The 128,637-nt window shown below is 37.9% G+C and overlaps 2 protein-coding genes and 1 pseudogene across 3 annotated transcripts; 1 reads left to right on the top strand and 2 right to left on the bottom strand.

The window, feature by feature from the left end:
* Positions 1–8,415: 8,415 nt before the first annotated feature.
* Positions 8,416–21,928, bottom strand: EIF1AX (eukaryotic translation initiation factor 1A X-linked). The gene is made up of 7 exons (XM_026714317.2): positions 21,749–21,928; positions 18,411–18,494; positions 14,611–14,714; positions 12,516–12,566; positions 10,557–10,638; positions 10,348–10,439; positions 8,416–8,733 (listed from the first exon to the last, which is right to left on the bottom strand). Exons 1-7 carry the CDS (start codon positions 21,762–21,764, stop codon positions 8,728–8,730), a joined length of 435 nt encoding a protein of 144 aa, XP_026570102.1. The 5' UTR covers positions 21,765–21,928; the 3' UTR covers positions 8,416–8,727.
* A 9,258-nt stretch (positions 21,929–31,186) lies between these two features.
* Positions 31,187–104,742, bottom strand: RPS6KA3 (ribosomal protein S6 kinase A3). 2 transcript variants are annotated; one of them, XM_026714312.2, is made up of 22 exons: positions 104,358–104,742; positions 101,765–101,821; positions 86,365–86,481; positions 85,281–85,362; positions 84,074–84,154; positions 80,399–80,478; positions 79,534–79,640; positions 78,684–78,721; positions 78,372–78,514; positions 76,304–76,374; positions 73,642–73,730; positions 73,481–73,545; positions 72,922–73,024; positions 72,099–72,223; positions 71,154–71,276; positions 45,382–45,471; positions 44,033–44,191; positions 43,578–43,739; positions 37,677–37,753; positions 36,388–36,505; positions 35,453–35,593; positions 31,187–32,730 (listed from the first exon to the last, which is right to left on the bottom strand). In XM_026714312.2, exons 1-22 carry the CDS (start codon positions 104,433–104,435, stop codon positions 32,608–32,610), a joined length of 2,229 nt encoding a protein of 742 aa, XP_026570097.1. In that variant the 5' UTR covers positions 104,436–104,742; the 3' UTR covers positions 31,187–32,607. The 2 variants fall into 2 exon arrangements, with proteins under 2 accessions (XP_026570097.1, XP_026570096.1); XM_026714311.2 differs by having other exon boundaries at positions 71,154–71,279; positions 104,358–104,730.
* Positions 65,442–66,563, top strand: LOC148125102 (uncharacterized; annotated as a pseudogene).
* Positions 104,743–128,637: the final 23,895 nt, after the last annotated feature.

Below are 128,637 nucleotides of genomic sequence, written 5' to 3'. Positions count from 1 at the left end.
GAAGATGGCTCAGTTCCCAGTTTATGATGGAGCCCAGCCAAGGATCTAAATTCAACCTAGCTGCACTCTATACATGCTTTTAATTCATATTTTGATTAAAGTGGAGAATTGACACTAAAATTTGATGCCATCAGGAGGGTTTACAACAAGAATGTGAAGAATGCATAGCTATTATCAGCACAACAGGTAAAATCATGAAAGGTATACAATGGGCTTTGCAAATAACTTTTTCTTTGTAATTTTTGATAAAGTGCAATAAGGTGTAAATGGTGGAGTTGTGTAAATCTGATTTTCAATTTTATTTTCAGAATAACTTATCTCTTCAATGTGTTTTAACTGACTATGTACTATGTTAGCTGTATTGTTTGCCTAAAGATCCTTGGCTTGCTTGCTTAATGACTTCTTCCTTTCCTGTCCTTACAAGGATCCTCATGATGAAACCTGGAAAGTGCCCTGCTATTTTAATTTTCAAAACTTTTTCTCAATAGCTTTTAATTTAATATCTGACTCTCATTATGTGTGTTAACTTATTTTTAATCTTCCAGGTGCTTATATCACACCCAGTCACTCTCCCCTTCCTAGGCCTCTTTTCTGAAGGCAATAGTTATGTTGACCCTGCTGTTCATATTTTACCTGTTTTGTTTTCAAAAAATTTTTCCCAGCAAGCCCTCATCTTTGAAAACTAATAATGGGCTAGCCTATTCTTCATCGGCTTTTTTGCAATTTTGTACAACCTGGAATGTAGCCATAATGGAACATGCTCATTTGTCATTTAAGACCTGTCTCCACAAATAAATAAAAAAGGAGGGAAAGGGTCTCTAAAAAAGTTTAAAAAGTATTATTTTCCTTAAATCAACACCTTAAATCAACCCAGGTTAAAAAAGTATTATTTACCTTAACTCAATTGAATGCAATTTAATGTTTCCATTTTCCTTAAAAAGTTAACTATTGGGGGTGAGGGGGTGAGGCTGTGCTGCTGTGTTTGCTCCTACAGGACCTTTGTGATTTCCAGCTTGTTGTGTCCACCCAGCCAAGGATGTTGTGGCACCAGTCCCCGGAACCGGTCCCAGTCCCAGGAATTTGACTTTACAGATGGCACAGTGTCCAATCTGGACTCATTTGTTTATGCTTAATTGTTTACAGCTGCACACAGACTGATGTATTTTGCTTATTTGAAGCCTATGATATAGAAAATTTGCTTTCTACATGTTTAGTCTGCACTTCTGAAGTAATTCAAAACTTCAGGATTTGCTGCCTATGATACAATTGCCTTACACACCCCAATGGTAGCAGTCCCTGTAAATATAACTTGTGTAAAATTAGTTAATTGTACACCTCCAAGTAAAAAACCTCATTGTCATTATCTCACTACTTTGAACTGCACAGCTTTGGAAGAGACTTTCTTTAACTTTGCTCATGTTTGGCTACTGCAAGGATGGTTTTTTACGTGTTCAAGAAACTTAATTATATTCCTGCTAATCTAGTGAAGCACAATGCTGCCTCAGCTGGCTGATTCCTGTTTTACTTTCTAAATAACAAATTCATCACTTGCATTGTTCTCAACATGGGGTCACGCGAGATAGCACTTGTAACTCTGAAGCAACCTTAATAAAGCAGAATACGTAGTGCTAGCTTTGTCTATAGTGGGCATGCCAGCAATTGCTGCTCGCACTCACCTTAACATTAACTCTGTTGCATGTAATTTAGCAAAAATTAATGTTACTTCTTCAGCTATTTCAACAATCAACCACAAGATGCAAGTGTTGAGGAAGGCTATTCTACAAAATCTTGTTTTGTTTGATGGGTCTCGAACCATCCAGCACCAGCTTAATATTTTACACAATTGACCTCAGATTTGAAAATTGATAATTTAGGATCTTGGTGGGAAAGCTTTTGGGCTTGGTTGCCCACAGGCTTAAGGAAAATTCTATGCTACATCGTCATTATTTGTGCTTTAATTAGTGGGTGCTGCTTTGTTCAATGTCTCCCTTCTTTTTGCAACATATGTATCACACCTTTTACATCCCAAGCCCTCTCCTACATTGCCTCAAGGTCAAGTATATGCTCTGTATAAACAACTGCAAGTGTGCTCTTCTACTGATTAGTCCCTTACTAACTATGCCTTGTCTAAACAAAGTAAAAAAGAGTGAAATGTAGTAGCTATTGAGGTCCTGTAAATGGCACTAGCAGCAAACTGCAGTGTCTAATACAGGGGCCTCTTTTCATGATCTCTTTCTCTATCTTGGGTTGGAAAGTCCCAGACTTTCTGGACTTATAGGTGATCTCATTTTACTAACATCACCACTATTCTTAAGGATTGGTTGGGAGGTTTCATCCATGTGGTATGTATTCTCCAATCGAAATACTGTATCTATGCTACTCTTGCTTGCTTGTAAAAATGGTATAAAAGTAATAAACACCATGTATGTGGTCAGACATCTTGGCACCCTGCACAATGACTGGTCTTTGAAACCCATCAGACGATTACCTGTATTTTAATATCTTACTAGCTGGATTACTGAAATGCTTCATATCCAGGAATTCCCTTGTGGTCAGAAGCTTCAAATAATTGACATCAAAATATCAAAGCTATGCTCTTTCAGTTTCTCCTCCCTGCTAAAGGTAATTTTTTTTTTATTACAGCTCATTAGAAAGCGAGTCTGATTTTATCAAACCACTTTATTGGGGCAGAAATTAAGAGATGGAGACAATCTCAACAAGAATGACTATTATCTTCATATGTAGGTTTTAGTATAAAATATATAAATATCTCCAGGGATGGAATCCGACCAATATAACTACTGGTTCTGTTGCTCTGTGTCGCGTGCGTCACGCAAGTGCAATTTACAACCTGCTGAGCTGCCTGGAGAGCTGAGCAGCACTGTGTGCGGGTACGCAGCGGTTGGAAAAGCTATTTTTTCCTGCTTTTTCAACCGCAACTGTGCTGCGCAAAGCAGCTGCGGTTGAAAAAGCAGGAAATAAAGGACAGGTAAAAGCCCAGGTGGGCGGGTGGGCCAAAACAGCAGCAGACACAGAACCATTTCTGTGTCTGCTGCTCTTCAGAACTACCGGTTGTCTAGAGCTGGTAGAATCCCACCCTTGAATGTCATTTAAGCCGCACAGTTCAGTAATCCTGCTGAATCTGCAATCCCCTCCGTTTTCCTTGACTGACAAAGAGCAAAAGGCATTTCTTCGAAAAATCTAGTAGCTAACAATTGTCAAAAGGCAATTTTCTACACGAATATTAAAGCCTGTGACTTTATTGTCCAAGAATGACATGGGGGAAATCACATACATAAAGACATGTTCTCAGCATTATGCTAAGCATTTGTTCCTCACATCTGTATCAGAAGTCCCATAGTCCTTTAATTTTTGCAGGTCAAATATATTTAACATGTTGGCAGTAATTTTATGATAGCGATTAGGGCAAGTTCCCCAAATTTCTTTCTTCATTTTCCAAAACTGCTGATCCGAAAGTCCTTTTTATCCAATGCAAGTAAAAACTTTAAGTCAATGTAAATGTCCCTGTTGTGATTTGGTAACGCATTTGTGTATCCTTACTCAGAGAAAAACCACTTTTACCTAATTTTGGGTACCCAGGTTTTGGAACCACTCCCCTAGGGGTTTTTTAACATTTAACATGTGAGTAAAATAAACGTTTTGAAAATTGAAAGGGATTACAAAAAAACAAGAAGATTTGTTCAACGTTGGTAGCAAACTGAAGATTTTGTAGCTTTATAGTTACATAAATCTATTTAACTGACAAAGTCTTTGTAGATCACATATGCATTCCACTTATATACTGTCGTTTTTATAAGAAAGATAATCCTCATATTTACATGAAATAAAGTTTATTTCAATGGAATTTAATTCCAAGATTGTTTCATTTTCCAAACAGGAACATTCAGAGGCAAAAATGTAATAAATGGATGTGATAATTATATGGGAGTATCAACATCTACATTCTACAGCAATGCAAAAGCAGACCCATAAATGAGCTTTGCAAACCTGAAAACATACATACCATACCTTAAAGAAACAAAATTGGTTTGAAACAAAAATCAGATTTTCTAATTATTGAACTAGAACTAAAATTTTAATCAAGAAATGTAAATAATGCAAGCACTAAACAGAATCTTAGAATTTTGAATTCCTAACTTGAATTCATGTTCCATTTCAGCAATATGTACAGATTATTTCCTGTTTATGAAGAATGATTCATTTTAATCAAGATACTGGGAATATTGCTTGAAACATCCATTATCAGTTTGTCCAGTTGAAATATTACCATTGAATAGCATTTGTGTGCAACAGGTAGCATTCAACACGACAGTTCAATTTCACTTTAATCAGGAATATTTTTCTAATTAGATAGTGACCCTAACTAGAATTAAAGCTAAAGTATTAAGTTTGATAGAAAATAAGGAATACATTAGACTTTTATATAAGTATTGATTTAAATCAATTATCACCAAACTGTTATAATTGTACTTATTCTTATATATTGATTTACTTTCAATCAATGCAATTGAATGCAATTTATTATCTTAGTAGAATATATTCTAAGTCTACATAGTACAGTTTTTACAAGTGGGAATGTTGTTTCAGATTTAGTTTGGCAATCTATTCAAAAAGCAAAGCTTAACTAGTAGTAACCATGTGGGTAGTTTCAAAGAGGCTATTTTTGGCAACAATATAGGTGTTGCCTAAACCTATATTTTTTTGCCTATGTTGCCTTGCTATTGCCTTCATCCAAGATCCCATTTCCCTCTTCTAGCTTAGCCTGTAGCGCTGAGCTGAATTATTTATTCAATATTAGTATTGTCCAAGCACATTTTTGTTTGTGTTGGAGATCAGCTCTTTGATGCTACCTGTGGTGACAATTCACTCATAATTGTAAAAAGGCTGCATAAAATTCCACCTTAAACTGCCCTCATTGAATTTACAAGATGTGAAGAGGAGCAGAAACTAAGGTAGATGGGCATCTGAAAACATAAAAACTCTTTATTCTCTGAAAAAAACTAAGGCAACAAAAGTTTAAATTCCCAAGTGTACAAAAAAGTTCCTTACTATAAATACTATTGTTTGATCTTCTCATCCCCAAACAATTAGACTGAATACATTTATACCTACTACAATATACCAATTAAAATCTGGCCTGCTTTTCAATTATTTATATAATTAATTAACAAAAATCAGTTGTGTACTGATCTGGGATTAGAATTATAGATTGAAGTAGCTGGTGTATGAATCCTTACTTCATTGATTAGACCAATGAAAAAGATAAGCAAATATAATAGAAAACACTACTGTTAGGACTATTTTTCAATGGGATTAGGAACTGAAATGTCACAAAGAACAATATATACTAAATGTTACCTGGTTTCAGTCAATTCTGCTGAATGTAACCGAGTTACATGCCTGTTTAATTAAGCCATCATAAACAACCTTTTAAGAACATATTTTTCAAATACAATTGATCAGCACACTATATTATTACATGGTATCAGTTTTTAAGAAAAGAGTTCATATCAAAGGGCAAGAATACTATTAATACATGAACAAAATTTATATCTTAAATACTGAGAAAGTTTCATATTCATTCATCAGAGATTTAGCAGCATCAGCTTCAGAAAACCTTTTGATTAATGAACTTATTAACATTATGCAATTTATGTCTGAAAAATATATTCTAAGAAACACTGGTAACCTAATCAAAGTGGATTGCAGTTCACTGGGAGATCTTAACAAACCATATTCTCTCATGTATCACTCAAGTTGTTGTGAAAATAAAGTAAACATCCCACCTGACCCAAAGTCCTTAGAATAGTTGCATAAGCATGTCTTTAAGATACAAAACTGTAAAGTGTCTGCCTTTTTACTGCTATTCCAAAGTAAATTCCCATGTCTGAGTTTTTAAGTATTTAGACTTAGTCAGAGCAAACAGAATTGAACCACATATAAATGCTGTTAAAAATAAATTTATATATAAATCAAATCATTCGATGCAACTGTAAATTTGGCATTAATAAAAACATTACCAGTGGGTAAGACTTTAAGTATTTTCGTAACTACAACTTTCTTCCATTTAAGCATTTCTGGTTTTGTTTCTGAAGAGTGTATGTGTTTAGTCAAGAAAAAGTAAATATTTGTAATTTTATTGGTCATAAGTTCCAAATAGATTCTAATCCTAAACTCATATATATTATTTAAAGATCAAAAAGCTAATTGACATGATACATATACAGGGTTCAACAGAAAAGACTGGCTTTGTGGGTTTAAAAAAAACCCCTTTTCCTCCCACATTTGCAACATGATAAAATCCTTATCAACATGGAAGTATTGGTATCATGATAGCAAATTTGATGATTCAATAGCATATATGGCAAGCAGTGTAGGAACTTCAGTACTTGTCAAGAGCCCTCAACTTGAGAATTCAACGTTTCATGGCTAACTGAATAGTGATACAAGATTGTATTTGTCTAGCATACAAAGCCATTGCTTGTTGAACCATGATTATATTTCTCTGTGTTCATACAGCAAGATAAGCAATGTTAAATTGTACAGCTCAGCATGATTTGTGAACAATCTATAATGCAGTTGCAATCAAATGCAACAAAACGCATGTGATATTGAGAATTCAGATTTCTGAATAACTATAATATCTGTTAAAAAAACACTAAGTTTCTGAACATCTTTTTCATATGTAAACTGTTATAGTCAATATATTAGTCAGAAAATACAGAATACAATAGTAAGGACAATCAATTCAGAATGTATGACTATTAATCTTTGCTGAAAGTTTTTACTTCTACTCAAATGTGAAACAATTCACTTTTTTATCGTATTCAGTTTAAATTTTTCAGAATGTCATATTTACATATTCTGATAAGGAGCATGCAAAATTGTTTATCAAATTGTACCTCATAATAGGCTCAATCTAAAATTAAAATGAAATCTTTCTAAAGAATTTTATTGTGATGCAAAAATATTTAACTGAATTGAATCTAAGCTTGACCTTCCACAAATAGCATCATTTTTTGTTATTATGGTAGATACAGGCTCCCTCCCCCACCACCTGAGCACATCACTCCCAAATCTCTACAGCAATTTTCAGGAAGGAAAGAGTGGATCTGCTAGGCCAAATTCTCCCTAATCTTTCCAGTTGAAGCTAGACACACACACACACACACAGAAATATTTAATTTTATAAGGGCAAAGTATTTTAATGGGTTATCTGACAAGTGTATGTCTGTTAATGAATGCCTTAAATTTGCCCCCCCCCCAAAAAAAAATTAATTTAAATACGATCACTACCAAATACAGAATAGCTGTTCAAACATACAGTAGTGGCCAAAATTGTGGAAACCTTTTGGGAAAAGTGAATTTTTATGCCATCACTATCAAACAGGGGGTTCTTGGTCTCATCACTCCAAATAACACTGTCCCATTGTTCCTTGTATACACCCAGATGATTTTCTTTTGTCACGTAGGCACAGTCTCTTAATTCTTCTATCATCACTTGCTGTTGTGCACCTTTTCCTGCATTTACCAGTGTGGTTTTGTAGTGATTGAGTCTCCTTATATATCTTCAAAAACGTAGAAATGCCACCTTTGGTTACGTTTCCACCAATTTTTCTTCTAATTTCTTTATAACTGTTCACTTAATATTATTATTTATATCACTTTCTGGGTGACCAGTCAACTCTTTGCACCATTATTTTAATTTTATTACATTTTACAAGCTCACGAAATGAAAGAACACAAAAAACCCCAACCAACTTGATAGCGATCACATAACACACTGACAAATGTCCTCCTCTCAGCTTCAATACATGACATCAATAACTGAATCCTACTGTGATCTGATTGGCTCATTGCCAAAACAAAATGTCATCTGATTGGCTCTCTAAAAACTCATTCTTATTGGCTACAATCAGATGAAGGAAAATTACCTGATATCAACCTAAGTCAGTTGTGCTTCCTTTTTTTGTTTATTTGGCTATAACTTTTCATAGAATACAGATAACTGAACAAACTTTGTTGCATTACATTCTTGATTAAATTATCTTTCCACTGATATATAATTTTATGATACCAGTCCAAAAAGGGTAGTGTTATTAGCCATCAAACCTCAAAAATACATTTTCCCAAAAGGTTTCCATAATTTTGGCCACTACTGTACACAATTTTTAGGAATTTATTTTTTCTCCATTCTGGAAATAATATCTGCAAAAAAGAAACAATGATTAAATCCTGTATAAAAATAACATGCAACTAAAGCTTATAAAGCAGATTCAGGTATTAATATTTGTTAATGAATTCTTCTTTGTTGTCAAGGGATACTAAGAAACTACAGTACACCTGCCAACTGAATACTAACCTGAATTAGCATTTAATCAAAATTCTTGATAATTATAGGGCGATATTTTTTATTTCAAAAATACATCAATGATATTTATTGATGAAAACAGATAAACCAATGTGAGAGTTTATAGTATATGTATTTACATACAGATGAGAGTCTATTGTAGAGAAAAAAATTGCCACATTATTTCATTTAAGTTTTGAGTCCAACTTCTGTTTTTAAAGAAATATAAATACTTAAACATTGGGTACATATTGGTGTACTGTAACTACAAATGTTGTGCAGTTTCAGTCTTCTTAGGCATAAGGATTTGAAAACAATTGAGGTGGAAAGTTGGGATGTATTCCTCTCAGTTCCATTTAGATCTGCAAATATGAAAAAAAAGTTAAAATACTGCAATTAAAGTACAATTGCTCAGATCAGAACAGATAGGCAGTACTATCTAGTAACAGCCACAATAAAATTAACCTGTTGTATTCAGAACTACTCTACTCAAATTGACATTACTCTCATTTATTATTTTATTTAGAAAATGTATATATGGTTGTCCATCTTATATGAACATTGAAATAACAATGTTATAACAATGAAATAAGCCTAACTCTAACCTCAACAAAAGACACCAAATGAAATAGTTATATCACTACTGAGGTAACTATGTAACTCAACTGCGTATAACAACATAATAATTTAATTATTTTTTATAATGTACATATATTAATTCTACCTCAATGTCTGACTAAAGCATTAACCTCTGTATAATTAGGACAGTTCAAGATTTATAAACAAAGTCTCAAGTTTTGTAGCACTGAAGTATAATAAACCATTATAGTACTTTCATGTAAGCAATTTTGCTCAGTCTTGCAGAAATCCATTTACATATTAGGAATAAAACTGCTTTTAATGCATTAAATGACTGGAACTAATCTCATCTCCTCACCATGGGAAGTGCTTAGAGGTGGTTTCTGGCAAGCCACATGAAATCAAATTAAACTTCCAAGGAAGAAAGATCAGCCTTAATTCTGAGCAGAAGTTACCACTGTCCGCCTTTCAGGTCTATTTCATATTAAGTAAATGAAAACAAATCCCAATCTGTTACTATCATAAGCAAGGATAACAGCTTATAGGTTTCATGTAATGCAAATTCTGATAGCAAAATGGCCAAATTTCAGTTGTGCAACTACAGAACCTTTGAGGGGAGTGTTATGGGTGGGATGAAGTGTTTCCAGAAGTCACCAACTCTAATCCCCTGCCAAACCTGAAGATACAGTGGACCCTCGTATCGCGACTGTAATCCATTTCTGGACTCCAGTCGCGACCTGATTTGGTTGTATCCGGAAGCACAACCAACTGTGCATGTGCGCAGTAAAAAAAAATGGCGCCAAAGGGCAACTCGGCATGGAAAGGGGATCTTTCCACACCGATTTTGTTCACCACCCAATTTTTGAATCGTGACCCAATTCAAAAATAGCGTGGATTTTTTGTTCGCCACCCAATTTGGTCACGAACAGGAGCGTTCACGACCCAAGGTTCCATTGTAGATTGAAAAAAATCTCAGCAACATTCCTTCTGGTGACATAATAACCTTCAACCTTCCATGGTCCTCTAGGAGGTAAAACTGAATCCCAATTTTTCAAACACTGTCACCCTACACTATAGGAACAAAAATTGTAGAATATTACTACAAACCTACAGAACTCAGTTTTTAAATTTAAGATGCATATGTAATTGGACTGTGAAGCAGGAATAGAATAGGTTCTTTAAGAACTTCTTAATTCTGTTAGCAGATTACATAGGGCAGAGACTTTTTTCAGTGGAAAGACTACCTTCTAAAGCTCAGAAATTTTCACTATATCCCTGTTAGATAATTCCTGTTCACCAAGGTAAGATATAACAAAGCTGAAGATGAAAATTATGAATTCACATTCTCTTTGAAACAGACATGTTAATTTTAAGATGAAACCTTTCTGATTACTTACATCATCAATATCTTCATCATCATCTCCAATATCATCAAATTGGATTTCATCATCATCACCAGGCCCAAATGTATCAGTTTCATTAATTTTGGCTATGTAAAAATAAAAACAAACCAGGAATATATCTTTGAAAATGCTTTTGAGTAAGAGGGTAAATGTATGTGTGTCCTTTATTCACAGTGACATGGGCAATGATGAGAATTTCTTACCGTGCTCTGGAAGTTCTCCATATGCCTTCAGGCTTCTGGCTTCATCTGCATTGTATTTTAGAATGACATCAGCCTTGTTATCCTAAATAATAATATTGTTGATAAAAATGATTTCTTCTGTGAAAACTTTATTAGGACATTTTAAACATCTTCTTTTACCAAGCTGTCTCTAATGAGAGACACAATCTCTGACACTTAAATATGAATTTAGTTTGATTTTCTCTGTACCATTTATTTATGAGAATAGAACATTATAGTAAATAGCTCACTAGATCACATATTCTTCAAACCTATATTATTAAAGCTATTACAGAGACACTGTACTAGTATGTACCAAGTTATACCTACATTATTAGGTAATGCAAAAATTAGTCACCCACTCAGCCTCCCATACTATTTGTACTGAGATTACAATACTATGCTAAGTAACTCCAGGTCTTACTACTAGTATAGTCTAGGTTAGAACTACATATTTACATACTTATGCTTAGTTTAAAGATGAATCAATCAAACATAGTTTGTAAATCCTACAGTTTGTCACTTGTGTTAGTGTCTCCTAATCATACCCTTATTCAACACTATCTATTTAGGACATGACTCAACCTCTCTGCAAAATTACCAATGGTGAAAGAAAGATATCTTCTTCCTATCTTGTAACCTGTATGTTGTCTATTTTGAGCAATTTAGGCTTAAATAAATTATGCTTAAACATAAATTTCATAAATGTTAATTCTTTTTTACCCTAAGGCACTGTTCAAGATTTATGATTAAAAAACATCCAAAGGAAGAAAAGTATCTTTACATTTTTTACATTCATACTGTTTCCTGGGGGAAAAAAAGTGACCTATCCCAAAAATAAGCCCTAGCCTGATTTTAAGAGTGGGCCTAATATAAGCCCTACCACAAAAAATAAGCCCTAGTGAAGGGGGTGGCCAGCACAGCATGTGGCCTCTGGCTGGCTGCTGGGCATGCTGCTGCTGGCCTCATGGGGGCTCTTCACCCTCCTGGCTGCACTCTTGGCCTCTCTGCGGCTTTGGCAGGCAGCAGCTGCATGGCAGGCCTGCAGCGGAACAGAGAGGAAGGGGGAGATTGCTCCTTCCTCTTTTGTACCCCCAAACCCTGTCTACCCTGGCCCTGACCTGCACCCCCAAACCCTTACCCTGGCCTCAGCCTGCACCCCGGCTCTGGAAAGGTGAGCAAGACATGCAACCCTATGCTACTGGTATGCCATACAATGGAAGCCATGCAAAGCAATGAGCCCTGACCCTCTTGGTTCCTGGGACGATCCTGGACTAGGGGTGTGCACGGGATTCCCAAGGCGGAGGCCTCATGGTGCAACACTTCCATACTCCAGAGCAAACCTCTGTCTTCCCTGCTCAGTATAGCAAGGCTGGAGGCCTCTGCAGCATCTGCCGACCAACTCTCTTCCTGTACCTGCTTTGCGCTGCTCTTGCTCCTAGGCCTTCATCTGTCCTGCTGAAGGGCTGGAATGGAGTTCCTGCCCATTGAAGTTGTGCAGGGAAGGGGAAGGGTGCAGCCTTAAGCTGAGGGTGGGCGACATGGCTGGCAAAGGGCCCCTAGCAGGGCCAGCAGGCAGGGCAGGTGGGGGCCGAGGCACATCTAGAATTTTGCCTGTTGCAGCTACAGGCAAGCAGATGGTGGGACGGAGAGGGTAGCGCCAGTGGTAACAGCACTCCCACTCCCATCAGCTCGTCGCCTCTTGTACATTAAAAAAAAAAAAAGGACATCCCCCCAAATAAGCCCAGGTGCTTATTTTCAAGCACAAAAGAAACTAAGACCAGGTCTTATTTGGGGGGGGAAACACAGTAGAAAATAAAGGTAAATGTGATTGACTAAATCATTGTTTATAAGTTCCATGCCTGTTTACAAAAATTAAACCAAACTGTCATCACATTGCATTATGTAATAAGAGTAACGACCAAATAGTAACTAACTTACCTGGTAGTCTCTTAAACCCACCAATATGATATCTGATGTATTTATCCAAACCTAAAAATCAAAAGAAAAAAGAAATTTTATTCTTTTTTTCCAGACTAACATTTAAAAAATTCTATGAGTTCTTTAAGTTTTGAAACACTTAATGAAATGTAATCTTTAAAAGACCTGCAATTGGCTGAGACAAGCAATAAATCTTGGTTAATGCTATATAATTCAAGTACTTGATCAGTTGCTGAATACAATACGATGTGTGCATAATATTGCACCCTACTGTAGAGGTTAAATCACAATACCTGCATGTTTTCACATTTAGTTATGCATTCTGGAGCAGAAACACCATATGGAAAAAAAGTAACAAGATGCCACTTTCAACTTTCAAAATTCTGACTGTAGAAATTTTTAAACTTTTAAAAGTTTGGATAATGTACAACAGCACCTATTCCATTAATCTTGTATTGTTGAGACTTTGAGTTATAAAGATATCTGCAATGCTAATACAGAATAGATCCTAAACACTGCATGCTTAGTTAGACGGGAGAATATCTGCAATGAGTCATTAGCAGTGGGATAAGTTAAGTAACAGAACAGTTCTTCATAGAGAAGAAAGACAGATTTCCAGGAACTGGAACAGCACTGGAGAAATTTTTTAGTCTTAAGAAGGTGTTTTCAGTGCTCAAAATGGTATGCAATATAAAAAAAACATTAAGGAACAAAATGTGTAAGGGAAATGAAATTCTTAAAATGTGAAGTATTTACCATCAGAACCACAATCAGCTGGAAATGCACATAAAAAGTAGCAAACAAAATATAGAGAACAGGTCTATGTGCAAAACAGGAAAACATTTTGTTTCAAATCTAAGAAAAATAATGGTTTCATGGGTTCTATCAAACCACTTAGAGTCATCTATGATTTGGCAGAACCAAAAGTGCTTTTATTTCAGGTTTTAGATAAAACAAATCCAAGCAGGCAGTTTAGGCAGGAATGATGCACATCATCTTTCTCTTTACCTCCCCTTTAGTTTCAAGTACAACACATCAACTGATCTGTTCAGGCTTTTTTCTTCAGCTGCAGATTCAGTTCCTTGGCTTTCTTCTACCTCCCACTTAATCACTTCCACCCACGAGTGGGATTCAAAAATTTTAACAACCAGTTCTGTGGGCGTGGCTAAGGTGGTAGGCGTTGCTTGGTGGTCATGTGACTAGATGGACATGGCTTGGTGATCATGTGACTGGCTGGGCGTGGCCAACTCAACTTCACTCACATCGAGACACGCATCTCTTCGCCTGGCCTCTCATAACTGTGGGGATTCTGCAACAGTTATAAGTGTGAAAAATGGTCATAAGTCACTTTTTTCAGTGCCATTGTAATTTTGAATGGTCACTCCACACAAGCAAAGTACCAGCAAAGAAGGGAAAAAAACCTCCAGAGAGGTTCGAGACAGGAAGTCTAGTCCTGCCAAGAATGTAATAAGGGTTAACAGAGAGGCAGTTTCTGTAAGCAACACTAGAATGTTTCCTTCCTGCCTTCCTTACAGGACTAGGCCAGTAATTTCTTTTAACAACCGGTTCCCCAAACTGCTTAGAATGTTAACAACCGGTTCTAGCGAATAGGTGCGAACTGGTAGAATCCCACCCCTGCTTCCACCCAAATGAAGACACCTCTATCTTGTTCTGTGCATGGATTTAAAAAAATTAAAATCTGAGAAAGACATTTTAGTTCAGGCATGGAAGATCCAAAATCAGGATTCCGTACACAGAACAATTACAAGACATATTACATGCTTGTAGTGTAGAACTTCCACAGGCACCAGAAATTGGAGCAAAAAAATAAAAAATACAGCAAGATTAAAAGATGTATTAAAAAGAAAATGAAAAATGTAATGAAAAAAATCAGCAAATGCAGCAGTCAACACAGAATAATATTTTTTTTGAGTCACTAGTGATATATGTAAAGGAAGTATTGTGCTATCACAGGTCACTCCACCAGATCAAGATCTTGGAACCAGTAGCAGGATACATACATAAGATACTGTAACATTAGTTTAATATACCAACATATTTGAGGTTGCCCATATATCAGAATGTGTTAACATACCTTTTTTCTTAACTTTCCTCTGATATGACACAGCCTTTTTACACCATCGAAACATAATGCCTCCAGTCTGCCATTTCCCAACATTTTGATAACTTGGGCATATTCTGGAACACATGATTTAGGAATGTTATAATTTTATAAAAGTGTAACACAATTCTAGCTATTATACCAGAGAGAAACAGACACAAGATTTTAATACATGACAGTTGATTTTTAAAATCTCATAATATAAAGTAGCTATAGTTATTTGAATTTCTTTATCCATCAACTGACTCAAGGTTCACACATTGAAAAAGCAAAGTTTGTATGTAGATATTTCAGATTTGGGGTATGAGGATCTTAAAACAAAATGCATCATAGGATGCAGGGCTGATTTCAACCAAGACAGATGCTGTTCAACTCATTATTTCCCTCCCAGATTTAAGAAAAGTAGTAAAATACTGAGCCATATTCTGCCAAATATGAGGATCCAGATGGGTAACAACAAATAAACTAAATCCAGATAAGGTAAACATGTTGTAGGCTTATATTACCTTTTAAATAAAAGTATAATTTAAAAAATCTGTAAACCTAAGCTGGTACAGCCAATTGTTGGTTATTCTTAAAACATATTGTTATATGAGTATTCTATTCCCACCTTCTTTCAATCTCAATTCAAGCTGTTGTATTTGACTTTTTAAATTGCTTGGGATAATGGTATATGAGTTTACCTATTTATGCAGTGATATTCATGGGGTACTAGTATGTCAAAAAAATCAAGATGGCAGACATGGTGTTGTGATGCAAGCCCTGCTTGGTGTATGCGCCAACACTACACATACATATAAAAGCACTTTGAAAAGTATCTGGAAGCTTCAACTGGTACAAATGCAGATGTATGGGCAATTTGGGACTCCTAAAGCTCCATTTTTGCTGGCAGAGGGCTGCAGGAGGCTCTCATGGCTGAAAATGGGCCGGGGGGGAGCTGTACACGGCCCCCTCAGTCTTCCTTTTCACTGGCAGAGGGCTAGCAAAACAAACTAAAAGCAAAATTAACAGAAGGAGAAATGTTTCCTCTTTTGCATTTGAGCATCCAAGAAGAGACAGGAAATGAGAAAGGGAAAGACAAAGAAAAAGAAGGAAAGATGGGAAGGAAGGAGAATGAAGAAGAAAGGGGAAAAAAGGAAGAGAGGAAGGAAGATTATAATGAGAAGGAGGGCGAGTCTGAGGGAGGTTCTGCCTTAGCACTTGGCCACCACAAGTGCCCCCGACATGAGTGACATTGAACTGGCCACGGTCCCCCTGGGCCTCCAGGGTTAAATACAAGTATGACACCCCTGATCTAAGCTGAATGCCTCAATAAATCCTGTTTAGTGGAGGTGACAAAGAAGACATTTTAATAAGTTGAAATAAATATGCTTTGTCATTTATTCTAAAGTATTAATCAGGTTGTCACTCTGTAATTATTATATAATATAATTTCCTAGACTTTTCTATTGATGTCACTGTCACTGGGAAGATAAAGTCTAAATATCTGCCTTCCTGCACCTAGGTTTCTTGTTCAAGTAGAGAGAGAATAAAAAAAAGTGTGAGAATATGACATGTTTATAACACAGTTGTATAGTCTATGGGAAGGTAATTAGCTTCCTTTCTACTGAGGATATGTCACAGTTCAGAATATTTGGAAAGTAGCTTACGATTCCTTCATACTTCACTGTAATATAGCTCACTGGCATTTGAAATTTCATATGATGAACATGGCATTCTGGGTAAGTGAAAGTAAACTCCAGGCTTGTGAAATTATTTGAATCCATCAAAACTGAAACAGTAATCATAAGGCAGACCTGACTACGGAGTCACTGGATGAAAAAATGGAAAGAAAAGTGTACTAAAAAACACTTGAAGAAGTTTTGGTTATTCCTCAGGTCAAATGCTCCGCTGGTGTGTGGCCTTCCATTTCCTCACTTGTCCGTTTTCTTGCTTCTAAATAGTGACATACAAACTATTCTGGGTGACCACAATAGACTTTCTCTTCTGTGTGGTGCCTTTTCTTCTTCTGTTAAAGACAATAATGCCCTGTTTAGCTCCCTCTCTTTCCTGCTAAAGATTTTGGCATTGCTCTATTTAGGAATTGATTGGGTACTCATTTGTCCTTCCCAAAAGAAATGTGAAAACTCCATCACTAAGCCCTGCATCAACATATTTTGCATGAGAGCTTGGGAAGTAATGTTTTTAATTTAAATCCTAACAGAGAATTAATTCTATAAAGATCAGATTAATTCTATAAAATCAGATTGAAGTATTGGAAGAATTAACTACTTATTTCTATAAAGAATTAATAGTTAATTCTTCCAATACCTCAATCTGATCTTATTTATGTCTCAACAGTTACATGTACAATCTAAAGATCAGGAATTCATGCGGTCCCTGTGACATACAACTTCAAGAAGGTTATCAGAGAAGTATTCCAACAGAAGATTAACACTCTGGGGATCCTTAATTTTCCAGTCCTGATTCACTAAAATCAATATTTTGTAAAGCTTCAGCTTCCATCATTTTCCTTCCCAAGCAAGCTGCCACTCTTTTGCCTTGTTATCATTTTGTCTTCATGTGGTCTTATTGTAATTCTAAATGCTGGGATTCTTATCTCCAATTCCAGGTGAGAATCTTCTGTAGTAGAGTCAGGAACAGGAGTACATAAAAAGAACAGCAAGGGCATATTCTTTCTGTCCTGAAACTGGGGAGCATTCCTTTTGGTTTTGTAATTGACAGGTTGCTCATCCCCACACTCCCTCGGAATGGCCAGATGAGCCCTGATGAGCCGGAATGCTTCAATGTATCAAAAGCCTTGGCAGCAGTTCAACAGCAAATATTGTAAAAGCGCTATTTGCTATTGCCATTGTAAAAACAAAAAACAAACCCTCTCCAATTCACATAGGTATTCATTCTCTCTCTCTCTCTCTCTCTCTCTCTCTCCCCCCGTCACACACATACACACAGAGGCACATCAGCCCAATGACAAGAAGACTGAAAATGCTCATCCTTTCAATTAAAAATAAAATTTATTATGCTAAACTAAGACATCTTATGCTAGGATTAAAATGTGTTCTACATTTTCTGTATCAATATGCTTTTTCGGAAAAAAAAACACGTTAATAGCCACATGACCTCTGTATCATGTGATATTATATTCATGTATTCATAGCTCTTGGTTTTGTTTTTTTTCATTCTGTGGCTTCCTGCAAGTCTAATACAAAATTTAAATTAATATTATGGCATCCAATGTAATACAGGAGTTGTATTAATTTTTTTATATGTAATGCTACTTAAAAAACAAAAATAAGATTTTAAGCTAAACTGAAATTTATCTTATTTCAGCTTAGGGTTTTAAAAGAATATGTCAACACCAAATAATAGAATACTTTATTAGAATAGAATACTTTATTGGCCAAATGTGATTGGACACACAAGGAATTTGTCTTGGTGTAAATACTTTCAGTATACATAACTGAATGACTGTGTACAAAGACACTAACTAGTTTTTTTAAAAAACTACAGACACTCAGATACGTACCAAATGCAGTATAGTACTTTCCTAAAAACGTTCTTTCTACTATATTTCTCAATTTATACACCGTAATCTACTCTCTGCAACTTTTACACATTTTTCAACAAAAGATGTTCTTTTTGTTAGAGTACATCACTTGGGGGAGGCCTAATTTTTCATCTATCAATACAATCTTCTGCAAGAACACCACAAATAAGTTTTCCTCCTACAGAACTGCTTAATGTTAGGAAATGAAAAAGCCAATACATCTTACCTTGTCCATCCTCTTTAAAAACCAATTCTCTTTTTTCAGATTCATTCTCATTCTTACCTCGTCTTCTGTTTTTACCTCCCTTTCCTAAATTGCAAAAAAATGAAAAAGTAATAATTTAATATAGGGTTCCCAACCCCCAGTCCATTGGGAACCGGGCTGTGCAAGTGGCAGGCGAGCGTGTGAAGCTCTATTTGCGCATGCCTGGGATTGCATACATGAAACCATACCCTCTTCCGCCCACCACCACTGATCCATGAGGCTGGAAAGGTTGAGGATTACTAGTTTAAGTATAATCTGAAACCTTCCAATAATACTATTGTTGATAAATCAGCGCTATGTTAGACCCTTTCCATAAAGTGTGAAATTATTATGATACATTAGATTCCCATACCAAATATAGTGGATATAGAAAGTCTACACACCCCTGCTAAAAGGTCAGGTTTTTGAGATGTAAAAAAAAAATCAGACTAAGATGAATAACTTCAGGACTCTTTCCACCTTTAGAACAACATGTAAGCTGTACAATTCAACTGAAAAACAATTTGTGGGGAAAAAATGAAAAACTAGAATAATGTGGCTACAGAACTGTTCACAGCCTCTTTTAAGAAGGAATGTGGCTGTGTTCAGAATCAACCAATCACATTCTAACTTACAGTAAACAATAGTCAGTACACACCTGCCCTCAAAGTGACTAATCACCACTCATATAAAGTTCAGCTGTGTGCTAAAAGGATTTTTCTGACATTTACTCAGTTGCCTCTTACAGCAAAAATCATGGTCTACAAAGCATCAAGACAATCGCATTGTCAGAATGTATCAGTCAGGAGAAAGGTACAAAAAATTCCCAAGGCATTGGACGTATCACGGGAACACATGAAAACCGTCATCAACAAATGGAGAAAATATGGAATAAGAGTGCCATTACGGAGAACTGGATGTTCCTCCAAAATTGATTAAAAAAAAAACAAGAAAACTGATCCAAGAGGCTGCTAAGAGACCTATAGCAACATTAAAGGAGCTGCAGGAATTTCTGACTGTATTTGCTGTGTACTACATGTGACTACAATCTCCTGTATTCTTCATATGTCTGGACTGTGGAGTAGGTTGGCAAGATGGAAGTCTTTTCTTACAAAGAAAACACCCACGTCTGGCTACATTTTGCAAAAACCTACATAAAGTGTGCCAAAAGCATGTGGGAAAATATATATGGTTTGATGAGACTAGGTTGAAATTTTTCACCATGATTCCAAAAAGTATGTTTGACACAAAAACAACACTGTGCACGTCATACCCAGAGTGAAGCATAGTTATGGTAGCATTATGCTTTGGAGTTGCTTTTCTTCAGCTGGAATTGGAGCTTTAATTAAGGTGGAAGGAATTATGAACAGTTCTAAATATCAGTCTATTTTGGCACAAAACCTTCTGCTAAAATGTTGAAGATGGAGAGAAATTTCACTTTTCAACACAATGACCCAAAGCTTGCTTCCAAATTAACAGAAGAATTGCTTCATTGCTTCACCAGAAGATAAAGTTTTGAAATAATCCAGCCAGAGCCCAGTCCTGAATCCAATTGAAAATCTGTGGGATGACCTGAAGAGGGCTGTTCACAGGATACCCTCAAAATCTCAGATTTGGAGCACTTTTGTAAGGAAAAGTGGACAAAGATTTCCAAAGAGGATGTGCCATGCTGATAAGACTTCTGCTGATAGACCCAGAAGTTTGTTGTCCTAAAACAGGGCTGTCAAAACTCCCACCCCTTGGGCTGGATGCGTCATGTATTGGCCTTGGCCATGCCCAGTTTAGTGAAGGGGAAAAAAGTCCCCATATGTTACATGATGCCGCCATCTTTATGCCACCATATCACTGTAAGTTATTTTCTTCCCCTAAAACATTTCTGCTTGTTTTTCAATTGAATTATACAGTATATTCTAAAGGTAGAAAGAATTCTGAAGTGATTACCCTGATCTGATTTTTTTTACATCTCAGGAACCTGGCATTTTAACAGGGGCATGTACTTTCTATATCCATCCTATATAACTGAATTAAGGTAATAGCAAAGAAAATACCAAAGATGCTTAAATTTGCAATTAATAGTAACTAGTACAGAAACAAAAGTTTAGATACTTACATGCAAATGTGGAATCACACTCTAAAATTAACCCAAGGTCAGATTTGCCTAGCCTAGTGTTACTGAAAACAGGAATACTTAGCCTATAGGATGAGAATATCTGGAGATTATGGAAGTACAACTTCTCAGACATTTTAGATCAGTAAAAAGTATCTTAATCAATTACTAGGCAAGCTGTATACAACCTAGAATTTATCTGGTCCTGCCTTAGTCATGAAGGCCAGCTGGGTGACCTTGGACCACTCAATCTCTTTCAGTCCAATTCTCCTCACATGGTTATTGGAGGGAAAATAGAAGGTGGATATGTTCTAAAAGCAGGATATAAATAATTTTTGGTTCACAAATATTTGTAAATCCTGGTATATTTTTCTACTTTGCTGTGGAAATGAAAAAAAGTAAACCAGGGTGCTTTCTAGATATTTTGTAGGTATGCTTGTGTTTGCACACACATGATATACAGGTGTACACATATGTAATTAAGAACAGCTTCAATTCTGAATGTGTTAAAAAATAAACCACACTTTAGTGTTCACAGTAAGGAAATGCCATTTTCAATATATTAAAATTATATAAGAAATCAGTTATTCAGTGTTTCATCAATGTGCGATGTTTTAAAATATCCCAAGGAAGTGTATCCTAATAATAAACAGTAGGAATATTCTCTAATTTAAGCAGTTCCGAAAGGTATTGACAAAAATGAGATACACAAGGCCAAAAAAGAAACCCAGTTATTGATTATCAAGCATGAAAACAAAACAAAAATAGTGTCTAAAAATCAAGGCCAACCTATGATTCATAAAATTAAACAGCCTCTTATTTGTGTTAAATGTGTCGTATCAAAACGAGAAAGAATCAGCCTGTAACAGTTAGCTTAGCAGTTAGCTCCACTTTATTAAACGGAGACCTTTGTCTGAGAATTATGTAGCAGCGCGTAACTGAAAGGAGGTCTATTAGTTGAAGCAGTTTTTATTAGTTTATCGGTCAACTATTTTAAGAAAAGGCTTCAGCCAGAAACAAGGGAGAAGGCGCGGGGCGAAACACGTGGAGAACCGAAGTCCTAGCACAAAAGCCTTTGGGTCCAAGAAAGCACCGAAACAGCTAGGTCGATGCGGCGACTGGTGCCTTCCCCTTCGGGCGGATTCATCTACAGAGAGAGAGAGAGAGAGGAGTCGCGTGGAAACCAAACGGGAGGGGAGTCAGAAGGCCTCACCTTTGTTTTTCGGCATGGTGGCAGCTACCAGTCAGCGGACACAACCTTGACAAGCCCGAACGAAAAGGTAGGAGCCCTTTTTTACACTGCTGGCTCAGAGCAAAAGGAGAAACTGACAGCGGGACGTCGCGCAACAGTAGAAAAAAGACGATGCGGCCTCCGGCAGAGCCCTCTGAAAGGAAAGGCGGAAGACAATCTCGGCCCCAGAATGCGCTTCGCGTTCCCTCGATTTCTTCCGGCAGCTCGCAGGCCTTTCTCGCGCCCTCTTCCGGTGGGAGGAATTACTGCTGAAGAAGGCGGACCTTATGAGCTGATAGATCGAGGTGTGGGGTGTGACGTTTTCACTAAAGTGGGGTGTCAAAGGGGCGTCTCGCGGGGCGGATACTTCACGGAAACACGATTTGGAAATTCATTCCACTTAATTCAATGGGGAAAGTATTACTGCCTATTTACTTGGTATCATAATAGCATCAGAAATAGCCGTGAGCCTTCTTCCAAACAGTGATGCCTGATTCATTACTGCAATTTTACTAACTCGTCCTTTTGCCATCAGCCCGTTCCTGGATTGCAAAAATTCAAACAAGTGTCGACTTTCTGTATCTCTTTACTATTGCTGCTTCGCAGCCTGGATTGTTAGCCTGATTAGCTCCCTCCCCGCTTTCTCTAAAAAAGTAAGATCTGTTCGAGAAATGCAGGACTTTGAAGATGTTTGTATTCCATAGTATATTGTAAGCTACCGAAATTAAGGCGACTTTGGGTAGGCTGGAATGAACTTGTATATAAAGTGGGTGTATATCCTTTCTCAAATTTCTAAATTGAATATATTTAATGCTCTCCGTGTTTAAAATTTTCCTCACAAAGATTTTAGGCATCAGGTTGTGTATATTCTATGTATATGAAGAGGTTATTTCCTTTCCGTTCTATCAGTAATTATAATTTCCTAGACCCAATTTGTTCCAAAAGATCATGTACCTGGTTGTTGTTTTTTAAATTCTGTGGTATGTTATCTGCACCTGTTGGGTGAAAGAGAACAAGGCTGACTTTTAAGTGCTGCAACTACAGAACAGTATAAACCAGATAATTAATCTAGACCAGGAACTAAAGGCTGTGCGAGTCTTCCCCCAATGTAGTAGATCTATGGATTGGGGACGACCTTGAGAGAGAAAGCATGAATGGCATAAGCAACTGAAGAGAAAGTGCATGCTTAAAATTGGCTGGTTCCAATCAGGTATTCATACATCAGATATGCAAACTTCCAAAATATTTCAACCCCTGGAGTTGAAATTTGTTCCTCAAACCTGCTTGAAATAAGAGTTTTATACTATGGCAACAGATATAACTGAATGGGAAGACCTATAGTTGTAGATAAGTATTATCATTGCCATTCTATAAGAAGAAAACATCCTAAAGTATGAGCTTAAGCTGAATGTTATGCTAACAGGATAGTTGTTCTAGCATTGGTAGTTATGAAAATCTTTGAAAGGCTAGTGTTGTCCCACCTGAAAACCATCATGGATCTGCTGTTAGATCCCATGCAGTTTGCATACCAAACAAATGGATCAACAGATGATGCTGTTAATATGGCTCTGCACTGCATCCTACAACACCTTGAATCTCCAAATACCTATGCAAGGGTTCTCTTTGTAGACTTCTGTTCAGTATTCAATACCATCATTCCAGACATCCTTCTAACTACATTAAACCAGCTAGTGGTACCTGAACACACTTGCAAGCTGATCATAAGCTTTCTAAAAGACAGGAAGCAGCAGGTGAAGCTAGGCAGAATCACATCTGATACCTGTACAATTAGCACAGGGCCCGCCCAAGGCTGTGTGCTTTCTCCACCTTTCTCTATATACCAATGACTTCATTTCAAACAATCCATCTGTTAAAATACAGACATTTGCAGATGACACAACAGTGATTGGTCTCATTCGAGATGACAAATCCGCATATAGACAGGAGGTTGTACAACTTGCCTCGTGGTGTAACCGGAACAATCTGGAACTGAACACACTCAAAACCTTAGAAATGGTGTGTCATGCACCTGGTGGAGACTGACTCTAAGGAAGAGGAACAGCCAACAGGGAGGGGAAGTGTGGCTCCAGAGGTGGTGGCGGAGGCTGGGGAAGGGCAGAGGCTGGCTGAGCAGTCAGAGGATGACCCAGGCCCATCCCCTATCCATCCTAGGGCACGCAGGGAGGAGAGGATCAGGGAAAAATGTGGTCTACTTGGGAAGAGAGGGCCATGATCCTCTTCATGGGTTGCAATTGTGAGATCTGCATAAAAGGTTGGACCTGCATGCTAACATGCTGGAGACAAATTAGTGTTTTATTCCTAAAGAAGGTTTATCTTGGTTGGTGTTCTTCCAACGGACTGTACCTGGTTATCTTCCTGAAGTTGGCAATTATCTATCCTGGTCTGTCGAACTTTATACACTGCTGTTTGTTTTTGGTTTTGCTTCGCTATCAGCTCTTTGAATTTGAACTGTGTTCTTTTCCTTTGAAATGTTATTTTGAAATACAGTAGTTTACTCCACTGTGAACAATTAAACAGTGAAGCCAAGTTGAAGGCATTAAAGGACTTTTAATTACGTTTTGGGTTTTGTTATATTTCTGATATACTCTAGGTCATCACAAGGTGGTAGACTTTAGAAGAAACCCTCCCATACTACCACCTCTTAAAATACTAGACAGCACAGTATCAACAGTAGAAATCTTCAAATTTCTAGGTTCTACTATATCACATGACCTAAAATGGACACCTAACATCAAAAACGTCATAAAAAAAGCACAACAAAGAATGTTCTTTCTGCGCCAACTCAGAAAGCTCAAACTGCCCAAGGAGCTGCTGATACATTTCTACAGAGGAATTACTGAGTCTATCATCTGCATCTCTATAACTATGTGGTTTGGTTCTGCAACCCAACAGGACAGACACAGACTTCAGAGGATAATTAGGACTGCAGAAATTTTTTTTTACTACCAACCTGCCTTCAGTCGAGGACCTGTATACTGAATGAGTCAAAAAGAGGGCTGTGAAAATATTTACAGACCCCTCACATCCTGGACATAAACTGTTTCAACTCCTTCCTTCAAAATGACGCTATAGAGCACTGCACACCAGAACTAGACACAAGGACAGTTTTTTGCCCAAATGCCATCACTCTGCTAAACAAATAATTCCCTCAACACTGTCCAACTATTTACAAAGTCTGCACTACTATTACTATTAATTTTCTCATCACTCCTTATCACCCATCCCCTCCCACTTGCAACTGTATGACTGTAACTTTTGTTGCTTGTATCCTTGACTCTTGAGGAATGTATCTTTTCTTTTATGTACACTGAGAGCATTTGCACCAAGACAAATTCCTTGTGTGTCCAATCACACTGGCCAATAAAAGAATTCTAATTCTAATATTTGTTTTCTAGAACTATTATTTGTAAAGTAAAAATTAAGTTGTGTAAATACAAAGCAATTCTAACAGCTGAATCCATGAAGCACATAGCAATATATCTATAGTGCTGTGTCTGTCTGAATAAAAACTAACTTTCCAAAATTTAGCCACATTTTTTGTTTTGTAAGAGGAGACACATTAACTGAGAAAATAGTATTCTATATGTAACTTTCTTTCCCTAATTCTGCTCACTAAAGACAGTTCTCCCTGGCTTTCTGCAAAGGACCTTCTTTTGACCTTTTCTCTTGTAACAAAGAGCACCATTGCTTTTACCTTTTGCAGATGTTAAAGAAACACCAGCCCAATTTTAGGCATGTCTTCTTAAGCATTCGATTTTTTTCTTCCTCTGCTTAACTTTCATGTATGTTTCATGACTTGTCATAGAAAGCCCTCAATATTGCTTGGTAACTACATAAAACTCAAATGTATAGATCCCTATAGTAACAAACATGTTTATTAAATTCTTGTAACTGTCTATACAACTGCTTTGCAAGGGACACCTAGAAGAAATAAAATGCTTCATAAATGCATTATTTTCAAAATTTATTTGCATTATCACTTGATTTTCTTTTGAAGACTACAAAACCTTTCTTGACAAGAATACAAGCAATAATATCCTTCCAGGCTCATACGTGGTATTGTTCGGAAATAGGATTACACATATATATTCTAAAAACACAGAGCTCTCCATAAAATAATCAAAAGTATCCCATACTTTTTGCCTAGTTACCAGCATTTTAGTTGCAATGCTAATGAAAGCATCTGATGCAACTTTAATGTTCTGTCTGAAAGATATAGTACAGTTAAATATGTTACTATATCTTATATTTGCATGCTATGCTTATGAAATCAATATAAAGAATTATTGTACAGAACCATATAAAAATATATATCTATATATTAAAATTTCTTAAATAGTTACCAGCCGCATTGTCATTAAAATGGTAAAATAACTATATCCCTTTAAAAGTGGACTTTACTTTTGTTTAGGTCAGAAGTATCAAGATACCTATACCTCAGCATCAAGATTAAAAGCTACTCATTACTAATCAATAATTTATATGCTGCAAAACTTATTATCATAAAAAGTGATTTAATTGATCTATATCTATATAAGGTACCTAAATAAAATGTATCAGCGTTTCTCTCTTTATGGCCTGCCCCTGCCCTTGTTTGGCTAAAAGTTCTCATTTTTAATTTATTAATTTAATTTTTTTTATTTGTCAATTGCTTACAAGATAATAGGTATAAGTAAAAACATAGTTATGAATACATGGATACATATAAGAAAAATTAAAAATATAAAAGAAACAATAGGACAAGGACGGTAGGCACATTGCGCTTATGCACACCCCCTACAGACCTCTTAGGAAAGGGGTGAGGTCAATAGTAGACCTCTTCTTTTCTTCTGCCTCCTGGAAATGATTACTTCAGTAACGTTTCAAACTGTGTGGCAGAAGAGGGTAGTAAACCACTATATTTTACCAAGAAAAACACCTGGATAAAGGGATTGTTGATATGCCAGATGATCCCATCAAGTTGGATGGCACACAACATGCTACTGAAGAAAAGCTGAAGACCTTTTGGAGTACCAAAGATATTTATGATGCAATTAGATTAAAGTTTTCTGAAAAATTAGTGCCGATATTGCCATGCAAGAAAAAAATTCAAAGTCTGTAAAGAAAAAATTAGGCAGCCAACGTGGAATTTAAAAACATGACTATGGGAAAGAATAAACTATGCATCAACATCTTCGGCATCAGGAAATTGAAATGGACATTGGGCACTTTCAGTAAGAAAATGTTTATTATTCTGGACATGAAATACTAAGTGGAAAGTGTTTGCTTTCATAGTCAGGAAAGATGTAACAAAGACAGTACTTGATGACTGAATATCAATTAGATTCTGCAGACAATATATAATGATTATTCAAGTTCCATTGATGCAGAAGAGGAAGCTGATGCATTCTATAGCCAAGTTCAATCAAAAATCGACATAATGTTCAAACAAGATGTGTTGTTTGTGGTTGCTGACTGGAATGCCAAAGTTGAAAACATCAAGGAAGAAAATGTAGTTGGACTACATGGCCTAGGGAACAGAAATGAAGCAGGCGACTTTCCCATGCCTGCCAACCCAATAATTTCTTCCTGCTGATACATTCTTCAAACACAATAAGGACTATATACACATATATGAGCACATCGAAAACAAATTGAGTATATTATTGGTATAAGGAAGAGATTGGTTATAGAATGCAAAAATGCGGCCAAGATCTGATTGTGGAACAGATCACAAACTGTATGTAAATTTCAAATCAAGCCAAAGTGAAAGAACAAAGTTAACCAGTTTCCCTGATATGATTTTGAGTATACACTCATTGTTTTCAAGGGGCAACATCAGGAATTGTTCTGAAGGCATGTACCTTAATAGAAAACCAGAGCAACTATGGAATGATGTAAAAGAAGCTGATGTTTGAAGGAATGTGGAAAGGGACTGTCAAAGACCTGCCCAGAAGAAATCAAATTGGAATGATGTCATTGCAGATGGTGGGTATTTCCAAGAAGAGAAGAGATAACAAAGCCAAGAAAGATAAATATCTGGGTGGAACATAACAAGAATTTCATAGAACTGTTAAAATAGAGGATCAGTATGTTGTAAGTCATACACAATGGAAACAGAAAATGAAGAACATTTTTCCAAAAAGATCTCCCATCTCCAATGTCAGGATATTGTATCCATTTCCTAAAGGAGTACCAATCGACAGACAGTAATTGATTAAATGTAGTTCACACAGAAGTGGAACCTGTATAAATAAGGGTTATCAACATCTAAAATATTTTAGAAGAGATACACTGTTTACAAGAACTTCCAGTTCTAGAAGATAGATCATTACCAAGTGGAAGGTCACAGGAATTGATGGAGTATCTAGAGAAATATGACAAACTGCAGAATACTTACCAATATTAAGGAGATTTAAAGTGTGCAAACTATTGCACAATATTCTTGATTTCACATGCTGGTAAAATAATGTTTAGAACAGGGGTATCAAATTGGTGGCCCACGGGCCGGATGCATCACATGCAGGCCAGGCCCACCCCAGCTCTGCGAAGGGGGGAAAACAGCATAAAACATCATGTGATGGCAACGTGACACTACAGGTTTGACACCTGTGGTTTAGAATCATACATTGATTAGACTTTTACATAGAAAAGGAAATGTTCAAGTTCATTTTTTAAAAGAGCAAGAACAAGAGACGTTGTATTTATATTGAATAATTTAGAAAGCCAAAAAGTCAATTTATGTCTCAGTGGTTAGGGAAAAGTCTTTGACAATGCTATCATGTCAAGCTATGAAATGTCCTTAGCTTTGACTATGAATAATAAATCAGCAGTTAAGAAATATAGTATAGCAATTCAAGTTTCTAATGAAATTCTCACTGCATATATATTAAATGGTTATTTAAGTTCTAAACCACATTTTTAGTGAGTGATGAGGTAATTTTAATGTTTTTATATGAAATCTCAAAAGAATCTAAAAATTAAAAATAACTATCAACGAATGTTGGGGTCTATAATCTTTCCCTCTTTTTTGTTATAAAAACACAGGGAGTATAGATTATCTAAAGGCAAGAATTAAAAAAAGAAACACTATTTTTCTATTCTGTTATTAAGTAATATTTTAGAAAACATGAATCTGGACAGGCTTAAACATTCAACATATTATTTAGGATTAACTAGTTAAAAATCACTTCCAATTTATAAATAAAATTTGGTTGATACTAATATTCCCAGCCAAGGAAGACAAAAGTCACAGAAGACATTGAAATAATAGTTTCCTTTTTAACTTCAAACTTATAAACTATATAATTTCTGATGAGTTATACTGATTTACAATTTATAGAAAGTCTTAAATTATTTCTGAGGAATAACGAGTAATGGAATAATTTACCAATTTTAAAATACTTTAAAAAGGAACAAAATACATTACCTATTTTTCTTAAGGAACTTGTAAAATACAACTGAGCTATTGTAAATATATCAATGTTTAAGTGAACTGTTCTTTTTCTTAAATATAATATGCATAAATGATTGCTTTATAAAGTAAAAGTGTTTGTTTCCTGTCTAGGAAAAGTAAATCATTTGTTTTAGGGGCAGATTAAATTTTATTGTTAAGATGACATCTAAAATTTCCAGTGCAATCCAGTTGGAAAAAAATCTGCTTAATTATTTATAGGTAAATTCCAATGTGCTCACCTTCACGTTCTCTAACTATTACATTTAAGATCATAAAATAACCTAGGACTATTAATGGATTACATATTGAATATAACTATATATGCTATTATTTTGTAGAGAAGATATATTTATAAATGTATATAGACATGTGTGTATGTGTATGTATATGTATTATACACACACACACACACACACACACAATTTCCTGCAGAATATTAAATAAGAATCTTCTAAGAAACATATTTTGTTAAATATAAATCTAACTGCATGAGTCCAATGTGAATAGCATCTTTAAAACATCTAATAAAATCCCTCCGTTTGGAAGATGGTTATTAAAAATATTGATGCACACAGAGATAGAACATTTTTCCTGCAATACAATAAAATATAGTAGCAAAGTGAACTAAAATAAGTGGAGCAGCAGACTAATACAAATAATGGATTCATTTTCTCAAGGTTTAAGATATAAAATTGCCTTATATGTCTGCTCTTTTGTTATTAAGAAAGAAGCAAAGATTTGTATCTTCTCCCAAAATGGAATGAGCAAGTTGTGAAATTTCTGGAGCTTCAGCAACAACATTGAGCATTTCAGCATCTTTTTTAGATTTAACCCATGTCCAAAAACAACTAGTGCAAATGTTTATATACATCAAAATAAGGCATCCATTTGAAAAAGCTCAACATTATATATTTTTTTACAATTCTAAAAGTACCTCATAACTTATTTTTATGTAGTTGTGAATTGCACCATAGATGCTTTAGGGAAATCATGGCAAAGTAAATGCAATAAACACATTAGGGTTGAAAACTATTGATGTTAAAAATGTTAAAAATAGACATATTAGAATATTTCAGCAGATAAAACCATATACAGGTAGTCTTTGACTTACAATTGTTAATTTAGTCACTGTTCAAAGTTACAATACTGAAAAAATGGACTTACAACTATTTTCTCATTTATGACTATTGCAGCATGGTCATGTGATCAAAATTCAGATGCTTGGCAACCAGCTCATACTTATGACCATTGCTGTGTCCTAAGGTCATGTAATCACTTTTTGCAAACTTTTGACAAGCAAAGTCAATGGCGAAGCCAGATTCACTTAACCAAGTTATTGACTTATCAACTGCAGTGATTCACTTAACAACTGTGGCAAGAAAGATTGTAAAATGAGGCAAAATTCACTTAACAAATGTTTCACTTAACAACAGAAATTTTGGGCTCAATTGTGGTCATAAGTCAGACTACCTGTATTTCCATCCATCCAAATCTAGGCAATAGCTCATGCCCATGTATTTCGTGTGGAAAATCCAAATCATATGAACAATCCCCATGTTACTAGACCCTGTCATGAAAAGCTGTCTTTAACTATAAAATATCACCTATTTAAGATCTGTCATTGCAATTAAATCTTGAGGCAACATTTATCAAAATTTAAAAATATTTTCAAGCATGACAGAAGAAAATAGCATTTTAAAACATCAATATTTAACCAACAGTAAGAAATAAAGGCCCCTTGGTGGCTAATTAGCAGCATCTATACAAGCAAAGACTCATTTAAGAACTAGTGTGTGAAAAGGATTTTAACTTACAGTACAAATAAAAGTGTGGTAACCTGAAACAGTTGCATGAGTCTGTAAGGCAGAAACATGAGATGAAACTCTGGAAAGTACTAAAATTAATATGAACTAAAAGGAAGACAAATAAACTATAGGACCCAGTGATTAAAGAGATCACGAACATTTGATAGAAAAAAGATATATTTCATTTCCTACTTTTATCTACCACATTGATCTGAGACTAACTTATTGGCAAAATGCAAGACAATAAAGAAATATTACTACTGTATAAAGAGTAATTTCTTTGGCAGAATTCTGATGATCCACCCAAAATTCTTCATTTCTTCAGAATATTATATTTTGCAATACATAAAAGTTCGATATCTCATATATCTGATCCCAAAACAATTTGAAGAGGTGAATTTTCCCCAGTTCCCATGAAAACAATAAAACAACATAAGTAGTGCCATTATGTTCAGTATGTGTGTTTAGAATTGCAATCTTAGCATCTGATTATACAGCATTCTTCAAGATTGTAATCTACGAACATGCCAAACTTTGAAGGCAGAGCCACTAAAAACAGTTGAAGACACTGGGACACATTTCATCCAATTTGTACTCAATGCTGCTTTTGTCTATAGTGGCCCAAGTATAACAGACCTGCTGTTAATTTTTAGCCATAAAAATGATCTAACATTATTATTGGAGAATGCACTACTTCAGTGCATACTACTTAAACATTACATTTCTGCCCTCTCCATTTTCTGATCAGCACTGTGCAATAAATACTATTGCTGCTTAAGTAACAAAGATAAACCACAATTAACATCAGTTGAACCAAAGTTGAACTATTTAGCCAGTTTCTGAGGTTCACAAAAAGACACTCATCATGACAATATGCAGACCCTTTTTGCTTCCATACATAGCAAACCACAAGTGATTAAAATATGCCATTTTACCATTAAATGCTTTAACAATTCCCAAGATTTCTAATAATTGTGTCCATGGGAAAATCCAAGCAAGGAAATACACATTCACAGAATTACATTCAATAGCTGTTTAACAGTCAAGCTGTTTTAGAGATGTCCAATCATACTGATTAATATTTTAATCAGATTTAATTGTCAAATCAATTAGTCTAAAGAGAAGGAAACAGTACATAAGTGTATTGTTAGGAAAAATATACAAAACATATAAAACACTGGATGGCACAAATTACACAGTGCTAATATAAACATATTTTAAGGTAAGTGCTTAACATAAACTGTCCATCCTTACATGTATCAAATAATTTTAAAGGGAAAAAAGCATTCCCTATAAAAATAATGCTATATGGTGCAGAGTGCTTTTTCAGTGTATCTATTGTAACAAGAGGTCTTCATAATTATTTCCATTAATAGTTTTTTTCCACTGATTCCACTTTTTTCTCCACTTGAAGGAAAATGTTTTGTCTTTAACAGTTTTCAAAAGATGAAAGCAGGAGCAGCAGCATAACAGTACCAGCTGGAAGAGTGTGCTTTCAGTTTATTGGGGTATGTGCTATCTGTTGCCATAATTTGTGCTATCAACTAATTGTGGTACCATTTTTTTTACATGAGGTCATTTCACAGAGCAGTTGAGGTAATTTTTTTTACTCCTCTTCTTTGAGCAAGTGTAGAGCGACCCACTGGCTCCAAAACTGGGGACTGATTGCGATTCAATGCTGAGTATGTAGCTGCCATGGCACCCTAGGAATAAATTTTTAAAAAAAATTGTGAATCCTAGGTTAAATGATCACATTACAGAGTTTAAACAAACAGTAGAATTTAATAATGTAGAGTTTTAATATTTAAAAGACACAAACATTATTTATCTTAATCTACAGTGCAATATGTCTCTGCCTTTATGTTTTGCGCCTCATATCCATGCAGGCAGGAACGTGTATTAATAACATTGCCCAATCATTTAAAACATTAGTTGACAGGGAATGTCCAACATTCTAGCAATGTATACTTCTCAACTCTCACAAATGTGATTTAGATTTGCTCTTAATAATGCTAACTGCAGTTCTCAAATAGGAAGAAATTGTGCAAATAACAAAATAACCATTATCTTGCAGAAGCTACGATTGGTTAGATCAGCAGTTGCCAACCGGTGGGCCGTGAGAAAATTTTGGTGGGCCACAGAGAAATCTCACCCCCACAGCACCCACACAAAGCAATTAATCCAGGCTGCACAGAAACATAAGGCTGTGCAGCCCACATGGCCCATGGAAACCCTCCCCGCCCACTCACTCTGGCAAACTTGCCTGCTAAATTGCTATTTTGACTTTTTCCAACCATCATCTGTTTTGCTGTGCCGGGAGATTTAAATTAGCTAGGAAGCAGGAAATGGTTGGATTTCTTGATTTCTGGCTAGTCTTTAGATCTTCGGCACTGCTTTTAAGCACCGCCGAACCTCCCTTAGGACCAAAGGTTCTGTTATTCAGAGCAGACTCACGGCAAGCAAATTTGAGAGACTGAGCTAGCCGATGGCAAATAGATCACTGAATGATTCTGTGAGCAACTCAATCTGCCTGCCTGCTTTGCCTGGTTTTGGGTAAAAGTTGCTCTTTTTTTATAAAATCAAAATTTACATACATGGTGTGTTGTGAGTTAATTTTATGAGTTTGCTTGCAAGCAAAGTTTATGTGACAGACTGAGCTAGCCGATGGGAGATAGATCGATCTCTGGATGAATCTGTGATTCTGTGAGCAACTCAATCTGCCTCCCTGCTTTGCCTGATTTTTAGGTAAAACTTGCTCTTTTTTAATAAAAAAAATCAATATTTATATAAATATTTATAATATTTACATACAAGCCATGCCCAGCCAGTCATATGACCATCAAGCTGCACCCACAAATTAGGCCACAAAACCAGTTAGTGGTCCCTGGGTTTTAAAATTAAGAGTTTGGTGGTCCCTGAGGTCCAAAAGGTTGGCAACCCCTGGGTTAGATGGTACTGCATGTGCCTTTAGTATCATTGGTTACTAAGTATTCTGATTTCTAATAGACATTTTACATTTTATCCTATCACATTAGATTTGGAAAAAAGAAAAGTATGAAGTATGTTAGACAAATTTTGTAGTTTTATTAAGCCTGTATGTAATAGCAATAAATTGCCTTTTGAAAAACACTGAAAGAACTTATTTATATGCTGTTCCTGTTGCTGACATCTCTGAATGGTATATCTATGTGACATTGGTAAATGTTAAAAATAAAAAAACTAATAAGATCAAATCAAAGTACATCTCTTTATATATAACAGTGGGAACTTCAATTATATTAGACAAATACTCTAAAGCCAAAATGAACTATATTAAAATGTCCCAACCTAGCAGGGCTTGCTGGTGTAGCCAAGTTTTAATAGCCTTCCTTTTAAGCCAATAGGGTAGGATCGACTTGCTTGACAGAAGCAAACTATTACTGATTTTGTTCCTTAATGATGAAATGTTTATTATAGGGAAAATGCCTTCAATGGATCATTGACTAAGAAAATCTTAAATGTACAAATTTCAAAGTATTGCTAGAAATGGAAATGGTAGAAATACAGGTAGTCCTTGTTTAACAATGGTAATTAGGACTGGAATATCAGTGGCTAAGCAATGCCATCATAAAGCATGATGTCACATGATTGTGCTGCTTACTGATGGCATTTCTAGCAATCTCTAGTTACTGTTAAGTGAGGGCAGTGCAGGTTTTCAGTGGGAACTTAATGTGATCATAACTTTCTGCTTCCCTATTAACTTTGCTTGTGGGAAACCAGCACTGCAGGTTACAAATTGCGATTAAGTTACCATGGGACACCATGATGTTCAGAGATACAGGCTGGTTGCTGAGTGCTCAGATCACAATCACATAGTCAAGGGATGCTGCAAAGGTCAGAATTTCAAGGACCGATTGTAAGTGCAACTCATGCAACATTGTTGCTAGTTCAAATAGTCATTGAACACATTTTTGTAAAATTAGGACCTCCTGTAATGGAAAAAAATAAAGGGGCAAACTGCAGATTAAAATATAGTAAACAGAATGTTTATTCATTTTAACTATTTTTATACCTCATTCCAATCTCAAAGGATTATACAAAAGAAATGTTTGCATATTGCAAATGAATTCCCTAATTGATGCTCCCATGTAGTCATTCACTGAGACCAAAAACATACTGAAATAAAACAGTTTTGTTTCTAGAAAAAACACAACAGGGTCTGTCTTCCTTTAAAGAAAAGTTCCACAAAATGGGAGTTACTGCAGAGAAGCCTGCCATCTTATCCACTTCCATGTACATTCTTAGCAGGCTTTCTCTATATGACCAGAAGAGATATCCATTCTGACAAAATGTTGTCCAATATATGCCATTCGAGTGCCATAAAGGCCTACTGTACTGGACACGCCTACTCTAAGGAATAATATGCATAGGGTTGTTGTTTTTTACCTTCACAAGATGTGGAGCATCTTGCCTGTTGAGTTGGTACTGAGGCAACTGATCACAGTGAACTATCCATGGGTGCCTTAGAACTTGAACAGCAGTCAGTCTCTGATGCGGGTCAACATGAAGCATTTGTGAAACTAAGTCCTGTAAACAATTAGTTAAATTGCACAAGTTTTATAAAATAATAAAATGATGGATTTGATTCAAATAAATTAAACAACATTTCAGATTAGAAAGGATTCCTCAATCCTTAGGTGGACATTTTGTAGTCAGGGTAAGATAAAATTTTATAATGTACTTATATTTGCTAAAAAAAACTTCTATTTTTTCCCTTTCCAATTATTTCTTTCTGTGCTTTTGTTTATTTATTTACAGCTTATGCTTTATTAGCTTGTATTTTTATGTAAAGCTTTAATAAAAATGTTTTTTTAAAAAATGCCCTGGTAAGGTATCAATACTTAATTGCATAAATGGAGATAAGGGATATAAAAAAGGAAACAGGAAATAAAAGAACCAAATACTGAGCATGGGAATTATGACCTATGACCTATCACTTGGTTGTCTGTATGTACACTGAGAACTTAAGACACTGGAGACAAATTCCTTGTGTGTCCAATCACACTTGGCCAATAAAAAAATTCTAAATAGAAACTGGGAGGCTATGAGTTCTAGTCCTGCCTTGCACAAAACCAGCAGCTCACCTTAGGGCAGTTACTCACTCTCAGCTCTAAGAAGGCAAACCAGTTCCAAAATTTTTGCCATGGACTAGTTGCCAGGCTAGTCTTGAAGGCACATGACTTGAAGACACAAAAAGCAAAACAACCTCCCCCCCAAAAAAAATACACTCATAAAACATCATGCAACTTGCTATTATTATTACTTATTGATTTTATATCCTGTCTTACCTAATGAGCTCTCAAGAACAATAATTTACATACCTTTGCTGTTTCTGAGACAGAGTTCCAGTATCCACCACTGAGAGAAAACTTCCCACTACCTATTCGTGCCAAAATTTCTTCTGGAGTATCATCAGGACCATTTGCAAAGGGAGTATACCTAAACAAAGACAATAGTTTTAACATATTTTTTTAAAAAAGCTCTGCTCAATTCCATTATTATCAGAATTGACGTTCTAAATTATTATAGGTAGCCTTGACTTACGACCATAATTGAGCCCAAAAATTCTGTTGCTGAGACATTTGTTGAGTGAGTTTTGCCCCATTTTATGATCTTTATTGCCACAGTTTTTAAGTGAATCACTGCCATTGTTAAGTTAATAGCACGGTTATTAAGTGAATCTGGTTTCCCCATTGACTTTTTCAGTCTCAGAAGGTGATCACATGGCTCTGGGACACTGCAACTGTCATAAATGTGAGTCAGTTGCCAAATGGCTGGATTTTCATCATGTGACTATGCTGCAATGGTTGCAAGTGTGAAAAACAGTCATAAGTCACTTTTTCAATGCTGTTGTAACTTTGAACAGTTACTAAATGAATTGTTGTAAATCAAGGACTCCCTGTATTTAATATAAATTGTAAAAATAATTATTAATGAGACTATGTAACTCAGGGCTGTCAAGCTCGATTTTAATGAGGGCTGCATCAGGGATGTGTTTGACCTCGGGGGCAGGGTGGGCATGGCCAGCTTGATGTCACTCATATTGGTGGCACCTGTGGTGGCTCAAGTGCTCTGCCAGAGAAAATGGGCTGCTGAACTCCGTTTTTGGCCCTGATACCTTCCTGCAGCCTTCTGCCAGCAAAAACAGAGCTTGGGTGGGCCTCACATGCCCCTCAGGCCCCGTTTTTGGCTGCAACAACCTCATGTAGCCCTTTGCCAGCGAAAACAGAGCTCCATTTTTGCTGGCAGTTGCGGCCAAAGACAGAGGCTGAGGGCCACATGCAGCCCTCCCGAGCTCCATTTTCACTGGCAGAGGCACTGTGGGTCAGTCCTTTGCTGTTTCCAGGGTGGCTCTGCGGGCCAGATCTAAGCACCGCACAGGCCATCTGGTCCCCAGGCCTTGAGTTTGATGTCTCTGATGTAAGTGCTAACCAATTACTAACATGAATAAAAAGCTTTCCAAAAAGAATTAGGAAACAAAAGTAATGTATTATATTTAGCAGTACTAAAACTGTACTTAAAATAAACAGTTTAGCCCAGTTAATGGTTGCAGACATGAAGATTTTAGCAATATATAGATAGAGGACAAAGTAAATTGATACAAACATACCCAGTCAACATTGTATATAGAAGGACACCAAGGCTCCATATGTCGCATGCTACATCATACCCTTGCCTTTTTAATACCTATGGAAATCATGTTATTAATTAAATCATAAAGAAAAATCAATTATCTTAATTGTAAATATTACTTTTGTAAAAGTTACTTTTCCTACTGAATCACTGAGAAACTGAAGTTGCTGTATCCATTATAAATTATCCAATACAAATTGGATAATTTAATTTAATATCTGAATATTTTAATAAACAATATTTGAATTATTAAATCAATTTAAACTTTGTCATTGCAGTAAAAAATGAGTTTAAAAAATCACTGTACTATAAAAGAAAGAAAACCAAAACTGAAATAAATTATTTACATAAATTATGGGTAATCAATATAGCACTATTAAAATAAAACAAAAAATAGTTTAGATAAATTCATTTCAGAGTTGTTTCTCCATCTCATAGAATCCATTTAGTTCAATAATTACATCTCATGTAATTCAAAAAGAAGTAGAAAGCCACATATCCAATTTCTTGGTTTCCTTTGTGTATGATCATCAGCCTCAAATTCTTTTAAAAATATAGAAAAGATAGGAATGTTCCATAAACCTTGAGACTTGGCCAATACATACATAGTCCCATATGTAGGATTAAGAACAATCAAAGTCAGTGAGGAAAGTTGAGATACCAAGTAACTTGCAGGTCAACAGGACGTTAAGTGGCTGTCAGATGAGGGAGGTTATGAAGGTGGCTGCTGTGGCATATGTTAACGATTTCAGGTTCAGAGGTGGCTGGGTGAGTGGGGGATATGCAGGTAGCTGCAGTGGTGCATAAGTTATTTCATGCCTAGGGAGCAGAGGTGGCCGATGGCAGATGGGGCATAGATGGCTGCAGCAGAATCTACAAGCAATTTTAAGCACAGGGGTGGCTGCTATCAGATGGTGGGGGGTAGCAGGTGGCTACAGTGGTATATATGAACAATTCCAGGCTCAGAGGTGGCTGCTCCTCGGAAAAGGAGATTTGACAGAGCAACTTGCAACTTTCCGGCTAACTTCTCCATTGATTTTGTTTATAGGAAGCTGTCAGTGAAGGCCGCAAATGGCAATCCTGTGATTGTGGACCACTGCAACCATCGTAAGTATAAGCCAGTTGCCAAGTTACCAGATCGACATCATGTTACCGCAGGGGTGGTGCGATGGCTGGAACTTTGAGGACTGGCCATAGGTATCAAAAGTTCTGCACCACCCAACTTTAAACAGTCACTGATTAAGTAATCACTAAGTGAGGACTACCTACAGTATATAACTTATGTTTTTATAAGGAAGTGAGAAAAAATGTTCTGCACAAACAGCTAGAAATTTTGGTTAAATAGATTGTAAGATTCTGAAATTGTCACTAAGAATGGCCAGATTGTCTTTTGCTTCTGAAGCTATTAATAATAATTTTTTCCTTTTTCTGTAAGCCAATATGTACTTTGGATAATAAGGGGGACCAATATGAAGCAATCAACTTGAGTGGTGGATATTCAATTTTTAATAATCGGATTTGTGGAAAGCTCTCCTGTTGCTTCAGGAACTAATGAATTCTAAACAGCTGTTGCAAAATATAATACTCCTGGCCTGGATGGCTTTTCAGGGGACTGGCCTGGATGGCTTTTCAAGGTTTCTGCTGAGTCATTCTAAATCTTTTGGATGTAAGTCAGGTGTCTGCAACCTTAAACACTCAAAGAGCCATTTGGACCTGTTTCCACAGAAAACACCAGGAGCCAATAATTTAAGAAACGGTGTGACTGGTTTTGGTTTTAGCTTTTGAGAAAGACAAATAAAGGAAAGTATCAGTATTTCTGTAAACAGAAAAAAACCAAAAACGGTGTGACTGGGAAGGCATGACCAACTTGATGTCACTCATACCCACCCAGACACATGACCCCCCCCTCCAGCCACGCCTACCCAGCTGGTCATTAGGGCAGAATTATTTGCCCAGCTGGCCCTGCCTCACCCCTTTCTTCCCAGCTACCTCTTGCCACACCCAGCCTCAGGTGTGTTGTTCAACTTTCTCTCTCTCTCCCCCCTCCCTCCCTGCCACTGTTGCCAGGGGGGAGTGGGGCAGGGTCGCATTGTGGCTCTGGATCATAATGGGCTCCAGGAGGAGGGGGGACTTTCTCCCCCATTGTGAAGCGCACTAAATTTCACTGTGTTGCACGAGGCGCTGCAAGAGGCCATGGAGGCGACAACAATTCCAAGCTCAAAGCGGCTTACAGCTCCAAGACCAAAGTGGCAGGAGGCGAAGGCTGCCTTGAGTGCAAATGGAAGGCAGATATTGTTGCTGTGCAAATGCAAGTACAGGGGTGCTTTGCTTCTGCTCTGGAATATGGAGCGAGTCTCCATCCCCTGCTGTCACCCTTACCTTCTCAGGCCAGACGAGGAGTGACTGGGGGGGGGAGGGGAGGGGCCAGCCAGTGATGAGATCAGCCGACAGGGAGCTGCAGCAGAGGGCTGAAAGAGCCACATGTGGCTCCAAAGCCGTGGGTTGCCAACCCTGATGTAAGTAATGAATCTTTTTTCAGGATGTTAAACTACCAGCATTGTTTTATACTAACAATTACACTAAGGTATTTATTATGCTGGTTACATATTACATAGCTGCAAAAACTTTTACCGCATATAATTTACTACCCCATCAAGAGTTTACAAAAAATCATCAAGCATCGGACAATATGTTTATTAGTTGATATACTGGATATAGTCAGGATGGAATCTACTAGTAGCTTTAGACCCAGAAAAAGCCTTTGCTAAGTTATCTACTTCCAAAAGCCATTCCTTTTTTTCTCTCCTTTAGCTATATAGGTTATAGCTAACATATGCTTTGGCTATGTCCCATATGTTCTGGAGTGAGGTACTGTATCTCCTCTTTTATATTTTTTAAAGAAAAAAAATCCATTTCCTTTGCTGCAGGTTCTGTGAACTCTTTTCTCTTAATAGGGCTTGGTTCAGCATCCACCTAAGATTCTTCTTTACACCTTTCCAAGTTAATTTTACTGGATTGTGCTCCACCCAAACACTAGGTTCTATTTTAACCTCAAGTATATCAGTTCTTAATGCCAGAAAAATCCATATCATATCAATTCTAGACCATGATTTGTGTCTTTTTCAAATTTATTTCTCTCCAGACATTTTGTATACAAATTTCTTCTATCATTTTAAAAAACATCCTAGGTAGTCTCTTTCTGCTCTCCTCTCACCCAATTTTAGTGCTTTTATAGTCTAGTGTTTCATCCACAATTGAATTAAAATATCCTAGAAGACAAATGTTTCTATATTCCATTTCCAATATTTTCTTATGTAATGCTTGGCAAAAAATTTCTTGCTTATTGTTTTGGTACATTTTGATTAGTTATTATTTCCACCATCAAAATTCTTCCTTCTTCATCTGAGTATATCTGTTTAGAATCCAATGATTCTTATATATATATAAAGCTACTCTTTTTTGCTGTGCTGATATATAGTTTCCCAATTTTGGGGCATTCTAAAAGTTTATAGTGTTGTTTCTTTATGTGTGTTTCTTGTAGACAGATTATTTCTGTGTCCAATTTTTGCAATTCTGTAAAAAGTTTTCTTTGTTCAGAAGGGGAAATTTAATCCATTTATATTTAACTTGCCTCGTGGTATAACCAGAACAATCTGGAACTGAACAAACTCAAAACCGCAGAAATGGTGGTAGACTTTAGAAGAAACCCTCCCATACTACCACCTCTTACAATACTAGACAACACAGTATCAACAATAGAAACCTTCAAATTCCTAGGTTCTATCATATAACAAGACCTAAAATGGATACCTGACATTAAAAACATCATAAAGCACAACAAAGAATGTTCTTTCTGCACCAACTCAGAAAGCTCAAAGTGCCCAAGGAGCTGCTGATACAGTTCTACAAAGGAATTATTGAGTCTGTCATCTGCAGCTCTATAACTGTCTGGTTTGGTTCTGCAACCCAACAGGACAGGCACAGACTTCAGAGGATAATCAGGACTGCAGAAATTTTTTTTACTACCAATCTGCCTTCAATCGAAGACCTGTATACTGCATGAGTCAAAAAGAGGGCTGTGAAAATATTTACAGAACCCTCACATCCCGGATATAAACTCTTTCAACTCCTACCCTCAAAATGACACTATAGAGTACTACACACCAGAACAACTAGACACAAGGATAGTTTTCCCCCGAATACCATCACTTTGTTAAACAAATAATTCCCTCAACACTGTCCAACTATTTACGTCTACACTACTATTACTATTAATTTTCTTATCATTCCTCATCACCCATCCCCTCCACTTGTGATTATATGACTGTAACTTTGTCGCTTGTATCCTTATGATTTATATTGACTGTTTCTTAGTATAATTTGATTGCTTATTGTACCTTATGACTACTATTAAGTGTTGTACCTTATGATTCTTGACTCTTGAGGAATGTATCTTTTCTTTTATGTACACTGAGAGCATTTTTCACCAAGACAAATTCCTTGTGTGTTCAATCACTCTTGGCCAATAAAGAATTCTATTCTATACATTGAAAGGATCCCTTTTTTTTTCTCCATCTTAATTATATTTGGAGTTTAGTTTCCTAGTGATTCTTCTGTCTTTGTTCTCTTATTAGTCCCTTTTCTTCTTGGTCAGTGTTTTCTTTCTCTTTGTCTTCTTCATTTTGTATCACTGTATTTTCTATTGGTTTTTTCTCCCTGTTTTCCTTATCTTTTTGTGTACCTTGTGGTTTCCCTTCAAAAATGCTTGCATGTCTCTCATAGAAATCTGCTGCCTTAAAGGTAGAGTCTGTATCTTCTAGAGTTCCAGTTAATTAGGATCCCCTCCAGAACCAGCCATCCAAAATTTACTCCTTTTTCATTCAGCTTTGTTGTCAAAAATTGATATTGTCTTCTTAGATCTCTTATCTTCCAGGGAATCTGTTTTAACACCATGATTTCCTTTTTTCTGCATTGTAGTGTTTTTCCCTCATTCTCTTCAATATTTCATCCCTTATTCTTCTTCTGACAACTCTAACATGGACCTTTCTGGGCACTTTGTGTCTTCTTGTGTAGCTTGAGTTTAGTCTGTACATTTGGTCAATCTCCTCTACTATTACAACTTTCTCAATTTGCAAAGCATCTGCCAGCAGGTTCATAATAAATTCCATTAAATCTTCCTCCTTATCTTCAGGTATATTCTGAAATCTTAATATGTAAGAAGCTTTCTCCATTTCAAATGTTGCTACTGCATTTTTGTTTGCCTGTGCCAATCACTGGTTTTCTTTTATTTCTTCCATCTTTTTTCCATTTCTTCTATTTTATCTTCCATTTTTTGAATTCTTTGTTCATTCTTTATAACCCTTTGTTGAAAATTTTCTAGCTGGCAACTTCCCTGGATCGAAGGAGCAAACCGTTGTCTGCTCATGTTCTATAGGATTCCCACCTCTATTGTCGCCTCTATGGGGCAACTTTCATTCCCTTGGGGGCCTCTGGCAGGATGAAATCAATCGCAGAAAGCCGAGCCCAGCTTTCCCTTGACTGTATCGCCATGACACCAAACCAGAAGTCATCCAAAAGCCATTCCTTAATGTCTAGAATATTTTTTTTTCCAAATTCACAGTATGACTCTTTTATCCCCTATTTATACTATAAATAGTCACATTTGAAACACCGATGTTCTTAGTTTGGCTTTCCTGCTTCTCTTTTCTTTTTCTGATTTCTATCTTTTTTAAGCTTTAGAGTTTTTTAAAAATATATTTGCCTATATTTAAATTTATATTTAACCATAAACTAATATATTTATTTAAAGAAAAATGGAAATTTCAGATTACATGTTTTTTCCTACACAGGAAATGCAGACAAATAACGAATAGTTTACCTCCGGAGCAACAAAATTTGCTGTGTAACAGGGTGTCATTAAGAGGCCATTTTCTGCTCTCAGCTGCTTTGCAAAGCCAAAATCACAAATTCGAATAGATTCTGGATTTCCTGATTCATCAACATATAAGATATTACTGGGCTTCAAATCTCTATGTACGACCTTAAGAAAAACAAAGAAAAAAATTTATGCAAAATCATCTGCAAGTTCCTTCATGACTGAAAAGACCTGACAGTTTTTCTGCAGCTTTGCAGAAAAGTATCCAGAAAAGTAAAGGCATCTCTGTTGTTCCTTGGAACTCAATGGTTTTAGATGGGAAACAGTTCAGTTGCAGGATTTCTTGTAAACATATCTCTTTATTCTCAATAAAACTTGTTAAAGAGACTGTGTGAGGTTTCTTTTCAGAAAAGCTGATAATGATTTTAAAAATAGATAGCTGACAAAAACAGACTTACCCCTTGTGCATGAAGATATTCAACAGTTTTTGTAATTGTCAATAATACAGCACTAGCTTCTCTTTCAGAAAAAAATTTTTGCCTAAGGATTTTGTCCAACAGTTCTCCACCTTTCATGAGTTCTGTTACCAGATATACATATTTTCCATCATCATATACCTGAAAATAACATTAAATATCCAATCATACCATGCACCTGAAAGTGACATACAAAATGATTCACAAAAGAAATGGATCTTCAAAATACTGGTTATCACCTCTTGAAATAGTGTGTGATATCTAAAGAATTCAGAAAATATCACAAGATAAAGGATTGCTCAGCTAAAAAATCACTGCAACTTAAGATAAAAAAATATCTAAAACTGCATGACAATCACAGAAAGGAAGAGAAAAATAAATTACAGAGTTTAATAGTTCAATTGGCAATGTGAAAAGTTATTTTAAATGATGTCTTCCAAAATTATAGCTGAGTGGAAAGAGAATCTCCCATCTAATGAATGAAAAACAAGAGTTTTGACATTCACATTTATGACAGTAATGCATGTTTATTCATTCATTCATTTTAAAATCATGTATTGTTTAATTTCTCAGGAATTAAAATTCAGTACCTTCAGTATCATTTCTGCCAAGAAAGGTTTACATCCATGTTTTAAAATGTACTGCCTCTTTGTATATAATGCAGCAAGGTAAATACAAACATTTAGTTTCTAAAGCACAAGGCCGCAAGTATTGAAAAATTGGTTGAAATATAAAAAAACAGGTCACTGAGAGTATTTACCTGTAATATTTTAGGGGTGTTTTTCTTTTGTTGTTGTTGCAGCTCCATAAACTTTTGTTTATGCTTTGTACAAGATTATACATCCTATTCCTGGGGAACTTTGGATAGCAGCACTTGTGTAAGAAGCAAGAATATGCTTGGCAAACCTGTGGTCTATTAATGTCACTACTCACTACCTCAGCTTAGAAAGCCATCCTCAATGACTTTATTATAAATCTATCAATATTCTAAGATCGTATTTCTACACTAAAGACTGTGAGCACATTTATTAAGGTCTATCAGAGGGTAAGGCCCAACAGAGGGTATAAAATTCAGGAACTCCCAACATCTTGGCCCTTTTCTTTCTTCACCTAACATCTTGAAGCATGTGATCACCCTTTTCACCCAGGATTCCAAGCCTTGTGGTCTTGTTCACCATTAAACCTTCTTTCCAAGCAACTTCCATGAATCCAGGTCTTTTTCCCAACTTGGAACTTATCCCACAAGGATAAGTTCAACAAGCTAATAGAAAGCAAATAACACATTGATATTAATGACAATTACCATGAAGATGCTTATATTATAAACTTACATCTTTCAGAGTAATAATATTTGGATGCTGTCCATATCGTAGCAATATTTCTATTTCCTCTGTAGGGTCTCTCTTACTCTTGTCTATAATCTAGAGGAGCAAATAAATATAAATCAATAATTTTACACAATACTAATAACTAATTAAATTATTTTTTATAACAGCAAACATCTGAAACAGTATTTTCACCTTGTTTAAAGAGAAAGTTAGGTTGCTGTACTAGTTAAGGCACTGAGCTAAAAATCAGGGGACTGCTATCAAACCTTACTCGACTCCATATTGTCTGTGCCTGCTTTCTTTCTCAGTTTTGCCAAAGAGTGTTGGGAAGGGGCAATGAATTCCTAAGGGTGAAGGGAGACTGTGGAATTCAAGTGAACCAAGGCCAAGTGATGAAGAATGTTTTGACTGAAGCAGACAGCTTTTCTCAAAGCAAAAGAACCGAATTCAATTGGTGAACTCTGAATTGTGGGTGGCCCAGAGGGGAAAAAGGGAGTTACTTATGTGGCTTTTTGTGGGAAAACCCTCAGAACTGACTTTGCTTCTGCCATGCCTAGATGGATTTTTCAATAAAGCTACATTCTTGGCTAATCTAAAGAGCTGGGAATTTCTTTTTTTGAATGTGACAAACGGGAGTCAGTTTTCACAGTAGTGCCTACCTCGATCCCACCATTAGGCCAAAGAGCCAAGATGTCGGCAACAGGCAAGGAATCAGAGGAGAGGAAGAAGCCGAAAAAGCCCTGGCTCAAGAAGCCCTGGCAGTATTGCAAAATGGAGTAGGGATGCAGCCATGTCCCAAACTCAGGGCTGAAAAGCCAGAGATGCACTTGGTGAACTTCAAAGAATGTCTGCGGGGTGCCCTGTACCAAAGACCGAGACTGGCTGGGCAGTGAACATGGGAAAGGCAGCAGAAGCCAAGACCCTCTCATCCCTGCAGGAGTTAATGTGACCCAAGAGAGCTAATGGAAGGCGAGGCAGCCAGCTGAGTCAATCGAGTGGAAGCTCCCTGCTATCACCCACAGTGCATCAATGGAGCATCTGGGAGAGATGTTTGGAGGCCTGGACGTCAAGTGAGCGGTGTCACCTAGAGCCAAGGCAGCTGTGGCCAAGGGAAGTGAAGATTCTAACTGCCCTGTCCCCTCTCCTCCCCTTCTGCAGCCGGTAGTATCAGTACTGCAGCCAGTAGTATCAGTACCTGCCAGGACGATTGGATCTTCCTTGGAATGATCAGCAGATTTCACCGTCCTTTCCCTGTGTGGCCCCGTCCTTTCCCAGTGAGTGGCCCCAGTGGCTGAAGCAGGGGTTGAGGCCCCTCCACCTCCCCTCATGGCAGCAGCAGTGTTCCTACCACCTGGGTCATCATGGTGAAAGATGAGTGACCACAGCCCCTCACTGTTCGATTCAATGGGGACTCAGGCAAACTGGCTCACTTCTTAGCCCAGACCTGGCACTACATGGAACACTATAAAGGAATGTCCCCAGATGATGATACCGGGTTCATCCAATGGCATCCAACCTGGAGGGTTGTGTGGCTAGATGGCTGGTGTCCATGCACAATACTGGGCCATAAGTGTTGGTGTCCTGGATGCATTCTTTTTTTGTCTCCCTCCCCCTCTTGATCTTTCCTCTGTAATTCCCTCTTCTGCTGTTTCCTTTTCCTTTGTTTAACTTTCCAAACAATTCCCCCTTTAATTATCACATCAAACCTCAAATTTTAGCTTTAATTCTTTCCCCCCCGTATTAATGTTTGTTGTTCCACTTGTTCTTTAAAGCTGGTTTCTTCCTTGCTTAACTCCTCCCCCTTCTGGTTCTCTTTGTTCTTCTTTAGTCTGTGTTGCCATTTCTAATTTTTGTAGTATAATACTGTACATTTCCAAGCTTTCTTTCATCATTTCCTTCATGTTTTGTAGCTCTAATCTTATTTCCACACATAATTCTCCCATTTGTACACTTTCCCCCCCTTTTTAAAATATTTATATCGAAGCCAATTATTCAGTAGTTTATTTCAACCAGCGTCTTTTATATTTAATTTCAACAGTCAGTGTCCATAAATCTTTGTTTCCAGGTTCCTTCTATTGATTTCTTTTCCAATTTTTTTTCCAAAGTCACTGAACAAACCCACGGCAATTTCTTCATGTATCTGTTTTTTCTTTGTAGTGATCTAGTTTTTCACTTTTCAGAGTTTTTATTTTATTATAATAGAATTCTTATTTCATTTCAAATTCCAATTTTAAAAAGACCAAGTACTTTTCAAAGAGTCACTGAAATTTTTCCTTTACCATTAGGTGGCACTCTCAGTTCTGTTTCCAGTTCCACCCTTTCTTTTCACTTTTTCCTTTTTTTAAAGCTTTTATTAATTTCACTAATTCCAATTATTAACTATTATTTCTTTTTAACACATTCAATTCCAACATTTAATTATGCCTATTTAGTGCCAAAATCCAGATAATTATCCAGGCTTTTATAATCAAATGTTTTCCTCTGAGTTTTCCACCTCCAAATTAATTCTTTTCAAAATCCAAAGCCAATTTCACAAGTTTCCAATTTTCTTCTCTGTCTCTGTTCACTGCTTCTACTTTCATAAAAAATTCTTTGTTTCTTAATTTCGAGGTATTTTTAATGTCCATGTATTTCGCTTGGTTCACACACCGCTCACAACTTCACTGCTCCAGCAGTCTTAGTTTCCTGGACTGCCTCCCGTCTTCATGGTGGCCATTTTAGACCACCACTGCAACTTGTCTTCAGAGGGGGTTTGCCTTGTCGGGAAGGGGAGATGCGGCTCCAGGCAGTCCCCCTTTCTTCACCACCCCTCCCGGGTGGTTCCGGTCCCGATCAGGACCCTCCAATGAGCGAGTGAAGAGCGAAACTGCGCATGATCATGGATTTCACTCCGACCTGACAGGAGCACAACCAGAAGTCCAGGTGTCGTGGATACATTCATGCATATCCTGCGAGGGCGATTTGAGGATTCCATAGCGATCTAGCACACTGAATCCCGCATTTGTACCCTTAAGCAGAGGAAGTGACCAGTGGCAGAGTACATCTTCCTGACTGGCCAGAATGCATGCTAGTCTCCTACATCTGAGGGGGGCTAGATTGATAATTATACTAGAACTACATCCCCGGAGGGGTGCCCTAGAACTTGCAAGTGTAGTTCCGAATAGCTGGCGAAGTGGAGATTGACCTGATGAATTTCCAAGAGCACACATGCAGAGAAGCTGGTTCTGCAGAGCACTCGAGAGTCACCCTGGTCCTGGGGGAAACGGGGCACCCCCTTAGCCGGAGGAGGCAAGCATTGCAAAGCCCCGGGGGAGGGTCATTGAATAGCTGAGTGCCTTGCACCATGACCAGCAACTGCTCCTCTGCCCACCAGCCAACCCAAGAAAGAGACACCCAGTTAACCTAGCAGGTAGTAAATGCCATCTATAAAATATTTTATATAAGTTTTCTTTATAAGAGGTTGCCATTGTTAATGTATAGTTCCTTTCCCATAAATTTAGCTAAAATGTTTTTAAAAATATCTAGTAAAGGTTGGAAATGTAACCAAAAAATAGGCACATTTTATCATATGTGGTGGACTTCGATCCATGCTCGCTGCTGGAGCTCCCTGAGCCGGCTGGTTTCAGGGCAAAACCACCCCATAGAGGTGGTGAAGAGGGGAGAGACTGACTGCAGGGTTGAGGAGAGCCGCATCTCTCCTCCTCAGCTGGCCATTACTCCCTTTCCCGAAGGTGGTTGCAGCAGTGGTCAGAAATGGCCACCACAAAGAACTCGACTAGAAAAGAAAGTGCAGGAGGAAGATAAGAAGAGAAAGTTTTAGTTGACCGGGTCAAACAGCAAAAGCAATAAATAAGGAACCCTGGAATTTAAACTATAAAAAAATAACACTGTTCCCAAAAAATTTTTTCAAACAGTGAAGGAGAGAGAAAAGGGAAAGGATGTGGTTTCTTTTCTCTCCTCTTCCTTTTCCTATACTGACAGCTAAGAGACTTAAGCAAGAAATTGAAAAAAAAATCCACTTTGACATCAATAGGCATTTAAGCTGAAAATAAAATGTGAAAGGGATAATAAAGATCTCTGGATATTTAAAAGCTTTTGAAAGCAGGAAAGGAGAGAAAAAGAATAAAAGGGCAGGATCTGGAAGGGAGGAGACTGCCTGGAATTAAAAAGAACTTACAGTAAAATCTTAACAAGACTTCTAAAAGATACATTTTAACTGAAACATGGCAACAAAATAGTAAAACCTCAGGAAGAGAAAGTGAAAAAAGAAGTAAGAAGAAACAGCTCGGGAGTATTTGGATTACTTGGTGACTTCTGGATTTTTGGTTACTGCATTTGAATGACTAAAATCAATCGGGTGGTTGTTTAAAAGTGTTTAAAATGGCACCACTTTTAGAAGAACTGAAAACAAAACTTAAAAAGTACAAAGAAGATGCACAAGAAGGGAGAGGTTCTTTTGGCTTCGTATTTCAATTCTTAGAAATGGAGATTCAACAAGAAACGCCTGCAGAACAAGAAGATTGCAACAAAGAAGAAGCCATCTTTAAGGAACAAGTAATTTTTTGTGGGGGGAAAAAGGGAAAGGGGAGAAAGAGAATGAAAAGTTTAAGATTTGGAAAAACAACCCAAAAAAAGAATAGCTTGAAAAATAAGTATAAAATTAGAAAGCAACAGAAGAGGGAAATGCAGAAGAGAGAATTAGAAGTAGAGAGACAAGGGGATAAAAAGGGGAGGGAGAAGAAGAGAGGGAAGAAAGAAAGGAAAAGAAGTTATAAAGGACAGAAACAAGATATAGAGAAACAGAGCCTATTTAGAGATAATGGGTGAAAATCTAATTGAAAAAGGGATTCTGCAAAGGTACATAAGATAGTATTGTTATATTAGAAATAGAAATAATTTCAGAAAATATGAAACAATGTATGATCAAAATGATGGATAAAATAGATCATAATTTAGTGGAATGTTTGTTAATAAATAAATGTAATAAAATGAATATTTAATGATTTATAAAACATAAGTAAAGAGAAATAGGGGAAAAATTAATTATGGAAAGATTACACGTTTCCCCAAGGAAGTATGATATTTAATTGAAAAGAAATGTTAAAGATGTTAAGACTTTAATGAATATTAATGATAGAACTGAATTGGAATGGAATGGGGGTTTTAATTACATATATTTATAATCCATTTTTTAAAGAATATAGTGTGTATTTTAATAATGTACCAAGCAGAATTCGATTGGAAGTTATGTATTATGTATTATATTGAATGTTATAACCTTAAGGTATACATTGAAGTTTAAATAAGAGTTGAATGGATAAAATTAAAAGATATAAAGGTGTCATACTCCAATTAGTAACTACAGGAGAAAATTTAATAAGAAAATATAATATGAAATTGAAACAGGACAGACAAAAGTATAAACATAATGATTTGAATTGAGATGAGATAATCAAAATAAAGTTGAGAAAATTGAAAGAGGGGAAAAACTTTATAGAAAATGCAAAATAGTAATAAGATATGGAATAGAACACAAAAATGAGCATGAAATTGAGTTTGTGTCTGTATAAAGAAATGTAACCCGGGACCATGCTATTTTCAAAAAAGGTGTTTTACTTGTATTTTGTGTGTGTGAAAACCCAAATAAAACTTTATTTAAAAAAAAAAAGAGAGAGAGAGAGAGAGACCTCTGGTGAAGTTGAAGACACTCATGGGCCAGCAAGTCATGGAGTCCTCTCCTCAGTCCACCGAGGGGGAGAGAACTCTGACAAACCCTAGAAAGGGTCCAATCTTCTATAAGAGTGACAGCAAGGGGTAAGTGGCACCATTAACCCCATGACAGCTTGGGTGGAGATTGTTGTATTCTCCTCAAGGGGAAGGTGGGGCCATCCCAGCATTATTGGACTCTGGTTGCACTGGGTGCATGGTGAGCACCCAGATGCTGAAGAGGCTGGGACTGAGGTGACCCATGGCTTTTTTCCAACTAGATGGGTCAATAACAAGGCGTGAGCCAGCCACCTGCCTAACCAAGCCAGTTCAGCTCAAAGCGGGGACTCAAGTAGAGATTGTTAGGTTTATTTTAGTTTTCAGGATGACTGAGCCCATGGTCCTAGGACTAACGTGATGGAAAAAGTGGAATCCCTCTGTGAGGTGGAATAGATAGATAGTGATGAGTGCATAGGAGAGCTGCTAATTAGCAAGAGCCAGGGAAAGTGTAAAGAATCACTCATGTGCAGCTACAAAAGTGAAAGCATAAACCTTGAATACATTGAGATGAGGTGGTGGGTTAGAGCCCCAATTCCAGGAGAGTATCACAATCTAGCTGAGTTTTTTTAGCAAATAGGAATCAGATGTGCTCCCACCTCATTGACCAATGGACTGTGCAATAGAGATCATGCCAGGGGCCAAACTGCTTAAGCCAAAAATGTACTCTATGACCCCCAGAGAGATGGGTGAGCTCCAAGAGTTTAGACAAGAACATAATGAGGTTCATCCAGCTAGCAAAATCGTGAATGGTGACTCCAGTGCTTTTCAAAGAAAAGGACAGGTCCCTCAGACTGTGCATTGACTATAGGAGGCTGATCTGCATATGCGTGGAGAAGATGTATCCTCTCTCCCTTATGAGGAACATGCTAGGCTATTTGGCAAAGGGAAAACTATTCACGAAGCTGGACTGAGTGAGGATTTAATGGAGGTGACGAGTGGAAAACAGCTTTTAATCGCTCCCTAGGCTGCGGTGGCATAGTGGTTCGAGTGCAGTACTGCAAGCTACTCCTGCTGATCACTGGCTGCTGGTAGTTTGGCAGTTCGGGTCTCACCAACTCAAGGTTGATTCAACCTTCCATTCTTCCAGAGGTTGGTAAAATGAGGACCCAGATTGTTGGGGGCAATATGCTGACTCTGTAAACTGCTTAGAGAGGGCTGTAAAGCATTGTGAAGCGGTATATAAGTCTAAGTACTATTGCTATCAGTTCCGAGTAATGCCATTCAGGCTGCAAATAGGGCTATCTGGGAGTATTTGTGCAACTGATAAATGAGGTCCTGCACAAGCACCTGTGCAAAGGACTCTTGGTGTACTTGAACGATATATTTATATACACCAAGATCCCTGAAAAACACATGAAACTAGTCAGAGCTGTACTCAGGAAACTGCAGGAAGCCCAACTCTATGCAAAGCTGTCTAAGTGCAAATTCCACAAGACTGCTTAGACTACCTGGGATACTGGATCCCCCATGAGGGAATGGAGATGGATCCCAGTATGATGAAGGCAATACTAGAGTGGGAACCCCCTTGGACAAGGAGGCAACTACAGAGTTTTCTGGGCTTTGTGAACTTTGCCCAGATAGCCCTACCAATCACAAATTTGCTAAAGACAGGGGGAGAGGTGAAACAAAAACCTACCAGTTCCTGGACTGCCAAGCTGCTTTTGAAAAGTTGAAGTACCTGTTTGTTTCAGAGCCTGTCCTGAAACACCCTGACCCAGAGGAGCCATTTGTAATACAGGTAGATACAGGCAATGTAGCAGTGGGGGCAGTCCTACTCCAAAGGAATGCCTAAGGGGAATTACAACTATGCACCTAAATGCCTCAGAGTTGTCCGACACTGAAAGTCACTGGGCTATCTGGGAAAAAGAGGCTTATGCAGTCCGATGGACTCTTCTGACATGGAGAAAGTTCCTGGATGGCAGCAAGATCCTCTTTGAGGGCTGGATGATCATAAAAACCTAGAAGTGGCTGAAGACCCACCATCTATCCCCTAAGCTATCCCCTAAGTAGGTCCAGTGGGCTCAATACTTTAACCAGTTCAATTTCACACTCCAATATCTGTCAGGGGGGGAAAACTTCCTTGCAGATGCCCTTTCCTGCAGGCCACAGTACAATAGCACCTGAGAGGCAGTGGTGACACCCATCATCCCACCCAAGCAGTATGCAGTACCCAGAAAGCAAAGCCCCAGCCAGAGCCAGCCCAAGACCCTTAAAAGATGCCCTAATAAGAGGTGAGTGGTTTCAGCAGCACAAAGACAACTTATCTGTGAAGGAGGGGCTGTTGTGGAAAGACGCCAAAACATATGTCCAAGCCAGCCAACTTAGGTATTAGAGAGGAGTTATGACACAAGGGCAACAGAACATTTTGGGTTCATGAAGACCCTGTATCTAGTGAAGAAACAACTCTGATGGCCTAAGGTGAGAAAGGAGATAGAAGCTTATGTGCACTTCAATGAAACAAATGCCCAGGAAGCCCCTCGTGCTATTGCAGCCTGTCAACGACCCAATGAACCCCTGGCAGGAAATCTCCATGGATTTTATTGTGAACTTGCCAGAGAGTGCGGGGAACACTGTAATTTGGACCATAAGGGACTTATTCTCCAAGCAGGTACATTTCATGCCATGCCCAAATATTCACTCTACTTGAAACCTGGCAAAGCTGTTCATACAACATATCTACCGTCTGCATGGAACCCCAAAACGCATCATCTCAGTCAGTGGGGTACAATTCACCTCAAAATTTTGGTGGGAATTCCTTGATTGGCTCCTCACAGGGCCTTAGCTCCACCTACCATCCTGTAGTATATAAGAAATTATAAGCTGGAATAGACATAAATAACAAGTCAGTCAATGGGAACTGTTTGGTGACTAAGAAACAGCACCTGTTGTGAGCCATGCTAGATTGCTCGGAGACTGGGTGTAGCTTAGGGTAACTGCTCTGTAACATATTGCTTCTGTGATCCTGATGGTTCTGCTTGCTTCTGCTTCTTGTTCTTGTATTTGCTACCACGTTGTAACAGCTGCATGAGTATTGTATACATGAATCATGTTTTATATTATTGTATATAAAAACCAGTGTCTTCTATAAATGAATCCTACTGAATTATTTACTTGTGGGCCCAGAGCACACCAAGGACACAGTAAGACTGAACTGTAATTAAGCTGAAGGACAGCCTGTTGTGTTAAAAGGAAAAGAGAACTGTTGGGTATATGAATACACCAACTGGTTTGGGTGAATGAATATATAAAACCTAGGTTTAAGTGTTTGCAGCTTTAAGCTCAAACATGCAATGTCATTGCATAATTATGGGTGAGGTTGCAGGCTGCAATATTAGGCAGTGAGAGAGACGTAACACTTCCTGGTTTCGAGTCCCTGGTCTGATTCCTGGTGGTTCCTGGTGTTACTGGTCTCTGGTCTGTCTGCTGTCTGTCTGCCTACTGTATGAGATGTCTACTGTGCAAGATACTTCTCTTTACTGAACACAAGGACTGTTTGCTTGGTGAGCTGTGGATTCAGCATTGTCTTTGAGAGAAAGGTATCAAAAGAAGAAGATTTACAAGCAGATAAAGACATTGTATTTACTGTTTAAAAGACTAGGTAACTGGATTGATAAACTGGATACTGACATATGGACTGAATGACTCTTCTTAATCTCTGTATGAATTAAATACCTATTTAAAACCACAAACAGTGTTTTTGTCTCAAGTGTGTGTATACTCTTGGGCCCAGCCTCTCTCTCATTTGGCTGCCTGGCTTGACTGCTGCTGTGCACTCTGCTCGGGGGTTTATCCCCAAACACTAACATTGGTTATGGGCCCAGCAGTGTGCACAGTCTAGCTAACCAGGATATACCAGTGAGAGTTTGGTCAAGAGTTACACATTGCTGTAAAGACAAACTGTTTGTTGAATAGTTATTTTTCTGCAGAGCAATGGCACAAGTAAATTTGCCAAGTCTGTCCATGATATCCAGGTTAGATGGAACAAACTATGTTTCATGGTCAATGAAGTGTAGTTTACTTCTACGAAGAGAAGGTTTGTGGGACATAGTAACAAACCCACCAGATGTATCCAACTTGGATCCTACTGTTGATGAGGATGCCAAAAAGATACAGGACTATAAGCAAAAGAATGAACAGGCTTTGTGCATCATAGGACTGACTCTCTCAGACCAGCAACTGATACATATTCGTGGAGAGGATAGTGCTGCCAACTGCTGGGAGAATCTCAAGAAGGTTTATGTTCGAGACAGTGTAGGAGCTCATATTAATCTTACACGGAAGCTGTTTAGAACACATCTTGAGAAAAATGGAGACATGTTAACTCATTTAAACTGTATGAAAAGCATTTTTCAAGAATTACAAGAAAAAGAGCTTACATTTAATGAGTTGCAACAAGTATACATTATACTGTCTTCTTTGGATCGAAGCTATGATGAGTTTGTGACTGCTTTAGAGGTATTGCCTAAAGACAGTTTATCAGTAACTGAGATAACCAGCAGGCTATTAGAGGAAGCCAGGAGAAGGAGTGAACGTGACCAGCTGAGAGCAGATAAGCCTAAAGAAGAGAAATTATCTTCAAAGCCTGAAAGAAACCAGCTATGTAAGCTGAAGCACCCGGAGGAAGAGAAGTTATCTTCAACGGCATACACAATTAAAAGGTGTTTTAATTGTGGAGGCAGAGGACATTTGGCAAGATTCTGCAGAAAAGGAAAACGCCAGAATGTAAAGAAGCCAAAGAAATCCTTTGAATTAGCCATGTACAGCAACTGCGAAGTGAAGAATGATATATGGGTGGTGGACAGTGGAGCATCCCACTGCATCACGAGAGATAAGACAAAGTTTATAAAAATGTCTACAAGCTCTCAGCATATATCACTCGCTAACGGTTGGCATCTCAAGGCCAAGGGTGAAGGTATTGCATATTGTCCATGTTTAAACCAGAATATAAACATGTTGTATGTACCACAGTTAAAGTTGAACTTACTTTCTGTAAGAGAATTAGATAAACTAGGATATGTGGTTACATTTAAGAATAATAAGTGCATACTGGAAAGAGATAACAAAAAGGTAACTGCAGCTTTAAATGGAACATTGTATGTCTTACATGATAGTAAGAAAGGGGAGGCACAAACTGTATTTAACAATACCAAGCCTCATGATGAATGTATCCATTTATTGCATAGGCGTTTGGGGCATGTAAATTTTAAAATGCTAAAACGTACAGTAGAGTTATCTGAAGGTATAAGGTTAAAACCCTGTGATAAGTATTTGCGTTGTAATGTCTGTTGTGAAGATAAGAGTAAAATATTGCCTGCAAATAGGCTAAATGGTTTTAAAACTAAAGAACCTTTAGAAGTTGTATTTGCAGACATTATAGGTCCAAAGAAACCCAGTATGGGGGGTGCTCGATATATACTGAGCATTATGGACCATTACTCTAGATATGGGTTTTGCTACCTAATGAAAAGCAAAACTGAAACATATCAACATTTCTTCAACTGTTTAAAGTTTGCAGAAAGAAAGGCTAAAAGGCAACTGATAACCTTGGTGACAGATAATGGCACGGAATTTGTTAACAGCAAATTCCAGAATAGATTAAAGGCAGCTGGTATAGAGCATAAAAAATCTGCACCATACAGACCACAACACAACGCATTTATAGAGAGAAGAGGCCAAACACTACAGGCAATGGTTAGAACAATGTTAACTGATTCTGGATTACCTGATTCTTTGTGGGGGGAGGCTGCAATGTGTGCTAATAATTTATTGAACAACGTGGTTAACTCAACTACTGGTGAAATACCATTCACCATGTGGCATGGCAGGAAGCCTGATCTGAGTTACCTGCACACATTTGGTGCACCAGCATGGGTGCATATCCCTACACAACTCAGGCGTAAAGGGCAACACAGAGCTAAACAATTTTTCTTTGTTGGTTACCAAGCTAACCATAGGGCATATAGATTTTGGGAGAAAGGCACATCTAGAGTGTTATGTAGTGCCAATGCCCAATTTCTAGAGCACGTAGGATGGGATAAGTTAGAGCAGGATAACAATAAAGAAGTGATTATTGAATCCTACAGAAATCCCATTAATTATCCCTGTAACTTTAAAAATAAAGTAAAGAGAGAAGTACAGGAAGAGATTGTGCCCATAGAAGAAGAAATAGAAGAAATAGCTCAGCAAGATGAGGAAAAGGACCAGGTAGTAACTCAAGAAAGTCCTCATACAAGCCCTGTAATACCCAGAAGGACTACACGTATATCTAGACCGCCTGATAGATACCAGGCTAACACAGTGTGCCAGGTAAATAGAATTCCATCTACTGTGGATGAGATAGAAAGGTATCCTTCTAAAGAGAAAGAAAATTGGTATGCAGCAATAAATAAGGAATTGAAATCCTTGAAGGATATGAAGGTGTATGAAAATGTGAGATTACCTGTTGGTGTAAAACCCATTGGCTGCAAATGGATTTTTAAGATAAAAACTGATAAGGATGGAAACACAATCCATAAGGCAAGGTTAGTAGCCCAAGGTTTTAGACAAAGTGCAAAAGACTATGATGAAGTATTTGCACCTAGTCTTAAAGCAGCTACATTAAGGGCAGCATTAGTGTGGGCAGCAAGCAAGATATAGTTAACCATTTAGATATAGAAACTGCTTACTTGCATGCTCCACTAAGACATACTGTATATATGAAAAAGTCTAGTGGATTGAAAGGTGATAATAATAATGAATTGTTGGTTGTTAAAGAAGAGCCTCTATGGTCTTAAACAATCGGGCTATGAATGGAACCAGTATATTGTAAAGGAACTGAACAATATAGGGTTTAAAGCTGGTTTAGCCGACCCATGTCTATTTAAGAGAGAAAAGAATGGGAAGATATCATTATTATTATTGTTTACTGATGATATTGCTCTGATAACTAAGACTAATGATGAAGCAAATGAAATAATTGCATCATTAGCCAAGAAAATAAAAATCAAGCAATTAGGTGAGATAAAGAGATATCTAGGTTTGAATATACTGAGAACACAGAAAGGGTTTAAGATATCTCAGGAAGATAAGATATCTAAATTGCTATTAGATTATAAAATGGAACTTTGTAACCCTGCAAAGACTCCAATGAGTCAGGATATTTGCAAAATGGATACACAAAGTCCCAAATGTGATAAGGAACTGTATCAATCTTTGATTGGTAGCTTATCATATATTAGCAATTGGTCAAGGCCAGATATTGCTTTTAGTATTAATCAGCTGGCACGGCACAATAATGACCCGCTTCAATGTCACTGGATAGCATTGAAGAGAATCTTAAGATATCTTAAAGGAACATTACACCATGCACTGTATTTAGAACCAGAAGGTGATCTCATATTGAGTGCTTATGCAGATGCTAGTTTTGCATCAGAAAGAGACACAAGAAAGTCGACTTCAGGAACAGCCATAATGCTGGGTAAGACATTAATTGGTTGGAAGTCAATAAGACAACAGCATATTAGTTTGTCTACTATGGAGGCAGAATTCTCCTGTTTATCACTATTATGTACTGAGTTGATTATGTACAAACAAATGCTGAAAGATATGGGTATAACTGTAAATTACCCTATAGTTGTACATGAAGATAATCAGGCAGCAATTCAAATGGCTACAAGTATTGCAGTAAAAACTAGGAGCAAGCATACAGATTTGAGATATCTGAATGTAAGACAATCTGTAAATAGTAAAATAATACAGCTAGAGTACTGTATGTCGGAGGACAATATAGCTGATAATTTTACTAAAGCCCAAGGTGCCATCAAGCACCTAGAGAGTTGTAAAAAATATGGGTTCAGATTGTAAAGGCATTATATATTCATGTCACCCAAAAGGGGAGTATGTTGGGTATATGAATACACCAACTGGTTTGGGTGAATGAATATATAAAACCTAGGTTTAAGTGTTTGCAGCTTTAAGCTCAAACATGCAATGTCATTGCATAATTATGGGTGAGGTTGCAGGCTGCAATATTAGGCAGTGAGAGAGACGTAACACTTCCTGGTTTCGAGTCCCTGGTCTGATTCCTGGTGGTTCCTGGTGTTACTGGTCTCTGGTCTGTCTGCTGTCTGTCTGCCTACTGTATGAGATGTCTACTGTGCAAGATACTTCTCTTTACTGAACACAAGGACTGTTTGCTTGGTGAGCTGTGGATTCAGCATTGTCTTTGAGAGAAAGGTATCAAAAGAAGAAGATTTACAAGCAGATAAAGACATTGTATTTACTGTTTAAAAGACTAGGTAACTGGATTGATAAACTGGATACTGACATATGGACTGAATGACTCTTCTTAATCTCTGTATGAATTAAATACCTATTTAAAACCACAAACAGTGTTTTTGTCTCAAGTGTGTGTATACTCTTGGGCCCAGCCTCTCTCTCATTTGGCTGCCTGGCTTGACTGCTGCTGTGCACTCTGCTCGGGGGTTTATCCCCAAACACTAACAAGAACAAAGCTGAGAAAGCTTGCAGGATGGCTGTTGAGTTCAAGGAGAGCTCTTTGCCTCAATTGGGACAGAAGAATTATATTGTTTGGGCTACAAAATTTGAATGCTTCCTGAAGGCTAAGGAGCTCTGGGATATTGTTATTAATCCACCCCAGGCACCATTAGCAGCAGCAGATCAAAGGCAGCATGATAAGGCACTAGCCTACATCATCTTAAGCTTAGAAGATGAACAATTCCTGAATGTAGCTGATTTAAAGACTGCAAATGAGGTTGGCTGAAATTGAGAAGTGTGCATGTAAGTGCGTCAGCGGGCAATATTGTGCAATTATTGAAACAATGCACAGAGCCAGGCTGCAGCCACAAGTGAATGTTGAGCAGCATTTGCTGCACATGCAGGCTTTATTTATTGAGTTGGAACAGCATGGAATGCAGATTCCTGAATCTCAGAAGGTGTTGTAGGGATTAAACAGTCTTAATGAAATGTGGGACATTGTCTCAGCTGTTTTTGAATACAAACCAGAACAGGACTTATGAATGGAAGCCCTTAAAGGCTGCTTGCTTTCTGAAGAAAACAAGCATGATTTTAGAAAAAGCCACAAGGAGAAATTCCTGAGGTGGGGGCCCAAGGAGCAGAGAGAAAAAAGCAACAGACAAGATGTCTGCAAAGACCAGAGAGCCCAGCAAAGATTTTCTGTAAAGAAAGAGAAAGAAAAAGAACAGTGGTGTTTCATCTGTGGTGATAAGAATCATTTGAAGAAAGATTGTTTGCAAGGAAGAAAAACAACTGATGGACAAGCTGCTGTTGCAACTTAGCTATTGTAATAGCAGAGACAAATGTTTAATAGACAATGGGGCTAGTCAAACAATTGTTAATAATTCAAAATTGTTTTTCAGAATAGATCCAGCTAGAGGAGATGCAGTAGCCTTAACAAATGGCCAGAAGGCTAAAGTCACAGCAAAGGACAGCGCACTGTTTCCATGTCTGGAGGAAAAGTTTAATAACATATTATGTGTGCCTGAAATGGAGCATAATTTACTTAGTGTCTCCAATCTAGACAAAGAGGGGTTCGAGACCACATTTGTAAATGGGAGATGTCTCATAAGAAGAAATGGGAGTGTATGTGCACAGGGCATAAAACAGGATAATCTTTATGTATTGCAGGGCTAAAAGTTTCAATGTGCCCAAACATTTGGAAATGCGGCACAACATGATTCATGCATTCATCTCTTGCACAGAAAGTTGTTCATGCCAGCTTCAGAGTTTTGCAAAAGATGCAGAAGTTTGGAGAACGATTAAACTTGAAAGGGTGTAAGGCAGTGGTCCCCAAAGTGGGCGGTACCACCCCCTGGGGGGCGGTGAAATACCTTAGGGGTGCAGTAAGAGACAAGGGGGCCGGCAGGGGCATGCTGAGGCATCAGGGGAGCGCTGGAGGTGGGCCCCTTGCAGGGCGCAATTCAGGGGTGGGATTCTACTGATTCATTACCGTTCCCGGTAGTTTGGAGAACCAGTAAAATGTCCTCTGGCTGGCCCTGCTCCTCTCCGCCCGCTCCACCATTCCCTGCCCAGTCAGTCCTTATTGCGCATGCGGGACATGGCATGCATGCGCAACAAGTGCTGATGGCCAAAGCGGTGTGTTGGAGAAGCGGAGCAAGCAAAGCAGGAGGTTGGTAATTTTCGCTCCAAAAAGCATCCAAATGCTGTGTGTTTTTTTTCGGTGTAGCTGGAGTCCAGCCGCACTAAAAAAAACAAGTGGCGTCTGGAGGTTTTTTACATCAAAAATTACCTACCTCTGTCTTTGCTCTGCTTCTCCAATGCGCCACCGCTGCCGTGTTCTAGGCACCAGCCATGCAGGCTCACCCCATTGACTGCTGCACCACTCCGCTCGGACTTGCTTGGTCAAGTCCCTCCAGTGCAGCGGGCTCAATGGGGTCTTCTTCTTTAGTTAGTTAGGTTACTTTATTGTCATTACACCTCGTACAATGAGATTAAATATCTTCTGAATGAAGACTCAGACTTGCAATGGATAAAAAAGCTAAAGACCAATATCCTTATTGAATGCAGATTATAAGATATTTGCTTCAATTGCAGAAAGACTAGAGATTTTTAAATCAATTCATACACTCAGATCAAAATGGGTTCTTACCTAAGAGACAAATTAAACATAACATGAGAATAATTTTGAATACGTTGGAATACTATGAAGCGCACCCAGAGAAGCAAATGCGATTGATCTTCCTTGATGTGCAGAAGGTGTTTGATAATGTGAACTGGCAATTTATGCTAGCACAACTAAAGATATGGACTCTAGAGAGTGATTTATTAAGATGATTAAAGCAATATATTATAAACAAACTGCAAAGGTGATGGTGAATGAGGATATGACTGAAAGGGTTAACATTAAGAAGGGTACAAGAGAGGGTTGCCCCTTGTCGCCGTTATTATTTGCATTGACACTGGAAGTATTAAACAGAAATGTTAGACAAGATAAGAAGATAAAAAGCATGGAAATAAAAAAGAATTATAAATTATAGGCATTTGCAGATGATTTAGTCTTCATTTTAGAAGAAGAAATTCACAAGAAACAGGGCCTAAGTTTTTTTAAAAAATAGAAGAGTATGGTGAAGTGGCAAGATTGAAAATAAACAGAAAAAAACTAAGATTCTAGTGAAAAATATTACACAGAAGCAAAAAAAAAGAGTTAATGAAAAGACTAGATATTAAGATCACCAAGAAAGTAAAATATTTAGGGATTTAATTAACAGCAAGATGCATGATGATCAAGGAAGGTAACTATTATAATCCGTTACAACAAATTAAGATAGATTTGGAAAAATAGAAAAGTTTACAACTATTGTTAATAGGAAGAATAGCTACAATTAAAATGAATATACTGCCGAGACTATTGTATTTGTTTCAAATAATTCCGATAAAATTGGAGAAAAAAAATACTTTTGAGGATCTTAACAAAATAATAGTAAAATATATCTGGCAAAGAAGAAAAGCAAGAATTAACTTTAAAATGTTGAAGGATGCATGATGTAGAGGTGGTTTTGGATTACCAAATTGGGAATTATACTACTTTTTATTATTGAGTTAATACCGCGGTGTTAACGTGGATGAAATAATGGATTGTACTGAGGAACACAAGATTATTGACTTTGGAAGGGCACGATTTGCAACTGGGTTGGCATGCCTTCTTATGGCATAGGAAAAATAAGACACAGTTACTTTCAAAGACGTTATAGAAGGAATGCTTTATTGTTAGTATGGGAAAAAATTAGAGAACAGCGTTATCTGAAGACACCAGTTTGGCTTTTGACAATGGAAGCATTCATTCATCCTAATATTAATATAGGGAACATCGTTAGATATAAAGATATCTTGAATGAAAAGGGTAAGCTCAAAACTAAACAAGAATTCAATGAGCAAGGGATTGATATAATTTGGTATCCATATGGGCAAATACAGTCTAGATATGAGAAGGGGAGTTGGTTCTTACCTTATACGCCCATTCTCTGGGTGCTGTGACAGGCATCCAGGCCAGGGTAATGTTTCTGTCTTGTTGTTCAATAGGCTGAGCAAAGTTCTAAGGACCTGCCTCCTTGATACTTGTCCCCACTTTTGGTGAAGTCGAAGTGGTAGGTTACACCATTGTTCGTTCCATTCCCCATTGCTCATTCGGATCTTGACTAAGACCAGAACCAGAACCAGACGGCCATCTGGATGGGGCTGGATGCTTATCACAGCATCCAGAGAATGGGCATATCAGATAAGAACCAACTATCAGCTTTGGAAGCTATATTAGTACCAGAAGCTTCCACGCTGCCACATTCTTGAGCCTGGGAAGATGGGAGTGGGGAATTTCATGGAGCATATGTGGTTAGACATAATAGCATTCTTCTTTAGTTAGTTAGATTACTTTATTGTCATTGCACCTTGTACAATGAAATTAAATATTATCTTCAGTGTACATTATGACTGAAAATAAACACAAACACACATCCTTCACATTATATACATTGAAATGAAAACCCCTGATATTGCATTAATATTGCACTATACAATAGAATTCAACAGAATTACTGCCCTGAAATAGAAGCTATTTTTCAGCCTATTTGTCCTTGTTTTTATTATGCTGTACCATCTGCCAGATGTACTTTAGAGTCAAGGTCATGTTATTCCTGCACCTGGCTGAGTAGTAGTAGAAGGGATGTCTCAAGTTGGGACAAATGGTGATTGGGGCATGTAATGGAATGATGGGAGTAGGGGGTGGATTTGTAATATTTTATTTATTGGAGGCAAATCCGGGACTTTCAGATTTGGGATTTCCAAATGTGCCAGTTTACTACTCTAATAAAAGGGAACTTTGAGAACATGTCTGGTTTGGAGTTATCTGTTGGAGTTGAGTTTTTATGGAATTCTGACATTATCTCGAATCTCCAAATAGCTATCAGCACACTGAAAGGGGGGCTGTCCAGGGTGCTGAGCCCCAGTACCGACCTGAAGTTCGGGCAGTGCAAAGACTCAGAGAAGATGGAGGAGAAGGAGGAGCTCACAGAAGGAGCGGTGGTACAGGATACTGGAGGACTAATTAAGACCCGGTATCCTCCTTCTGAAGAATTTGTGCGAGCCATTGAGGCAGCAGAGGAGAGACGAAGCCTAGGCACTCAGCCCAAGGAAAGCAATTTCTGGAAAAGTTGCTAGACTGATCCAATTCCAGAGATGGGACCGGAAGAAAGGCCGCCAGAATATCATTCCTACTTCAGCCCAGCGAAGCCAGCCCACAAGTCAGAATGGAGAGGCGTGGGGCTTCTCAGGTCCAACAGCTCTCGAGACTGGAATCTGTTGCCTCCATCTCGAAGCTAATCCTTGGTATTTTGAGCAACTTGAAGTGGGAAATTATGTCCCACAGTCCCAACCTCCACAACCAAGATGGAACTTAGCGCAACCCACATTCACTTTTCCTGATCTGGGACCTGGCAGTAGAACCAGCGTGGCATCGGCTTCATTCCATTCAGCGAGAAATGACTGGAGAATCAGCTCAGCATGGCAAAGGCAAGTAGCAGGGAAGAGACAGCAGATGCAGCCAGCATTTGGGATGCTGAACACTCCAATTGCCCCCCCCTCTTCAGCCAACCCTGATGCTACCTTCTGCAGAATGTATTCCCCCAGGCTGGGTATTCTATTCTGGTCATGGGTGCTCTGACCCAGGCTTCGTCAAACTTAATAAAACACAAGCTGAATTTAAAAGTAAAACCTTTTTTAATGTGATGCTGGGAATTACTTGCATTTCCACCCAAAACTAATTATACACAGTTCTTCCAGATAAGAGCATGCTTTTCAGTGCTGTTGAATGCTGCCAACAAACAGACATCCAATTAAGGCCTAACATAAACCAACCCAAAAACCTAGAAAAAACCGATCAGAGTACAGAACTTCATGAAGGACTTGGACATTACTGAACTGCTTTGCTTCCTGCAAACTTTTTGTCATTGAGGACTGACTTTTATCCCTTATGGGAGGAGCAATCACTTCCCAGCCTTACTCCCGAGTCACCCCTTCTGCTTCAACTGATCTCGCCTTCTAGCAGCTCTACACACATGCGCACTGGGAACAGGCTCCCTAGGGTCCTCTGCTTTGCTGCTGCCAGACTCTGAAAGCTCTGAAGGCAGCACCCCACTCTCAGATGGTCCTGGCCCCATCCCTGCATCGGATACAGGACCCTCATCCAAGTCCTCGCCTGACTCCTTGACTGGTTCCCTTTCATCCTCACTGTCTGATACCTCTGCCAACCACAACAATGGGTAGGTCCAATGCCAGTGGATGCCAGCACCAGTTGCACCACCTTCTTCGGGACCACCATAGGGCCAATTTGCTACAACTCTCCTGGTGGAGTAATGGGGTCAGATACAGCAGCAGGCTGCAGCCACCCACCCCCTTTTCCAACTCAACAGTCAGCTCAGCAGCCAGCCCCTAACCAGCAGCCAGCAGCAGTGGCACAGCAGATTCCAGCTCAGCCGCCACCCATCGCGGCACCCCTGCAGGCCCCCTTCCTGCCACCCACAGCAACGCCCCAGCAGGTCCCTGCCCCACTGCCAGTTGCCATGGTGATTCCACCAGCGAGACCAGCACCACCAAGGTTTAGAGTGACATTTGATGGGAACCCTGAAAAACTTGCTTATTTCCTCAGCCGAATCTGGGCTCATATAGATTAATATGTAGACCAATACGAAACAGATTGCGACTTAAGTTTTTGCGATTACAGATGGGATGAATGAAGGAGACACTTTCACCTGAATAGCTCAGCTATACAACAAGGGAGCTGCGGAGCTAAATGATGCAGATGCATTTGTTGAGCTGCTCCAGGCTAGATTTGAAGACCCTGACAGAGTAGGTGAAAACGAAGACAAAATAAAAGTGATGAAGCAACGTAATCAACCCATAAAATACTTTGTGTGGGACTTCAGACGAGTCACAGGAAATCTCATGCCTGACAGAATACTTCTGCACTATTTTAAAGAAGCCATTTATTAGGAAGTCAGAAAAGCTGAGGGGTACCAGAGTGACTGCAAGTCTGGTATACCATGTCCATTGTTCTAGGTAGAGAAATTCACCCACACCAGAAACCTCCCTCTGAGAGGCCCCCTAGGAGAATTTTGGCCAGACATCCTCTGACTAAACCTACTGAAGCCGCTCCTACCCAACCTACAGGAATTATCAAATGCTACTATTGTGGTCAAGAGGGTCATCAGGCTTCCAAGTGTCTGGCTCCTGCACCAGTCCCACAACCAAGGCCCACTACAGCTGCCAGAGGTAGGAGAGCTCTACGGAAGCCCCCAGAAACCAGTCAGCTTGCCAGACAAGCCATACAGGTTCCCCTCCCCATAGAAGAGAGGAACCTCAGCCAAAGAAACCCTTTCCGGAAAGGCAAATGATAAAGAGGAACCTATGGTCAGTGCAGCCATCCCCCCCACTTTTCAATTAAAGTGAAGTTGGTGGTGCCTGAGACTGGGGAGTTTGGGGAATTTGAAGCAGTAATAGATACAAAATGTTCCAGATGTCTAATTGGGCTCCGAATTATTGAGCAATTAGGAATAAAAACTAAAGCCCTGAAACGCCCAATCAAGTTTGAACAAGTAGATGGAACGCTAATTGGAGGAGCCCCAGCCACTCAAATTACAGAACTGATCAGATTAGAAATGGGGAGACATCATGAACTTATATGATTTATAATAGCTCCAAAAATGTCAGAATCTATCATATTGGGACTAGCGTGGCTTGACAAATGGGCCCCTACCATTAAATGGGAAGATGGGTATCAGAAAATCATAATTGACATCGGGCTGCTGTGCCCCATGCCTCCTGATAAAAGACTGCCAGGGACCCAAAGCCAGAAGCAGCAGCTACTGTTTCAGACTCTCCTCCAGACAAACCCCAGGTTCCTAAAGAATATAGAGACTTAGCTGATGCATTTAGTGAGAAGGAATGCAACATCCTCCCCCCTCATCGAGCCACTGCTTGTGCCATTGAATTAGAACCTGGGGCAAAGCTACCTAACCCAAAAATGTACTCCATGATACCTACCAGAATGACTGAGTTGAGGAAATACACTGATACCAACTTAGCCAGAGGGGTTCATTGAACCAGCAAAATCTAGGTTGGCAGCCCCAGTATGATTTAAAGAGAAGATGGTGCTCTCCGATTATCCATGGATTTCTGTGGCTTGAATGCTATGTGCATACAAAACACATACCCTCTCCCCCTAATAAAGGACTTGCTAAATCACTTGTCCAAAGGCAGTCTTTACCAAGTTAGATCTGAGAGAAGCCTTCTACTGAGTCCCCATAAAAGAGGGAGACAAGTAGAAAATGGCATTTAACTACCCTCTAGGGAGTTTTCAGTTTCCTCTAACAACTTCCTGATTAACTTGGGTATTAGAGAAAGGGAAGGAAAGGCGTAGAGGAGGCCCCAGGACCAAGGGCATCAGAGTGCATTGACTCCCTCTGCTCCCTGAGCTGGGAACCTTAAATACAACGTCGGCAGTTGGTTGTTTAATGGTGAGGGAAAGAGGTCCAGGATCAGCTGGCCGAACTGATCTGACAACTCCTGGAAGAGGCTTGGGTGCAGAAACCACTCAAAATGGTTGACAGTGGCTCTGCTCAACCAGTCTGCTTGAACATTGGTCAATCCCAAAATATGTTCCGCCTTGATGGAGTGAAGATGTCTCTCTGCCCAGCAGCAAAGCCATTCTGCCTCTGCCATGAGGGACTTGGAATGCGTGCCCCCCTGCTGATTTATGTGGCCCTTGGTGGCCACATTGTCCATCAGGAGGAGGGCATGTTGTCCTGGATCTCGTTCTGGAATTTGCAAAGAGCCAGGTGTGCTGCTCTGAGCTCCAGCCAATTGATGTTGTATGTTAGGTCCATTCATGACCAGCAACCCTGGGCCATCAAGGACTGACAATGAGCCCCCCAGCCCAAGAGGCTGGCATTGGTAGTAATTGTCAGTTGATGTGGGTCCCAGAAGGGGCAGCCTTTGGTGATATTTCTGGAAGTCCACCAGAGTAGCGACTGAAGAACCCTTGGCGGGACCAAAACCTTTGCATTGGAGTTGCTCCTGCTGGTTCTCTGGTATGGGAGCAAAAACCATTGCAAAGTCCTGGCATGGAAGCCTGCCCAAGGGACTATTGCAATGCAGGAAATCATTTTGCCCAGAAGCTAGATAATTGAGCCAAAGGAACTCTTTTGAGTGTCCAAGTCTGTTTTGACTAGTCTCTGATATTGACTTGATGCTCTGGCCAGAGGAAAACCTCACCTGTCACGGTGTTGATGATGGCACCCAGGTGCAATAGATGAGTGGTTGGTGTTGAAGCCAGGTTGAATGGTAGGGCCTTGTACTCCTAATGGCAGTTGTCGTAACAAAACCACAGGAATCTTCTGTGTGTTGGTCTGATTGGAATATTTCTCAAGGAACCCCACAAGGAGTGTCCTCATGGAGACCGCGATTCAGCCTATTTGCTTCTGATGTCCAAAACCTCATAGATGGGGATATGTCAGGAGGGAGCCCCGCCCCAGTTGGGATGAAGGTAGTCTTAGGGGCCAACCTGGGTCTCTTAGCTTGTTGTTCTACCAGTTCTGTTGCAGGCAGCAGTATATTTGGAGAAGTTTTGCTGTTGACAGCTGCCACTGGGGTCTGAGGTAGAAATGCCTCAGCTGCTCCCTTTGGTGACCAAACTTGGGCTCTGGATCCTAGCTCACTGGAGCCAACTGAGCTGTCAAGCAGTTTTAAATGGCGCAGAATGTCAAAGGCCTCGGCATGAACTGTCAAATTGCCAAAATGGTGCCAGCTGTCAAAAACCCTCAGCGCAAATTGCCAAGGTTCCAAAGGGTGCCAGCTGTCAAAAAGCTTCAGCTTTCAAAGTGGTGCCAGCTGTCAGAAAGCCTGTGTGAAAAGTCAAAAATTCAAATTGAAGTCAGCTGTTAAAAAACGCCTCGGCATGATGCAAAAATGGCGCTGGCTTTCAAAAGCCTTGGCGCAAAAAATCAGAGTTCCAAAATGTCCCCGGCTGTCAAAAAGGCCTCGGCGTGAAGCCAAAATGTCCCCAGCTATTAAAAAGTTCTCAAATTCAGCAATGATTAGCAGGCTCGCACCAACATGCTTCTTGCTCAGGCCACTATTTATGACCTTGCCTGTTGTCAGCTGGAAAGAGGCTTTATTGATGGAATCGAACTCCCACTCTTTGTGCTGCTGTGGCCCTCATGTTAAAGGGCCTGCTGCTAACCAACAGACAGCTGGTAAAATTAATGTCACTCTAAGCAAAAAATAATAATAATCCTCGACGCGCCCTGAGGGTGATGCTCTCACCCTAGATGATCTTAAAGGTCGAAACCAAGTAATGTTCAAAGAATCCTAGCCAAGAAACATGTCTTGATCGAATGACTGAGCAAAAACTGGGGACAAGTGTCAAGGAGGCGGGCCCTCAGAACTTTACTCAGCCTATCAAGCAGCAAAACGGAAGCATTACCCTGGCCTGGATGCTTGGAACAACACACTGGAGAAAGATGTTATATAATATGGCTTTTATAAAGAATTGATAGAACTGGATAAGACACTAACAGGAACAGAAGAAAGATTGATTACAAAACTGTATAGCTATCTACTGAGTATAAAAATGGAGGAAGAACAAGTGAAGGAGACAATGATAGTATATTGGATATACAACAGAACTAGATACATGGCAGAAACTGAGGGATAGAAACTATAAATTAAAAATGTCAACTGCATATAAAGAAAACTTTATGTTTTATAGCATTTTGTGCTGGCAAAGTTGGCAAGAATATAAATCAGCCAAATGTTGAAAATGCCACCAGATACCTGGTACCTATTATGTGTGGTGGACATGTGTAGAAGCCAAAAAATATTGGACAAAAATACACACATGGTTGGAAAAGATGATTACATCAATATATTGATTTAAAACCCGAAATATTTCTGTTGGGGATTCTATCTGAAATCTATAGTTAAAGAGAATGCATATTTAATTATTCATGTATTAACTGTAGCTAGAATTGTATTTGCACAAAACTGAAAAAGTGAAGAGATTCCTACTGATGAGAGCATGATCAGGAAAATATTAGAATGTGCAGAAATGAAAAGGTGCATTTAAAGAGAAGGAACAAACTGAATATTAGATGATATGGGAACTATTTTATCAATGGCTAGAGAATAAATATGAAAGTTAGAAACAAAAGAAGATTAGGGAAATACGGAAAATATGTTAATAGAATTAAATACATCAAGTTGAGGGTTGTTATAATAATTAGATATATTATGTATATCAGTATTAAATCAAGAGTAGATAATTAATGTTAATGTAATAAGGCTGTAAACTCTAATTGTTATTGCACAAGATATTTGCACCCAGACAACACACTGTTTAATGGAAGATGGATTGTTTGTATTAAAAATAAAATTTTAAATAAATAAATAAAAGAAAAATCCCAGAACCGACTTTGCTTCTGCTGTGCCTAGATGGATTTTTCAATAAAGCTACACTCTTGGTTAATCTAAAAAACTGGGAGGTTTTTTTTTTTGTTGAATGTGCCAGATGGGATGGTTGACAACTACAAGTTCTAGTCTTGCCTTAGACTTGGCAACCTTGCCTTAGGTGGGTAACCTTGAGCCACTCTTTCTCACCCCTAGGAGGCAAGCAATGGCAAACTATTTCTGAAATCTTGCCAAGAAAACTGCAGGGACTTGTTTAGGCAGTTGCCAGGAACAAAAAACTGACTTGAAGACTGTTAGTCAGACAAACAAACAAACAGATTAAAGAACTTCATTTCATTCCTATAGATTTTTACTTCTGGTTCTTAAAATCTTTCATCTACTGAAGTTCATAAGCTCCCAACATTTTTCTTAGAGTCAGAACTTCAAATAAACTTTCATCCTCCAAAATCGAACCCATAACCATCCAAACAGCAACACAACTACTAGCTATATTTCTGATAAAATTGGGCAGTGATTACCTTTACAGCATATTCCATATTTGTGGTTTTATGTATACATCTCTTGCAAATGGAATAGGATCCAACTCCTATATCTTGTTTGACTTCATATCCGTCAGTAAACTGAATGCTGTTCCTGTGCAACTGCTACCAAAATAACATTATTAATTAATGAGTTCTCTTAGCTCTTCGTATTAAATGTACAATATATTCACAGGTAAATTTGTACTAAATTTAAAATAAAATGAATTTACTTTTTATTTTGTTGCCAGAACACTCATGTTCATGCATACTAAATAGTGTTTAAATACACTGAGGGAGATAAATGATAATTTTATAATGAACAGTTGAATGTTAAAGTATCTGATCTTAACCATAATAAAAAGTGGCTATATGTTTTGATAAAAAGCAGCAGGGAAAAACATATGTGTATGATGAACACTTATAAATTGTTTAAATGAATTTAAATAAAATATATGCATAGAGTAAGAAAGTTACAAGTAGTGGTTCTTTGTTCATTTTGCAAGGGAATAACTTACATGCTAACAGCAATTCCCCACTAGTGACTTAGGAGCAACTTGTGGAAATGATGCAAAGCATCACCTCACTGCTATTATATAGGCATAAGAATGATTGGATAACTCTAAAAGATGCTAAAAGTCACTAAGTATGTAGCTATGTTTATGACTTTTATGTTCTTTAGCACTTCAGATTTTGTAAAATGTAATAACTGGAAAAAATCTGTATCTACAAGTACTGTATTAAACTAGATTGCTACATAGTTTATATTGCTCAAGTCACCTGTACAAGTAACTTTTCTAAAGTAATTTTTACACATGTGAAACATCTTTCTATAAGCATTTTACACGTGGCCATCTATATTCAAAACTATGCAAATGATGTTTCTTCTATGAATGTTGGCCTAGATAACAGTCAATCTAAAAATTCTTCATTAAGAACATTCACCTGAACAATTGAATGCCCACCAGATGACTGCATAGCTTGATTTTCATCATCTGATGAAATAGCTACAAAACTGAAACCCCGGAAAAGCTGATGAGCATTAGCACTTGGTGGAATACCAGGTGAATCTGCAAAGAATATATTGATAAGTATATTTAATAAGTTTTGTAAATATTTAAGAATGTTCATAATAAAAAATAAGCTATAACAGCAATAAAAATGTTAAAAATTAACTGAATTGCAATACATTTAAACATTAACATTTCAGTTGGCTGATAGGTCAGGTATCTGACAATAACTACGTTTTTCTGAAAGGCTAATAGCAAGAGAGAGATGAAACTTCTAAGAAAATAAATTCCAAAATTTTGGCAAACTGTAGTCTATAAAGGATAGCTTGATGACTCATGATACATTTAAGTTAAACTACAAGGAGAGCTATCTTGCATTTAATGCAAAATCATAGAAGGGATTTCTTTCAATACAAGGACTGCATACGATAGCAGGAGCACTATGGCAAAGTTTTTTTAAATAAAATTTAATATATCTGTGCCAGAGAAAAATTAAAATAATATACACAGAACTTCTGGTCATGAACGCTTCTGACCACATCCAAATCGGGTTCCGACCAAAAAAATTCACAATTTTTTTTGAATCTGGTCACAAACATATACTGGGGTGGTGATCAAACCTCTGACCCAGAAATTCCTGAAGATGAAACATTAGAAGACAAAGAAATTGCCAAAGTTATGATATGAATTATGGTCAAGACTGTATACTTATTGTTCTACTGTATACCAAAATTTCCTTGATGTAGTATATATTTTACCTTTTGGTGTTTTTGCTGTAAATTCAGGATCAAAATAAAAAGTGTCCTCAGGTCTACCAGTCGCAGGTTTAAATGGTGGATTAATTTCTCTTCTGTACAATTTCTAAGACAAACAAATTTTAATATATTACAAATATATACAAGTGAGTTACGACTGTAATTGGGTCTGAATGTTATAGTTATAAGTAGTGATGGTCATAAAGTGGGTTACCACCTGACCAAATCTGATTTAAGACTTTTGCAACAGTCCCTAAGCGAATGACATAGTTGCTAAGCAAACCCATTATTCTTTATGGGGTGGATTTTGCTGGAAATAAACATTGGTTTCTGACAAAAATGGTTCAAATTGCAGTTATGTGACCACAGATGGTGCAAACAACTGTAAATGTGGACTGGTTTCCAAGCACTCAAAATATGTCACATGACTGTGGGAGGGGACATGAGAACTTCGGAAATGAATAATTAGCTTTTTGTGGGGTGTGTCCATCATAACTTGGAACATGATAAGCATGATATATTTCTTATAATAGTGAATGCTTTTATTGATTTGTGTACTTACATTCCAGTCTATTGAGGTGAAAAATGGATGCCTCTTAATTTCCTCAACTCCATCAGGACCTGCTCCTATATGAGGTTATTAACAAAAACAATACCAAAAACCCCTTAGATGATTATTTGAGTTATTGTTGAAATCTTAATTAGATAACTTTAATATTCTACCTAATCTATTTGCAGGATTCCTTTTGAAAAGCATTCGAAGAAGGCTCTGAGCTTCTGGACTTAAAAACTGGGGCATTCCAAGTTTGGCTCTGTAAAAGAAAACAAATTAATAGTTTATAAACATAAATAATATTAATCTATGTTCATTGGTTTTAGTTTATTACTGTAGGATACTGTAGTTAAACTATAGGTTAAATAATTGGAATTAATAGCCACTGTTTCTACCACTGAGACAAATGATTTTTCACTATTCTGCTGCCTGTCATCATATGAGCTTCAGGTCAGGTGGGGATGGTTCAAACAATTTCCATGCAGACTGAGACAGGAAAAAGAGAGGCTGAAGAGTGAAAAGTAAAACAGAATGAAGAAATTTCTGCTCTTTTGATATTGGATACTGTCTCTTGCCTGGAAATAAACTGTTAAAAGCCTCATAGTATGTTATAAAATGGTAGAATTAATCATTCTTTTAAACATGACTAAGCAACATCATACAGAGCACAAAAAGGGAGTAAGAAATAGTAAGTTGAAGAAATTAAAGGCATGAGATTAGAAAATAAAAAATACAATTACATCAAGTTTGCAGTACATCACTTGCTACTTCATGCTTTTCTGTGCTTGTTTCTACTACATTCATAAACAATTTCATACATTCATTCATTTATTTGATTTGTCAATCGCTTACAAGATAGTAGGTATAAGTATAAACATAGTTATGAATGCATGAAATGGATACATATAAGAAAAATAAAAAGAAACAATAGGACAGGGACAGTAGGCACGTTGGTGCGCTTATGCACACCCCCTACAGACCTCTTAGGAAAGGGGTGAGGTCAATAGTAGACAGTCTAAGGTTAAAGTTTTTGAGATTTGGGGAAGAAACCACAGTCAGGGAGAGTATTCCAGACATTGACCACTCTGTTGCTGAAGTCGTATTTCCTGCAATCAAGTTTGGTGCGATTAACCTTGAGTTTGTATCTATTGTGTGTTCTTGTATTGTTATGGTTGAAGTATTCATTGACAGGTAGGACACTGCAATGTTTGATTTTATATACACTGCTCAAAAAAATAAAGGGAACACAAAAATAAGACATCCTAGATCTGAATGAATGAAATATTCTTATTAAATACTTTGTTCATTACATAGTTGAATGTGCTGACAACAAAATCACACAAAAATTATCAATGGAAATCAAATTTAGCAACCCATGGAGGTCTGGATTTGGAGTTACACTCAAAATTAAAGTGGAAAAAAACACTACAGGCTGATCCAACTTTGATGTAATGTCCTTAAAACAAGTCAAAATGAGGCTCAGTAGTGTGTGTGGCCTCCACGTGCCTGTATGACCTCCCTACAATGCCTGGGCATGCTCCTGATGAGGTGGGGATGGTCTCCTGAGGGATCTCCTCCCCCACCTGGACTTCAGAATTCCAAAGGTGGTTGCAATGGGACAAATCAAATATTTGATCCAAGAATCATGTTTCAAAGGCTGAGCTAATATTGTACAATAATATAAAGTGTCAGTTAAAAGGTAAAATTACTATTAAAGAGCCAGGGAAATAGAAAAGCATATTATCCTGCTCAAACCTCTAATAGGTTTAAATAAAGAATAATGAAAATATATTGTTCTGCAAGGTAACTGAATGTATTATCTAAAACTGATGAGATGGGAGTTCTCAGAGCACACAAAATGTTATGTAAATATTGAGAAGTTAACTCAAGGTCTAGAAAAGAATAGCCAAATTTCTCTTAATTTTAAAGGCTAGGAGGAAAAGATCAACCATATTTTTCAGACAGTAAGACACACTGGACCATAGGTTTAAAGGAGGAAAACAAGGGACAAAAACGGAACATGCGGAAGGTTTGGGGGGGGCAAAAACAGGTCTGCATTCACTCTATAAGACACACAGACATTTCCACCCACTTATTTTGGGGGAAAAATGTCTCTTATAGTCTGAAAAAATATGGTATATTTATACTCCAGAGTGAAAATATATACTATACAGAGTTTAATTTCTCTGTTCTGCAGTTCTTCATATTCTGTCTGTAAGCTTCTACTATGTTCCTGAATTCAGGGTTAATATCTGAAGAATTAAGAGTTATTGTATATGGCATGAAGTATGACAAGGAATATCTTATGAGCATATGTACTATATCTTGAACACCATGCAAGCACTTTGAAAACAATTGCCAAGAAAACTATATGATTTATTTGGGCATTCACCATGAGTCAAGCAACAAATATCAGTCAATACAGATTTTTCAATATGTTAGAATTAAGTTGGTATACAAGAATACGGAGAAATTGTAGGAATAAGCACTGAAAAAACATATTTCTCACTTATTCAGTGTTAACAAACTGAACATGTGAGAAAACTCTTCAAAGTTGGATTATAGCAATACTACTTTGAAGATAACATGAATAAGAAATATGACACATGAGACATTTAGTGAGTTAAAAGGAGTAATAGCTATTGCATGTCAAATTATAAAGCATTGGGTTGAATATCTTTACACTTCTGATGGAGAAAGCAGGACATCTGGAATATGCATTTATATATATTAGTACCTTTCAAAATTAGGGGAAGAATAGTCATTCGATATTACAACCCAGAGAGCAAACCCGGTAGAATATCTGAGACATATAAATAAGAGTGTACTCACTTGAGAATCATAGTCATTGTTTCTTTTCTGTCTTTCCCTTGGAAAGGTAGAGTACCAGTGAGCATTTCAAACTGAAAGAATAAAACTTTCATCAATTATACTAAAAGATATGGAAAAAACCTTTGACAAGATTATTTAGCAGAACGGATTTTTAATTTTTCTCTATAAATGTAAATTAGGAGCTTTATATGCAATTTTCTCTAATAACAGCTTAAGTTCCCCAAAACTTAACTCTATATTTAATGTCTCCAATATGTTCATATTCCTCAAATATAAATTTTTATTTCCCTATATTTTTTTAACTTTTAAGTATAGATTTTCAATTCCATTCTGCTTTTAAAATTGCAAAATAAAAAAAAAGATAACATTGCACCCATTTTAAGAGCAAAATATTCTGAGCTCAAAATATTGTATTCCATTTCATTGGAAGTTGACCAACCTTGAAAATGAGGTTGGACAATTTCTGATAACAGGCTGTTCTAATATAAGAACACATCTGGTGAGGCTAAAATGCGCTTTCTTTGAGAGTTATTTGTAATTCAAAATTATTTGGCATATTTCTATTTTAATGAAACAGTTCCAAAACATATTTATATTTTTTTCCGCTTTTACACTTTAAGAAATTTAAATATTTAATACGATAGTTTATAAATAAATATACATACCAAAAGTAGTCAAAATTAATTTGGCTATTATTTTTTTTGAAATTGAAATTATTCTTTTTTTCTCCTCTAGAAAGTTCTTTGAAACATTGCTTATAACTTCATATGATTACTAGGTGATATCTCAAATTATTTTAAATTTAGGAGCTATTTTATACTGACTTCCAAAAATTTAAAACTAAAATTCAGTATAGTTGGATATTTGAGATTATTTCTCTGAGAAGAAAGTTTAAAAAATCCTGTACTTGAACCATTTTATTTTGTTACAAAATACTTACATGCTAATCATCATATCTTTTAATATACTTGTGACAGAAATACACTGAGGCAGGAGTGTCAAATAGGACTTTCCCCCCCTTTGCTAAACCGGCATGGGCGTGGCCCAGTGGTGGGATTCATTTTTTTTTTACTACAGGGGAAGGATACTGTAAAATCTCCAGTCAGAGGTAGTATTTGCTGGTTCTCCGAACTATTCAAAATTTCTGCTACCGGTTCTCCAGAACTGGTCAGCACCTGCTGAGTACCACCTCTGGCGTGGCCAGTGCATGACACATCTGGCCTGTGGGCCAGGAATTTGACAGCCCTGCACTGATATAACATTGTAGTCAGATTAAAAACATGTTAAAAATCCCTTTTCTTTCCAAAACTGCATAATTATGTTTCTTGTAAAAGTTAACAATTCTTTATTTTTTTTTGTAATAGTAATGTTGACCTTGTTAACAACTTGTATTTTAAACACAGAAGTATATTTGTTATTTAAGACAATTTATAGTGAAAAGTATTGCATTAGCATATTTTAAAAATCTCAAAAGTTTTTAGTTGCAATTTTAAATGATCAAGTTAATGAAAATCAAAAACTACATTTTGCTTAGATTTGATTATGGACATAACAAATTTGAAAAATATTTTTATAATATATTACTATAATGAGGACCCAGATTGTTGGGGGCAATATGCTGACTCTGTAAACTGCTTTGAGAGGGCTGTTAAGCACTATAAAGCAGTATATAAGTCTTAAGTGCTATTGCTATAATTCTGTTTAGATATAAATCATTTCCATTTGTCCTGGTTCAACCTCATATATGTATATTGACAGGATTTAATTTATCCTAGAGGTACTTATAAAATAATAAAAATAGTGCCAAATCTATAGTGACCTACAAACTACTAAGAAGTGAAATAAAGAATTCAATTATTTACCCTGCCAATTTATATCCCTGATATATATACATACTATGTTCAGAATAAATTAACTAGGTGGGCGTGTATTTGACATTCATATATGGTCAAAATGAAGTTCCTTCTCTTCTTTTATTATTAGAAAGCTTACTAAGATAAGTGTATGAAAGCATGGTGCTGAATATCAAAGATCCATAGATTTTATCATCCCATGCATTAAAACTTACCATTAACACACCAAATGACCACCAGTCTGCACTCTGTGTATGACCTCGCCGATTAACTACTTCTGGGGCCATATATTCCACTGTTCCACAAAAGGAGTATGCCTTTTTCTCATGATCAATAGATTCTTTGCTCAAGCCAAAATCTGGAAGGAAAAAAAAGTACATTTTTATACATATTTCTAATCAGATTTTTTTTTTTAGTTCTTAACAGGCTATTTTTAAGTGCATGTATTTTGCAATCATTCTGTTTTCTCCTACAAAAAGCAAGGTGTCTATAAATCATTCATACAAAGTAATTTTTGCCTTACATACCTGTTAATTTAATATGTCCTTCTTCATCAAGAAGTATGCTATAAATAAAGTTTTAAATTGGTTATATGAATTTTATTGGTAACAATTAAAGAAAGGTATAAATAGTATAAAATGTTATTTCAAGGTTAATAAAGGTAAAGATTTTCCCAGTCCAGTTGTGTTTGACTCTAGGGAGTGTGCTCATCTCCATTTCTTAACCGAGGAAGCTAGTATTGTCTGAAGAACTTCAGTGATCAGGTAGCCAGCATGACCATATGCCGAGGGGCACAGAATGCTGTTACCTTCCCACCAAAGTGGTACCTATTTATCTACTTGCATTTTCATGTTTTCAAACTGCTAGGTTGGCAGGAACTGGGGCATGTAATGGGAGCTCACCCTTTTGTATATCCAAGAGGCACAGAATGCTGTTACCTTCCCACCAAAGTGGCACCTATTTATCTATTTGCATTTCAAACTGCTAGCTTGGCAGGAACTGGAGCAAGTAATGGGAACTCACCCTTTTGTATGGCTCTCAGGTATTGAACCCGGGCTGTCAGCTTTTCAGCTGAGAAGCTCAGTATCTTTAACCGCTAAGTCATCACAACTTTATAGATAGGAATGGCCTATAAGCCTTTACAATAAATAAATAAATTTATCAAATGTATAAATGTAGCCATGGGCATCTGCAAATGTTTGCTTCTTTTATTAGAAAGATGAAAGTAATGTTGTGCTATCTGTTATTCCCTTCTGGTATTACTATATACATAGAAAAGGGCAGAGATTTATGACATGAAAACACTTTTGCCATGTCATTCTACTTCACCATTATTCCATGTCCACAGCTACTTGAATCCAATTTGAAATAACTTACTTTTCTGGTTTTAGATCTCTGTATATTATCCCAAGACTATGCAGATGGTCTAAAGCGAGTGCTAATTCAGCCAAATAAAATTTGACATCATCCTCTGTGAACATGACCTACAAAGGAAAATATGCATTTCCATAATTAAGATCCTGCCATCAAAGGCTAGAGGGGGGAATTGTGGGGAGACAACAAATGGGCAATATGATTTTGTGTATATGATGGGAAGTAGGGAAGTGGGAATGACAGGTGATGAAGACCAGAGAAGCCTGAAACAGTTTGTACCAGAGGCACCAAGGCCATGCACCTTGAGAAAGGAATGTGAATTGCCCAGAACATCTCAATGTTCTCATATCTTGGTGAGCTCTGATTGGCAAAGCACAGACTGGTCACAGGGAGGAGAGAAGATAACATTTTCTGTATCTTTTTCGTGCAGGAAAACTTTAGAGCTAGGCCACCAACTTACTGCAACTTCCTTAATAAAATAAAATGTTGCTTCAATCTAATGGAGTCAGGATCTTTCTTTCCTAAGGGACTGGATGGGGAAAGTCTGACACCTAGTAAGAAGGTTTATTTCTCACTTAAAATGTAACATATATAATTAAAAATAGCATGCAAATGTTCAGATATATAACTGAATTCATAAAAGCCACTGTCATTATTAAATAAGCATTAACACAAAGCATCTAAAATTCATACTAACATATGATTAGCTGGTAGAATTATTTCAAAGCATAGAGAATGCAGGAGAAATGCTATATGAGATATAAAAAAATTAAGAAATTTGGAAAATTCCTACATAGTTAAGCACATTTTTAAAACGAAAGCTCTATTAAAAAGCCCCTGTCATAATTATAATATAAATCTTGCTTACCTCTTTGGATAAGCGTGTAAACAAATCGCCTCCCCTGAGAAAGTCTAAAATAAGATATAACTTCCCTTCTGTTTGAAAAGCTGAGGGAAAAGCAAACAAGTGATTTCAGTAAAGTCATACAATATCTTTAGCCAGAGAGGAACTATTTAATTATTTATGTTATACTCCATAGGAGATATGTCAACATTGACATCCATCACCTTTAGTGCCTACTGTTAGGAATGATAGTCACCTAACAGTTGGGTTGGAAATATATAAACCAGGATAGTCATTTAATACTGTATCTTTAACAAATGCTGTAAATGTGATTGGCTGAGGTTCCTCGAACAGCCATAAGATGGAGCCAGAAACCTGGTTTTATTCTCCTTGCATTTCCTGTTTTTGCCGTGTTGCCTGATTGTCATTCTACTTGGATTGCTGTGAGTCTTGCAAATGTTAGCAAATTCTGTTTCCTGAACTCTGTTTATGATACTTGACTTCGTTTTTGGATTATCCCTGGACTGATACTAACTGCTTTGACCGTGTATGATTTGGACTGTTTGTTGGACTTTGTTTACCCATTTACTGGAAGTAAAACCTACATTTTACTATTCAGTGTGTCTGTGTGCTGGTCGTGTGTTATTCAACATCACTCTCACTATGTCTCCTTGTGTGCACGCATTCTCCTAACGGGGAATACCTCCACAGCTACTGCTGCTGTTTGTTAAAGTTGCTACTGTACTCCAGTAAGTAACTAACTGCATCTACTGTTAGTAAGTAACTAACTGCATGCTACTATCCTGTCAATCCTTCCTGAAAATTACCCCACTAGAGAAGGCTCAATTATTATTGCCTGCCTCACAGTCCCACAGTGCAGGACTGTAAAAAGCATAATGGCTGTTAGAGCTAGCTTGGACAGAATCCTTTGTCATGGGGAGTATTCATATTATAAAATTGTTGTTTTAACTTGCTTGGTCATTAAATTTCTTTGGAAGTATTAAAATACAATGGCTAAACTCCAGCATTTACCATGTGTTATGATTTTCAAATAATCAATAAAAACAATGCCCAAAGCTAAAATTCACTAAAAATGATAACATTTATTATAGAATTTAGTGTACCTGGAAGAGACTCTATGAGAGCTCTTCCTGATTAAAATGTCTCCAAGCTAAGGTGCTGAATCTCAGCAAGAATGTTTATAAAAGCAAAATGCTTCTATGAAACAAATGATATCTGGTGGAAAATACATACAGCATTTGATTATTTTTTATTTATTTTTATTTATTTATTTTGATTTGTCACTTGCTTACAAGAGGTATAGGTATAAGTATATACATAGTTATGAATACATGAAATGGGTACATATAAGAAAAATAAAAGAAACAATAGGACAGGGATGGTAGGCATGTTGGTGCGCTTATGCACGTCCCCTACAGACCTCTTACGAGTCTATTCTGTTTCATGGTTTTATGCATTGATGCAATTGAGCAGAATTGTGATGGCATACAAAGACCTTGGAAATAGCAAAATGTTATATATTAACCTCCATGTAAATTATCACTATATATCAGGTAGTATTAATGCTACATTTTAATTGTCACATTGGTTTGCATGGTTATTTTGTATGAACTGGATGTTAAAATTACATCTGGTTCACCAAACCAGTATTTCAACCAACTGACTGGCCCTGCCCACCCCTCCCCTGAGTCTCCATGCGGCCCATTTTTGATGGAGCATCTGCATGGAGGCTCTGGGGGGGAGAGAGAAAATGGGCCTTCCGGAAGTCCAGAAACAGTTTCCGGCTTCTGGAGGGCCTCCAGAGCCAGGGGGAGGCTGTCTTCACCCTCCCGGAGGCCCAGGGAGGCCTCTGGGCCCTTGGGAGGGCAAAAAATGGCCCTCCTGGAAAAACCGGAAGTCGCAAAACAGGTCTGTTTCTGGCTTCCGGTGGGCTTCTAGAGTTCAGGGGAGGCTGTTTTCACCCTCCCAGAGGCCCGGGGGAAGCCTCCAGACCCTTGTGAGGGTGAAAATGACTTCCCACTGGAGGCCCACCGGAAGCTGGAAAGAGGAAGTTCCAGCAGGTCATGCCCACCATGGCCATGCCTACCCAGCAACCAGGCAGCGAACCTGTTGCTGGGATTTTTGAATCCCATCCTTGAATAATACTATATTTTACCTTGCTTGAAAAACAAGAGAAAATATTTCAGTGAGAATCGATACAATATCTTTCAGAATATAAAGATCTAAACTAAGATATATTTATTTGTTTTGAGTCAGTTTTTGACTCCTGGTTACTGCCTGGAAAAGTTCTTGTAGTTTGCTTAGCAAGATTGCCAGAAATGATTTGCCATTGACTTGCTTCTGAAAGGAAGGACTGAGAGAGAGTGACTGGCTCAAGATCACTCATCTGTTTTATGCCTAAGTTGGGGCTAGAATTAGTCTCTGGATTTCTAGCCTGAGGCCTTAACCAGATATTGGCTCTAAAGTACATTGTATATAATGTCAGTTCCATAAAAGTTTGCACACAATGCCTCAGAAGCTCACTGTAGGAAATCTTGGCTTTGCCTGTCAGAAAGGAGGGTGCTGGATTTCTTGAGCCAGGATGTGACAGTAAATCTATGCATCTCATCCCAGCTTAATTTGGCTAGTAGGTTCAGATTTGGCTAAAATTCTTCAGATACATAGCACAGCATTATTAAATAAGAATCTTCACTGAAATTAGTATGAAGTAACAATAAACAGCAGATGGCCCTGTCAACGTGTGAAAATACAGTTGCCTTTTGTATCCACAACCTTTTAAAACTTTGTCTTCCCACTGCTTTCCTGTTATAATGGACTTTTTTCCCTGTATTTTATGGCCTTGGAGTTGAGTTGTTTTATTTATTAAATATATATGTCACTCATCTTGCTGTCTAAAGCAACCTGCTATGCCCTGCCCTGAAAATTGCTGGGTCTTGTTTTATCTTGTATAGTAAAGGACAATGCCCCTTGGAAAAAATATTTCTGTAACCTGTCTATAAAGCAATGACAGTTTACTTAGCCCAGCTGCCTCCTAAATTCCAATATTAGGTAAAGTCGAGTTTTAAGGAAAATGAGACGTAACAAAAGAAACAAACTTTCTGAATGATTTGCTTAATCATCTTAGAGACAAAAAAGATAAGCAAAATGCAAACCATAATGCTGGCAACTGTAAATAAAGCAAACTCATCAAAGTCATAATAAAAATAATTCATAACTGAGTAGCTGTTTTAGTTATATTTCTAAAAGCTGAGTCCTGGCTACTTATTGGTGGAATTCCACACATGAAATTGTCCTGTCAGAAAAAACATTTTCTAATTCCTTCTATTGCTAGACCATTCGATGTCAATCAATTTGTTGACTTTTAGGCAGGGTCAATATTTTTTACTAAGACAACACATATTTTTGAAGCATTATACATAGCAATTATATAAACCTGATCTTAGGGAAAGTATGAAAGAATCATTAAGGATGACCTTGGCTACATATTATAGTCCAAAAATTGAAGGAAGCATGAGGGAGAAACTTGAAATAACCCCAGCTTGATTTTGGGCTTCAAAGTTCTGTTCAACAATAAGTTAGCAGTCTTGGAATCTCAGAGGTATCAGGATTTTTTTACCTGGCCTACCACACAGATATTCTAATCATATTTCATTGATTTGCAAAATTTATTAAACTTACCATAATGTAACTTGACAATAAAGGGATGGTTAACTTCTACTAAGATGTCACGTTCCATTTTTGTCCGAACACGATCACGAACTATAAAACATTTAGTTTAAATTAATAGCTATTAAGTGAATCTGGACTTTTTGTTTTGGAATATCTAGTTATCTCAGCCTAAATGCTTTCCAGAACCAACATAATGTAAAATGTAGTAAATGCAATTGGGCAGCCAATCAAATACTCCCCCCCACCTCAAGTCCATAGAGTTTTCTTGGCAAGGTTTTTCAGAAATGGTTTGCCACTGCCTCTTTCTTAGGACTGAGAAAAAGTGATAAGCCCAAGGTCACCCAGCTGACTTGTGTCTAAGGTGAGACTAGAAGTCACAATCTTCCCGTTACTAGCCTAATGTCTTAACCACTATGCCAAACTGGCTCTCAATCAAATGCTACTTGATAGCTGATAGAGACAAGTCTGCTGATGCCAACTTGTATTTCAGATAGCTAGTAGACAAGCTATGGCATAGGCAGAAGTATTAGCAGTTCCAATATTTGAGGGGCTGCCACAGAGAGGAAGGTGTCAAGCTATTTTCTAAAGCACCTGAAGGCCAGACAAGGAATAATGGATGGAAATTGAACAAGGAGAGATTTTTACCTGGAAATAAGGAGAAACTTTCTGACAGTGAGAAAAATCAATAAATAGAACAGCTTACTCTCTGAAGTTGTGGGAGCATCATCACTTGAAACTTTCAAGAAGAGATTGGACTTCCATTTGTTAGAAATAGTGTAGGGTTTCCCGCTTGGGCAGTGGGTTGGACTAGATGACCTACAAGGTCCCTTCCAACCCTGATTATCTGATATGTAATTATTATAATCAGTAATTTTACATACAATTTAATAATTTCAGGATTGTTCTTCAAAAACATTGGCCATCACTAGTCTAACCTCTCCACAAAAACACTGAATTACAAATATAAATAGGTGATCAGGGAGCTACTAATTTTATTATATTTCTATCCCCACCACAACCCAGCAACTTGTATGTAAAATAAATTATAAAATAAATATTTGGCATAACAGCATCTTGATAACCTTCATTAACTTCTTCCTGAATACGTAGATAATCTTCACTTAGCAACTCCCTCATATACTCAGTGACAGTTCACAGTGATAACCATAAAGAAAAAGTAACCTTTTTAAAAACATCTATAGGTTGCATAGTTTACCTTTCAATGTTGCTTTTTTAAGCACTTTCATTGCATACAGCTGTTTGGCATCAGATCCTGAGATTTTTTTCACAAGAAATACCTGTAGCAAGCATAAGCAAAGCCTTTTTAATATCAAACACAATAATGTAATTGTAATAATCAGTCAAACTGGCCAACAATATAAAAAATAGGCTTCTACAAAGCTTTAAAAAATGTGAAAATAAAAATGAAAGTGGCATTTACAAAGTACCTCCTTCTGAATCCTTACAGTAAATGTAACAATTTCCAGCATCAGAAGCTACTCCTAGCTGTCTATAAAGTATGTACATATGCATATATACTTAACTTCAGTGGGAAAAGTTATGCATGTATATCACTTGCAAAAACAGGTGGGAGCAGATTCCAAAGCAGGTGCATCAAACTGCACAAAGCAGCCCTTTTAACAATTTGGTACACAAATGCAAAAATTATTAATATTGGTTTCAATTCTGCAGCTTGCAAAGGAATAAAATATGAAAAAGCCTCTTGACTTCAATTAGAGGTATGGCTGATCAGCACAAATTCAAATGTAAAATTCTCCAAATGTTTTATATGCTTCTGGTCTAAAAAAAAGTCCTGCCCACCTCAAAGTTAGGCTATTTGATTAGATTCTTAAAAGGTCCTTTGAAGGTTGTAGCAAAATGAAAGTAACTTTGTCTGTGACTCTTAAAGCAACACTATCTGTTTCCATGATCTTATGGCAGCTGGATCTTGGGGAAAGATGTGAGGAGTTGCAGACAGATTCATGGTCCTTATCTGCCAAAGCACTCTGAATAAGAATCCAAAGTATTGCAGAGTTTTATTAATGAAATAAGTTTTAATATTAATTCAATCATGGAAAATTGTGAGGAAGTGTATTAAATTTATATTGTTCTCCATTCATAATTTGTGAACAATCATTCTTATATATTAGCTTGGACAGAAAACAAGGAGACAATGAAAGAACCTGAACAAAGATTTGGTAGGTGGAATTTAAAAACTAGATATTCATTTAGGGAATTCAGATTAGTACAGGCTGCAGCAAATACTACGGTAGCTTTTACAGATCTAAAGTCTCTCTTACCTTTCCAAAAGATCCCTGGCCTAGTACTTTAAGGAGTTCAAAATGTGAAGAATCTGCTTTTTCATGCCCTTCTTTGACATGATATGTTATTGCAATCTCTTTAATATTGCCTTCTTCCTAGAAAATAAAATAAAAGTGGTTCAATGTAATGAGTAGAGTTCATGTCATTTTAAAAAATATATTTATTAGGGCATTTTATACAATAATAAATGGAAACATACAATATATATTTAAAGAAAAGAAAAAGTGCAAGTAGATGTTAAAAAAGTAAATGGAGGAAAGAAAAAGAATAAAGAATTTATATAAAAGATCGGCTTGATTTTCTTTACAGCAGATAAATAAATTTAATGTCAACCCTCCCTTTTTAAGGTTATGTCATAATCCCATTCTTTCCATATTTTCCCCTTTCTAAACATCGAACCCATAAATCAACAGTTCATTTTTTCCATTGCCAGCAGAAAGTCCATAAATGGTTTCCAGTCACTAATAAATGTACTTGTTGTCTTCTCCCTAATTAAACAAGTCAATTTTCCACCGAGTGGAGTTTATTTCAAAAGATTTTTAAAAAGACACATTTAATGAAAAAAACATGAAGACAAAAAAGATATCATTGAATATAATTTTGATGCAACAAGAAAAACAGACAAGTAGTCATGATTAATGCTGCACTGAACTGTACACTCTGAATGACCTAGCAAAAAAAAAAATTCAGAAGTTCCCATTATGAAACATATGAGAAATGAGAAGCACTGATTTGGACAGCTCCTTTCCATGTCTACATTTAGCACAAAGTAATTAGACTTACTAAAGAAGAGTTTCTAGATTACTCTAGGTTCTACTAATCAAAGACATGTATATCTCTTTTGAAACATTTATTCACTAAAAGCAGTTATGTTTGTATCTAGTCACTCCTCCAAAGTAAAATAGGGTAACAGATACAAAATGTTTATTTTATCATCTTTTTAATTTCACTCGGTCAAATTGTGGCTTCTACACCTCCTTCTCCAAAGACAAAATTGATGCTTGGGAGTTAAAATAGCTGGATATTGGCTGCATCTTCAAAATCCAGTTTTCCATTCCTGATTTAAGTAAATTGATTAGTGGCACATTTAGAAGAAAATATAATTTAATTATAATATAATTTATAATTCAACTAAACTAGATTAAGGATGTTGTTTCAATAACTAATGTATCAGTATCAAGACCTGGTCTTATTTTCTTTTGGGCTTCAAAATAAGCACCAGGCTTATTTTTGGGGGATGTCAATTTTTTTTCATCTCCTCTCTCTTCTACTTGTCTGCCCCACTGCAAGGCTGCCATGGAGCTTCTGCCTGCTGAAGCTACCTTGTTCATCACAGTTTGATTTTGCTTGAGATGCAGGAGAAGGGGAAAGATTGGAAGAGCCTGCACAATGGGTGGACAGGGTGAGGAAAACGCTTTCAGAAAGTGATCTGTGTGTGTGTGTGTAGGATTTTCCTGCTGATTCTCTTTTCCTTGAGGATGATTTATACGAAAACAAAACAAACCCATTTGGTCTAACAGCATACCAGTATCTACAGGCTGGCAGAAAGTGGGTTGCTTGAGCTACAGCTTTGACAAGCAGGAGCTATGTGGTGGCCTTGCAGTGGGACAAACGGATGGAGGAGGGAGAGGAGATTGCCCCTTCCTCCACCCTGTCTTCCCTGGCCTCCAAAGTTGCGGAGGGAGTATTTTTTGGATGTGCGTGTGTGCAGGACTGGCAGGGTTGAGCAGAGAGTGGGGGAATCTGGTTTAGATGAGTATGGTGGAAAGGGAGGCAGACGTGCGGGCACTCCTTGGATCTTGTTGGTTGCCTTGTTCATCATGGTTTGATTCTGATTGAGATATGGGAGAGGGAGAAAGATTGGAAGCACCTGCACAATGGGCGGACAGGATGAGGAAAACTCAGAAAATGATCTGTGAGCAGGGGGCAGTGGTGGGATTCAAATTTTTTTACTACCAGTTCTGTGGGCGTGGCTTGGTGGACATGGCAGGGGGAAGGATACTGCAAAATTCCTATTTCCTCCCTACTCCAGGGGAAAGACACTGCAAAATCCCCATTCCCTACACACTTCAGTGCCGAAAAACAGCTGAGAAGCAGCTGTGGCACTTGAAAAAGCGGCACCTGGGTTCGCGGTGCTTCAGGGATGCAGCAGCTTCCCTTGTGCGGGAAAAAAATTCCCTTTGGTTGAAGTGAGGCTGGCAGCAAGCTGTGGCCATAGGGAAGACAAAGGAAAGAAGAGCCTCCATAGCGCTTTGAAGCATTACGAAGCAAACCTGACAGCACAAAAAGTCAATTTTGAATAAGCAGTGTTTCTATAGCGCTTCTACGAGCCAGTCTTTTGCCACAACCTCTTAGGGCAAGACTGAGTCGTGAACTGGGGAAAGTGATAGTTGACAAGGGGTTGGCAAAGATTATGGACTCAATCTCTGGGAAGAAAGGCATGTGTCAACCCATCCGTGGATTCTCCAATCATCGTGCTGGAGAAGCAGCTGAAATCTAGTTAGATGCTAAATGGAAGGTTAAAGCCGCAGATACAGATAGTCCTTGTATAACCATTTGTTCAGCCTCCATTCAAAGTTACAACAGCACTGAAAAAAGTGACTCATGACTGCTGCAGCATCTCCATGGACATGTGATCAAAATTCTGGCATTTGGCAACCAGCATGTATTTATGATGGATGCAGCATCCTGGGGTCACATGCTAATTTCTCTATCTATGATTGTGGTTAATGCGGGTAAAATTATTTGGAACATAAGTTGCTCTGCTCCTTCCAAACTAAATGATGGTTAATAAAGTCCCTGAATAGTTAAGGCAGGCAGTCTTTTTGGCACCAAGCATGGAGAAATAATATAATATAATATAATATAATATAATATAATATAATATAATATAATATAATATAATATAATATAATATAATATAATATAATATAATATAATATAATATAATATATATAATAAATATAATATAACGTGTGTGTGTGTGTGTGTGTGTGTGTGTGTGTGTGTGTGTGTGTGCAGATCTTGCATGTTCGGGTCTTTTCCCATGTAAGATTGAGAGCATCTTGGCGACATTTCAACGAGATCCCACTCGCCACCTTCAGGCTGGTGCTTTTGGCTTCATGCTTGTGCGAGGAAAGCATGATTGGAGCTGCCGTCTCTCTATAGATACTGGTGGGGAGGTGTGGTGTGCTGGCTCTGTTGTAAGCGGGCTGGTTGGCTGTGTTGTTATTTCTTGATTGGTTGATGGAGTTGGTGTTTGCAGATTGGCTGGCTTTTTTGTAAGAACCTGTGTGGCTGAGATTTTTAGCCCCTTAGGGGCCTCTGGCAGAATGAAGCTGATCGTGGAAAGCAGAGCCACGCTTTCCCTCAACTGTATTGCCATGATGCCAAACTAGAAATCCATAAACATAACTTTTCAAACCAGTAATTCCCCACTACCATCAAAGAAGAACATTATTCTGTGTGCAATATGGGTGTAATAAACCTTTATCATTTCACTCCAGAGAAAGGCTCAAAAACAGGAAAACCTGCTGCAGACATTCTGGTGTATTTCTTAAAGAAAAAAGCCGTTGACAAAAGCTTGAAGCCCATTGGAGGAGACTCTACAAATATTAATACTGGCTGTGAAGGTGGTGTCATGCGCTGGGTAGGGGTCATGCCAGAACATCCACTCTGCTGGAGCTGATTGATGGGTCGGAAGGTACATATGACTCACCTTTGATGTGCAACCTGACTACAGCAAAAATAATGAAGTTCATTGACTAACCAATGCAAGAACCACAATGGCCCTGTCATGTCCAATCAATAAAGAGATGTGTGAAATGGGTCACAGAAGCAGCAATTATTTGTTTCATTGGCAGACAAAAAAAAGGGATCGCGGTATACATTAAAGAAAAAATAAAAGCAACACAAATTTAACTGATGATAGTGGTAGAATACTAATGATAAAAATTAAAATTTAACCAATGGTTTTTTTACCAGTAACAATTTATTCTCCAAATGAAAATTAAAAAGAATTTTATAGTAAACTTCATGAAAAAATAATAGAATCAGGACAGAAAAATATATATTTGGTGGGGGACTTTAACGCAGTGGGTGAACCTCAATAGGGATTATATAGTAATAAAAAAAATAAGAAAAAAAGGAAAATATTACTGAAAACTTTTTTTGATATGGCCTGGGAGTTAAATTTAAGAGATAGTTGGAAAGAATTAAATGGGGAAGAAAGCAGATATATGTTTTATATAAACTTTCTAGAATGGATATGATTTGGATGAATAAAGAATTGGAAAATGAGAAAGAGAGGGGAGACTGCCAGCAGGGTTGAGGAGAGTCGCATCTCTCCTCCTCAGCTGGCCATTACTCCCTTTCCCAAAGGCGGTTGCAGCGGTGGTCAGAAATGGACACCTCAAAGAAGAACTGAACCGGAAAAGAATGTGCAGGAGGAAGATAAGAAGAGAAAGTTTTGGTCAACCGGGTTAAACTGAAAAAGCAACAATGTAAGGTACCCTGGAATTTAAACTAAATACCATTGTTCCCCAAGAATATTTTGAAGGAGCAAAGGAGAGAGGGAAGGGAAAGGATTAGGGGTTTTTTTTCTTCCCTTTCATATACTGACAGCTAAGAGACTTAAGCAAGAAATTGAAAAAAAAATCCACTTTGACATTAATAGGCATTTAAGCTGAAAATAAAAGTCAAAGGGATAATAAAGATTTATATTCAAAAGTTTTTAAAAGCAGGAAAGGAGAAAAAAAAAAAAAGGGTAGGATTTGGAAAAATGGAGGAGACTGCCTGGAACTAACTAAAAGGAACTTACAGTGAAACTTTAACAAGATTCCCCAAAGATACATCCTAACTGAAACTTGGTAACAAAATAATAGAACCCCAGGAAGAGAAAGTGGAAAAAAGAAGCACGAAGAAACAACCTTGGATTATTTGGATTACTTGGTGATTTTTGGTTTTTGCATCTAAATGACTAAAATCAATCGGGTGGTTGTTTAAAAGTGTTTAAAATGGCATCACTCTTAGAAGAACTGAAGATGAAACTTTAAAAAAATGGAAAGAAGATGCACAAGAAGGGAGAGATTCTTTTGGCTTCGTATTTCAATTCTTAGAAATGGAGATGTGGAATTTTGAGAAACAACAAATGCTTGCAGAACAAGAAGACTGGGACAAAGAAGAAGCCATCTTTAATGATCAAATAATTTTAAGTGGGGGGGGAAGGAAAGAGGGGAAAGAGAGTGAAAGGTTTAAGACTAGAAAAAACAACCAAAAGGAAGAAGAAGAGTTTGAAAGATAAGTATAATATTAGAAAGCAACAGAAGAGGGGATTACAGATGAGAGAATTAGAAGTAGAGAGATGAGGGGGTAAAAAGGAGAGGGAGAAGAAGGGGGGAAGAAGGTAAGGAAAAGAAGTTCTGAAAGACAGAAACAAGATATAGAAAAACAGAGAAAAGATATAAGGATTGAAACCATAAGCCTGTTTAGAGATAATGGGTGAAAATTTAATTGTAAAAGGGATTCTGCAAAGGTACATAAGATAGCATTGTTATATTATAAATACAAATAATTTTAGAAAATATGACTAAAATGATGGATAAAATACTCACTGTAATGTAGTGGAATGTTTGTTAATAAATAAATGAATTAAAGTGAATGAGAGAATTAAATTAGGAAAGGATGGGAACATTTTAATTATTATTATTAATGATTTATAAAAATATAAGTCACAAATATGGGGAAAAAAAGAATTATGGAAAGTTTATGTGTTCCCAAGGAAGTATGATATTTAATTGAAAAGAAATGTTAAAGATGTTAAGATTTTAATGAATATTAATGATAGAATTGAATTGGAATGGAATGTGCTTTTTATTTACATATATATATATATACATATATATATATATATATATATATATAAAATATTTTCTTTTTAAGAATATAGTGTGTATTTTAAGAATGTACCAAGCAGAATTCAATTGGAAGTTATATATTATATTGAATGTTACAATCTTAAAGGTATACATTGAAGCTTAAATAAGAGTTTGAATCGATAAAATTAAAAGATATAAAGGTGTCATACTCCAATTAGTAACTACAGGGGAAAATTTGTTTAATGAGAAAAGATAATATGAAATTGCAACAGGACAGACAAAAGTACAAATATAATGATTTGAATTGAGATGAGATAATTAAAATAAAGTTGAGAAAATTAAAAGAGGGAAAAAACTATGTAGAAAATATAAAGCAATAATAAAATATGGAATAGAACATAAAAATGAGCATGAAATTGAGTTTGTGTTTGCATGAAGAAGTGATAACCTGGAACCATGCTATTTTCAAAAAAAGATGATTTATTTGTATTTTGTTTTTGTGAAAACCCAAATAAAATTTCAAAAAAAAAAAAAAAGAATTGGAAAATGAGATAAAAAATATAAAAATATTGGTCAATACCTGGGCAGACCACAATCCCCTATAACTAATTTGAAAAGGTTATAATAGAAAAATAGAAGATGGAGATTAGATACACAGATTCTAAAAGAAAAAGAATGTATACAACTTGTTAAAAAAGAAATGGAACTCTTCATTAAAGAAAAGAACAAAGAAATGACTCTACAAAATTTATGGGGCACCGCAAAAGCCTACGTAACAGGAATAACAACTGCATATGTAGCCAGAAGAAGCAAAGAAAAAAAGGGGGGAAAAAACAAATTACGAGAAGAATTTAAAAGAATAGAAAAAGGAGAACCCACAAAATGATAAAAATAAAATGGAAAGAGATTTGATTAAACACAAATTAAATTTACTAAATCAGGAAAAATATGCAAAAAAATTGAAATCAATTAGGCAGAATTTTTTTGAACAAGCAAACAAGCCAGGAAGATGGCTGGCTTACAAATTAAGGAAGGAAAGGGAAAAGAAATTAATACAAATATTACAAGACAATAAAAATTGAGGTGAGGGAAGGATTATACAAAACTACTACGAAAAATTACACAGAAAAAAAAAATATGGGGGAAAGATAGAACAGTATCTAAAAGAGAAAAAACTTATCACCAATCTCGGAAGAGAATAGAGAATTATTAAATAAAGAAATTACCCAGATAGAAATGAAGAGAGCAGATGAAAAACAGAAAAACAATAAGACTCTAGGACCAGATGGGATTTCAGGGGATTTTTATAAGATTATGTATGAAGCTATGGAACCATTGATGCTAGAAATATACAGTATAATGAAGCATTATTAGAAGCTAAATTACCCAAATCGTGGGCAGAATCGTATATAACTTTGATACCGAAAGAACGTACCGACCATTCTCAATTTCAAAACTATAGGCCAATCTCCCTGCTAGATGCCGATTATAAAATACTGATGACAATCATGGCAGAAAGAATGAAAACAATTTTGAATGAAATAATACATGTAGATCAAAACGGTTTCCTCTCTAAACGACAAATTAGAAACAACATTAGGACAGTAATGGATATATTGGAATATTATGAAGTGCATCCAGAGAAATCAGCAATGCTGATTTTTCTGGATGCACAGAAAGCCTTTGATAATTTAAATGGGGAATTTTTTTTTACAGCGAATAATAGAGATGAAATTCAGACCAAAATTCGAAAAGATGGTAGTGGAAATCTTTTCAGCCAGAAAGCAAGTGTAATAATTAAGGGTGATTTTCCTGAAAGCTTCAATAAAGTGAAAGGAGTAAGACAGGGATGTCCAATGTCACTTTTTAACTTTATTCTCGCAATAGAAATCTTGTCAACATAAATTAGGAAGAATGAGGAAATTATAGGAACTAAAATAAAGAAGGAAGAATCCTAAATAGAAGCATTTGCAGATGATATTATATTCTTCATAGAAAACCCAAATGAGAGCGGGAAAATTTTATTAAAAGAAATAGAAGAATTTGGCACTGTAGCAGGACTCAAGATTAATAAAAATAAAACCGAAATGTTAGTTAAAAATTTGACAGACCACCAAAGGAGAGAATTAGAAAAGGAAATAGAACTGCAGATTATGAACCAGATTAAATATTTAGGTATTTGGCTGACATCAAGATGCTCATCATTAAAATGACAATGAGTCAAATGAAAAAAAGATTCAGAAATATGGAGTAAATTACAGTTATTCCTAGTAGAAAAGATTGCAGCAATAAAAATGAACCTTTTACCAAGGTGGTTATATTTATTTCAGACAGTCCCTATAAAATTAAATAAGAATTTTTTTGAGGAATTGAATAGAGTAGTGACTAAATTTATATGGGAAGGGAAAAAAACCCGCATAACGTTTAAAATTATTGCAAGAGAATAGATATAAAGGTGGCTTTGGATCCCTGGACTGGGAATTGTACCAACATGCAGCAGTGCTAATTTGGATCAAAGAATGGATCGTCCTGAGTAACAAGAGGCTATTAACTCTTGAAGGACATGATCTACAAATTGGTTGGCATGCTGCTTTGTGGGAGAAGAGAAATAAGAAAAATTTACATGTAAATCACCAAATCACAGAGGCACTATTGGAGATCTGGAACAGAATCAGGAAAAAACATATTAAAATACCAAGTTGGCTTTCCACCATGGAAACCAGGATATACTCAAATAATTTAGTTATAAATAAAACGATTAGATATAATCAATTATTAGATGATCAAGGGATACTGAAAACAAATCAAAAATTGAAAGAGGAAGAGATAGGGATAGATTGGTGGACCTACCTACAATTGCAAACAAAATACAAAAAAGATGTAGAAGAATTCAGTATAGATAAAATGCCACAACAATTAGAAAAAATATTATTAGGATCAGAGGAAAAAAAAAAAAACTAAAATGTATAATTATCTTTTAAAATTCAATAGAGAAGAGGAGGTAGTAAAACCAACCATGATAACCTGGATGAAAATTTTTGGATACAGCATACAATTAGAAGATTGGGAAAGATTATGGACCAAAAATTATAAATTAACATTGGCAGCCTCAAAAAAGGAAAATTTGTATAAACTGTTTTATTGTTCGCATTTAGCACCGGCGAGTTTGGCTAAAATTTATCCAAGCTTAAAACCAGAGTGTTGGAAATGTAAAAAGAAACCCGGTACATTCTTTCACATGTGGTGGACCTGCCCAAAAGCGAAAGAATTCTAGAATAAGATACAGATCTGGTTACAGGAAATAACAAGTCTAAAGACAGTACCCAAACCTGAAATGTTTTTACTAGGGATAACCAAAGGAAAATATACAGAAGAGAATGAATATTTAATAATACACATTTTAACAGCGGCTAGGATACTATATGCTCAAAATTGGAAATTAGATAGTATACCCACAGATGACATGATTATAAAAAAAATAGTGGATTGCGCAGAAATGAACAAATTCACAATGGAATTGCAGGAGAGGGAAGAAAAAGAATACGATATGGCCTGGGAAAAATGGTATGTCTGGTGAGACAATAGAAAGAAAATATAATGCAAAAAGCAGAAGCTTTAAAGTGTAATTGTAAATAGTGTATGTATATGTATGTATAGGAGAACAGTATAACTGATGTCATAAACAACTGCAAACAATGTATATAGAATTTGTTTTTTAAAGGTAAAAATTTAATAAAATAAAAAAAAATAAAAAATAGTTTTTTATTTGTGCATATATAAAATTACTGTACATTTTTTCCAAACAGCACTGGAGATAGACATAGTTATTTAAGTTTTTGCATTCAATTCTCAGCAGGAAACCAAATTAATAGCCTCTCCAACAATTGTTTTCACTATTGAAGGGGTTCTAATTGATTCTAAGCTTTAAATAGAATCTACATTCATATAACTTAAAATTATTTTGGGTTCTCCACTCTGAGATGCTAAGCACATAAGGAAATAAAAATTCATTTATGCTCAATGATCACATAACATATTATATAAAATAAAGGCTTAAAATTCATTTTAGTACATCTTTCATAAACAGTAATACACAATACAATTAACCCGAACCTAAACCATACAGTAGTAGCAGTTGCACAAAATTTTGCAACAAACCCAGATGTCATCACTAGGTTGTCCATTAAAGGAAGAATCACAAAGCCTTCATCCTTACAACATAATGAACATAAAAAGGCAATTAAGAATATGATCAATTGATTAGACTTTCTCTAGTGAATAGGTATACCAAGTTTCCTACAAAGTAGATTGATTGCATTTTCTCTCTAATAATGCTGATGGCAATATGACGTTTCTAGCTGGTGTGAAACTCTACTCTGCTCTGTGTATAGAATGCTAATGTGAAAGAAACCACCAAGAGGAATTTATTTGCAGAACAATTCAATTCTGGGCTGGAATGTAGCCCTTCCTGCAGACCTAAGTTAATGACCTAATTTTTGACTTTCAAATGCGCTTTCTCAGTTTGTTGCATTGAAAAATTGAATACAGAAGTCATATTAAATCCAAATTCCCTTTAACCAGGAAAATGTAAAATTCTCAGATCTTAGAGGCAATGTTTTAATTTATATGGCAAACTTGATAGTTGGATACAGTTAAGAGTCCAATGATTTTTATGATCAATTAAAAAAAAAACCCTCTTGTACAATATTTACAGTTTATATATCATTCATCAAATAGTTCAGCATAACTGCTCTGCATATATGATTAACTACATGATTATTACTATTATAACCACTCCTAGTTTCTTCGATCTTTTCTTGCAAAGCTGAATGTCCTGATTGCTGGTCCCTATAACTGATACAATTCATTGAAGCTTTCTTTTTTTCTAAAATAAAATGTGCCCAGGGTGGGATAAACGAGATGTAACTAGTACAGAATGTAACAATATTATTACATCACACAATTTGGAATAGATGCAATTTCAAATTGTATTTCTGTTTTTAGCAACTAAATCACAATAAAATTCATAATCAACTACTAGAAGACCAAGATTTTTTTCAGGCATTTAGTCCATCCTATATCTAAGTAACAGTTTTATTTCCGTCAGTGAAGAAGGCTGCATTTGTATGTATTACATTCTATTTTTCCCACTCTACTTCAACCTTATAATTTCAAATGTTTCTGATTTCTTGAGTATTTGTTATCCTGACCAACTTTGTGTCATTGGCAAATTTGTTAAGCATTTCCCTACCAAGCCATTAATAAAAATATTGATGAGCACTTGGATAAAATTATGTAATATATCACTGATAGCTCTCATTTTGATGAGATATATTTTGAGTTTAGTTCTCAAACGAATTGTGAGTCCATATAATAGTAACATAATTCAGATAAGAGTTAACTACATCGCTAAACAAAATATAGTGGAATATTTGATCAAATACATTCAATTCAATTTCAGTTTATTACAGTCATAGATCAGAGACCAGAACAAATAAAAACACTTAGTAAATGTACAATTAATTTTTTGTATAATATAATAGATAACTAAAATCTATTATAAACCCAGGCTGCCAATTATACATGGGCTAACTCAGTGATGGGATTCAAAAATATTTACTACCGGTTCTGTGGGCATGGCTTGGTGGGCATAGCAGGGGAATGATACTGTAAAATCTTCAGTAAGAGATGGTATTTGCCGTTATCCGAACTACTTAAAATTTCCACTACTGGTTCTCCAGAACTGGTCAGAACCTGCTGAATACCACCTCTGGTCTAACTATACTAAAATTACAATCCACAAACTGTGTGGCCCATTGTCAGTTTAATACTAAAAGGGAAAGGAATAAGCAGGCAAAGGGATTGCCACATTTGTTGTCTAAAATAGCTATGCTGCATTAGACATGTGTTTCTGACGAATCCCCAGTGCTGCTGTGCAGAATCTAGCCACTTAAGCTGTACTTATGGACTTTTCACCCTTAAGCAGCCACCGGAGATAAGCAGTGTTGGAACAGCCAGGATACCTAGCAATTATTGGAAGAATATGTTTTTTCCAAATCTTTCTGTAAAAGGAACATCTTGTCAGGGTTCCAAGTAATAAATCCATTCCAAGCAACACTCCAAGGCAATTCTATTCCTCAAAGAATAGCTTTATTGGAAATACCATATTCACTTACCTGGTGAAATCCCACTCTGAAAAGTCCCATGGGTTTTCACCTAATTAAAAGTAAAAGTTTTTCCCTCAACCCCAATCAGTCACATGGTCCAATCAAGGCGCTGTTTGATGGGTTGATGACATCAATCCTCCTTCCTCCGACCAGGTGTGGAAACATCCTTGGTTCCCAAGAGAAAGTATTTTATTTTGACTACACATACCCGGGTATCTTTAATCCCCCCCCACATCCCTCAGCTCCAGTGTGGCAGCACTGAACCTCCAAGATGGCTTCAGCCAGGCCAGCTTCAGGGTTGACACATCAAAGGAGTATGTGAACAATGGCCTCCACCTCTCCTGAGCCACAGGAACAGAGTCTTTCAGTCAATGGTATCTTTTTATACTTGCCATACAGGACAGCTGATGGAAGTGCATGGCACCATGAGAGCAAAAATGCTTTCCGATGGCTTGCTGACTCCAACTGGCTAAGATAGCTGACAGGAGTAACAGCATATCTAATGGCATCTGGAGCCAGAAATAGCAGAACTTTCCCTAAGTCTGTTTGCCTTCAAACCATTTGCACTGCTTATTCCTTTCCCTTTTAGTATTAAATTGACAACGGGCCACAGTTTATGGATTGTAATTTTAGTATAGTTAGACCATGTATAACTGACAAACTGGATTTTATCACAGATTTTAGTTATCTATTATTTTATACTAGAATTTTTAATTGTATATTTACTGAGTGATCAAATACATTGCTGAAGTTAAATTAGATTATGTTCATAAATTTTCCAAATATGAGTTTATATTTAAAATAAATCCGCTGTTGCTCAAAAGCAAATAAAACCTTATTACAGATATAAAGAACATATACAGATATCTCAACTTACAACAGTTCGTTTAGTGAGTTACAAAGGCATTGAAAAAAAGTGACTTATGAGCATTATGCACACATGACCAACATTCGGCTGCTTAGCAACTGACTCATATTTATGACAGTTGTAATGTCCTGGAGTCATGTAATCAGCTTGTAAACTTTTGACAACCAAAGTCAATGGGAAAGCCAGATTCACTTAATGATCATGTTACCAACTGCAACTGCAATGATTTGCTAAACAACTGTGACAAGAAAAGTCATAAAATGGGGCAAAACTCACTTAACAAATATGTCACTTAGCAAAATAAATTTTGGGCTCAGTTGTGGTCGCAAGTCAAGGATTACTTGTAATAGGTAAGTGCACTTCAGATACCATGTTTTCCCGAAAATAAGAACCACCCCCCAAATAAGTCCTAGCCTGATTTTTTGGGGTAGGCCCAATACAAGCCCTACCCCAAAAATAAGCCTGGGGGCATGGCCAGCACTAGAGTTGGCAAGTGCGCGTGGGTGGGGTGTCCGGCAGCAGCCGCAGCCTGGCAGCCCTTTGGCACAGCACTGAGAAGTCTGAGCACGCAGGCAGAGGAAGGGAGAGATTGGTGATCCGGATGTGCTATGCAGTTGCCCGGCTCATGGGAGGCACCAGCAGTAGGATGCAGAGGCATGGGGAGGAAGAAGGCAAGCAATCCTGATGCTCTGCATGGGCACATGTCTCGATGCAGCCGCAGGCAAGCCAAGAAACAGTGGGACAGAGTGGACAGTGCGTTGGGATTGCCTGGCTTCCCTGTGCCTCGGCCTCCGCTGTGCACCTTTTGCCCAGAGGGAGACGTAGCTTGGTCTGCTTGCAAATTCTGTCTTTTCTCTATCTGGGTGAAAAGTTTGGTTGCCCATGGGGTGCCCATAGGCACCCAAATGCTTTTCACCCAAAGGGAGACGAAGCTTGTCTGCTTGCAAATGGAATGCTTTGAAACGGAGCAATTAGCAGATTCCAGTCTGTCATTTCTCTGTCCAGGAGAAAAGTGTGTCTGCCTTGGGAAATGCTGTAAGCTGTTGCAGCCACAGGCAAGCGGATGGTAGGAGGGAGCGGCCAGCTGACCACAAAATAAGACATCCCTTGAAAATAAGACCTAATGGATCTTTTGGTCCCCCCAAAAGTATAAGACCCAGTCTTATTTTTGGGGAAACACAGGTACTTCAATCCTATTTACCATAATGAAGAAATCAAACTGAATTTACAATTTTCATACTAACTTGCCTTCCCTTACAATTTTATCTATATTTAAGAACAGAAGATTGTTTTTATCGTTGAAGTGCCAAGCAAAACACCTTTTAACTTTGAAGTCAAGCTAGTCTTGATTACCTCTTTCATATAAGAGACTGCACATATATTTTTGAAACAAACACAAAGAGAGACATCATACCTGTTCTTATACTTATAAAAATAGTTACTATTTTAGTTGGCTTTAATTCTATCAACTTCTGTTACAATTAAATACAAATGAAATGACACACAAAGTTTTCATGTTCAGAGAATGGCTGATATAATTTGTAAGCTGACTAGAAATGGCTTGCTGAGGAAAAGACATTATACTAACCAAAAATGGGGTACAACTCAACAAGGAATTGATAAGTTTATATTGATATGTTGTACACTAGAGAAGTGGGAGTGTAGTGGGTCTTATAATAAAACCCACTACACTCCCACTTCTCTAGATTATATTATCAATACTCTTGATTTCAGCCCAAAACATGATAATAGAAGATAACTCTAACTTATATGAGTTAAAGTTGAAATTTCTTAATTGCATCTCCAAGAGCAAGATGACCACAGTCAATCCTTACTTATTCCTTATTCCTTGATGCATCCAATATATCAATGATTTTAGAATAGAATAGAATATCATATTGGCCAAGTGTGATTGGACACACAAGGAATTTGTCTCTGGTGCATAAGCTCTCATACAAGCAAAAAGTGATAAATCATGATCATATTCATGAAGTGCAATCATCATAAATCATAAGATACAAACTCAGTGATATTTTAGTTATTTTAATCCCAGTACTATTTTGAATATGTTGAAGTTTGACACGTTAATTTCATCTACCATTAAGTCTGTTAAAGCAGAATATATATTAAAATACATTTAGATTAAACCTTTTAACAGTAAACAGTAGAAGAGTATTATTTTGTGCTTTATCATATTGACAAGACTTTCAATCCATGCCTTATTATTGTCACACTTGCTATAAAAATGTGGAACAATTATAGAAAGCTTTACCATCAGGCCTAGTATATCAGTGTATTAGTCTTATTAAGAATTGATCTAATGAATTTTACTAAAATTCTGCACAAGTGTTACTAAACAGTTGATATAAAAACCTTTATTTTTAAATCTTAGAAATCCCTCTCCATTATGAATTGAAACAATCCAAATAAGGTATAAATCTACTGATATATTCTATATTCTACTTACTGTTTGTGGATTTAGTTCTTCTTCTCCCATAGGCTCATCCATAATTTGTTGACCATTCTACAAAAATCATAATTTAAAGAAGAGTTATTGAAGGAACTTTATTAGAGCAACTAAAGTGCAGATAGTCCTCATTTAGGAACTGTAATTGATTCTAGTGACTTGGTTGTTAAGCAGTCACTAAATGAAAATCACATTATGACAAGTGTTTTCAATTTTACTTCAGCTTTCCTTTGCTTTGTCAGAAAGATACGATCCCAAATGGTTGGGTGAGCCTAAACAAAGGGAAAGGTTTCCAGAACTTAATTCATGAGAAAGCCAGGTAAAAGGGCAACTCTTATGGTCATTTACCCTAACCTCCTCACCCTTTGGAATGCTTACTGGGGTAATTAGCAAGAAGATAATTGATGCTTCTATTTACATTCATTGCAGAGGAAGGGATTAGGAGAGTAAGCAGGCACACAATGGGGTGTACACTTCGGATGTACACTTCAAAAGGAAGTATACCAGCTAGCCATTAAGGAGGGAAACAAAAACCTTTAATGTTAAATTCATTAGTGTCTTATTAGTATCAGACAGGAGCACAGACACATAAAAAGATTCTAATCAACTAATTAAGGTCACTGAGGTGAACTTGTTAACTTATGGTTAGCACTTTTTAGGAACACACTACCATTGTGGAGAAACAGACAACTTGCTTAGGGAATCTCTCCACTCTGGGTGTGTGTGTGAAAAAATGGGTCAAGCACAAGGCAACATGTACTAACAGACTGTAATAGGAAACACATGATTGAAAAAGAGTTGCTGAGGACAAAAATGTAGGCATTGGTCACAAAGTTACTTTTACATTACTGCTGTAACTGAACAGGCATTGTCCAAAGCAGTCAATAAACGAGGACTATCCATATAAATAATTATATTAATATTTCCCAAGGTTTAAGCAAAACTAATTGGGAAACAAATTAAAACCTGGTTAGATGCTCTCAATAATTACCATTATCCCCCAAAATAAGAAAGTGAACCCTGTAAGCATGTAATCTAAAACTTCTCTTCAGGTTTATTATTTGATTTATTAAGCCAGATAATCTAAATTTAGCCAAGCTATTTTGGATAAACTATTTTGAATAACCGGCAAACTGCTTCTTGAAACATATGAACTGTGAGAAAAATGTGAAAACGGATCATCAGTTCTTCTGCCGGTATCTTCCTTACAGCTGAAGCAGGATATGCTGACTTTCCTTTTAAAAAAAGAATAATAAAAAAAAACCTAGCCCTCGATGCAAACGTCTTCCTTGTAAAGACTAGGAGGAAGTTAAGCATTTCAGCAAAATGAGAGGAAATGGAGGGAAGAATAATGTGAAGTAACCAGACACCAGTAACCAGGGAACAAAAGCAGCAGGAATCCTTCAACTGTGTATTACCAGGGCTGACAATCTGGCAGCTCCACCCCACTATTATTACCTTCAAGAGAAGAAACCGAGATAGATTGTTCTGCATTAGCAAATTCATATATAACAACCACTGAAAAGTTCACAGGAAAAGGTACCTTTCTGTACTGTTAAAGGTGGGTGTACTATTTTTCTCCATAAACCACAAAGAAGACATGCTTTAAGCACTGTCTCTATAAAAGAGATAATACAAATACCTATTTCAAAAGGCCCCTTCATCATGAAAGAGAAGGCACTATTGTGAAAAACAGGAAAATATCAAATAATCAAAAAGTATCTTGTTAAATGAACATGTGAATGTCTGTGTGAAGGGAAATGGAAACAAAAGGCATACAATTCAAATCCTACTTTGTAATACAAAAGTGTAAAGTTTTTGGGTGTCCCCCCTCCCCACCCCCAATATTCCATTATTTAGAAGGAACAGCATTCTGCAAGCATACAAAAAGTTATTTGGAAAATCCTCCCTTTACTTGTTTGCAAAGGAAATTAATGTAAAAGGATAATAGAGTAAACACTTTCAAAAGCGTGTTAATTTGCTGCAGGGAAGAGAAGTAAAGATGTGTATTATAAAGTTTTATATCAGAAGTCTGCTGTATGTGTACAGTACTCTAGGGTTATAGAAAGGGGGACTATAAGCGAACAGGTAAGAATTCAACAACTAATTTAGTCAGTGAAATGGAGGAGGTAAAGGTAGACAAAGACCGTCACAACGAAACTGAAAAATCGATTTGAGGTAGTGATATGAGACTATCTTGAGGTCAAACAGCTTTGCTGGATAAATGGCTTCCATTATCCTCCACCGCCCTAGTTGGGAGTAATAAGATTTGCAGCCCAACGTACTTCGAGGGCACAGGATTAAGGCAGCCCGAGTCAAAGAGGCAAGGCAAGCAGGAAGCGTTTTACTTCCCGGCTTCCGCCCAGCGCCTCTAAAAGGAATAAAAAGAGGAAATGGAGCGCGTCTGACTCTCTAAGGTCTTCTCAATGAAAGACAGACGAAGAGGCGGCAACGGGGCAGCGCCGCTCCTTTGCTAAGGAGGTGACCGAGGTTTTCCTCCTGGTTCTCCCGCCGTTCCTCCTGGTCGCGCAGGCGGGATTTCACGCGGTTGCCCAGCCGAGCCCGCAAATCCGGGAATGCCCCACGCGCTTACCTCGACGCTGCTGCCGCTCTCGGCCGTACTCTCCACAGCCATTTTCTGCCAGGGGTCTACCAACTGTGCCAACGGCATCTTCTTTAACTTCACGCTCCCGCCGTTGTCTCCTGCCGCCCCTCAGGAACACCACTGAGACATAGGATCCCTCTTCGTTATTTTCCTCCCTCCCTGGCAAGGGGAGGAGACTGCCGGAGACGCGGTTCCTGCCCTTCCGGATGAGGCAAGGGTACCCACGCCGGCGTAGGAGCAGACGTTCAACTGGAAGCTTTCGCCACTCGGTAAATCTAACCCCAGCGCCTGACTTGTCCAGCGGCTGAGGTTATTACTCACTTCACTTCCGCTCCCAACATGGCTGCGTCCGAGCGTACCTGCCTATCAAACGGAGGTTGTCTGCGTCATTCCCGAGGACGGGACTGACTCAGCCAACCAGTTTCTATGTCAGGTAGTAAAGAAACCGACTCAGAGCTGCGGGATCTTTTCATGCGGGGGAGGGGGCGGTGAGGGTAGGTTTGCTGGCGGAGGATTCTGGACACGCGAAGGTTCTGTCACGTACTCTTGAGCGAGATACGCTTCAGGTACGACTGCTGTCCTTCGCTGCCTTTACTAAAGGCGCGCCCTCTCTCATCCGTCTCACAATGCAATCTTCTGCGCATGAGGCCACTTTCTTCTTCTCCGTGCTCGCTTCTCCTCAGCGTCGGTAACCTGATCCGGCATAATTGCTACGGTACCTCCCTTAAAGGATGATAGCACAAAATGTGGTTGGGGATTCTTCAGAGCGTAATTGGTCCTCTCTTCTTGCGTTTTCTTAACAACCTTCAAGTAAATCAAGACATTTTAAAAATGTCCCGTTACCTAGTTTTTAACTTGGCTGGAAGATGGGCGCTCCTCGACTCTACTTGCAGAGCCCGTAAGGATTCGACGTTCCCTTTACTGTAATGACTTTTTTCTTTTTCATTTATTTAAATTTTATTGGAGATGATAAAGTAACATGTTCATCTGTGATGGTGTAGATTGTTCGTGGTTATTGGTTCATAATTAAGAATTCAGTATGTTCCCTAAGAAATATACAACATTAGAACAGGGGTGTCAAACTCAAAAGGCCCGTGGGCTGATTCGGCCCGCTGAGTGCTTAGATCTGGCCCACAGGGCCATTGTGGAAACAGCAAAGGACCAAGTCATGGTGCCTCTGCCAGTGAAAACGGCGCTTGGGGCTGCACATGCCCCCCCCCCTTTTGCTGGCAGAGGGCTAGCAAAACAAACTAAAAACAAAACAAAAGGAGAAATGTTTCCCCTTTTGCATTTGAGCATGTAAGAAAGGACAGGAAAGGAGAAAGATAAAGAGGAAAGAAAAAGAATGAAAGATGGGAAGTGAGCAAGGAAGGAAAAAAAGGAAAGAGAGGAAGGTAAGAAGGAAGAGGAAAGGGGAAAAAGGAAGGAAGGAAGGTTGTAATGAGGGAAGTCCTGCCTTAGCACTTGGCTTTTACATGTGCTGCTGACACGAGTGATGTCAAGTTGGCCAGGTCCCGTTCCCCCCCCCCCCCGCCCCTCTGAGATCAAACACAACCCTGATGAGGCCCTCAATGAAATTGAGTTTGACACTCCTGCACTAGAAAGTATAGCTAAGGCATGATTCTGAGAAATATTTCATTTTTGGAAGGGTATCATTTATTTCCAAGGAAATGATCTCAGAATGTGACTGAAATAATGCTGAATAACCAGCTTTCTTCTGAATAACCAGTTTAGGAATTAAAGATTGCAGCTATGTTATCTATCTATTTTTTCCAGGAGCACAAGCTAGTAAACGTGTCCCCATATTATCCTCACAAAAACTCTGCATTGTAAGTTGGATTGAAAGACAGCAACTGATTTTTAGATTTGTTATGAAAATTTAAATCTTAATCTCCCTAGTCCTTATTAACATTCTTATCGCTGCTTTATTTCCAATGACAAGTCCTACCAAAAATTAATCATTACATTGTTTTTTTCCAGAACAGAAACCACAACTGTACTATACTTTGAAACATGCTTACTAGAATCTATACTTTATAATATTTTGAACAAAGAATGCAGTATTCTACAGTATTGACAAATCTTATCTGAGGTTTTAAAGCACTTAGGGATAAACTGTTCACCTTTTTAACAGACATGTTTATGTCAGTTTATCTCTAAGCACTTTAAATACATCTATTTGGATTATGGAAGCTGTTTCTTCCAGGGTATGTATTGGGAAAGAAGAAAGTTTTCTGTCAATCCACTTATATGGAACTCAGTATATTTAAATCAAGTTTGATTTTCAGAGAGATTATGACAAGTGTTAAACTGAAAAGGTTACATCAGCAGGGGATATTACAACAGTTCTTACCCTGTTTTTTATCTGAGCTAAACTCAAAGTAACTGAAGTTTGTCAAGTATAATTTTTTAAGAAATTTGTGGTAGAAAGAGGAACTCATAGAAAGGCATGTTTATATGACTTTATTGAATGCTGCTCATGAAGTTTATAAAAATAAGGATCAACTGTGATATCTCATTTATAATCCACACAGTCATTTTATCAGATGAGTGACTTCCTCTGTTCTTGGGTATAATTGTATAATGTATAATTGATATCCTCCAGGAATTTAGAATTTCTGTCAGGATGTTCTGATGTAATTTTGGGAATGTGGATGTGGGCGGGATTGTTCAGCTACAAATGAGAGAGTTAGAATAAAGGTCATTGAATAAACAAGGCTATTCTACTCTTATTACTCATTTGGGAAAAACATGAAGTACTATGTTGTGTTAAACCAGTTGTAAATTCCTTAAATTCCAGAATAAAAGTGATTATATTGCATGAATGGGGAATAATTCTTTGTATTTGAGTGTCAAACAACTAGAAATATAGAATAGAAATGTGTACTCCTTGAGAAGACACAATGTTTTTGTAGAGGGTTCACTAATTCATGATAAATAGAGGTCATGTATGAGGTAAGGCCATGTATGAGGTAAGATTCTTTTTGTTTTCCAAATGTGGGGAATTGAGTTGAATTTATTTGCTTTTAAAATCACATTTGTAGCTTTATGTCACTTAAAGTTTTTGTTGGTTTCCTATCTCAAAATGGTAGATAATTATGTTTCTGCTTTTGAAAATTTTTGCTCAATTTTTTTCAATGATTTTGCTTATTTATATGAAGTATCTTGTTATATGTACATACACATACAAGATACACACATGATGAAGACTGCAAACTCTACCCTTCCTGGCCATATTTTGATCATATTTTAACAGCAATTTTGTAACTTTAATTATCTTCTAATTATTAGTTTATAAAGGAAGTCACAATAGCAGGAAACATTTCTTTAAATATCTGAATCACTGGCGTGTTTAGTCTGGTTAATGTTTATTGGTGATGTGCAAATTCTTAGCAATTCTAATTGCATATGTGTCTATTTGTAAAATCAAGTAGTGTATAGAGGCTTGAGTTATATCAGCCACTGTGGATGTTTTTCTTATCCATGTTTATTTATTGAAATGTCTCTATAATGCTTGTGAATGATAAAAAAGAAAGAAGCAACTATATGTCTTCAAAATCCTTAAATGTCTAGCCTTCATTACTATAATATGGATTCTATATACCATAGCTGCCTTTGAAAATGTTAGGTAATACAAAATACAATGAGAAGATATTGATTTATGGTCGTAGGGAACCCTCATTGTACCTACATATAATCTTGCAGACAGATCAGAGCTCTGATTCCTAGCTTCTTTCTATCCTCTAATACCAGTTATAATATACGTCTTGACAATCTATTTATATTCTACTAACATTGATTCCTTAATTGGGTGAAACTATGTACCATAGGGCAAATGCTTTTTGAACTAAGGTACCTCAAATGGGCTAACTTACCCAATGAGTTCAAAATCCAGGATACATAACTCCCATAGAAAGCAAATTCGGCAAAATTTATAAAATGTGACATAAGCATTGTCATAAAGCAGTTTATAACATAATAAAAATGTCACAAAACATTTTCTGTGCTGATATTTGACTCACTTATATAGCTCAGCATGGGCTAAACATAAACAGAAAATTGTTTATGACAATTGCTATGGTAATGTTTGTGCAATGCAATTCAACTTGGGCTATTTTCAAGGCAGGTACATCTCTGAATATATCCTGACTTTTTCAGTGAAGGCAGTACAATAGAAGCTCTGTAATTGCTGAAGGCATTGATGAATCTGGTAAGGAAATGCCTCTGAAAGGATGATCCAAGGGGTCATGAGTTGTCTGATCTTTAATAAGGGTGGCTGTTACACTTATGTACAGTAGCTTTTCCAATTAGATATTTTCTTTAGTATTTGAACTCGAACCTCTTTGGTAACAGGGCAGGATAAGAAGTTATGGCACTCCATTCTTTATTATGGAGAATAATGACTGAACATATGAGAAAAATTACATCAATCTAATACTAAAAGAGCTTTGACTTAGGAACAGAATTCACAATGTGATCTTTTCTGAAGATTAGAATTTTTAAACAGACCACTGATTTCTATATGAACTCCATATTTACTAAACAATAGCAAGAGCACTTAGACTTATATACTACTTCACAGTACACTATATAAGCCCAATTATTACTACTTCAAAAATTAAATAGCTTTTAGAGATAAATTATTCTTTCCTTTTCGGTTTACTGGGTGCCAGACATTTTTTTAAGCACACAATTTAAATTATTTAAAAATGATTCAAGTTAGTTTTGAAGTACCTTGTTCACAGCACCTCAAATATCTGATATAATTAACTGATATTTCATATACAAGTAGTCTTCAACTTAAACCAGTTCATTTACTGATTGTTACAATTTACAACATCACTGAAAGGAGTGACTTATTACCATTTTTTACATTTACAATCATTGCAGCATCCCCATGGTCATGTGATCAAAATTCAACCATTTGGCAACTGGATGTATTTATGACAGTTGCAGTGTCCCAGAGTAATCTGATCCCCTTTTGCGACCTTCTGACAACCAAAGTCAATGGGGAAGCCATATTCACTTAACAATTGTGTTACTAATTTAACAGCTGCAGGGGTTAACTCAGGTCTGCAACTTTAAACACTCAAAGAGCCATTTGGACCCATTTCCTACAGAAAAAGCACCGGGAGCCACAAAACCTGAGTGGGTGTGGCCAACTCATCACTCACTCCCACTCAGTCACATGACCCCTTAGCCACTCGTATCCAGCCAGTCATTAGGGCAGAGAACCTCAAAACCCCTTTGAAACCTCCCCCCCCCTCTGTATCTCTGTCTGTCTGTCTCTCTTCCCACCTGTACCTCTCTCTCTGTCTCTCTCCCACCTCTATCTGTCTCTCCCCCTTTCCCCTCCTATATCTCTCTGTGTCTCTCTCCCCTCTCTGTATCTCTTTCTTCCTCTCTTATCTCCCCCCTCTCGTTCTGTATCTTTCTCTGAGTGTGTCTGTCTCTCTCAACCTATCTCCCGCCACTCTCTATGTGTATCTCTCTATGTCTCTATCCCCTCCCTCTTCCCCCCTCTCTCTGTGCCTCTCTTCCCCCTGTGTCTCTGTGTGTGTCTGTCTGTCTGTATCTCTCTCTCTCTCTCTCTCTCTCTCTCTCTCTCTCTCTCGGAAAGCTTAGGCTGGACCCACCCCTCAAGCTCTCCTTCGGAATCTGGGCTAGCTGAGGAACTAGTGCAAGCCAGAGTGGAGGCTTCCCCGAAGATGATCGTGCTCCCCCCCCTTCTCCTCTTCTGATCCCCTGGCTGGCTCTGGCAGGGCCGGGAGGGCATGCACAAGCAGGGAGACCTTCCTAAAGCGAGCGGCTGGACTCAGCCAAAGTGCAGCAAAAGTACACAAGGCGGGCAGGTTGATCAGCTGACAAGTGAGTGCCTTTGGTGAAGGCGCTCTGGCTTTCTCCAAGCCTGAACATGGGATTGGCATGTGAGGTTCAGCAGGGTCAGCTCCCTTTTCCTGCTGCCCTGAGCTTAAAGCCACAGCTGGGCACTGCGGGCCCATCCCACTTTCTGTCATACCCTCCTCCTGGATCTCCACCCGCCCTTGTGTTAGCGAGGCTGGCATTGGTCACCGCCAGGTCGGCCCAGTGTCTTGGGGCAGAGAGCAGGTTGCATGTCTCCCCAAGTGACCAAGGCAAGACCAGGACCAAAAAGGGCCAGAAGAAGCACCAGCAAGAGATGTGCTGGAAAATCAGCTCAGCTGTTTCTCCATCTCCTACCATCACCCTTACCTTCTCAGGCCAGGCGAGGAGTGATTGGGAGGGGAGGGGCAGGGCCAGCCAGTGGGATCACCTGACAGGGAGCCACAGCAGAGGGACAAAAGAGCTGCATGCGGCTCTGGAACCACGGGTTGCCAACAACTGGGTTAACTTAACTGGCAAGGAAGGTCGTAAATTGGGGCTTAACAACTCTCATTTAACAGCAGAAATTTTGGGCTCAACTGTGATCATAAATCATGGACTACTTGTATGCTGTAGTGATTTTGATAAGGTGATTTGGAAATCCTGTATTGAAAAATGGATGAATGAATGTAATGGCAAAAACAGCTCATTAAATGATACCCAGTTTCTTAACCTGTTTCTACTGTTTGGAAGTTACATGAACTGAAATTACAGGCTGTTACTAACTAGATTGGAAAAGCCTGTTAGAAATATGAATATGCCAAATAAAGTATAGTGGAATCTCGGGTCACAAATGCTTCTGTCCACGACCAAATCAGGTCCCAACAAAAAATCCACAAAATGTTTGACTCTAGTTGCAAACAAATCCTTGGGTGACAACCAAACACAACTGTGGCGATTTTCCCTGCTGCGGCAATTTCTGCTTCTGTGCCAATATTTTTTTTGTCCGTGCATGCGCAGTTTCCGGTCACAACAAAATTGAGTTGCAATCAAAGTCCTGAGATGGATAACGGTCGTGACCCGAGGTTCCACTGTATTGAAAAAGTGCCAAATTAAAGAAGCAACTCTTATCAGCTAATCACTAGAGTTGATCTTTGCATTTGCATCAATTCCAAGCAGCCACTGTTCCTCCTTCACAGTCACGTAGCCATTTTGGAGAAATACGTTGAAAGCTGAATTCCAGCCTTCCTGACACTTCCTGAAAAGTGCATCCTTTTTATACGTCTTCATCCTGAAGATTTTCCACTTTACCATTCAGAGTCAGCTATATAATTAATCTTTTGCTTTGGTCTGCTACAAAATAGTCTGCTGCTACAATGGAGCCCTCTGCTGGACATGTTTGAGAAATTCATTAGAACACTAAAAATAATACTTGAACAATAATGCTCAAGCTCTTCACAGCTAACTATGGTAGCAAAGAGCTACACCAAGGTTATAGCCCAATGGCAGATTATATGAATAATTTACAGACATGAATTGGAATAGGCTATTTTGATAAATTCACTTCAGGGAGGACTAGCTGATAAAATACTTCACAAACTAGCCAGAGTTTAATATCTTTTATTGCAGGGCCGGATCCACCTTTGCTGATGCATAGATCAATTAGCAACTGGAACAAAATTGACCAAGTTATTGCTTTGATTTCCAAGAATCGTAGCAAGCTATCAATGAGCACGTGTGAGCTCCTGGAAGAAATTGCAACCCTTTCTGAAGAATCCCTGCAGTTGGGAGAATCCAACCTTATTTCACCCTTGAAGAAAAACCTCATCATGACAAGCATACCTATATTCATACATGGTTATTTGACTTCCATGGGATCAACTAAGAGCTGTGTCATATACTCATGGGAAATAGCTCCTGTCCCATTTAGATGGGTTACTGGAGTAGGAAAGCAGTATTAGCCAGCTAGCTCAAATGTGGGGGTCAATGTCCAACTGTCAGTTAATTGTTTCATGTTGAGTAATTAAAATGCTATACAAGCCATCATTGAGAGTATAAAATACAACAGGAACAGAAAATGCATCACAGGAACCCTAGAGATGAATCCTAGAGTAACAGGAAACAACTACTAGAGAGAAATGATAAAGCTGCATATGAGGTAGACATAAAAACTATAACATCAATGGTCCTTGTGACTCTACAGATCCCAAATCAGGCAGGCATGCAGATCATGGATATGATAGATTCTGAGAAACCACCAATTTCATGAATGTAAAGATTGTGAATCCTAGAGATTATTTGACATTCAGTTAAGCCTTTGATTTTAGAAACCATTGATGGTTGGCCACTACTCTCCGCTCTGGTGGTTTGGACCAGAGGCCTGTTGAACATAGACTTGGCAAACCAAATCTTGGTTGCTAATTGTCATATTTTATTGTCAGAGTAGCATGTTTGAGATGAGCAGCCATATAAATTGAATGAATGAATAAGGCAACATTTTTACATCTCAATGGAATATGCAAGTAATGTCTTAGAACATGCATCAGATGATAGTCTTCTTTACAAACTTAGGGCATCCCTCAAGATTCACTTTGTGTTTTGTACAAAGTTAGTATCCACCCCTTCCCTAGAAGAATGAAATATTCTAGGAAATATTAAAAAGGCATAATATTATATTGCTCTGGATGAGAAAAGGAGAAACATGTTTTTAAAGACAAAGCAGCTCCCTGCCCTCCCCTTCAGTGCCAGGGTGATGTGATGTAAGACATGGCCCTCAGGATATGATAGGATTAGCCCTCTACCCATCTCACCACATGGCAGCTGGGAAGATTACATCACCCAGCAAGATTCAGCCAAACCTTGGACTCAAGACAACCTACAAAGTTACTCCTGCATGGCCCTATGGGAGTCTGACAACCAATCAGAATACATTTCTTTCACAGGTACAGGAAGCAAATTCAAAGCCCAATCTCTCTCTCTCTCTCACCCATGTGCTTGATTGCCCAGGATCTCAAACCATGTAGTCCTGTCCACCATTAAAACATCTTTCCAATCAGCCTCCATATTTCCAGTGTCTTTCTTGCCACTTAGAACTGAACCCAGAGGGACATTTCTTCCAACAATTAGGCACCCCAGATGGGACTCCAAGCTAACCTGACCAATGGACCTGGCCCAGGTAAGCCTCCCTTGTGGCAGCAGACCCATTGAGTCTGTGGGTGAGTTTTCCTGGACTTTAGCCATTTAGAACAAAGGTTTTAAAGGGGTTTTGAGTGTTGAGCTAAAAGGCCACTTGGAAAGAAAGTGAGTACCTCTAAATTTTAATTTTATAGCCCAGAAAAGCATGGGAAATGTATGTACACCTGTGTGTGTGTGTGTAAGAGTGGATCCTTCTCCCAATCACAGCTGGGTCTTGCTTCCTCTATGTGAATAATGCATTCCTAATATAGTGACATAGTGGCTACAAAAGTGAGTACACACCTGATAATGTCCAAATGGGGCCCAAAGTGTCAATATTTTGTGTGGCCACCATCATTTTCCAGCACTGCCTTAACCCCCTTGGGCATCAAGTTCACCAGAACTTCACAGATTGCCACTGGAGTCCTCTTCCACTCCTCCATGATGACGTCACAGAGCTGGTGGATGTTAGAGACTTTGTACACCTCCACCTTCTGTTTCAGGACGCCCCACAGATGCACAATAGAGTTTTAGTCTGGAGACATGCTTGGCCAGCCCATCACCTTTATCCTCAGCTTCTTTAGCAAGGCAGTAGTCATTTTGGAGGTGTGTTTTGGGTTGTTATGTTGGAATACAGCCCTGCAGCCCAGTCTCCGAAGGGAGGAAATCATCCTCTGCTTCAATATGTCACAGTACATGTTGACATTCATGGTTCCCTCAATGAACTGTAGCTCCCCAGTGCCAGCAGCACTCATGCAGCCCCAGACCATGACATTCCCACCACCATGCTTGACTGTAGGCAAAGCACACTTTGTACTCACCTGGTTGCTGCCACACACGCCTGACACCATCTGAACCAAATAAGTTTATCTTGGTCTCATTGGACCATAGGACATGGTTCCAGAAATCCATGCCCTAAGTCTGCATGTCTGCAGCAAACCATTTGCGGGCTTTCTTGTGCATCATTTATAGAAGAGACTTCCTTCTGGGACGACAGCCCTGCAGACCAATTTGATGCAGCATGCAGTGTACGGGCTGAGCACTTACAGGCTAACCCCCATCCCACCCCTTCAACCTCTGCAGCAATGCTGGCTGCACTCATACATCTATTTTCCAAAGCCAACCTCTGGATATGAGGCTGAGCACGGACAATCAACCTTTGGTTGAACATGGCAAGGCCTGTTCTGAGTGGAACCTGTCCTGTTAAACTATTTGTATGGTCTTGGCCACTGTGCTGCAGCTCAGTTTCAGGGTCTTGGCAATCTTCTTACAGCCTAGGACATCTTTATGTAGAGCAACAATTTGTTCAGATCCTTTGAGAGTTCATTGCCATGAGGTACCATGTTGAACTTCCAGTGACCAGTATGAGTGAGAGCGATAACACCAAATTTAACACACCCGCTCCCACTTCACACCTGAGACCTTATAACATGAGTCACATCACACCAGGGAGGGAAAATGGCTACTTAGGCCCCATTTGGACACTATCACTTAGGGGTGTACTCACTTATGTTGCCAGCAGTTTAGACATTAATGGTTGTATGTTGCATTATTTTGAGGGGGCGGCACGTTTACACTGTTATACAAGCTTTTCACTCATTGCTTTACATTGTAGCCAAGTGTCAGTTTTTCAGTGTTGTCACATGAAAAGATAAACAAATATTTACAAAATGTGAAGGGGTGTACTCACTTCTGTGATACACTGAAATTAGTGGCTAATCTTGTTCAAGAGAAATAGAGATATTAATAAAGGATCAAAACTAATGCAGATAACTCTAGTTTTTGAGCGCTTTGGAGAGTAAAATAATTTAAAAATAATGAAATTTGGAAGGAGAAAGACCCTTCTTCAAACAAGTTATAATTTTGACAATGAACACATTGAAAGAACAGACCTTCTTAGATTTTGAGTGAAAAGATCAGAATGTAAAAGCAGGAAAAATTGGTTTGAATGTATATATATTAAACACACACACACAACCCTAATTTTGTCTGTCTCAAAATGCATGGCCCAAATTCTGAAATGGAAAAGAAAGTTAATGAAAAGATAGAGCGTGACATTCCCTACTCCAAAATTGCCTAGAGTTTTATGATTTATTAGTCTTGAAAACTTCATAATTTTTGCTTCCCATAGAAGTAAGAAGAAATTAATTCAAAAAGGCATATTTATGAAGATTTAACTATTCTTTTAGCAGCATAGCAGATTCACATCTATTTTTGTGATCCAAGATTGCTGGTCACTTCTAAATTCTGAGGGAGTGGTAAAACAGCCATACCCACTCACCCACCTCCATTATTTCTGGGTCAAATAGTAGAAGACACAAATATTTTGCCCTAAACTGGTTAAAAAAAGAGTGTGTATCCGTAAACATAAGGAGAAGAAACAGGATTATAGCTTGAAATTCATAGAAACAATAACACTTTACTTTGAAGCCCAGGCCCAAATGAATTTAAACCTATTATATTGGAGGAAGTAATTTATGCTCTGGCTTAATTATTACATGTTGGCTTTGGGAAATCTTAGAGAATTGATGAAATGCCAAATAAATGGCAGGCAGTAAATGTCCCTGCCTTCTAAAAGATGGGAAGGTGGAAGATCCAGTTAAAGGAAGATCAATCAGTCTGATAGCTACAGATAATCCCTGGGTTACGAATGTTCCCTTAGCGAATGTTCAAAGTTATGCGATAAGCACTCCCTAGTGTTTGTGAACAAGGTCTGAAATTACAAATCTTGTAACCCCACAGCAGTTGCTCTCCCTTATGGACAACCACAGAAGCTCTGCAACATTCATCCTGCATGTTGCCAGCTGAAATGGAGCTACACAAAATGGAGCTTCTGAGGTGCAGATCTGGCCCCTGGATACTCCGTGCAACAGGCTGTGGGAGTCCCACAGGGGCCAAATGGCGTGTGGAGGATAGATCCAGCCCCCAGAGGCTCCATTTCAACCTACAATGGGCTGGGCAAGGCCCGTTGAGGGCTGAACAGAACGTCACTGTAAGGTCCTGCCTTTCTTCCTTGCTCAAGAAAGTAAAGACTCTTGAAACTTTAACATTTCAAAAGGAATGGTGTTGAGATGTTATTGTAATGGCCACTCTGAGAACCTGATAAGTGAGCGTTCTCAGAGTCATCTGCCTTTCGGAGTGAAACAATCCACGTGGCCCTCCCTCCCTTACATTCCTCAAAAGATGAGAAAATCTCAGGGCACCTAAGCATCAGGATAAAGTTTATAAAAATGAAGTTACAGGCCGTGCAGGGAGGCGAGGAAGAAAGCAATAAACTAAATAATATATCCAGGGTCCCCCCCCCCTTCCCCAGAAAAATGGCAGTATCACACCAGGGATCTGACAGTTGGAGGGCTAGATTCACCCCCCAGAAGCTGTATTTCAGCCAGCAGTCTGCTGGGTGATGCCTGAAGAGGCCCAAACGGAACTGCAGAGGGGATGCACATGGCTGAGAGGCTGGAGGGGAGACTGCTTGCTAGATCTTCACAAGGTAAGTGACCCAGCATGGCAGGTTGGGGGAGGAAGCAATTATGGGGAGCATGAGGGTGGAAGGGGCCTTGGGTGGTCTTAGGCAGGTGGCCTGTTTCATCAGGCCCCTGCATGGGCTTCCTCAGCCTGAAATATTTTGTGCACTTCACGAGCCTCACGTTCTATTAGTGAATGCATGGGTGAAAGAAGGGAGTGATCCCATTCAAGGTACAAGATTCACTCCCAAGAAATCCCGGGTTACGAATGGAATGGGCAGGCTCCATTACATTAGTAACTCAAGGACTATTTGTATTCATGGGAAGGTTTTAGAGCAGATCCTGCTAATCCACAAAACTACGCTGTAAGAAATCTAGCCTTTAAACTGTCCCAGGGTCCTTTTGAAATCCAGCAACAATTTTTCAAAGACTATGAAAATTAGCTGACTTGTTATCAGTTTCATATGTGCTGTGACCAAACTTTTCACAAATTTTTATGTTCATCCATTTTCACAAACAAATCCATGAGTGCAGTTTTACTGTCTCTGATTAAAGGAATCTAAATTCACATCGTTTAAGAGGGCAGGTTTGTTTCATTTACTTTACATTCTAAATTTTTATTTTGATAAATGCAAACATGACTTTCCAGGCAACTGTAAAATTATTATAAAGTACAGGATTAGAAAATAGTGTTTCTATTGTACCACTTTATGACATCAAGAATAGGGAAGATTGAAACATCTTTTTTTGTTTCTTAACTGTGCTCGGCTTCAGCTAAAATATTTTTCTGGGAGATGTTTTTTTGCATATCATATCAGTTATTTATATTACTCTTCCCCAACTGCATTTTCCAGCTATATAGTGATTACAACTCCTAGAATTTGTAGACAAGTTGATCTTATACTAATTTCAACCAGCTTTACCAAGTTGGGGAACTCCAATGTACAGGATACATTCAGTGTATAGCTGGGAGAACAAAGCCATAAGTATTCTGTAGCTAAAACCCAAACTCTATAAAACCTATATGTGGGAGGTGAGGGGTGGTGACAGTGTGCCATTAGCTAGAACAAGCTTCATTTTTACAATTGGATTGTCTGCTCCAGTGAAAAAAGAGCAAGAAATTATATTAGTAGTTGATGTTATCTGACACATGTAGCTAACCAGCATTACAGTGTTTCCACTAGCTGCTCTGGGAAAATTTGGTTTTGGAAGGGAGCACACAAGGGATGAAGATAGATAAATAAATGTTAGAAGGAAGTTCTAAACAGAAATGCATTCTTACAAATAAATCACAATATATCCCTTTTGTTAGGAGATGTTATAAAATGCAACACAAGAGCCTGAATATGGTCAAACCTCCAATGTTCATTGGATCATATTCTGTGAAATGAATGAGATGTATCAGCTTTCCTTTTGTGACAATTTCTGAATATGTTGGACCGTAACTCCCAAAGGACCCAAACATCATGATCAGTGGTACAGAAAAGGGAAAGTCTCCCTATTTGGAGTATATTTGTATGTTCTGTATGCTATTTCTGAATTTATCTTTATCTATCTATCTATCTATCTATCTATCTATCTATCTATCTATCTATCTATCTATCTATCGTTATTGGGTTTTTTTTAAGAAAATTCATAAGATACTACTGAGTTCATTAAAATTCTGGCTAGTGATGATTAGAACTTTTTAATAAATAGCAGAAGGTAAACTTTAAAAAAAACAAACCCTGTGGTTCGAGCTGGACTGCTGGGCTAAGCAGCAGAACTTCTGTGCCTTGAATGGACCCACCTACACCACCCATAAGTGTGTATCTGCTGGCAGCAGATGGTTTGTACAAAATGAGAGGCTTTGCCTACCCTGGACAGTAGAGCCGCATCTCTCATTAGTGCTGAGAGGCTGAGGAGAAGGCATTGCATGCCTGCCAAAAAGTCTTTCAGACAGCCTCACCTGTAGCAGAGATGAGAATGTCAACTGTCTCTAGCCCCCAATTCTCCTTAAGCATTGCCAAATGAGGATACACTGGCAGACTTTCTAAGCCTAAAGCAGAGAGGGAGGGAGAGAGATATCCAATCCAACTTCTGGGGTGTGTGTGTTTGTGTGTGTGTGAAGGGGAGAAAGATGTGGCTTCTTGGGGGTGCATTTTGGAGAAGTATCAAGAGAGATGCTAAAAGGGCAATCAGTTTGGGATTAACTTCCAAATGAAATTGGGTCTTCAGGGTAAGGAGACATAAAGAACTTTCAACTGCAGGTTTCTAAAAATCCTATTAACCCATTAGACCAGAGGGAGCAAAAGAGAGAGGGTCCCAATGAGGGTCAGCTATTTAACTTAGGAATAATGGAATAACAGAGTTGAAAGGGATTTTGGAGGTCTTCTAGTCCAACCCTCTGCTCAGGCAGGAAAACTGAGGATGCCAAGTCTGAGTAAAGGGGCAGGCAAAGGAGGGGACACTATACTCCAACCTTAGCAACTTTTAAGACTTCTGGACTTCAACTCCCAGAATTCCTCCTAGAATTTTGGAAGTTGAAGTCCACAAGTCTTAAAGTTGCCAAGGTTGCCTGCCCTACACCATTTCAGAGAAATGGCTGTCCAGTCTCTTCTTGAAAACCTCCAGTGTTGGAGCATCCAGAACTTCTGGAGACAAGCAGTTCCACTAGTTAATTGTTCTCACTGTCAGAAAATTTCTCCTTAGTTTTAGGTTGCTTCTTCTTTGTTCAGTTTCGATCCATTGCTTCTTGTTTTGCCTTCTGCTGCTTTGGAAAATACATTGCTCCCCTTCTTTGTGGCAACCCCTCAAAACCCTGTTTTGTGACCTGCCTATCACACTCTTGGGAAAAGCATGTGAGCCATTTCCTCCTTTCAGTGGTCCATAAAAGTACATCTATAGTATGTGGATGCAGATAATAAAGTCGAAAAAAGGTGAAATTTTTTACAGAACTATGATACATTGAGGCTTGAGGTAAGAAGGAGTGGCTGGGAGGGGAGGGACTTGGCAAAACGCCCCTTGACATGAGTGATGTTGAGTTGGCCATGCCCACCCAATCACATGACCAAGCCACGCCCATCCAGTCATATGATCACCAAGCCACACCCACCAATAAGCCACGCCCACAGAACCGGTAGTAAAAAAAATTGAATCCCACCACTGGTCTATTGGATCTTCCCAGGGGTTTACCTCTGCTTTTCATCTGGCTATGAATAGATCTGCAGAATGCACGAATGCTATGATGGAGCAATATACAGTATTAGAACTATGTAAATTATCAGCAAGAAAATTGGGTGGACCTATTGTCATTCGCTGAAGTAGCTTACAATAATGCAGTACACAGTAGTACTAGACTATCTCCTTTCCAAATTACTACTGGCATGGACTTTGTTCCCGTGCTCGAATTCCTACGGAAGCACCAACATCCATGTCCCTAACAGAATGAATGGACTCTTTAAAAAAGAGATGGGAAAATACCAAGAAAGTCCTAACTGAAGCTGCTGAAGAATATACAAAGCAGGCAGACAGACATAGTTGCTCTTCAGCCAACTGTTCGAGTGGGAGATCAAGTCTACCTGTCAACTAAATATCTTAGACTGAGGTTAATTGAACAACACATTAACCCGTTGTTTTGTTTTGTCGATTTTATTTTCTAGGATGTGATATTTTTCTTTGTGGGGGAGATGTCTGTCAGGCTTGGAAGCCATATTAGCACCAGAAGTTTCCATGCTGCTACATTCCTGTGCCTGGGAAACTGGGAGGGGGGATTTCATAGAGTGAATGTAGTTAGACATAATAGAATTCTTCTTTTCAGTCAAGATCATGTCATCCTGCATCTTCCTACCTTCAAGGACGCTAGCCCTGTGAAAGGAATTTACCACAGCATCGGAGGCACCAGATTCCCAAAACAACAGAACAGGACCTGATTGGACTATTCTCCTGGGGTGGGAGGGTTTTGGACATTGGGAATTGCTTTCAATATATGATTTTCCTTCAGAACTTGCCTGCTTATGCTGCACTCAGCATCTTTAGTAAAAATACCTTTTTACTAACACCTATGGAGTCAAAGGTTGTTCTTTCCTAGGCTGCGGCCATTTTGACACCTACTTCTCATGCTTATTCCACACACAAAAAAATCACATTCATTCCTTATTTTCTTAAAATTTAAATTTCTATAAATACAATTAATATGGTGAATGTCTTTAGGTAAAACAATAATGTTATCACCTAATATTCAGAATGACTTTTCCATTTTCCACTGCTCATTTCCAGTGTTAGGATGGTGAAAATGATTTTTTCAAAATCTTAGCCTCACAGAAGAACAGTATAGAGGTGCCTGTTGCATCAAGTTTTATTTATTTGTATGTTGCCTATCTCACCATCAAGCGACTGGGCAGCTTAATAATAGATTAGAGTGGACCAAGACCTGGAAAAATACAGAATCACAGTCCTTTAAGCCTCTTTAGAAAACAGAATTATCTGTTTCCATTAAAAAGTGTTTTTCAGCAGATTTATTCATAAGGAATCTGCTTATTTCTAATGGTAATTTTCCAGATGTCTGAAATGTGCTCCGTGCTTCTTGTATAGAAAGCTAATAATTTGTTTTCTCCTCCACTGTTGGCCATACTGTAAATTGGCCCAGTCAAATCCTGGATTATTACATGGTGGGAAGGAGCCAGTTGTCACACAATGGGCGATATTTGCAACCTGTTTATTCTGAACAGCAATTCTCTCTCCCTCTCCCTCCATTCCTCCCCCCAAGTCACAAATCAAGAAAGAGCCCAATCTACAAATTAGCATAGTCTTTATGTGCTTGAAAAAACAAAGGCACATGGCCATTAGCAAGCAAAAGGCAACAAGTAGTAAATTATTTACACTCCTGATGGAGGATTGCCCTCCCAGAAGGTGGGTTTATTACTAAAATATTACAGCACTTGTTTCCTATCTCTAACTGATAAAACTGGTAGCTCAATGGACAAAAATTACCTGATTTATCTATAAGAGGGAAGAGTTACCCTTGAATCAGCTGCTGGCCTAGTAGGAACTCCTTGGTAACAACAATCACATGATCCTTCCAGAGGCAGAGCCAAGGGCCCAGAAAAGAGAAACAGAGACAAAAATGGCGTTTACACAAAAGGGAGTTATACCACACCTTCACTATCATTCAGATTATAAATAAAAGTTAAGTTTTCCAAGTCTTCCACTTTTTGTTTCAGAATCAATAAGGTTTTAGGTTATTCCTTTTGGTTCCCTTCCCTAATCTTTGGTTCCCTTCCTAATCCCTCCCCTAATCTTTTCTATGTTTTTTTAGAATTATTTTTTAGAATTATTAGATGAGAATGCTGAATCAGTAGTAGTACTGCTCTGCAAAAGATACATTTTAAGCTTCAGGTTGACAATTCCCCCCCTAAAATTGTAATTAGAATATTCAAGAGGACCACCGGTCCCCTGGAAATTTTATTTCAAACATTCAAATGTAGAAAAAGAGGGCACCATAACAAAACATTTCAAAATTCCAGAGCCTTTTTTCATTCAATGGAGATAACTTTTTAAAAATAAACTTAGACTAAATATGAAATCTGTAGGAGACCATTTCATCAGTGGACACATTATTGCATGATTGTGAAAGTTTCTAATGCTTAAATGAAGGAAGAACTGTAAATCGTGGATAGCATGATGTTACTCATAATAAGAGAGACAGGTGGTGAGGTTCCACTGTCTTTCTCCTTTCTAATTATTGAAGTACAGTACAGAATGTTCTAGACCAGGCTAGGAAGTGTCTACCTTCAACACTTATATTAGCTTGGTAGATTCCTCTGTGAGATACTCACACTCATACAACTTCTACTTCAGTTTGGGATATATGGATGTGGCTATCTGCCCAAACAATGGAGTTTCACCTGGGCAGATACATGTATTTTAACAAGCCGATGCCCTCTCATTTCTGAATCCCACTTTCTAAGAATGCATTTTTAAATGTTTTCCCCTTTTATCTTTTGGATAAATATTGAATATTGATTTGATATTACATTTTGAACCTGATTTATAAATGTTGGGGTGTGCATAGCTTAGAGTTATTAATGATTTGAGTGACATACAAATTGAAGAAATAAATAATTTATTAACACTACCGGTATATGTTTTCCACATTTAAAAATATGAAAAGATATGCATATAGATAATAATGCCTAACATAGTAATTTTAATAATTATTGTAATAATACTTACCGTGCCTTTCCCATGATGTTCATGTCATCCTGCAGTGTTGATAAATACAACTTTCAGATATTTAAAAGGATGCCATTTCCTGACAGAAACAGCAGTCAACCAATGGAACAGTTTACCTCATGAAGTGATAGGTTGTTCACTTGAAGCGGGCAAAGAGAGACTGGCTAACCACTTGTCCAAAATGCATTGGTCGATCTGGAATGACCTGGGAGTTGCAGACTGCTCAGATCTCTTTCAAATCCATGGTTCCATGTTCTGATGAATGGTTTCTTTTGCTGACCAATAGCAGAGTGAAAGAAATCATTACTAAATTATTATATATAAAAATAATAATTATTATTAAATGACCCATTCCCTGAGTTAAGGCAACTTCTGAGATAACAAAAATCCCCTTTCATGTTTTCAGCATGTTTTCTCACTTTTTTATTAACTTGCCAGCACTTTTGCAGCCAGATTCTTTTGCAAGCTATAACCAGGAATGTAAATTGCAAGGTAGATCCTTTATTTGGGTAGAAAGGGATAGGTCAAGCATAATGGTTTGTGTAGACCTGAAGGCAAAAGAAATCAAGAAGTCACTGTATGCAAGGAAAATCAAACGGGGCTTATCTTTAAACATATTGTGAAACTACCAGAAGGATTAAAAACCTTCTGGCCATTTTGTTGATAAAATTGTTTATGTCTACTAGAAAAAACAATTACTATCAACCTGCCTTCAATCAAGGACCTGTATGCTGCACCAGTCAAAAAGAGGGCTGTGAAATTATTTACAGACTCCTCACATCCCAGACAGAAACTGTTTCAACTCCTTCCCTCAAAACAACGCTGTAGAGCACTGCACACCAGAACAACTAGACACAAGAATAGTTTTTTCCCAAATGCCATCACTCTGCTAAACCAATAATTCCCTCAACACTGTCCAACTATTTACAAAGTCTGCACTACTATTACTGTTAATCTTCTCACCACTCCTTATCACCCATCTCCTCCCACTTGTGACTGTATGACTGTATCTTTGTTGCTTGTATCTTTACAATTTATATTGACTGTTTCCTAGTATGATTTGATTGCTTATTGTACCCTATGACTATTATTAAGTGTTGTATCTTATAATTCTTGACTCTTGATGAATGTATCTTTTCTTTTATGTATACAGAGAGCATTTGCACCAAGACAAATTTGTTGTGTGTCCAATCACACTTGGCCAATAAAGAATTCTATTCTATTCTATTCTATTCTATTCTATTCTAATTTATTAATTGAGGTAGTCATCAACTTAAGACCACCCATTTAGCAATCATTCAAAGTTATGACAGCATTTAAAAAAATGACTTGCGACTTCCAATTTGGGCTTCTTTGACAATGGACCGAATCCATGATCATGCACGGCTTTGATCTGTGCTCGCTGGAGCACCCCGAGCTGCTTGGATTCATGCCTAAAGCCACCCCATAGAGGCGGTGAAGAGGGGGGAGACTGCCAGCAGGGTTGAGGAGAGTCGCATCTCTCCTCCTCAGCTGGCCATTACTCCCTTTCCCAAAGGCGGTTGCAGCGGTGGTCAGAAATGGACACCTCAAAGAAGAACCTGACCAGACAAGATTGTGCAGGGGGAAGACAAAACAGAAAGTTTTGACTAACCAGGTCGAATTGAAAAAGCAACTATACAAGGTACCCTGGGCTTTGAATTATAAAGAACAATGCTGTTCCCAAAGAAGATTTTTGAAGCTGTGAAAGAGAGAGGAAAGGGAAAAGATTTGGTGTTTTTTTCTCTCACATTGACAGCTGTAATTGGCTTTAAATGCTAAGAAGAAGAGATCTAAGCAAGAAATTGATATATATCCACTTTGACATTAATAGACAATTTTAAGCTGAAAATAAAATGTCAAAGGGATAATAAAGACTTTTGGATAGTCTAAAATCTTTAAAAGGAGGAAAGGAGAGAAAAAAAAGAAAAGGCTGGGATCTGGAAAAAATGGAGGAGACCACCTGAAATTAAAAAGAATTAATAGTGAAATTTTAACAAGACACCTAAAAGATACATTGTAATTGAAACTTTGCTAAAAGATAACAGAACCTCTGGAAAGAGAAAGTGGAAAAAAGAAGCAAGAAGAAACAGCTTTGGATTATTTGGATTACTTGGTGATTTTTGGAATTTTGGTTGTTGGATTTTAATGACTAAAATTAATTGGGTGGTTGTTTAAAGTGTTTAAAATGGCATCACTCCTTGAAGAGCTAAAAATGGAACTTAAAAAGCAGAAAGAAGATGGAAAGAAGAGGATCTTTTAGCTTCATATTTCAATTTTTAGAAATGGAGATTTTGAACTATGAAAAACAACAAGAAATGCTTGCAGAACAAGAAGGGGGGACAAAGAAGAAGCCATCTTTAATAATCAAGTAATTCTATGTGGGGTTAAAAAGGAAAGGAGGGGGAAGGGAGTGAAAAACTTAAGATCTGAAACAACAACAAAAAAAGAATAGCTTGAAAAGTAATTAAAATACGAGGAAGAAGCGGAAGAGAGGATTACAGAAGGGAGAATTAGAATTAGAGAGAAAGGGGGTCAAAAAGGCGAGGGAGAAGAAGAGGGGGGAAATGGAAAGAAGTTATAAAGGACACAAACAGGATATAGAGAAGCAGGGAAAACGTACAAGGATTCACAGAGATAATGGTTGAAAACTTAACTGAAAGAGAGGATTCTGCAAGGGTACATTAGATAGTATTGTTATATTAGAAATAGTAATGAGTATAGAAAATATGAAATATAGGTGATTAAAGTTGTTAGATCGTGGGAAAAGAGACTCGAGACCAGTGTGACTTTTCAGCTCTTTATTTAGTTCCTAAAATCCGTCTTAACCGGGGAGCTGCGGCAGCCTCTTTTATTGACGGCTGCTCACAGCTAGTGGCCAATGACGACTCCTTGAATCTCCTGCCATCCCGACAGGCCAATCGTAGGGTCGGGATACTGTCCAATCAGAATGAGGTAATTGGGCCAATCAGTAAGCTGCCCTGGTGGGCCAATCAGATTACAGGATTTCAAGTATGTTAATATAGAACACCCCTCCTCTCTTGGTATAGTCGATCCTACGTTAGGTAGTCACGTAAGTAGGTGGGGCTTTTAGGGTGTCTACTTGACCTGCGCAGTTTAGTTGCGTTGTCGTCTTCGGCCAGTTCGGACGGGTTCTCTGTTGCTCTTGACCTTCTCCATGGAACCTCCTGGAAGGGTGAGTCAGCCATGCTGCTCCCGCCTGGCCTACCCAGGCTGGTTGAGTTGGCCATGCCACTCCTGCCTGGCCTGTCCGGGTTGGTAGAGTCGGCTCAGCTGTTTCCCTCCGGAGTGGCTTCGTGCTAGTTTGCTGCCTGCTCCTTTCTACCGAAAACATCTTCAGATAAGTAGCTGTGGTTTCTTACTAGGTCTTTGGGTGATGTTAGTTGGTGGTTTATTGTTGGGGTTTGTATTGTTTCTTGTGATAGTGGAGGGTCTCCCCCCCTTTTATTTGTGTTTGAGGGGTCTGCCCCCTCTCTGGTTTGGTTTTTATTATTGTTGCTTAATATTTGGTGTGGTTCTGGCGTGTTTGGGTATTCTATGCTCCTGGGTTGGTTGGAGGTTCTGGCTATCATTCTAGACCTTAGCTGGTCTATGTGCCTCTTCCAGCTTCTATCATCCTCCGTTTCTAATCGGTATGACCGGGGCCCCATTGTTTGTGGTTCTGTAAAGTTGTGAATACGCGGTACTTGCTGGAAGAGTCTGGTGGCTTTTCGGGGTTGTAGGTGGGGTGTAGTCTGTTGAGGTGTGAGCGTAGTTTCCTGTCCATTAGTAGGTCTACTGGGCTCTTGTTAGTTGAAATTTTCAGTGTTATGTGTTGGATGGTTAGCATTTTATTTATTTTATCGTGTATATCACCCGTGTCTATTTTGTGTAATGCCTCTTTGGTGTACCGGACTATGTGTTCCGCCCTACCATTCATAGCCGGGTGAGCAGGCGCTGTTAGGGCATGCCGTATGCCCAGTTTGGCGAGGAATTTTTCAAATGACAGCGCTGTGAACTGTGGCCCGTTATCTGAGACTAACAGGTCCGGTAACCCATGCGTTGTGAATAATTTTCTTAACTGTTTGATGGAGGCTTCCGTCATCATTGAGTTCATGATGCTTACCTCCAGCCAGTTGGAGTAAGTGTCGACAATTATTAAAAATGTATGTCCCTTTGTGGGTCCTGCAAAATCTATATGGATTCTCGACCAAAGGCCTCTGGGCGTCTCCCATTCGAGGATGGGTGTGGGGGGGGGTAGGCCTAGATTTCTGGCATTGGTTGCACATTCCTACCCATGTCTCTATATCCTTGTCCATCCCTGGCCACCATATGTAACTCCTGGCCAGGGATTTCACCCTCACTATTCCCGGGTGTCCTTCGTGTAAGATGCCCAGCACTTTTTCCCGTAGTTTTCCCGGTATTATAACCCGATCCCCCCATAGTACACATCCCTTTAACATCGAGAGTTCCATTTGCCGGGTTCAGAATGGTTTAAATGTCTCTCAGTTTTCCGTTTCCGGCCACCCTTTTCCTACCCAGTTTAAAACCCACGCCAGTTGACTGTCTCTTGCGGTTTCTTTCTCAACGTCTGATGCAGTGATGGGTAGGTTTGGTAGAGTCTCGATTTGTAGTGTGGATGTGGATGGTGCTGGGTCGTCTTCCAGTTCAGGTAGGGGGGAGCGGCTCAAAGCGTCTGCATGTGATATGCTCTTCCCTGGCCGGTGGATTAATTGGTAATTGTAAGCGGCAAGGAACTTGGACCACCTTGTCATCCGTGGTGACAATATGTTTGGGGTGGCCTTGTTCCCTGCAAGTATCCCTAAAAGTGGTTTGTGGTCAGTAATAAGTGTGAAGGTCCTACCGTAAAGATATTCGTGGAATCGTTTTATTCTGGTGATCGCTGCTAACGCCTCCCTGTCCAATTGGCTGTAGTTCCTTTCTGCCTTGGACAGCGTCTTGGAATAGAAGGCGATCGGTGCTTCTCTCCCATCTGGTAGTGTGTGACTGAGTATTGCCCCGACGCCGAATGGCGATGCGTCGCAGGTCACGGTCAATGATAGGGTTTCGCTGTATTGAATGAGTATTGATTCAGACGTCAGCAATTCTTTTATTCCTTGGGACGCGGCTTCTTCCCGTCAGCCCCAGGTCCAGGTAGCTGTCTTATCTAGTAGTCTATGCAGTGGTTCCGCCGTTGTTGCCTTCTGTGGCAAAAAGACGTTATAAAAGTTAATGAGCCCCAGAAATGCCTGTAGCTCCATTTTGTTTTGTGGTCTGGGGGCTTCTTTAATAGCTTTTATTTTATTTTCGGTGGGGTGGATTCCCTCTTTGTCATTTAGGTACCCCAGAAATTCGACTTTCTCGGTGGCTAGCTGGCATTTTTCTTTTTTTACTTTGAGACCCACCTCTTGGAATCTTTGTAGGACTTCCCTGAGGTGGCTTTCCAATTGGTTCTTGTCTTTGGCGGATACCAGCACCTCATCGAAGTAGGGCACCACCTCTTTAATTCCTTGTAATAGGCATTCCATTAAGCTTTGGAACACCCCTGGGGCCATGCT

This window comes from Pseudonaja textilis, chromosome 8 (assembly GCF_049901715.1).
Source record: "Pseudonaja textilis isolate UNSWEBS1 chromosome 8, rPseTex1.2, whole genome shotgun sequence".
In the NCBI taxonomy this organism is placed as follows: Eukaryota; Metazoa; Chordata; class Lepidosauria; order Squamata; family Elapidae; genus Pseudonaja; species Pseudonaja textilis.
The sequence above is the reverse complement of the archived record's forward strand: the minus strand, read 5'-3'. Positions and strand labels throughout refer to the sequence as shown.

Coding starts and splice junctions, on each gene's coding strand:
- EIF1AX (XM_026714317.2), bottom strand. Junction 14,715..18,410: donor TTTTAAAGAGGATGGACAAG/GTAAGATGTATT, acceptor CATGTGTTCCAG/AATATGCCCAAGTTATCAAA. Junction 10,639..12,515: donor TGGGTTTAAGAGACTACCAG/GTAAGTTAGTTA, acceptor ATTATTATTTAG/GATAACAAGGCTGATGTCAT.
- RPS6KA3 (XM_026714311.2), bottom strand. CDS start 104,435: ATGCCGTTGGCACAGTTGGTAGACCCCTGGCAGAAAATGGCTGTGGAG. Junction 86,482..101,764: donor AAGAACTAAATCCACAAACA/GTAAGTAGAATA, acceptor TTTATTTTCTAG/GAAGAAGGCAATATTAAAGA. Junction 80,479..84,073: donor TATTGTCAAGTTACATTATG/GTAAGTTTAATA, acceptor CTTTTCCCTCAG/CTTTTCAAACAGAAGGGAAG.